The sequence below is a fragment of the Chrysemys picta genome, chromosome 20 (assembly GCF_011386835.1).
Source record: "Chrysemys picta bellii isolate R12L10 chromosome 20, ASM1138683v2, whole genome shotgun sequence".
Lineage (NCBI taxonomy): Eukaryota > Metazoa > Chordata > Testudines > Emydidae > Chrysemys > Chrysemys picta.
In genome coordinates this window covers 10,420,817-10,560,991 of record NC_088810.1, presented here as the reverse complement: position 1 = coordinate 10,560,991, position 140,175 = coordinate 10,420,817, and the positions used below count along the sequence as shown (strand labels likewise).

Below are 140,175 nucleotides of genomic sequence, written 5' to 3'. Positions count from 1 at the left end.
TCTCAACCCAGAATTCAAAGAAAAGGCGCGAACCGCTTCTCGGCTTGAGCTGTGGCGCAAACGTAGTATCTGACGGCCTAGGGGAAGGAGGGAGGGGGGCCGAGTGACGACATGGCGTACAGGCACAGGGAATTAAAATAAAGAACGGTGGCTGTGCATCAGGGAGAGACACAAACAACTGTCACAGACTGGTCCCCCCCAAAGATTAAACTGTAAACCCTGGGCTTAGCAGGCCGTTGATTTGACGGAGGGAGGGGGAAGCAAATGAATACAGAGAAAATCTATTTTTTTACATCTTAAGACGACGGTGCAGCGTGACTGATAGCCCTCGGCATCTTTCTGGGTGCTTGGCAGCAAATACGGGGCGGTGTATGACGATGGTCTTCAGGCCTATTGCACAAGCTGCTGCTCAGGGAAGACTCTGCTAACGTGCGATGACCCGACTTGTAATAGGCCGGCTAACAGTCATAATACACCATTTACTGCCAAAAGGCAAGCCCCACGGCTGCCAGCACCCAGATCGCCGATGAAGGCTACCAGTCTACTGCACCGTCTACCGCCAAAAGGCAGTTAGCAGCTGCTGCTGTGCAGCAATGCAGTCCCACGTCTGCCGACACCCAGAGGACATATGGTGACGGTGAGCTGAGCTGAGCGGGCTCCATGTTGTCTTCACAGGTAACCCAGGTAACCCAGATAAAAAGGCGCGAATCTATTGTCTGCCGTTGCTGTGACGGGGGAGGGAGGGGCCTGACGACATGTACCCAGAACCGCCCGCGACACTGTTTTGCATCATCCGGGCATTGGGATCTCAACCCAGAATTCCAAGGGGCGGCGGAGACTGCGGGAACTGTGGGATAGCTGTGGGATAGCTACCCATAGTGCAATGCTCCGGAAGTCGACGCTAGCCTCGTACTGTGGACGCGGTCTGCCGACTAGAGCACCTAGAGCATTTTATTGTGTGGACATACACAATCGGCTGTATACAACCGATTTCAATAAAACCGGCTTCTATAAATTCGAACTAATTTCGTAGTGTAGACATACCCTAAGTGGAACAGCAGTGACTGTGCATTGCATGTTACTGCTGCTTCATTAAGTAATAAAATCTGAATATAGGTCTGGGCACTGGGAGCCAGGACACCTGGTTTCTAGTGTGAGCTCGATGTCTATAGCTGTTGTGCAATCTTGATCAAGCCTCTTATTTTCTTTGTGTTGCACTTTTCCCCCTGTGAAAGGGGGAATCCTGCTCCTTTGAGGTCTGTGGCACAAATCATGGTTTTACAAAAGCTAGATCGTGCCAAACCAGCACAATCTCCTTCTTTGAGAAGGTAACAGATCTTTTAGACAAAGGAAATGCAGTGGATCTAATTTATCTCGATTTCAGTAAGGTTGATACGGTTCCACATGGGGAATTATTAGCTAAATTGGAAAAGATGGGGATCAATATGAAAATTGAAAGGTGGATAAGGAACTGGTTAAAGGGGAGACTACAGTGGGTCGTACTGAAAGGTGAACTGTCAGGCTGGAGGGAGGTTACTAGTTGAGTTCCTCAGGGATCGGTTTTGGGACCAATCTTATTTAATCTTTTTATTACTGACCTTGGCACAAAAAGTGGGAATGTGCTAATAAAGTTTGCGGATGACACGAAGCTGGGAGGTACTGCTAATACAGAGAAGGACCGGGATATCCTACAATCTGGTCCTGAAGCCTTTCCCCCCAGACCTCAGCTCATCACTAGCTGTCAGGGAGAGCTCATTTAGGGTTTGCTTATAAATCATCATTTGAAATGATTAGGTTGGCCAACATCACCGACATACATGCCCTGACATTGTCATAAAAAACAACAGCTGTATAAGGAAGCTAGTCTATGTTCATACTTTTCAAATCTATGATACTTTTTTCAGATACACGTATTTTATGATACACTTTACATGCTTTTAAAGTGTGTATTAATGTTTCAATTCAAATTTCCAAACAATCACTAAATTGGGAACACTGAATGTAACTAGTTCACAAAACTGGGGCAGGGGGGAGGGAGAGTGTTGGGGAAATTCATGGGGTGGGTATAGGGAAATCCCTGCCATAACATTATTTTCAGATCTAAAGAATCCCATGGCATGTATCTTCTTTGTTCCCTCCTGTGAATTAACACTGGAAGACATGATAGAGTAGGTGCCTTTTCCATTGCCATTGCTAATTGCTTACCTCTGTTCAGCATCAAAGTAACGATCACACTGACTCACAAGTATTTATTTGATCAACATGAAAAGAACAGAACTTCTTGTAAGGCTCTGATTAAATACATCTTGTTGAACAAAACCATCATTCTAACAGGTCTGGTCGTTTAGCATGAATTTGTTTACTCTTGATTTAAGTATTTTTAAATGTACTATGGGAGAGAGGAGAATTGCATCTTTGTCTGACGGGTTCTTTTTCTACTGCTATTTGCCTTGGTAAAGCTAGAAGTTTCCTTAAAAAAGCAAACCAGCCAACCAACAAGGGTGTTCTTCATGCATTCACTGACAAGGATTTGACTGTGTTTCTCTCTTGGAAAGTAAGACCTAATACGATCTCATTATAATGCATCTATACTGTGGGAGTACCCACCGGCCCTGCTCATGACTGCCTCATGGGGTCTACAATCTGTAAGACACAGGAACTAGTTGTTGGAGTCTATCCACTCCTGAAAACTCTGACTCACATAAATCATCCCATCTCAGGCAACTGGTCCCTCTGTCTGAAGTCTCACATGACTGAGGCTTTGCAGGTTCATGTCCTTATTCCCCAGCTCTGTGTGCTGGATAGTGCTAAACCCATGGCCGGGACTCAACAAGTAGTAATCATTTACACACTGTTTGTAGGCCTAGGTTGACAGGATGTTTCTGTCACTTGAGACGCTGTTAGTTGGATTTGAATCTAGAATGATCCTGCCTCATGAGAACAGATTGTCCAAACAGACCATGCCCAGAGTGCAACTACATTTGGGTTAGTCTGCCTGCCCATCTACCTCTTATTTGGGTTCTCCCCATAGTTCCCAGTACTGCCCAATGAAAGTAGTATATTTGGGAATTACATGTAGTAGCAGACAATGATGAGTAATGGTCAAAATTGTGATACATCTCTCCAGGAACATACTGCCTTCCAGAGGTTTCACATCATAATCTCAGCACTCCTGGGGTCGTTCGTAAAGTACAAGATATTTGGAAGAATCTGTGCTTCAGGTATCCCCAGACACTGTAGATCAGTCTTTACTAATAATCTCTTCATAACATTATTCTTTCACGCATAAACTTTTAAAGATACAGGGCAAAATCCTGGGTCCATTGAAGTCAAAACTCCTATTGACTTCATTAAAATCAGGATTTCACCCACAAAGCTTTTTGAATTGTGACACACAATATTCCACTGGCTATTACCGACACGTGACTTAGAACCAGTTTTCTGAACTCAACATAAATAATCTGAAATGTTGAGTTCTCCACTAAAAAATTTTCTGCATAAATTTATGTTTCCTTTTGGGTCCAAAGTGAATGTTCTGTATAGTTGTTGGTAAATAATGGTGAAGTCCAGCCAGATAGCATTTTAGGTAATAGCTTATTCACTAGGTGACTCAATTAATTCGAATGGCAAGAATTAATTAACAAGCTTGCATGCCATTCAATTGTGAGACCCATTGTGCTTGAACTATTTAGCAACTGGCTGTATATTATGATGTTTCCTTCTGAAAACTAAAACTTCCTAAGAGAGGGGAAAGTTTGGAAAACCTTTCCTTGCATCACTGAAAAATTGTTCATCTGTATAGTCCCATTCAAGGGAGGGATTATGCCCTGCAGTGAAACATCACAATCATTCTATTGTCATTTTATCCCCTAATCAGAAACCTACTAAATAACCTAGTGTGTGGCTGGACTTCATCATTTAACAACTCTCTGTGGGCTTCTCTACGCTGTGCATTCGTTTGCCTACAGGGGTGTATATTCAGTGCACACTGGGGTGTCACTTGCTAGCTGGCTCATGTGGACTCTGCTGCCGCACATTAGAAGTTCTTCATTGTCCCATTTCAAACAGTACAACATTAACGCAGAGTAGGGGACTTCCACTGCGCAGCAGTCCATGCGGGCCAGTTAGTGCATAATAATGCAGCGCACGCTAGAATTTACATCCCTCGAGTGAGGACTAATGCCCAGTATAGACAAGCTTTACGGTGGGTTATTGTACATGAATGGAGCTACTTTGATGAGCAGTTATCTGTGTGAATAAAGGATTTACAATCTGTTCCTCTGGAGAGATTACAGTCTTCAGAAAACTGGACCCTAGAAAGAAATGTAATGCATTAGGTTTAGAGCTGCATATATATCTAGATTTTGCTTGTGCGGCTGAGGTTGTTACTTTTAACGCTCATGAAAATAGACTCCTTTGTATTAATTACAGTCACATACCACCTGCACGCTATACGGAGTGGTCCTCCTCATGACACTCTGCCAATGCGTCTCAGTCCTTGCTTGCTACAGATCTGCTGTTCCACAGAATAAGATTCATTTGAGCAGTGAACCTTGACGTTGCCAAAGTGTGTGGAGATTGCATGATGTGAGCAAATGTCCATTATATTATTGGCCTCACATGCAGCTACCTGGTATAAACTTCCCCCTTAAACACACTTTCCCAGTTCCCCAAAACTCAGGGTGACTGTAGGGTCATTTATCTGTGCCAGAGTTCACAGTCCTCAAAGACTTATGCTAACTGCTTCAGTGAATGTCTTACAGGATACAGGCTTGTAGGGTCCTTTGCGCTACTACTTAGTAAAATAAAATGCGAATGCTAGCTCTGTGGGGTGCACTTTGTGCCAGGAGATATTGAAAACAGTTTACCATCATAAGTCTTTCCCATCTTCCTCCCACTGCCCAGGAAAATAAATCTTTTTCAAAGTCCTAATGTTTAAAGTTTTCCCACTCTTAGCTCTCTGTTCTTCCAGAGCAGTATAAAGAGGTGTTACTGCAGGTGTGAATGTAACTTATACCCACTTTATGGTCACTTTACACTGCCAGAGTGGTGGAGAGGAGAATCAGGCCCATTCTATAGTTCAGTAAGCTGCCTTCTTTGTCCAATTGTATTAGGGTGACCATACGTCCCGTTTTGGCCAGGACAGTCCCTTTTTTAAGCCCTGTCCTAGCTGTCCCGACTTTTTTGGCAAAATTGTACATTTGTCCCATTTGCTCTTGCCAACTGATCATCAGATCATGCAGGGGTGTAATCAGGAAGGCCATAGCACAATTGGGGTTGCAGCTAGCAAGGGATGTGAAGGGTAACAAGAAGGGTTTCTAGAGGTATGTTAGCAACAAGATGAAAGTCCGGGAAAGTGTGGGCCCCTTACTGAATGGGGGAGGCAACCTAGTGACAGAGGATGTGGAAAAAGCTGAAGTACTTAATGCTTTTTTTGCTTCGGTCTTCACAGACAAGGTCAGCTCCCAGACTGCTGCACTGGGCAACACAGTATGGGGAGGAGGTGAGCAGCCCTCAGTGGTGAAAGAACAGGTTAAGGACTATTTAGAAAAGCTGGGCACACACAAGTCCCTGGGGATGGATCTAATGCATATGAGGGTGCTGAGCTTTTGATACGATCTTGCCAGCAAGTTAAAAATTTCGGATTTAATGAATGGTCTATAAGGTGGATAGAAAGCTGGCTAGATCGTCAGGCTCAACGGGTAGTGATCAACGGCTCGATGTCTAGTTGGCAGCCGGTATGAAGTGGAGTGCCCCAGGCGTCTGTCCTGGGGCTGGTTTTGTTCAATATCTTTATTAATTGTCTGGATGATGGGATTAATTGCACCCTCAGCAAGTTCACAGACGATACTAAGCTGTGGGAAGAGGTAGATACGCTGGAGGGTAGGGATAAGGTCAAGAGTGACCTAGACAAATTGGAGGATTGGGCCAAAAGAAATTTGATGAGGTTCAACAAAGACAAGTGCAGAGTCCTGCACTTAGGAAGGAAGAATCCCATGCACTGTCTACAGGCTGGGGACCAACTGGCTAAGTGGCAGATCTGCAGAAAAGGACCTGGGGTTACAGTGGACGAGAATCTGGATATGAGTCAACAGTGTGCCCTCGTTGCCAAGAAGGCCAAAGACATATTGGGCTACATTACTAGGAGCATTGCCAGCAGATCGAAGGAAGTGATTATTCCCCTCTATTCAGCACTGGTGAGGCCACATCTGGAGTATTGCATCCAGTTTTGGGCCCCCCACTACAGAAAGGATGTTGAGAAACTGGAGAGTGTCCAGCAGAGAGCAACAAAAATGATGGGGTGGCTGGGGCACATCACTTACGAGGAGAGGCTGTGGGAACTGAGGTTATTTAGTCTGCAGAAGAGAAGAATGAGGGGGGGGGATTTCATAGCAGCCTTCAACTACCTGAAGGGGGGTTCCAAAGAGGATGGAGCTCGGCTGTTCTCAGTGGTGGCAGATGACAGAACAAGGAGCAATGGTCTCAAGTTGCAGTGGGGGAGGTCTAGGTTGGATATTAGGAAACACTTTTTCACTAGGAGGGTGGTGAAGCACTGGAATGGGTTCCCTAGGGAGGTGGTGGAATCTCCATCCTTAGGGGTTTTAAAGGCCCGGCTTGACAAAGCCCTGGCTGGGATGATTTAGTTGGTGTTGGCTCTGCTTTGAGCAGGGGGTTGGACTAGATACCTCCTGAGGTCTCTCCCAACTCTAATTATCGATGATTCTATGATCTGCTCGAACCCACTTTGAAACTCAACCATAGTTTCTGTGATGAAATGGGAATGTTCTTAATGTTTTGTCTGAATACTGTGTGGATGCCTCTGTTTCCCCTATGCATTTCTTAAGTATCTAGTGGGATAAAGGTGTGTGATTGTTGCAGAACCTTAGAGGGCAGGTGTGATGCTGTCTGCACAGAGAATAGCCGACACCCTGTCTCCTGGCAACTGATGGCCTGGGCCCCTCCTCTGCAAAGGTGCTAACTGAAGGTGTTGGAGAACAAAGAGATCAGGTGGCCTCCTGGACTGGGAAAGAGACAAAGGCGAGAGGAGAGGCTGGAGAGTTTCAGTTTGGAGTTGGCTGGGGAAATGGAGGGGGGCCAGATGGGGCTCTGGCCTCCCTGGCCCCAAGATGGACCTGAATAAGGGGTTCTGTTCTCTGTACCTACAAGCTCTGTTTTAGACCGTGTTCCTGTCATCTAATAAACCTTCTGTTTTATTGGCTGGCTGAGAGTCACGTCTGACTGTGGAGTTGGGGTACAGGGCCCACTGGCTTCCCCAGGAGCCCCACCTGTGTGGACTCAGTGCGGGAAGCGCACGGTGTTGAAGGAGATGCTGAATGCTCCGAGGTCAGACCCAGGACGGTCGAAGCTGTGGAAGCTTCTTGCCCTGGAGACAGTCTGCTCCGAGAGAGGAGGCTCCCCCAGAGTCCTGACTGGCTTCGTAAGGAGCATTTCCAGAGCATCGCCCGATGACTCCATGACAGCCTCAATCTCCCCATGTGTTACTCAAGTATCTAGGTGGTTGTGTTACCTCAGTATCTGACATTCCTGCATGTACCCCAGAACCTGACAGTACTGCCGTCATCGATTTTGTATGTTCAGCCACTGCCAGCTGAAAACCAAACCTCCCATAGCTAGGAAAATCTTAGGCCTTTGTGAGGCCAAGTCAGACAGCTGCGTACTTGCAGTTTATTATTCAGAACAGGATGGGACAGCAAGTTCTGGAAGAGAGTGAGTGGATAATGACCTTGGTTTTAGGTGCCCTTGACATATGGCTAGAAATACTAGAAATGTTCCGAGATAATGAGTAGTTTGTTGAAATTAGGGGAACTGGTGACCCAGGAGAGGTTATTATGCTGACCCACTAGGTGTCACTATAGGTTGTGTTGTGTTACAATTAGCTATAAAAGATTAGGTAAAAGTAAACACCTCAGAGTAGTCCGAGGGATCTTTCCTTCAGGCAAGGAGCTGACATCTAAACTCCCCTTGAGCTGGGTGGAAAGGGGGCCCCTGGAAGCCAGGTTGGTGACCACTAGAAACCAGGTCAGACTGTGGGTAAGTATGTCTGAAATGTCCTAAACCCATTGGATATGTGTGTGTGTGTGTGTGTGTGTGTGTGTACGCTTAAAATCTGATAAATAGTAGCTTTAGATGAAAGCCTGCATTTGTATCAATCATTCATCAGATGGAAGTGCTGTGTTCCCATTGATTTATTCCTGGAGAGAAACAGTTAAGTTACCACTGCTCTGGGTTCTGGGGAACCCCGGGTAACAGTGAGAGAAGGGTGTGTGATTGTTGCAAAGACCCTAGAGGGCAGGTGTGACTGCCATCTGGCTGCCTGGGCACAGAAAGTGGCCGACACTCTGTGTCCTAGGAACTGATGGCCAGGTTGGAGAACAAAGAGAGAGGTGTCTGAGGTTGGGCTGCAGGAAGCAAGTCAGTCTCCTGTTTTGGGACTCGGGGGAAGAGCCCAGGGCTCTGGCCTCTGGACTCCCCCAAGATGGACTTTGCTGAATGTTCCTAATTTCTGTGCTAAGAAGATCTGTTCTATGCTGTGTTCCCGAGGACTAATAAACCTCCTGTTTTACCTTCTGGCTGAGTCACTGCTGACTGCGAGTTTGGGGTGCATGGCCCCTTTGGTGCATGTGAGGCTTCCCCAGGTGTCCCATTCCGGCAGATCCACTGCAGGGAGCTCACAGTGAGAACAGGGGCTGAATGCTCCGAGTCAGACCCAGGAGATGCTGAAGCCAAGGAGGCTTGTCCTAGCGAGAGTGTGCCCTGAAGGGTGTCACACGGCAAGAGGGGCCTGTCTGAACTTCATTCGAAGTGGTTCCAGAGCACCCAGCCTGTGCTCTCCGTTACAGTTTCCACCTGCATCTCCAAGCCTCGGACCTTCTCTTCCATCAGGGCTGTCAAGCAGCACTTAGTACAGACAAGCTCTTTTCAGCTACTCGCTCTAGCATCATAAACATCCCACAGCTCCCATATCCGGTCATCTTCACTGTCTCTTCCATGGCTTCAGTCACTGCCGCTGCTGCCTCTGTACCTGTCATAGCCTCCCATCTAAATTCTCACTGCCCCTAAAGACCAGGAGCTTGTTCCTCCTTCTCCGCCGACAGAACTGCCACTCAAACTCCCCTGTTTACAGTTCTCTTTGCCGCACCTGTGCTGCTGGCTGACGGTTTGGCTGCCTTTATAATTCCCCTAACCAGGGCTCTGCTTCTCTCACAGCACACTGTCCTCTACCAGCCTCTACAAACGGAACAAGGAAAAAACAAAAAACACACACACAAAACCCTGCTGGGTTTAACACGGCCCACAGCTCCATCAGCTTTACTCATGGCTCCACCCGTAACCCCCATAACCAGACAAGCTCCCAATGCCAAGTCCTCCTGAGGATCCCATGACGGTGTGCTCAGAGTGAGAGGTGAGAGTTGCCCCCGAAATGTCACCACCACTGGAGCAGGATAGATCACTGCTCTAGAGCCACCAAACCCTGTAGAATAGGTGTCGATGCAGCTAACACATGGCTGTGGGTACGTCCCGCCCCACAGGGTGGGCAGCAGGCCATCTCTCTGCGATGGAGGTACACCTGAAACACGTGCTAGGGAGTCGAGTACCTGGTAGGCACAAGGGAAAGTGGATTAAGAGATTCAAAGCTGGAATATTATTGTGATGTGACCCATGTAGGCCCCAAGACACAGAGACAGAGGGAGCGGAGTGATGACAACCTGGTCAGCTAGTTTCTGGCTTCTTCTCTGCTCACATTTCTTCCTCCGAATCCTCTTGCTCCATTCACCCTTTGCCTGCTTCCGAACCAGCCCTGGGAACTCTTCTCGTCTTCCTCCGTGAAGCCACCAAGCAACCTCCCTGTTCCGCTGGGCTGTGCCCATGAAGTGCATTTCACCTGTGAAATCTGCCTCGGTGACCTTTCCTAGGGATCCCCACTGCTTGGAGCCTGTGCATCATCCTCATCCCATCACCTCTCGTCTCCATGCTCGCTGCTTCCTGAGCCTGCACCCAGCAACTCCCAACTCCCCATCCAGCTTCAGACACTAATACTATCAACTCAATAACACTGATAGACTCTGTGTGTGTGTGTGTGTGTGTGTGTGTGTGGTCCTCTTTCAGATGGAGAAATGCCTAAATCTTTAGCCTCCTTAGCAAATCAACACTGTTACACTCTGGCTGAGAAGATGAAAGCTGAGCTCTTTAGTTTTATGAAACCGTTGAAGTTAAATCCTCATTCACTGGAAATACGTCTGTGTCCACTGTAGCCAAATGAACAGCTGTTGAGTTTTTTAAAATACCCAGTTCAGACTTGGCTAGAATCAAGGTACTTTGGGGCTGAGATTTTCAAAGCTATTGCAGAGATGTGAATATCCCAGTGCCCTCAAAATTAATGTACATACGGCATCCAAATCCCTTTGAAATTAAACTCTTCACTTACAAAGCCTGTGTTCACCAATGCCTGCTACTGGGTAACCCCAATATAATTCTTTTAGGAAAAGAACCCCCGGAGTTTGCTAAGAACTGGAAAAGGTCTTGTGGGATTCAGCCCTAAGTTACAACTAAGAAACAGCACATTTTGATAGTTGTAACGTGAAGGAGTTGAATCAGACTTACCCAGTTCTCCCAGGAGAAGACACGAAGGGAAGTGGTTAGAAAAGCCCTGAGCTGCTCATGCTTTTATATGGTGTCTTACAGCACGTGGAGGGTCGGAAGCACCTTTGTGTATGATGTCCACACTAGTTACCAACCACAGTTCATTAACGGGTAACTCCTCCAGCTGATGTCCTTGTTTACTCATTGTTTATATGGGTCTTTTCTCAGCCTCTCCTAACATGACAGGCAAGTTACACCCTGCAGGGTCCTTTCATTTAAAAACATTATGGGCCAAATTCAGGCCTGGTGTCATTCCACAGACCTCATTGGAGATGAGTGGGGCTGGCCGGAATGCAAGTATTCATTTTCCAAAAAATTCAGGAGTTCAGCATTTTGTTTCATTTCTTATCAGGACAAAACTGAGACTTCATCTTTTTCACACACACAAAAAAACCCCAAAAACCCAGAGAGCAACACACAGAGTCCCCGTAGCAGCCAATAGCCGGATCACTACACCGCTCCACTGGGATCTGGGAGGTCCAGGTTCAATACCCTGCCGTGAGTCAGGAAGAACAGGATCTTGGACCTGTGACTCCCACATGTCAGGTGGGTTCCCTAAGCATGGAGCTACGGTGGGGGGAGGAGGTGTCTCTCTCTGTCCTTCTCTTTCCCTGTGACCAGAAACCCCATTGTGGAGCTGAGACCCCTGGCTGACCAAGTCTAAACCGTGCCAGTTCCCTAAAAAGTTTTGGTTTTGGTGAATTATTATTTTTCATCAAAAAACCAACTGCTGCTACAATATTCTCAGTGCGCTGTAATGGTGGAATTCTCCCTTGTGACTCCCAGGAAGGAGACAGCCTTGATTCTGTGAGCTCAGCACCTCCACCCCAATGGGTCTGAGCCAACCCCATTGAAATCAAAGGGAGTCATCCCAATGAATTGGCTGGGCTTCCTATCAGGCCCTACCGCTTCAAATTCACCCCAGAGAGAGTGGACATTGCAAGGTCTGTGCACCATTTAAGCCTTCAAAGTAGGCTTTAAGTGCAACTTAGCTGGAGCATCGGCCTTTGTGCTGACCCTCAGCCCAGTTACAAATATCGTCCTATGGTGACTAGAAATTCAATCCGTATCCAGACTCCAGTTATGTCTCAAATGCACTGGGACCGGGGATCAGGGAGTCATCAGGGCAGAAGCTCAGATCGCTGCCCATTGCAGGGTTTCTCCTACGTGAGATGAAGGACAGCAGTGGGTAGACGGAAGCAGGGTAGGTTTGTATGAAGGCTTTGAGTTAGTCCCTTGATTCTGTTCTGCCTCAGCTCCATCCACAAGCAGCCAAATAAGCTATGGCGTGGTGAGAAAACACAGCTGACAAGGGGCAGAAGTACTTGAGAGATGGCCAAGGGGGAGACGGCTGTGGGATGAGATTAGATTAGTTCAGCATCTGACCAATTTTAGGTCCTGCTGAGAGAATTTTTCCTTGGAGAAAAGTTTCCTCTCATACTGGAATCATTTTAAAGTGTAGCACACACACCAAACAGGATTTCCTCTCATCAGGGAAGGGAGAAGAGCATTTTTCAGAAAAAAATGTAAGGCCCAGGGCATCAGGACAGTCCATGGAGCCATGCCCGCTTACACCAGTTAAGGATCAAACCCTCACATTTTTAAAAACAATTAATAAAAATATGAAACTAAAAGCTACTTTTAAAGGTAAATCAAATAGCCCTAAATTTGAGGTAATGTTATGAATTGGTATCAGGATGGACATGAGAGACTGACATATTGTTAGAAGAATAACTATTAAAAACAAACTAACAAAACCCTGGGACATCTAATTCCAGTAACAACCGACTGATATTGAAATAATTCAGCACTCTGTAGGTATAGCACATCCAGGAGTGTTTGTGACGTGCTTTGAAATCCTCCTTTCTGAGGAGGCCTCAGGACACTCATCTGTTTCTGTTCATCCTTGTTTTGTATGCAAAGGAGCAGAGGCCCTTTGAGGTGCAGGTCACACAGGGAGCCAGGGCAGAGTCACAGATAGAACCCAGGAGTCCTGATGCCTCATACAACATGGTAACCACCAGTCGTGACCCCTGTTACACTGTGTTACAAGACAGCATTAGTAACGGATCTTGTTAAATAATATTTAATGTGACACCAAATATATGACTAACAGGAGAGTAATTGTTGTAGAGACTTATTCATATTTTATTATTTTGTTAACTTCTGGTTGAATCATCTTCTGATCTAAACCTACCCTTTGACACACTAGTCAATGTGGGGATCTACTTTAACTCTGGGCCTTCTTTGTGCATGAAGATAACGACTCTCCATAGGAATCAGCAGGGTGTAAATTTCAAGCTTGTTTGTAGGTGGCGTAGGATTGTAAATCTCAACAGATCATTAAAGAATCAAAAACTACATTATAAAACCCTTACATCAGGAGTAGTGAAGCCAGTGTGTTCTGTGGCCAGGCATCATTGCCAAGGGGCCAGAGGCAGTGGATGGGGAGAGCTGGGGTGCAAAACATGAGGATGCATAAAAAAATTACCAAAAACAACAACAAGGCCCCAAATCTTTGTTAGCACCAAGTTAAAGTTCCCCAGAGCTACCTTCTGACCTTCTAGAATGCAGAGAGCGGCTAAATGTTGACCTCTGAAATCCAGGAAGTAAAGAGCTAAGAGCCATACCACCCGTGCAACACAACCTTTACTCTGCCCTATTTGAATGATGCCCCAGCTCGCCAATGTCACACAGACTAGCACTTTGCCCTAACAGATGCCTCCGATCACCCTGGGAAAGGAGCACAGGAATGTGTAGGACAAAGCCCTTGGTCTCGACAAGAGGGTGCGCTCATTGGAAGGGGAGGGGCTACGACAATTGAGGAGGAATTTGAGGCCGTCTCTCAGGGTTGGGACGCTCTCAGCAGAGCGCAAAATAGAGCTGAAAAAGCCCAACGGCCCCACAATTCATGTCCCTAGGAACGTTCCCCTCCCTCTAACACACAGGAGCTGGATGGGCCTGGTGCTCTGGGAACCTCAGAGTGGGCAGAAGAACCAGCACCAACACGCCTGGCTCAGCAGCGGGGGCAGGGTACAAAGACGCTTGGCATGGCGCTGAGCTAGCACGGGTCTGGATAAGGCAGGGAGGGGGAGGGGAAGAATGGGGCAGGAGATTTCACCTGCTGGAGGGAGGAGGGACAGCTTGGCTGTTTGCCAGAGGCTGGGGGTGTCTGGGTTGTTCCAGGGGTGGACGTGGTTGGCCTGGCTGGTGTCTGGGAACCCCTGATGTGTCACCGCAGTGGGCTCTGGCCAGGAAGGGACGGGGGCGGGCTCTGTTTTCGGCTGCCCCTATAGCCCATCAGGGTCTCCGCAGCCCAGTCACCACGTCTGCTCGGCCCAGGGGTCAGTCAGCACAGGGTGGCTTTGCACAAACCCCAGCTCAGCCCAGGCTGGCGGCTGGCCCCATGGGCTGTCTGAAGGAGGGAGTCTGTGTAGGGAGACAGGGCAGCAAAGCCACCCGCAGTGCCCCCAGGCCCGGTCTGTAAGTGGGGAGCCCTGTGCAGGGATTTGAATCAAACTCTGCTCCTCTCAGCCTCAGGGTGTGGGATACACCCCCTGCCCCTTTATCACTAGTGAGATAACATTCACTGGCCCCGGGCTGGGATCAGCACCGTATTGTGCTGGCACCTGGTGGCCAGTCAGGGTATTTCACAGAGGGTGTTTCCCTCCCGGTACACGTAAGAAGGTATAAAACAAAACATTGGTTAAGTTAACCGCTCAGCTGATTACTCAAATCATCCGTTTTATGGGTCTCTGGATATCGACTGCTTATCAAAAGAAAAGGACTCAAGAATTAGACTTGATTTTAGTTTTATTGGCTACACTTAAAAACAACCAATAGAATAGGATTCAAGAATGCAATTAGCACTGGTTCATGATTGGACTGAGATAAGCTGGTTGATACAATAATCATCCCGGTTTTAAGAATCACATAATACATCCATAACAGAAAACAGGAAAACCCCTACTCAACAATTATCCTGCGAAAGTGACTGTTGGGAATTTTGACTGAGTCCCTTAAAGCAGAAGAAACACATTCGAGCCCATTAGTTAAACTCTCCACTGTTACTTGACTCAACAGTGGAAAACAATTCTAGGCTAATGCATAAGACAACTTGAGCAATTCCTCACATGCCAACCCACCATAGTCTCCTTCCCAATGGATCTGTTGTGGTTACCCCTTTTCACCAATACTCACACCAGTTATATTAACTCAGGATCAGATAAACACCCCTAACCACCTAACAAGAGCACCTATAGTTTTATGACAGGCTGCTCGCGGTTCAAAAGGCTTTCAAGCATAGTCTTATTTGATGTCTGTATACACCTAGAACTCGACAGGCAGCGCACAGCTATTAACTACATGGGATGTACACTGTTTAGGAATTGTAACTAGTTCTATTTAAAAGCTACAACAAACTTTATCAAAACAAGGGCACAAACTATAACTGTTACAATCTATACACCACGTACACAAGCATGTACATGTCCTCAGTAATTAGGTATCCAGCTGAGGAAGGAGTCAAGTGACTGATTTGGGTCCTTGCCAAAGAGAAAGGCTGTATGTTACTTATCACCAAATCTTTGCTCAGCTGTCAGCTTTCATTCAGCTCCATTACTGATCACAGCAGGGCTGACACTGCAAACACAGGTGGAGTGAAGGACGGAGATTGTGTTTTCCTCATGTGCTAACAGGCAACCCAAGCTGCTGGAAAAGAGAGAGAGAGAGTTAAAGGAGCCTAACTGAGAGGTATTTAATGTGTCCAGGAGTGAGGATTCCCAGGTGGCCGGCTCAGAATTTGAGGCTTCTCGGCTTTCAGGAAGTGATGTGCTGAAGGAGACAAGCTATTTTATCCCCTTTCTGCTGTGAGTTCAACTTGGTTCCTCTGCTTGGAGAAGCTGGCATGGACCAATCAAACGGTGACCCATGCCTGTGATGAAGGCTGGAAATGTCCAACCAAAATGAGACTTGTGTCCTTCTCGCCACCCAGCCACAGGCACGTCTTGTGAGTTCTTACATGGGGGTCTCAAATTCCAGTCTCTTTTGTGCAGAACTCCTGGTGTCACATCAGGTTGTGTAGGACAATTAGGCCATAGCCAGGAGTACGACCATCTCGGGACAGCCAGTGAACACCTGCTGCTCAGCTCCACTCAGCAACCTCTTTTCATAGATTGCTTTCCATGGGCCCCTCTTGCAATGCACTCCAATCACCACTGCACGCTGTGCTGGCCCAGCTGCCGTTTGCCCTCGGCACTTCGCTGGCTGCTGAAATGTCCAGTTTAACTTTCAAATGGAGTTTTATACAAAGTCTCGCCACATTCTTTGATGCTCTTTAAACGTGTTGGAACAGTCCACTCTGCAGGACCATGGAGTCACTTGAACTGTTGTTCTCCGGCAGGCTGGAGCAGCTCGATAAACCTGCCATCCTGGTCTTATTTTACAATTGTGGCAGGATCTCTGTGTGTGGCTGAGCTGGGCCTGTGCCGCATTGATCCAGAAGCTACATTGCTGATTATTTAACTCCGTGACCAACTGTTCTTATCTGACATTTTTCAGTTTCATCCCCTTTTATTTCCTGCCTCTCCCAGCCCAGGTGTATTTCACGTATTTGTGGTAACATGAGCATGCTTGATGGCAAATATTATCCTTACTTCTTACTTTTATCACTAATTAAAAAAATCAATACGAATGCAACCCCTTTATTTTCCTAACAGGATCACCCCTCGGCAAACCCTGGCATAATGTTCACAGTGTCTTGCCCAAAGCATTACCAACTTCCAGCTGACTTTCCTTCTCAATTTAACGTCATTTCATCAAAGTATTTTAATCCGTCAAATACACCGTGAATTCCCCCCATGTGGAGAGAGGATTTCAACTTGGATTTTCCCACCCCAGGAGAGTGCTTGAAGCACTAAACTGGTAGAGAGGCACCACCACTGTCAGTGACTGGGACATGGGTGGCCGTGCCTAGCGGTTAGAGCAGGATCAGGCCCAGTGGTTGGAGCAGGCATCAGTAGCCAGGAATCAGAGCCCAGGCTCAGAGCAGGAGTCAGAGGCCAGATGCCAGAGTCCAGGGTCACAGCTGGAGTCAGGAATTGGAGCCGAGGGTCAGAACCAGGTTACCTGGCGTGAGGCGAGGCTGGGTCCAATGCAGGAGCAAGGCTTGGAATGAGCAGGAGCCATCTCAGCCGCAGGTGAACGCTCTGAGCAGCTGCTGATCTGCTGCTGTTGCTGGACTCGAGAGCTGCTCTGTTGACTCTTCCAGCCAATCAGGCCGTGGAGCCAATTAGGCAGCCTGCTACAGGCTAACTGTGCTCATTAGCTTACCCAGAGACTTGCTCTGCTGCAGGTCCTGAGTCCTGACAACCACTTCCCCCTCCATCCATTTTGTGTGGGGTTAGGTGTGTCCTGAGAACACTCCTGGATCAGGCCCTGCAGGCCAGACACGAGGGAATGGAACCCTCTGGGGTGTCGGCGTGAGGCAGGTTCCCAGGTGCCTAGACTGATGCTGCTGTGTGCCTGCTCACTGGCAGAAATGTAGGAGCCTTGAGGCTTTAATGGTGGAAATGTAGCCATCAAGGGACTTTAGGCACCTACAGGGTCAGGTGGCAGCTGAGCGGTGGTTTTCTGAATGCCCGGGGTGCCCCGTGCTGGACTTGTGGGGTTAAAACGGCAGTTAGGCACCAAACTCCTTTTCATGGATCTAGCCCTGAAGACGCAGTTGTACCAGACTTCACAGGAAAAACAACGAGGAGTCCTTGTGGCATCTTAGTGACTAACACATTTATTTGGGCATAAGGTTTCGTGGGCTAGAACCCACTTCATCAGATGTATGGAGTGAAAAATACAGGAGCAGGTATTAATACATGAAAAGATGGGAGTTGCCGTACCAAGTGTGAGGTCAGTCTAACAAGACAATTCAATTAACAGCAGGATACCAAGGGAGGAAAAATCACTTTTTTAGTGGTAATGAGAGTGGCCCACTTCAAATAGTTGACAAGAAGGTGTGAGTAGGGGGAAATTAATTTTAGGTTTTGTAATGACCATCCACTCCCAGTCTTTATTCAGGCCTAATTTGATGGTGTCCAGTTTGCAAATTAATTCCAGTTCTGCAGTTTCACATTGGAGTCTGTTTTTGAAGGTTTTTTGTTGAACAATTGCCACTTTTAAGTCTGTTATTGAGTGACCAGGGAGATTGAAGTGTTCTCTGACTGGTTTTTGAATGCTGTGATTCCTGATCTCCGATTTGTGTCCATTTATTCTTTTGCGTAGAAACTGTTCAGTTTACAGATTCTGTTTCACATGAGGCCAGGGTGAGTGAGCCAAGCAGAGATACTGGAGCATCGTCTTCTTCTCAGAACATTTCTCCTGGATTCATAGACTGGTTTAGAGACCAGTTCCATCCCAATTAGTTTTGCCTGAAAAGAAACTATCTAACCTGACATATAGTGTTGGTGGAAGGGACAAACTTTTGATTCACCAGAATCTTGTCTGATCTGATTTGTTCGGTCTCTCTGCTGTTTGTCGGTGTAGGGTGTCATTTTGTTGTTGCTGGGCTCACCCACGTCTAGAGATTCTGACAGGGCTGGGCCAGGTGTGTCTGGTTTTCTGTGGGCATGCATAGCCGGTCTTGGTGCTGTTATATGGACTATTCAGCTCTGGGTTCAAGAGCCTTGGTCAGAACTTTCTGAGCATCTTCTGCAGCCTCATCCAGAAAGCTCTGCAGCATGTAGTACGTGGTCACAAAAGAAATTCCTCCCCCGGCTAGGGAGCCAAGGCCTGGTACAAAATTCAGAACAAGTTCCAGCACCATCAGTGCTCCACATAGAGATCTGGAAAGTACAGTCAGTACAAACTCTTTTGTTATGGCTGAGGCCAGTGGAGACTTTTTGATAACAGATTTCAGCTCTGCAACAGGCTTGTCAACCTGCTGAGCCAGTCTACTGAGAGACTCATCATCCAAGCCAAAGGCCTCACAGTAACACTTCATGTGAACCACCAAGATGGCTACATCACAGGCGAGAGAGAGGCCTGGAACAGGAAGAGCACCAATAGCACATGACAATAGGGCCATTGCCCAAATATGCTTCTGCAGTTCAGCCTTTTTCTTCTCCAGCATCTTTGCTGAGATGTTGGGCATGGCCAGGATGAAAACGTGTCTCTTCTGATCATCCAGCTCATTCTCCAGGGTCTCCTGCAGGAGCTGGAAATCATAGTTGGCCAATTCCCAGCTGGAGAGCAGGAAAACCCTTGGGGAGACCTCACCTGCTTCTCTCAGGTTCTTTATGCAGTCCTCCCTGATCTCCTGCAGGGTTCTCGCCTCGTTGAAATTCTTTTTCCTTTTTTCACCATTCATGTCATTATCCACTTTGGAGCGCACATAGTAAAACCTCTTCCCCATCTTGTGAATCTCGTGAGCCAGGGTGATGTGGTGGGAAGTGAAGCGCGTAGCGCTGACGATGATGAAGAAGTCGTAGTTTTTGAAGTTTACCTGATTAGGGTATTTGTCTGCCTGAAAGTTCTTTGTCCCAATTCCTGGAAGGTCCCATATTGTCACATTTGGGAGTCTGGGGTGTGGATAAGCTGTTGGCTCCATCGTTGTTTGTGTCACCCCAGTCTTAGCAGCTCCTTCATCATTATCATGCAGGCCTCGGATGGCGTTGACCAAGGATGATTTCCCTGCACCTGCCTCTCCCGTGATGGCGATGTCCAGTGGGGTGTTTTCTAATGATTTCAGCTTCTCCTGAAGTTCAGCAGCTGCTGCCGTGAGGTTTCCTCTCTCAACAATGGCCTTCAGTGCTTCAATTTCCCTTCTGGAGAGTCTACCAGCCATGGCAGCCTTTGGAGGTGGCTCAGTTGTTCTTATCACAGATCTTAGAAAAAGGAAAAGAAAAATTCCAGTGATTTATTTTTATCAGGATAAATCAGATCAACCCCTTTCCTTCAGAACCTGCGACTGGCTGGGGGAAAGGTTCATTTTGACATCAATTTTAACCATATGAGGTTGTAATAAAGTTTAACACAGGCTGATTTTCCTAGAAGCAAACACCCAACCTTTAGCAATAGCAGATGTTCTGGGATGTTTGATTCAATTAAAGAGGGGGAAATAAACAGCTAAAGTTCAGTTCAAACCCACCTGCTCAGTACACTGTTTTTTCAAAACATTCCCATACACACACTGCAGCTTGTCCCTAGCATGACCAGCTGATGAACTGCAGTGACCCTGCCATCTCTTCCCTCCACCCCAGCTGAGCTGCAGGGAAATGATCTACCAAAGATCTCCAGTGGAATGGTGCTTCACAGCAATTACAATACCACCCTACAGTGATTGCTTTGAAAGAAGCCACAGAGACATGTACTTAAAGTGGATTTGTTGCTTTTATTTGGAAATTATGCACTAAATAGAAGAAACCTTTATATGCTGAATTTCCTAAAAGAGTTGGAAAAGCAGATGCAGTGGAAAAGATCAGCCTCTGAATATTTAAATATGTAGCAGGGACCTCAAAAATATGTTGTAAATGTTATACATTGTTTAGAAAAGGCATGCCCCCCAAAAGTTGAGGCAACCCACTCAACATTTTAAAAAGAGGCATTAGTTTGTGTATATGAAAACGCTCGGCACCAAACCTGCACAAAAAGTTCCAATACTGTGTAAATTTTAATGTCTTTGATTCTTATCAGTTTTACAACATTTCTTAAAAATCGAGAAGACCAGAAAAACCCTCTGCCCAAGCCCTGGCTTCAGGGTAAAGGAGAGAAGAGACAACTCCCCTCCAAGGGACACTTAGTCCTGACTCGCTCTCCTCTTCTGACAGGACTGAGGGGTTTTCCTGACTGCCTCCATTCTAAGCAACTCCCTGCTCCCTCCAGCCCTGGGTGGGGCAAGTTTCAGTCCTTTCCTCCTTGGAACAGACCCTGACCTCACCCTGCCTGGCCTTTAGTTATTTCCTCATTCCTCAGCACCACAGCCAGGGAACAAATCCTTCCCAGATAGGAGTGGATGGGCAGTTTCTCTAGGGCAGAGCTGGCCTCTTCCCCCATCCCTGGACCATCTGTTAATCCCTTCCTGGCCCCATCCATGCTGAGAGGCCAGCACACAGAGCCCCATGCCCTGCAGACCCTCCAAGGGCTCAAGGACTAGCTGAGGAGAGGAGATTCCCACAAGCTCAGGGACAAAGCGGCTGCCCTGCCTGAGGGAGTGGGTGTGATCCCTGCTAGTGACACCAGCTGGCTGCTAGGGGCAATGGGTCCCAGCCCGCTGTGCTGTGGGACCTGTCTGGCTCCCCCTGGGAGCTCTGGCACCTGAACCATCTCAGGAATGGAGCTGAAGGGCAGGTTATTTTTAAGTCTGTCTGACTCAGAAGAAAACTGAAAGTAACAAGGTGAGGTTCCTCTGGCACAGAGAGGAGCAGGCGCCGGGAGCTCATTCTGGTCCAAGCCCCACAGTAAACAAGACAAACCTGCCCTGGTCCCCTGTGTAACCTGTGTAGGCAAGGAGCGGCACTTCCTGCCAGAGTGTCCGTGAAGAGCAGGGAATTATATTTAAATGGGGATGGTCCAATCTGTGGAATTGCATGTGTTGAACACTGAGGGGTTGCACTTCCTGCTGTCTCCCCTAGCCCACTCTTAACAGCCCTCTGCAGTATCCAGAATGCTGAAGGCATCTCACTGAAGTAGCATGGCATGAGCTACCCTGTCACAAAATGACAAAATCTTTTACCTATCCCGGACAAAGAAAAACCTACTCACACTACACTGATCTTGTGTGAAAAGAACCAAATCCCGATCTCGAAGAAGCAGAATGAGAAGATGGCACAATATCCAAATTTAATCATTACCTACAAAATCCCGATGCAAATCCTATCACAGCAGAAGAACTTGCTGAGAATAAGGAACTGGGAGCTCTGTTTAATCAACAACCAAGGTTTAGCCTTTGCAAGAATCTTCTCACCTACCTTCATGAGAGAAATGGGATTCCTAGACGGGTAGTACCCATTTCCTACATTGGAATCATGTTATGACTGGCCCTGAATGAAAGGTGTAGGAGACAGTCAGGTGATCATGCTATATATGAAAACTTATATAAACATCCTATTGGCCTGGCATAAGTAAAAACATGTCCAATTACATGAAGGATGTCTCATTTGTAATAGATTTCAAAATACTTGACTAATTTTGAGCACCCCTCCAAAGCCAAGGAATTACATTTCTTTGGTCAATCATTCAAATAGGCTGGGTAGGGCCTGTAACATAGTCATCTTGAGGAAATCATTATTTACTCATGGTGACTTGTTTATTTATGAAATAGGTTGAATGTATACCTACACCAAATGACATGGCTCAAACTACAACCACTCATGTTTTCAGTAGATCATGTTTTCAGCAGATGGGTTTACCCCCAAAATAGACTCAGACAGAGGTACTCTTTTTACTTCTGGTCTTATGGTTAACCAGTGAAAAGCCCTAGGAATCCAACAGAAGCTCCATGAGCCGTATCATCCTCAATCTTCAGGACAGGTTGAGGGTATGATCCAAACTGTGAAATTTCTCTCTGAAAATGCCAGAGACTGGGACTTAAAGCTACCCGTAGCACTAATGGCTATGCATTCAATACCTAACTGATCTACACAGGTTACATCTTTTGAAATAATGACTGGTCATCTGATGGTCTTACCAGTTCATTTACTATACCAAACACCAACTGAGAGAAAGCTATTGCTGATATATATGTCTCAGAGCTAAGATCTAGGTATCTACAACCGAATAGGATCCCATCTTCATGTGAGTTCATATAAAACCCTCAAAAACTTCCACTATTCCTCCAGATAGAGTCAAGAAGAAGTTATTCCTCCTAAATCATGGGATCTGCCGAAAGGGGGGGGGGGGGGGAGCACCAGATGGCAAATAGTAAATTTTCTTTTTCACCTATAAATAAATAACAGAATAAATACTAACCCATCTTTCTGTTCCTTGTCTGACACTGAATCCTCCCAGAATAAGCAGATCAACTGGAACTTACTTCAGAATGGGATTCAGTACCTGTGACCGACATCTTGAAAATATGTTACGTAATTTTGCACTCTAGGTCCTGGATTCCCTATTTCCTTTCACGTTTCAAGTGCCTCCTGATGCCATCATCCACATTGGAGATGGAGCATTATAATACCTGGATCACTATCTCCATCACACTGAAATCAAAATCATGGATGACTTCAAGGGTCATAAAATTCCCCTTGATGATGAACTGCAAAATCTCCTGAACTAAGAGGATTCCCATACCTTTAAAATGTTGGTGAGTGCAGAGAAAGTGAAGATTGCTAAATCAGACATTGGCACCAAATATTACTACATAGAATCACTGAAGGTTGGAAGAGACCTCAGGAGGTCAGCCACTCCTCATAAGTCACGTGCCCCAGCCCCCTAATCATTTTTGTTGCCCTCCACTGGCATCTCTCCAATTTGTCCACATCCTTTCTGTAGTGGGGGGCCCAAAACTGGACACAATACTCCAGATGTGGCCTCACCGGTGCCGAATAGAGGGGAATAATATCTTCCGTTGATCTGCTGGCAATGCTCCTACTAATACAGCCCAATATGCTATTAGCCTTCTTGGCAACAAGGACACACTGCTGACTCATATCCAGCTTCTCGTCCACTGTAATCCCCAGGTCCTTTTCTGCAGAACTGCCGCTTAGCCAGTCAGTCCCCAGCCTGTAACATAGGGGACATCGCTGTTTACTGTTTTCCATTGTGAAAACTGACCGTTAATTTCTACCCTTTGTTTTTTATCTTTCAATCTGTTACTGATCCATGAGAGGAGCTTCCCTCTGCTCCCATGGTGTGAGAGAGCAAAGGCAGTGAAGCGCATGAGGGAACTGCCTGCAGGAGACTTGAAGCCTGGAGGAGGCTTGCTAAATGAGCTAGCCAGAGACCCCTGGCATGGGGAGGGAACAGCAAGCAGCTGGTTCCTATTTTTTTTCTGAGGTCACCGTCTATGCTCATTAGGGTTTGACTTCCAAATTTGAAAGGGTGTCTTTTTGCTTCTAATGGCCTCCATTACTCTGGTGTTTAGCCATGGAGCATTCTTTTGGTCTTCCTACTGTCTTCTTTGATTTGGGCTATATATTTAGTCTGAGTCTCTATTATGGTGTTTTTAAGTAGTCTCCATGCTACTTGCAGGTATTTTACCTTTGTGACTCCCCTTTCTAATTTCCGTCTTAACCGGCATTCTCATTCTTGAGTAGTTTCCATTTTTAAAATGAAATATTTCCATGCTGGGCTTTTTTGATATTCCTCCCCCACACACACACACTCACCCAAGGATGTTAACTTTAATTACATTATGGTCACTTCTAATGAGTGGTTCAGCTATAGTTATCTTTTGGACCAGATCCTGTGCTTCACTTGGACTAATTCAGGAATTGCCTCTCCCTTTGTGGGTTCCAGGACCAGCTACCCCAAGAAGCAGTCGTTTATGATGTCTAGAAATTTTACGTCTACATCATGCCTTGAAATGTGCCATTTACCAAATCAATATGAGGATAGATGAAATTCCCTGTTATTGTTGCATTTTCGGGTTTTGCAGCTTGTCTAGTCTCCCTGAGCATTTCACAATCACCGTCACCATCGTGGTCAGGTAGTCAGTAGTATATTCCTACTGCTGTTCTCTTATTATTCAAACATGGAATTTTTATCTGTAGAGGTTCTACGGTACTGTTTGATTCCTATAAGAGTTTCACCTTATTTGATTCTATTTTTTCCTATTCAGAGATTGGCAGTAAGGTCCAACTTGTCCTTATGTATGTTCACAACAGTCAGATGAGCCTGGCATTCCTGTTCCCTAGTCCCAGGAAGTGATTTCACCTTCCTAGCCAGGGATATGGGTAACTTTGCTAACTGACCACAAAATGTTCCCACGTTATGAATTACAGCCAGAGACACCATTACCTCCTGAGCGGTGGAGTGGGGGACAGAGAATACAATCTAGTCAAGGATGGATTTGTCTTTCCCACTGAGCTCCATACGTGTTCTGTTGCTTTTATCAGAGAAGTACCTCTTCAGCCTGCCAGGACCCAAGCTTTGGCACTTGATGAAAGTTCCCATTGACATTAGTGTGCTTTGGATCAGGTCCTACATGAGAAACAGACCCCGGAAAAAGTTTTGAGGAAACAAAAGGCCGTTCTGGAAATGCTGGGATAATTTCCTCCTGTCCCCCCCCCCCCCCACCTCCATACCCATCCCTTAGTGGTTGCTCCTATGGTTTAACAAGGCACAAAACACAAAAATCTCTCACTGGCAGCCCACAAATGCTTCAGTTCTTCTGAGCTTTCCTGAAGAAAGAGGCCAGTCTCCAGGTGTTTGATCATGAAACCCTCCTCTCTCTCTGTCTCTCTTGCTTTCTCTCTTCTCTTTATATAGGAAGGCAAAACATAGATCTCTTTATTGCCAGAAGTGAATGTAGCACACCCTAGTTTGTTTTATAGACGCAACCAGGAGACAATTCTGCGCACTCTCTCTCCTCCCTATCACATGAAAGGAATTTTATTTCACTTGGCATTTCCTGGAAGACTACACTTTGTGTGGAAAGGCCACCGCAGATCAGAACAGGGTGGAGATGCCCTTTCACATTAAACAGGCAGAGCAGAACAAATACACAAAAACATGAAAACTCACATAAATGAAGCAACAGAGGGTCCTGTGGCACCTTAGAGACTAACAGAAGTAATACAGTTCACATAAATGAACTGCACCAAGGCACATTTTCTGGGACTCTGGGCTGTGCCCCTGTGCACTGCGAACTCCCTTAACTGCCCCAGTAACACTCCCTATCTGTCACCCCACAAAGTCACGGGACCTCCTGGTCAACCTCCTCCTGGCTCTAGCAAAACTGGCCATCTATAAAACCAGGGAGAAGAGGTTGGCTGATGGAGTCTCCTGTGACTGTGAGGCCTATTTCCGGTCCTCCGTCCGTTCATGTATCCGGAGCACTGGGTGCTGTCCGGGGTTCTCTGCTCGGTGTCCCCCTCTGGTTCACTTTGTTTGACCCTTTGACCGCACTCCTGTCCCTGTTCTTTTATTAGTTAAAAAAAAAAACCCACATGGTGGTAGTGTCATAGAATGAGCACTTTGGGGCTGTGGCTCCTGCCTCCTCACACAGGCTCACCCCCCACAAGTAGTATAAGGGCCCTACCATCAAACTAACGTTGGCCCCGCCCCTTGACCTCTCAGGACCCGCCCACCCAAAGCAGAGGTTGTGGATCAATTTAACATAAGGTGACCAGATCACCCAAGTCAAATATCGGGACGCGGGGGTGGGGGGGAGGGTGGGGCATGGCAAAAAAAAAAAAAAAACACCCTTCCTCCACAAGCGCTGGAGGGAGGCCAAGGAGACGCAGGGGAACGGACGGGGCTGGGCTGCCGATGCCTCCGCCCCGGGGCCGCCGCGGGATAGCACCAGCTGGGCAGCAGCCCAGACGCGACTAGCCAGGGGCTGGGCGCGTGTAGCGTGCGCACTGCTGGGCCCCGCAGCAGGCCCAGGCTCGGGAGGTTTGGGGGCACCAGAGCCGCAGCCGCCGAGCTTGGCCATCGGCCGCTTCCTCCCTCCGCGGCAGGGGGAGTTGCAGCAGCGGCTGCTCCCGAGTCCCGCTGCCCAGGGGGGAGAACAGCCGCCGCCTGGCCCCGCGGGCCGCCCCCCTCCTCGCCCTACCGCCCGACTGAGTCCTGCCTGCTCGGGGCTAGGCCGGACTCTTACTCACCCCGGCCCCGCGCTTCCCCTGCGTCTCCCGAGCCTCCCTCCAGCACTTGCGGAGGGAGGAGGAATGGTGAACCTGGGGAAGAGGTGGGGATTCGGGGAGGGAGCCAATCGGGGGAGGAGGGGGCGGAGTCGGGGCGGGAGGGGGGGCGCGAGCACTTCCGGGCTCTGGAGCATTTCCTTGTTTGTCCAGTGTCCCGACCGCACGTCGGTCGGGACGCGGGACAAACAAGGAAATATCGGGACAGTCCCGATAAAATCGGGACATCTGGTCACCCTAATTTAACAGAACTTTAAAATCTAGGATGTGGAGATATTTTACAGCCCATAACACCTTTTGCTACATCGATGTGTTACCTGACTTTATAAAGAGTTACAACCGGAGCTTTCACAGAACTATACATACCCGACCCGCTGATGTTAACCCCTCAAATTCTCTGAAGGTATGGAAAACGGTTTACGGAGCTGGTTTTAAAATGAAACTGGTTGTTGCCCCTTTTAGAAAAGGTGACCACGTGAGACTATCTAAAACCAAAGGAGCTTTTGAAACAGGTTATGAACAGACGTTTACTGATGAGATATTCATAGTGGATGAAGCTTTAACCAGGGGCCAGAGACCTGTAACCGATTAAAAGATTACGAGAGTGAGACAGTTACTGGATCTTTTTACCCTGAAGAATAACAAAAAGTAAACCCCAAACGAGACAGGATTTACAGGATTGAAAAAGTTCTAGCGGAGAAAGGAAAAGGGAGAAAAAAGCAGCTACTGGTGAAATGGTTGGGGTGGCCCGATAAGTTTAACAGCTGGGTGGAAGCTTCTCAATTCTGACATTTAGACACGAACAAAAAAAGATTCCTCCTGCAAAGACAGAGACAGAGATACACAGAGAGAAATGAGCGACGGCTGGTTTTACATTACTTTGCCCAGCAACACCAGCTCTGCAGTTTTTTCCCAAAACACCAGCTCGAACTTTACAATATGGCTAATTAAGCTCTTGGATCTCCCGGGTGCCTGGCAGGTGGGGTTAGTGGAAATACAATACCCGCACAGCTGGAACACTATCAACGAAGACACCCCTTTCAAAATCACCTTTGGAGATAAGACATGGAGTTTTATCCTACGATGAGGTTATTACTCAACCATACCCAAATTACTGGAGCATATGAACAGCGCCGTGGCTCGTCATCCTGCACCGCCTGAGATAGTCATGAACTACGACCCTGTGGGTAGAAAAGTTAGACTTAAATCCACCAATTTTACTTATGTTTTCTACCAGCAGGGAGCTAGCTAATATTATGGTGTTCTGGCCTGAATGTACCCAAGCAACTATGAGATCTGCAAAACACTGCCAGGCATTAATGAAATGTGTTAGGTTTATTGTTGATTTCAGGCAAAACAAAGGAATTACCCACATTTCCTTGTATTTGTTTCATAGGCAGCCCAGGTTTCAGTGGCTTCTACCTTATTAGTTAGAAAATTGCATTAATACAGATGCTTTCTGGCTTGCTTACGGATCCAAAGCTATCCACAGCTTAAAGATTCTTACTTAAAAAGGGTCACAATTAACTTTCCCAGACTTTTGATTGCCTTTAACTTCTAACTCCTGCTTTCAAACACCCAGTGATCTGAAAAAGACAACACAACCTATATTGGTAGGTTTGCATTTCTTTTACCTCTGCTACAATATACACTGCACATGTTCTGGGGAAAATGCACATCCTCTCCACAATTCAATTTCCACAACACTAGCCACATCAATTTCTACACAAGGTGTAACTGTTTCTTTTGTGCTTACAAAATCTTCATGCACCCACAGCAAAGTGACAGCTCGACCACACAGAGCCAGGGGCACTGTCCTTCTCTCTCTTTACCAGATCTTTTATCTGCTATTTGTTACCCAAAACCAAATTCAAATCTTTTCCCATTCTCCTGGCTTTGACTACACTGCTGCAGCCACAACCTTTGGTCTTTATCTAAAACATTTTAAATCTTGTAAAGCGTTAAATCACCTTAAGGATTAACTGCTAAATACCATATTAAACAACACTAGTTTCCTGTGTCTGGCAAAAGTATTCTCAGTTTTGCAACTTTAAAACAACACCAATTCATCTCAAACTTATAAAACACAGATTGTACACAACAGGAGTGTTCTTCAGCAAATTCGACTACATTATTCATAGTCGAATAATTCCACTTAAATAACCTCTTGCCTGGATTACTTGCAGACATTCCTACCAAGTTTCACTGCTTGATTCCCTCTAGCAACTACAGAGGGAACTTCTCACTCGCTTTCCTTAAATCACTTGCTTGTCTCCCAAAACGACACCCAATGAACTCAGATTTTACCATTCCAATTATTGTCCTGGGGATTTGAAATCCCCATGCTTATAATTACTTACTCCTTTCCTTCCACTATGCCCTCAAAGTTTCCAACCTGTTTTCCAAATACTCTATCTGTTGCCTGCCCATTTGGTTCCGATCCTGCTTTTCTCTATGAACCGTCCCTTCCATGGGTACCGGCTTGTTCCATTATCAATTTAGCTAGGAGGGTGGGCTTCTCAACTAGCCCCCACCCTTCCTGGGCTCTTCCCTTAAACATTCTTACTCACAAGGCTACCCGAGTCCGCTCTCATGAGACTTGCCACCTGGGCAAAACACATGGCCCATTGGCATTTAACTATTCAATTTTCTCTTGTGGCAAACACACTACTCTTACAGCATATGCAAACACAAATGGTTAAATTCTGACAAGTCCCTGAAGGACCGGTACTTGCTTAGCCAGTGCTTCCTTTTCTGCCTGGAAGTCCTGTCTCAAGGCTTGCAGCTTGCCCTGGGCGTAGGTTTGAGTTGCTGCCTGGTTCATGATCTATGCTCTTAATTGCTCAGTTCTAGTTATCAAGTACACAACTCTTCCCTTTTCTCCAACTTCTCTATTGCCCAGTCCTGCTACGACTGGGGGTAGATCCACTGCCACCCTTCCTGGTCAACCGGGGTGGAGAGAGGAATGCTAAACCCCTCTCCAGTTCTCAGACTTACTGTGGCTGAGAGTAGGCACACTTTCATACTCACACACGTACATCCAGACTGGCCACGTCTGTGTATAACGTCCAGAGAAGGTGCTGTGCAATCTCCAACTTGCACTCTTGGGAGGGCTGTTCTTTTACAACCTGGGGTCTCCTGCGGCGTCTCTTTCAGAGATTCCAGTCCAGGCCGTAGGGTGACCAGATGTCCCGATTTTATAGGGACAGTCCTGATTTTTGTGTCTTTTTCTTATATAGGCTCCTATTACCCCCCACCTCCGTCCCGATTTTTCACACTTGCTGTCTGGTCACCCTACCAGGCCAGCTGCCTGTGGCTTCTTCAGCGTCCCCAAACCACGCCGGTTCCAGGATTGCAAAGGCAGACTGTTGGATATCACTGGACAGTTAAGCTTTGCAAATGTAATCTCAGCACTGTAACTTGTATTGCCTTTGGTTTGACTCTGTGTATATTTTTTTCACAGCCAGCTGGGGCCGAAAGCAGTTTTTCTTTGTACTTAGCATGTAGGGTGAACAGATGTCCCTATTTTATAGGGACAGTCCCAATATTTGGGGCTTATTTTTATATGGGCTCCTATTACCCCCCACCCCCATCCCGATTTTTCACACTTGCTATCTGGTCACCCTATTAGCATGGTCTGCGTTGATTCTTGACCTTGAACGCAGAGCAACTTTCTCTATCTCTGGATCAAGCTGAATTTCAAATTAACCCGTTCCTTTCCTCAATAGGCAAATTGCTCCCACTGTGTGTCAGAGGCTTTTTGGTGATTAAAAGCTCCTCTGAGATGTATGATCTTATCTAGATTGAAGGTACCTTCTAGTGGGCATTGTTTAGATGGATTTTCACATGTGTAATGATTCCAATTGTCTAAATACCTGCAGGTTTTCGGACCATAATGCACATACATGAAGTAAGCTTAGGGTGACCAGATGTCCCAATTTTATAGGGACAGTCACGATTTTGGGGTCTTTTTCTTATATAGGCTCCTACTACCCCCCACCCCCATCCCGATTTTTCACACTTGCTGTCTGGTCACCCTAAGTAAGCTGGGGTACCCTTAGGGGGTGAGAGGGAATCCTTAGACTGTCCCCCACCCATTTTCCAATCACACACACAGGGAGAACGCCCTGTCCGTGCTAACAGCTCAGAAACTAAGGATCTCTCCCTACAGGGTGCTCACACAGGAGAGGCTAACGAGGATGGCCACGACCCTCCTACACCTCCCTTCAGCAAAGAGAGTCAGCTAGTCTCAGAGAGACGGCACCGCTTACTCTCATTGCATTCAGCGAGATGATCAGACTGTCAGTGGCTCAGAGAGAGGAAAGGGGGAGGGAAGATGGGTTCACACACACCTAGACCCAGGTAGCTTCCTCGCCGGACAATGCCAGGCCGAGTCAGCCCACCATGGGTTGGATCTTCTACAGATCCTCTAGTTACCGGGCTTGCCTTAGAGTAATTCTGGTCATGAGCCAAATGACTTCGCAGAGTACTCTGGGCATCTTCCGGTAACTCTAAAAACATTTTTGCTGTTAACAAGCATGTTACCTCTGGAGACACTTGGGTACACTTTAGCTTTTGCAATTCCAAAATAATTTACGAGGGGTCCATATTTGTCATATACTATATCAGGGTGTCCGATAGGGTATTCTTTGGTTTTGTTTACAAAAGGGTGTTACAGGCTGGTAAAATCATAACAGTGGATTTCTTCCCCAAGGTTAGGTTTGTAATACAGACAGATAGCGTTCGTCCTCCCCCCGAAAAGGAGAACCCCTAGACACAAGAGGCTGGGGCGGTTGGGCTCAGTTTAAAAAACCTTCAAGCTCCCTGTCTGTTTCTTTCATCACCTCCCCCTCGTGCTCCCAAAGACATACATAACCAAGTCTTTTCAGAGAGTTGGTCTTGAGCTGCGTCTTGTAGTAAAGTTGTCCCCAAAAGTTGTCCCCATCCTGGAGTTCACACAGACAAGTCCCAGGGTCTATTGGCAGCGTCGGGTGGAGGTGGGGGCGGGGGGGGGGGCAGAGCTATGATAAAGCATTTACCTTAACACTGCATTTCATGGTCTTCAGACATTTGAGTTTTGCTGAACTTGACATTCTGGAAGGGCCCAAGGTATCACTGGGCACCTTTTCTCTGTGTTAATGAAGGTTTTTGCTGCTTAATCTATCCCTGCCCACCCCCTGCACCACAGCGCCACCTCCTGACCTTCCCAAACTTATTCTGAGCCCTGCCTCCCTGCAGCACAGCACCTGTACTGAGCCCCCCGCCCCACAGCAGGCCCCCCAGACTGAGCCCCCCGCCCAGCTCCTTGCAGAACAGCGCCCCCTACTGAGCCCTCACCCCACTCCATGCAACATGATGCCCGTAACTGATGCACACCGCCCTGCTCCCTGCAGCACAACTCCCCTAATTAACATGCCAGCGGCTCCCTGCAGCCCAGTGCTCCCACCTGAGCATCCAGCCACCTTCCCTGGGGCATTGCGCCCCCTGTGAGATCTCCAACCTCTCCTTGGAGCACAGCGCCCCCTACTGAGACCCTGCCCCACTCCCAGAAACACAGCACCGCCTAATTAGCCCCTGACCTGCTCCTTGCAGCACAGTGCCCCCGACTAACCTGTGGAAGGAAAGTCACCCCCATTACACCCTCCTCCCTCCTGGTTGCACCTATGGGTTAACAAGCCGCAACCCACTCACCGTTAGTCCCGAAACACTTCAGTTCTTCTGAGCTTTATTGAAGTAGAACAGATGGGCCAGTCTCCAGCTGTGATCTCTTGACACACAGACACACAGAGACACACACCCGTCTCCTCCTTATATACTGAGCAGAGCCATTGATCTGATTAATATCGAAAGTGAAGGTAGCAAGTCACAGATCACCTGCAAAGCTCCCCCCGTCCTCACAGGACAGACTGCCTAAGCAGGCCTGTTTGCTTCCTCTTCAGAGCCGGTAAACAGTGTAGTTGCCGCAGTTACGTTACCACACAGCTCTTTCTAAGCAGGCACATCTATTCTTAAGCTAAATGCGATACAGATAAACCATATTAAAAACAATAAACGCACCTACACACATGCTAATAAGCTCACCAGATATCCCCCAACTCCAACAAGAGCTCTCAGGGCCGTCCTTAGGATTTATGGGGCCCTATGAAGTATGTTTAAACTGGTGCCCCTATGCCCAACAGCAGCCTGGAGGGGAGGGGAGGGAAACAATTTTTTAGAGATGTGATTTTATAATCTTCAGCAACTCACTAATGAAATATTTTTAAAGCAAATTTTAAACGAAGGTCCTGTAGACTGGCCTGTTCTGAGTAAATATTACAGTGTTGCACAACTGTTTTGTCATCAAATTCAGAAACTGAGGGTACTTCTGCGCTGTGACGTGGGCAGTGTAGACATGCTTTATCGCTGGGGGAGAGCTCTCTCGGCAATAAAAAAAAAAAACACCCCGAACGAGCGGTGCAGCGCGCTGAGGCTCCGGGGGAAGGGGGAAGGTGGGGGATGGGGCGAGGGGAGCTTGCCTTTAATGTATCAGTTATGTAAATTGAGATGTCATGAAAGGAATTCCACAGGTCGATCAGTCAGGAGAAAGGAATGTTCATTGCCCCTTTGCCATAAACAAGTATGGTCTATGAAGGGGGGATTTTCTGACAGGTAGTTGGAATGGTTCAGGCTGAGATACCACTTCCCTGGATCCGTGATGTATTTACACCCCTGTATCGAGCTGATTAATTTTCGACCAGTAATCTCTGATTAGTAACCTGATTGATCCTGGGTATCTGACCTCTTATTAGTATAATTCAACCTGTAGCTCTACCTAGATACCAAGGGTATCAGTGCCTGGGAGCAAACGGAGATAAATGTGTGCACCTCCCCTGGCAAGCGCCCCCTGCTGGTGGGGATCCTAGCTATGGAGTAATCCCATTGTTAAGGTTCTGGCTGAATTTCCATTACAAGCCTGATTTTGATCCCTTCTAAAATGCACACAAAAAAGGCCTGATAAATAATGGTGTTAGTCCAATTTTAGGCCAGTGTGAGCCCTTCCAATGTAAAACTGGGGTAACATTGGGGTGAATAAGGGCCAACAGGTCACATCTCCCTAAAAACTACCCCAGACCTGAAGCAGAGCTCTGTGCAGCTGGAAAGCTGGTCTCTTCCACCAACAGAAGCTGGTCCAATAAATATATCACCTCACCCACCTTTCAGAGTAGCAGCCGTGTTAGTCTGTATCCGCAAAAAGAACAGGAGTACTTGTGGCACCTTAGAGACTAACAAATTTATTAGTCTCTAAGGTGCCACAAGTACTCCTGTTCTCCTCACCCACCTTGTCTCTCAAAACTGGTATGTTGCATCTGGGCTTAAGGTAGAAATTTACAATAGAATTTTAAAAGTATCTGACAAAGGGATCCTGAGTAACAACACACTAAAAAAGAGAGGGGTTCAGCAGGGGTAAAAACTTCAATTACACTGGTCTACAGTTTTTGAGAAGTCGTCTGCTTCAGAGATAAAATGTGCTATTTATTATGTATTTTGATGTGCTGAATTCAAATATGACAATTAAAACAACTGATTGGCTACGGTTTCTAAGTTATTTAAGTTTTTACATTTTATGTCTATGTATATTGTGTAGATAGTAGAGTTTTAACCATAAATTGTAAACCTAGGTCCTTTCATGTGTTTATGGTTGCTTTACATGATAATATTTCACCTGTCCTGTTTATGTAACACTTTAAAAATCAGCAAAAGGGTTATATAAATAAAATTTATTATGAAACAAAAGGCAAAAAACTATTATGTACATAGTTTAGTCCTATTCAGTGTCTACTCAGCGCTTCTTGGCTTGTCTCTTGTATTCATTAAATGGAGCATCTCTTGTCACTGTCCAGCAATAGTCTGCAAGCATTGATGGGCTCCATTTGCCCTGATAGCGTTTCTCCATTGTTGCAATGTCCTGGTGAAAATCGCTCGCCATGCTCATCGCTCACTGCTCCGCAGTTCGGTGGAAAAAAATCTAGATGAGAGTGCAAAAAATGTATCTTTAGTGACATGTTGCAACCAAGGCTTTTGTATGCCTTGAGGAGGTTTTCCACCAACAACCTGTAGTTGTCTGCCTTGTTGTTTCCGAGAAAATGTATTGCCACTAACTGGAAGGCTTTCCATGCCGTCTTTTCCTTGCCATGCAGTGCATGGTCAAATGCATCATCTCGAAGAAGTTCACGAATCTGAGGACCAACAAAGACCCCTTCCTTTATCTTAGCTTCACTTAACCTTGGAAATTTTCCACGGAGGTACTTGAAAGCTGCTTGTGTTTTGTCAATGGCCTTGACAACGTTCTTCATCAGACCCAGCTTGATGTGTAAGGGTGGTAACAAAATCTTCCTTGATTCAACAAGTGGTGGATGCTGAACACTTTTCCTCCCAGGCTCCAATGACTGTCGCAGTGGCCAATCTTTCTTGATGTAGTGGGAATCTCTTGCACGACTATCCCATTCGCAGAGAAAACAGCAGTACTTTTTCTATCCAGTCTCCAGACGAAGCAAGAGAGCAACAACCTTCAATCGCCACAAAGCTGCCACTGATGTTGGTCATAGTTTATGCACCTCAAAAGTTATTTCATGTTGTCATAGGTTTCCTTCATATGGACTGCATGACCAACTGGAATTGATGGCAAAACATTGCCATTATGCAGTAAAACGGCTTTAAGACTCGTCTTCGATGAATCAATGAACAGTCTCCATTCATCTGGATTGTGAACGATGTTGAGGTCTGCCATCACACCATCGATGTTGTTGCAGGCTGCAAGATCACCTTCCATGAAGAAGAATGGGACAAGATCCTTTTGACGGTCACGGAACATGGAAACCCTAACATCACCTACCAGGAGATTCCACTGCTGTAGTCTGGAGCCCAACAGCTCTGCCTTAATCTTGGGTAGTTCCAAATCCCTGACAAGGTCATTCAGTTCACCTTGTGTTATGAGGTGTGGTTCAGAGGAGGAGGATGGGAGAAAATGTGGGTCCTGTGACATTGATGGTTCAAGACCAGAAGTTTCATCCTCTTCCTCTTCCTCGTCTGACTCAAGAGAGAATGATTCTGGTGCATCAGGAACAGGCAGTCCTTCTCCGTGGGGTACTGGGCGTATAGCTGATGAAATGTTTGGATAATGCACAGTCCATTTTTTCTTCTTTGACACACCTTTCCCAACTGGAGGCACCATGCAGAAGTAACAATTGCTGGTATGATCTGTTGGCTCTCTCCAAATCATTGGCACTGCAAAAGGCATAGATTTCCTTTTCCTGTTCAACCACTGGCGAAGATTTGTTGCACAAGTGTTGCAGCATATGTGTGGGGCCCACCTCTTGTCCTGATCTCCAATTTTGCAGCCAAAATAAAGGTGATAGGCTTTCTTAACCATAGTGGTTATACTGCGCTTTTGTGATGCAAAAGTCACTTCACCACAAACATAGCAGAAGTTATCTGCACTGTTCACACAAGTACGAGGCATCTCTGCTCTTTGGCTAAACAGAAATGTGTCCCTTTGCAAAATCAAACACTGACAACTAAGAGAGCACGACACTGTATGATTTCTAGAGCTGATATAGGGCAATTTGTTCAGCAGAGTGATGTAAGCTTCGTTATGATTGCATCATCCATGACTTCTAGGAATAACATGATGCAATTCATATCATGTATGACGCAATACCAGCTTCAGATTGCATCATTCATTGTTTTGCCTAAAAAGCAAGTACTGTCCAAACCCAGTCATAGATTTATTCATAGAGCCAGTCAAAGATGTATTTTAGTCATTTCTGGTTTAAATTGAGATCCCTTCCCTTTATAACTCACTTATCCTCCACCATTCCCAAGTCAAGGGTCGTATATACTGACCCAATAGCATATCTTGAAAACTAGAGCCAATCAACAATTTTAAGCATCATTTTTGTTCTCAGTGACCCAGAATTAGTAAAGTTTGACTACATTTATTTCAGAAGCATTTTGGCTGTAGAGCAGTGTTATTGGAGGGGGTGGGGTGTTTTTAGCACTTCATAGCAAAAAAAGAGAGAGCCAGTCAAAACTGGGCAGAAAGCTGTTCCAGTGGTTTGGCTGTGAGCCTTGGGGCCCGGTGACTGAGCTCAGCTTTGTACCCTGCCTGCTCCTGGGCCAGTGACAGATTTCCCCAAGGTATTTAGGCACTGGAGAAGCAGACAGGTGCCTGGTGGGATTTTCCCATTGGGAGTTAGGCACCTAAGCTGCCAGGTGCTTTTGAAAATCCCCCCAGGCACCTATCTGCATTGTTGGGTGTCACATACCCATTGCAAGTACGTCCTCAGCACCAAAGATCAGTTAGTTAAAGTCTAATTCCCAGCATTCCCAGCTTTGGAATTTATGCTGCTACGGTGGATCACTGGCTCTGATGCCCTTAGTGCAGGGTGTCAAATGACTGCTGGGCAACTAGCCTTCGATTTTATTCAAATACTTAGTCAGCAGCCCTTGTTCCAACAGAGAGAGACCTCAAAATACCTCCCGAACACTAGGGAGGCCTGTCAATGGAGAAGGAAGGTTGTATTTCAAAAGCAAGGTACCAAATCTCCTGAACTCTGCCCCTCCTTGGGATGCCAGTCTGTTATCTTCCCTTTGCACAAAGAGCATCAAAAACATGCACAACCAAAAACTGGTTCTAGCGACTTGTTTCACATTTATTCCTCCAGCACTAAGTGTAATGATTGTCACCAGCCCTTGCTCTTTTCCTTTAACTGCTCTAATTTCCTGACCAGGGCCTCAGAGGTTAGTGACTGGGAACATACGAACTCATGAGGACAAGTGGCTGAGGTCTGGAGACTGCACAAGGTGCTGGATCAAACGACTCCAGAGCAATGGGAGTTGCCTCTGCTCATGCTAGGCCTGACTTTGGAACTGTGTGAAGAAACATTTTCTTCTGTTCCTTCCCAATGCCCCAGCTGTTAATTTCACTGACCCCTTGTTCTCGTATAGGGGGCTGGTGAACAGAAGAAACTAATCAGACTTTGCTGGGCAAAGAACATGGCTGTGCTAGTGATGAGTGGGATCCATGGGAGCAGAACAAAGTGGCACGAGGCTCCTGTCATGTCCCGGCTGTGTGTGCGTGTAAGAGAGATCATAGTGCCCTCATGTGACTGCAGCCCACACACAGGATAAGGGGCCTGATACTGCTGCTCGTTAAGGGAGTTTTCCCTTAGCACAGGTGCTACAGGCCTGGGTTTTGGAGCTGAAGAAGCCGAGTTTCTTGTCCTGGCTCCCCACTGGTACGTGTGAGCTATGGAGTAGCTGTGTCTGTTGACTGCAGGACACTGGTTTGTTACACTGCGCGTTGGGAGCTCTATCACTGTGGGTCCTGTTACTGAACGGTTCACCCTGTGTGACTCTGGACTGTGTCAAAACTGTGTCACGAGTCCCCTCCTCTCCTCTGTGAGCTCCAAGTGTATGATACTGAGAAACTATTCGCCCAAACCAGGCCCTGTTTGGACATTCAGTCAGTTTCTAGCTGGATCACATGCTTCTGCCATTGGAGTGAGGATTTTCTTCTCTCCCTCATCTCAGCATCCTGCCCAGGGGTGGGTGGGCAGCAAGGGGGGGTGAGTGGATCTGTCCAGGGCCTTACATGGCCCTCACCACCATAGTGTCTCAGCACCTCACAGAGCTGAATGGGTTTCTCCTCCCAGCACCCCTGTGAGGTAGCCCAGTGCTGCCCCCAAGCTACTGTCTGGGGAACCGAGTCACTCAGAGATTGAGGGCCACACTCACAAAGGGATTTAGGCACCTAACTGTCTCTTTAGTAACCTCAGTCCAGCATTAGGCACCCACAAAATCCTGAAAGCCCACACTCAGCTGCCACCCAGCCCCATTGGTGCCTAAGTCCCTGCTGCTGAGCACACACAAAGCTGCCAAAGTCCTGACACGGCCCCACTGCTAGCGAGTGGCTCAGAGCCCCAGCGCAAGCCACAGCCCCGGTGCCACTCTCCAGCTACGTGTTCCCCGGCACATAGCTCATCAGCCAGGCCAGGCCCCAGTGGCTCCCAGCAGGGGAAGTCCCGCGCTTCTCTTCCCCCGCCCCGACCCAACACAGCCCAGACTAGCAGCTGGGCGCTCACCTGGGAGTTGGCTCTTATTAAAAATGGCCCCAAAGTGGAGCTCTGCCAAGGGTTGCTGCTCTGTTGCCCTCCCTGTTCACAGCCCAGGGGGGAACTGACCAGCAGGGACAGAACTCCTGGTGTCACCCCTCCGCCCCCACCTCCAACTGCAGGGGAGAAATCTAGGTGCCACCCCACACATTGCCTCTGGGTCGTATCCAGTTTGGGGGGCCCTGCTCATCCCTCAACCTGTCTGCATTGCATTTCATCTCCATTCATCTAGGCTTCTTCAATGACATGTCAGAAGACATATTTACTTCCCCCGTAATAATCATAATGGTTAGCAGATATATAGCACTTTTATCTTCAAAGCAGATCATTAACATTAGCTATTTGAGTCTTGCAGCCTTCTGGGAAGTCGACATTTATTATTGACCCCATGTTCACAGATGAGGAAAGTGAGGCAGAAGAATTAATGCCCCGTGTGGAGCTGCCCAAGGCCACAGACAGAGCATCAGAGGCAGCCTCCAACCCCAGGAGGAGGCCCGAGAACCTTGCTCCACTCCAAACCCCTCCCATCAGTTTTCCCTTGTCACAGATGCACAAGTGGAACATTTCCTACAGGGGCCTCTTATATCAAAGTGTTTCACACACAGAAATCAATTTAGCCTCATGGTGCCCATGTGAATCTGGTCTGTATTATCACCAATTTACAGATGGCAAAATTGCCAAATACTGGGCTTGATCCTGTACCCATGGAATCAAGTGGCCCAGCCAGTGGTCTGTGGGAAGCTTACATCTGATTTTGAACTTGGAGAGGCTGGAGGGTTGTTTGAAGGCTGGAAGTGGGGGGTCAGGAAAGATATCTTTCAGGATGGGGTCCCCATGGAGTGTGGGTTGTAGTGGTTTGACAATACCACATATGGGTTCCAGTGTGAGGTGGTAGGTGACAATTGGGGGTGTTTTATTTCTGTTCTCTTGGGATATTTGGGTGGCCTGTTCTGTGACCCGCTGACATATCTCCGTCATCTTTCCCCCAGCTCCTCCCTCGACCTGTCTGCATTGCATTTCATCTCCACTCATCTTGGCGTCCTGAACCCCAAGTCAGAAGGAGCAGATCACACTCAGGGAGTTTTGTCCCAAGAGGAAGGCTGGCCGGCCTTGCTCTTGTTTAAGGAGCTTTGTTTTTACCTGCGGATTCTGAAAATCATCACATCATCATGTCCTCCGGTGCCCAGTCCATATGTGGGGATATCTTATTGCCAGCATTACACAGGCACATATGTTCCTGTATTGTTTTCTCTTCCCTTGTTGTGTTACTTTCTGCCCCCTGTTTCTTTTGTCCTGTCCTATTGTAGAACTGATGAATGAAATTGTTTTTAATTGTTCACTTTATTAATGTAACTTCATAAGTAAAGTTTTATGAATGAAACAATATTCATTCATAAAACCGGTTACCCCAATAACTGGCTAATTAACAGTTAAGATGCTTGTTAAGAGCCATAGCTGTTGGGTCAGCTGCCTTTGTAAGTTTCACTATCAATCCAATTCCTGCTTAAACCACTGAGGGCTGGTCCACACTAACCCCCCACTTCGAACTAAGATACGCAACTTCAGCTACGTGAATAACGTAGCTGAAGTCGAAGTATCTTAGTTCGAACTTACCGCGGGTCCAGACGCGGCAGGCAGGCTCCCCCGTCGACTCCGCATACTCCTCTCGTGGAGCAGGAGTACCGGCGTCGACGGGGAGCACTTCCGGGATCGATCCGGGATCGATTTATCACGTCTAAACAAGACGCGATAAATCGATCCCAGAAGATCGATTGCTTACCGCCGGACCCGGAGGTAAGTATAGACGTACCCTTAGACTTGCACTGTTTCAGTATTGTAACTTCTGTTCACCATTTATTACACTTGCCTACAGTGTACCTTCTGTTCACTGTTTGCCATCCACTACACTTGTCTATATTGTAACTTCTGTTCACTGTTTGCCATATTGAAATTCAAACCCCATTTTAAAACGCTTACTCCATTTTGTAAGGGCTTGCTGCAACCTTCATTTTTGCAAACCCTGCTGTAATCTTATTAGTTTAGTTTAGCTGTGTGAATGAGGTATGTATGAATGATGGAATCAACCTCCAGCCCCAGCCTGTCCTGATGAAATAGAGTTCAAACATCAATGGCTGAAGATGCAGACAAGAGCCCTAACAAAGTAAGAAGAATCCACCCTAAAAAGAAAAGGTACAATCGAAGAAAGATCAAAGCCAGGTCCGAGGCTGAAAGTCACGTCTGCAATTGATGGGTGATCAATCACCAAACCCAGAGGCAGTGTGACACAGCAAGACCTATAGACTCTGGATTCAAACTAAAGCCTACAAAAAGGATGGGTGAGATGGAAAACTTTGGAGGGTAACGTTCGGCTGCCAACATGGAAGGGCATCGGTGCATGCCCAACAGAGACCCAGCTCATCCTTGTGCCCGGCTTTCCTGGCCAGTTACCGCCACGAGCTATGAACCCAAGCTACATTCAGGATTGGTAACTATCAAGCAGCTGCAGAACATTTGGTGTGTGTGTGTGTGTGTGTGTGTGTGTGTGTGTGTGTGTGTGTGTGTGTGTGTAAGTATTAAGGCATTAGCTAACGGTTATAGATCAAATTGTATTAACATAATAAATGTGGCATCTTTGTCTTGCCCCCTGAAAAGATCCTGTGTAGTTTTGTCTGCATAACACTATCTCACTCTCTTGCCTTTTGATTGAACTCTGAAGTTAACTATGCTGTATTCATCCATATAATACTTAGTCCTGCCTTGAGTGCAGGGGACTGGACTAGATGGCCTCTCAAGGTCTCTTCCAGTACTATGATTCTATGATTCTAAGCCAGCCTTGTCCAAGGAGAAAGGATCCAATCAGATGACAATCCTGACCAGACTGTGAACCAGAATAAAAGTCACAGGTGTCAGGGTCAACTTGCCAGCCAAAGCATCCACTCATAATTGGCCAGCTGCCAAAAGTTCCAAAAAACATCAATTAAAGCCATATTAGACCCGTCTTTTCTATCCCACCTCACCTCCCTCTTGTGTCTGTCTGTTTGTTGACGACAGGATAGGTAAATGACCTCTACGCACGGATTGAGTGTAAAATTAATGCTTTCCTTTTCATCAAAAATGTGGTTCTGAAAATAAATAATAATATATGTCAAGTATCAGGGGGTAGCCGTGTTAGTCTGTATCTACGAAAACAACAAGGAGTCTGGTGGCACCTTAAAGACTAACAGATTTGTTTGGGCATAAGCTTTCGTGGGTAAAAACCTCACTTCTTCGGATGCATAGAGTGAAAGTTACAGATGCAGGCATTATATACTGACACTGACATGATGTGTCAGTATATAATGCCTGCATCTGTAACTTTCACTCTATGCATCTGAAGAAGTGAGGTTTTTACCCACGAAAGCTTAAGCCCAAATAAATCTGTTAGTCTTTAAGGTGCCACCAGACTCCTTGTTGTTTTAATAATATATGGAGATATACATTATTTCATAGAGCTGGAAGGGACCTTGAAAGGTCATTGAGTCCAGTCCCCTGCCTTCAGAGCAGGACTAAGTACCGTCCCTGGCAGATTTTTGCCCCAGATCCCTAACTGGCCCCATGAAGGATTGAACTCACCACCCTGGGTTTAGCAGGCCAATGTGCAAACCACTGAGCTATCCCACCCCCCCAATAAAGGAAAAATAAATAAATAAATAAAAGACTGATAATTTGCCTCCAAAAGGGGAAAGATTTTAATTAAGTTTGTTTTGTTGTTATCACTCAATCACAGGTTCAGTATAAATACCTAATACGTGTGAGATCCTGCTGCGTCTTCCCCTGCCTTTGGTGTTCCTTTCCACCCTCCACTATCTCCCTCCTCTCATCTCTCACTCTCTCTTTTGGCTTTTCACCTGATCCTGAAACCAACTGCACTGCACAGAACCAGCACAGCGAGATGAGACGGCCCATCCAGCTCGGCCTGGACTGAGAATGACCAGTGAAGGAGAGGGACAGGACCAAACAAACCAGATGATGACCCTGTTCAAGGAGGTGAGCCAGGGACCAAAGCAACCACTGTCATGGCTGATCTGCCAGCCCAAAGAGTCCGTCCAGGACTGATGAGCCGCCCTGTATCCTGAGAACCCAACAAAAGCCGTATTTCCCCTTCTTCACTATCCCATCTCGTCTCTCCCTTCTGTGTCTCCCTTCTGTGTCTGTCTCTTTTGTGTAACGCAGGAAACTGACTGTCCCTCCCAACTCAGAATGGAACAACAGAACTAACCCTTTCTTCCCACCGAGACAGACTGTTTGAAAGAATAAGAGACTTTCACCAGTATTCACCCCGTTCTAAATGAGACTCCTGTAGGTTTTGATTGTTTTTTTTTTTTGACAATTGCTCAATTCCAGTTTCGACATTTTTGCTTTGTTTTCTTTTCCTTCTGTGTGTTTCAGTTAATACGTTTCTCACCTTTTGCATGACTTTGACACAGTGTTTGCCATGACACTAAGCGGGCTGAGATCTCTAGACACCAAACCCCGAACCTGGTATAACAATGTTTAATGTTGGACAGTGACAGGGTCAGGTAACACCTTTGACTCTTTGGGCCCATTTATTCAATCTAAAATAATGCAATCCCTCCCCCTCCCCCAGACGGCAGTTGGGGTGAGGGCAGATGTGAGCAATGGAGGGACTGGGTGGCCCGCAGAACAGGGGCTGGGTTTGAATTCTATACAGAAGTAGGGAGCAGGTCCCAATGCTTCTTTATGGCTGGGCAGGGTGAGTTGAGCCTGGTTGGGGAGGAGATGCTGGTCCCTGGCTCCATCATCCTGCTTGGGAGAATCCCCCAGTTACCGATCCAGAGCTCTGAAGTGCTCACTCTGTGATGTCCCTCCCATGTGTCACTGGGGCAGGTAAGGGAGGGGCCAGCGCCGAGGGGCCCCATGGCGGAGCTTACTGGACGCAGCCCAGAGCTCCAGGAAATGTGCCACGGTGCCATTTATTGGTGAGTTTCCCAATTTTTCCCTCCCTCCCCCAAACCCTCACAAACTAAATGCAGGAGCCGAGGTTGTGAGTTAAAAGAGAAAAGCCAGGAAACACAGAGCTCAGTGCTGCGGGAGCGAGCTCATCACAGGGCTATGGGGCAGTGCAGACGGTGCCCTCCTTCCCCCTGTGATCTCCCCTGCCCGGCCTCCCCCTCCTGTGTCTGCAGCAGCATCCCAGGGCGAGGTGGCTGGCAGAGTTCCAGGGCCTGGCTTCACTTTTGCATGCTTCAGACCTGCAGTAGAAGTACCCAATGCCGGTCCCCTCTGCTCCATTGCTACTTGCTCTGCTGTGTTAGGCATTAAAGGGCATCTCCACCTTTCTCTGATCTGTGGGGTTTATTTAACACCTGCTACTCCCGGGCCCTTTTTCACAAACACTGCTCATTTCCTGAAAACGGAAACTGAAAATTAAATTCTTTGAGTGTGATAAGGACCCTGCGCAGGGGCCAGAGGGAGAACGGTTGGAGCGGGGAACTGGCAGAATAAAGCCAAGGCCAGGGAGGACTGGTTAACAAAGCGGGACTGGACTAGGCCTTGGCAGTTCTGGGGTCAGTTCCTGGCTCTGCCGCAGTCTCCCTGTGTCACCTCAGCCACGTTACTTGAGACAGATTTTCAAAGCTCCTTAGACAGGGCAGGGCTTGCCCCCTAGCTGCCCTGCTGCCTTGCAGAGTCCTCAGCCCTGAGTTCGGTGCCCAGTCTCCCGTACAAGGCAGGGGAGATTTAGGTGCCTAGAAAGGGATTCTCAGAAACCAGCAAGCTGAGCAGGGAGCTGCCCAAGCCAGCCAGGAGTGAAATGCAGAGCAGAGAGACAGGGCTTAGGGCCCAGATCCACAAAGGCACCTAATTCCCACTAATCTCGGCCTTGGGTGCTGGGCTGGGGGAGGCGCCTGTCTCTGCTTGGGATGCTCAGATGTGAACGCTCTCTTGGGGGAGTTAGGTGCCTAAGCCAGGTCAGCTTCTTCTGAGAGCGCAAACCCTCTGTAAGAGCCCATAGTCTGAGGGGTTGGACACTCAGCAGGGTGAGGGGAGACCCCGTTGGAAGCCCCCTGTTGCCTGATTTGGAGCAGGACCTAGGCTCTGGGCTCTGGGCCGTACTGGAGACACCCACCCCCATGCTGCCTCTTGCACAGAGCACCACCCTGCTGAGCACACCTGAGGCCCAGGCCTGGCTGATGAGCATGTGCTGGGGAACACGTAGCTGGAGAATGGCGCCAGGGCTGTGACTTGCGCTGGGGCTCTGAGCCGCTCGCTAGCAGTGGGGCGGTGTCAGGACTTCGGCACCTTTGTGCGTGCCCAGCAGCAGGGACTTAGGCACCAATGGGGCTGGGTGGCAGCTGAGTGTGGGCTTTGAGGATTTCAGGGGTGCCTTAATGGTAGACTGAGGTGCCTAAAGAGACAGTTAGGTGCCTAAATCCCTTCATAAGTGTGGCTCTCAATGTCTGGGTGACTCAGTTCCCCAGCCTGTAGATTGGGAGTAGTTTATTAATACATTTAGCACAGTCACAAACACCCCACTCAGCAAGGTAGATAGAGTACAGACAGTACATCCATCTACTCACCCCATCTCCTGCAGAACAACCTGAAGTGTTAGCCATCATCTTCCTCATCATTATCACCTTCCCCATCATCTTCCTCATCACCAACACCTTCCCCACCAACCCAGTGGCCATCCTTCTGGCATCTCCCAAGGACGACATCCCCTTCTCCTACCATCCCTAGGCTGGGATGTCACTATTACAATACCTTATGCTGACGTTACCATGTCTAATGCATATGCAGTAAGGGTTTCTTCCCTCTCCCTTCTTTGTATTTCCTCCCCTTACCAAGGTTGGAGTGTCTTTTTCCATAGGTTAATGTATTAATGATCTTAACTTACTATCATATATGTCAGTTTGTTACCATGGCCCTTTAGTGGTTAGGTATCTGCGGATGTAGCTCACGTACCCGTTAGGTACGTCAGTTCGTTGCCATGACACTTCTGCGGTTGAATTATGTACCTGTGGTCAGAACTTCCCCGTAAACACTCTATTTTCAGCTCCCCAATACTCGTGATTTTCCGTTGGGCTGTTTATCTGTGCGAAGTTCACAGGCTCCAAGCCTTATGCTAACTTGCTGAAGCGAATGTCTGACAGGATACAGGCCTGTAGGTTCTTTGAATAACTGCTGAATATAATATAAAGCAGTGAATATAATAAAGACAAGCTAGCACATTGGGCTACACCATTGTGACGGGTTCCCCTCCTCCCCCCGGGGTGCAACTTGGAACTGGGGCACCACGGAGCCCTCTGACTAACCAGCCTGGGCCCCTCTCACACTGTGCTGCTGTGACAAACTGCAGAGCGCTCCTGGTCCTGCATCCACACCGACCTTACACAGGCAGGGACACACCCACCTGCAGTTCTGTGAATGCTTCTCCTCAGCCACTCAGGAACTAACAATAGAGAGACTCCAGTTAGCTCCTCCCCAGCTCCACAGCGTAGGGCCCCAGAGGTCTATCATCCTGCCCTGGGCAACAGCCTGACCCGTGTACATGTATTTCCCAGTGTGCCCCTCGCTCGATGTGGAGAGGACAATGCCACAGCCCCTGTTCCTGAGCAGATTTCCCTTTGCACGTCAAGCAAACCACAGTGTTTTTGTTAAAAAAATATGAAACAGATTTATTCACTACAGACAGATAGATTTTAAGTGATTATATGTAATAGCATAGAGATCAAAGTAGATGATCATAAGAACTAAAACAAAACCGCAATCTAAGTTCTCTAAACTGGATAGGATTTGAATCAAGCCGTGTCTCATCCTGTTAGATAGAACAAACAGTCCACCGAGCTTCCCTACACAGGGAGGCTTCCTCCTTTCCTGCCTGGGCTTCGGGCTAGTTCTCGGCTGCTTTGCTACATGAGAGCCCCATCGCTGTAGGGCCTCTTGTCTCGAGCTACAGAGACCGACACGCCCCTGTCCCTCGGCCTCTCCACCCCTCCCCCGGGAACACCAGCACTTCGTCTGCCTCAGGATGAGGTTTTAAAGGGGCCGTGCTCTCTAAAGCCCAAGGGGTTGCACCCTTCTGGCTCTTGTGTTCAGTTGACACTCTCTACTGTAGAGGTAAAAATAAGCCGTTTTTGAGACCTGCGAAGTCTGATACTGAGAAACCCACTGACCCCATTCCACGCAGGTTGTTCCTTAGAGAGATGCAGGATAAGGCTGCGGGTGAAATGTTGTGACTGGAACTCAGGTGTCCCGTGTATTGTTACGGGGGAAGTGGCAGGACAGTTATCGGTGAGGCTCTGCCACAGCTGGGACCTTGCAAACATGGGACATTTCATACCTAATGTTCTGAAATATTGAGCAGGCAAAGCCCCGCCCAAAGGAACAGACCCTGCAGGTGCTCAGCGCGCCTGGGAAGAAATCCAAGGTGGAGCATCGTGGGCACCCAAAGCTGGAGACACCCTGAATTAGAGGCTACTTTGTCTTACTGTGGAGAAGGCCTTGGTGATATCGGTGTGTAAAGAACAGGATTAAACAGAAAACCACAAGCTCAGACTTAGGGCTTGTCAACACTGGCACTTTGCAGCGCTGCAAGTTTCTCATTCAGGGTTATGAACAGCCCCCTGAGTGCAGCAAGTCTCAGCGCTGTAAAGCCAGTGTAGATTACTCCTATGATGCAACAGAAAAGCTGTGTGGAGTTACAGAGAGAAACGTTGCAGGGTGGAGAGAATATCTACCCAGCTGTGCACAAGGGCTGCACGCATCATCCTCTCCAAGGTGCTGCACTTCACACAGGATGTTTCTTTCTTTCTTTCTTTCTGCTGAGAATTTTCACAATCAAGACCTGTCTGCAACCACTTTGAGACACTTATTTCTCCCCGGTCAGTGTCAAATACCACAAATGAAAATATAGGCCGAGGAGCGAGCAGCTTTGCCATTATACATCCACTGTGAGAAAGTTCAAAGCCAGAAACACCCGGTAAATAGCCGCGGAAAGGCCACAACTCACAGGGCTGGATTCTCATTGACACTAAAGCCCCTTGACCCCACTGGAGCAGTGGGAGGGGCCTTACAGTGAGTGCAAATGTCATTTAGGGGCAGCTCACAGTAATTGGCCGTGTGGGGTAACGGAGCCTGGCTTGACATGAGACTCAGCCCAACTCGTTAACACTAGAAGAAGCCCCTAGCTGGGAAGCCATTAGAGGAAAGACTCATAAATGTGAGGGAAAGTGTAACGTGGGAAAGACACGTAGGGGGCAGAGTTAAAGACGTGTGTGGGGCAGAGCTACAGAGGGGCTGAGCACTCACAGTACCCATTGAGTTCAATTGGAGCTGTGGGTACTCCGCACTTCTGAAAGCCACGCCCCTAAGCGGATCCCGTTATTCATTGCCTGGTTATTCCTTGTCTTGGGAATGGTCTTGCTGGGTTTCACATGGAGGTGAGAGTTGCTCCCCCGAAGGTCACCATGGCAGGAGCAGGGTAGCTCACCGCTCTGGAGCCGCCACACGCTGTAGAACAGGTGTTGATGGAGCTGTTAACACACGACTGTGGGTACACCCCCCCCCCCCCAGGTGAGCAGCAGGACGTCTCTCTGCGATGGAGGTACACCTGAAACACACAGCAGGGAGCCCTCCTGGGGTTGAAGGTTCCAGTGTGCAGTGGTAGGTGACCACTAGGGGTTTGGGTGACCTGTTCCATGACCCACTGACATATCTCTATCCCCATCATCTTTCCCCCAGCTCATCCCTCAACCTGTCTGCATTGCATTTCATCTCCATTCATCTCGGCTTGTTCAATAACTAGTCAGAAGACATATTCACCTCTCCCATAATGACAATCATGGTTAGCAGATACACCTCTACCCCGATATAACGCGACCCAATGTAACACGAATTCGGATATAACGCAGTAAAGCAGCGCTCCGGGGGGGCGGGGCTGCGCGCTCTGGCGGATCAAAGCAAGTTCGCTATAATGCGGTTTCACCTATAACGTGGTAAGATATTTTGGCTCCTGAGGACAGCGTTATATGGGGGTAGAGGTGTGTGTAGCACTTTTATCTTCAAAGCAGATCATTAACATTAGCTATTTGAGTCTTGCAGCCTTCTGGGACGTAGGCATTTATTATTGACCCCATGTTCACAGATGAGGAAAGTGAGGCAGAAGAATTAATGCCCAGTGTGGAGCTGCCCAAAGCCACAGAGAGAGCATCAGAGGCAGCCTCCAACCCCAGGAGGAGGGCCTAAAACCTTGCTCCAATGCAAACCCTTCTCATGAGTTTTCCATTGTCACAGATGCACAAGTGGAACGTTTCTTACAGGGGCCTCTTATATCAAAGTGTTTCACACACAGAAATCAATTTAGCCTCACAGTGCCCATGTCAAACTGGTCTGTATTATCACCAATTTACAGATGGCAAAATTGCCAAATACTGGGCATGATCCTGCACCCATGGAACCAAGTGGCCCAGCCAGTGGTCTGTGGGAAGCTTCCATCTGATTTGGAACTTGGAGAGGCTGGGGGGTTGTTTGAAGGCTGGAAGTGGGGGGTCAGGAAAGATGTCTTTCAGGATGGGGTCCCCATGGAGTGTGGGTTGTAGTGGTTTGATGATACCACATATGGATTCCAGTGCGAGGTGGTAGGTGACAATTAGGGGTGTTTTATTTCTGTTCTCTTGGGGTATTTGGGTGGCCTGTTCTGTGACCTGCTGACATATCTCCATCATCTTTCCCCCAGCTCCTCCATCGATCTGTCTGCAAGGAACTTCGTTTTTACCTGTGTATCCTGAAAATCATCACAACATCAGGTCCTCCGGTGCCCAGTCCATACGTGGGGATATCTTATTGCCAGCATTACACAGGCACAGACGTTCCTGTATTGTTTTCTCTTCCCTTGTTGTGTTACTTTCTGCCCCCTGTTTCTTTTCTCCCATGCTATCTCACTCTCTTGCCTTTTGACTGAATTCTGAAGTTATTGATGCTGTATTCATCCAAGCCGGCCTTGTCCAAGGAGAAAGGATCCAATCAGATGACAATCCTGACCAGACTGTGAACCAGAATAAAAGTCACAGGTGTCAGGGTCAACTTGCCAGCCAAAGCATCCACTCATAATTGGCCAGCTGCCAAAAGTTCCAAAAAACATCAATTAAAGCCATATTAGACCTGTCTTTTCTATCCCACCTCACCTCCCTCTTGTGTCTGTCTGTTTGTTGACAACAGGATAAGTAAATGTCCTCTACACACCAAGATCGAGTGTAAAATTAATGCTTTCCTTTTCATCAAAAATGTGGTTCTGAAAATAAATAATAATATATGGAGATATACCATATCTCATAGAGCTGGAAGGGACCTTGAAAGGTCAGTGAGACGGCCCATCCAGCTCGGCCTGGCCTGAGAATGACCAGTGAAGGAGAGGGACAGGACCAAACAAACCACATGATGACCCCGTTCAAGGAGGTGAGCCAGGGACCAAAGCAACCGCTGTCATGGCTGACCTGCCAGCCCAAAGTGTCTGGCCAGGACTGATGAGCCGCCCTGTATCCTGAGAACCCCAACAAAAGCCGCGTTTCCCAATCTTCACGATCCCATCTTGTCTCCCCCTTCTGTGTCTCCCTTTCTGTGTCTGACTGTCCTTCCCAACTCAGAATGGCACAACAGAACTAACCCTTTCTTCCCACCAAGACAGACTGTTTGAAAGAATATGAGACGTTCACCAATATTCACCCCATTCTAAACGAGACTCCTGTAGGTTTTGATTGTATGCTTTAGACAATCACTCAATTCCAGTTTCAATGTTTTGTGCCTTGTTTTGATTCTTTTGCTTTTGTGTGTTTCAGTTAATACATTTCTCACCTTTGGCATGACTTTGACACTGTTTGCCATGGCACTAAGCGGGCTGAGGGCTCTGGACACCAAACCCTGAACCTGGTATAACAATGTTTAATGTTGTACAGTGACTGGGTCAGGTAACACCTTTGACTCTTTGGGTCCATTTATTCAATCTAAAATAATACAGCCCCTCCCCCTTCTTTTCCCCCTCCACTTCTCCCTCCCCAGACAGGGGTGGGGGGCAAATGTGAGCAATGGAGGGACTGGGTGGCCCACAGAACAGGGGCTGGGTTTGTATTCTATACAGAAGCAGGGAGCAGGTCCCAGTGCTTCTTTATGGCTGGGCAGGGTGGGTTGAGCCTGGCTGGGGAGGAGATGCTGGTCCCTGGCTCCATCGTCCTGCTTGGGAGAATCCCCCAGTTTACTCCAATGCAGGCACCGATCCAGAGCCCCGAAGTGCTCACTCTGTGATGCCCCCCATGTGTCACTGGGGCAGGTAAGGGAGGGGCCAGTGTGGAGGGGCCCCACGGCGGAGCTGACTGGACGCAGCCCAGATACCTAGGAAATGTGCCACGGTGCCATTTATTGGGGAGTTTCCCAGTTTTTCCCTCCCTCCCCCAAACCCTCACAAACTAAAAGCAAGAGCTGATGTTGTGAATTACAAGGGAGAAGCCAGGAAACACAGAGCTCAGTGCTGCGGGAGCGAGCTCATCACAGTGCTGTGGGGCAGTGCAGATGGTGCTCCCCTTTGCCCTGTGATCTCCCCTGCCCGGCCTCCCCCTCCTGTGTCTGCAACAGCATCCCAGGGCGAGGTGGCTGGCAGGATCCCAGGGCCTGGCTTCACTTTTGGATGCTGTGGTAGAAGCGCCCAATGCCGGTCCCCTCTGTGCCATTGATACTTGCTCTGCTGCGTTTGGCATGAAAGGGTATCTCTGCCTTTATCTGATCTGTGGTGTTTACTTAGCACCTGCCACTCCCAGGCCTTGCCACAAACACTGCTCATTTCCTGAAAACGGAAACTGAAAATTAAATTCTTTGAGTGTGATGAGGACCCTGCGCAGGGGGCAGAGGGAGAACGGTTGGAGCGGGGAACTGGCAGAATAAAGCCAAGGCCAGGGAGGACTGGTTAATGGAGGGTGACTGGACTAGGCCTTGGCAGTTCTGGGGTCAGTTCCTGGCTCTGCCGGAGTCTCCCTGTGTCACCTCAGCCACGTCACTTGGGCCAGATTTTCAAAGCTCCTTAGGCAGGGCAGAGCTTAACCCCTAGCTGCCCTGTTGCCTGGCGGAGTCCTCAGCCCTGAGTTCGGTGCCCAGGCTCCCCTACAAGGCAGGGGAGATTTAGTAGGGTTACCATATTTAGTGCCTCCAAAAGGAGGACACTTTAAAGGGGCCCCAGCCCCGCCCCCAGCCCCGCCCCAACCCCGCCCCCTCCCCTGCTTCCCGCGAACATTTGAGTCGCGGGAAGCCTGAAGCAGGTAAGGGGGGGTGTGTGTGTGAGGGGGTGTGTGTGTGTGGGGGGGGGGGGAGGAGGCGCGGCCCACCCCCGGCACCGCAGGTCCCCAGCCCGTCCCCCGAGCCCCCGGCCCGGCCCGGCACCGCCGGCCGAGCTCCCGGCCCGGCACCCGGCCCCCCCGAGCACCGCCGGCACCCGGCCCAGCACCCGAGCCGCTGGCCGAGCCCCCCGGCCCGGCCCGGCACCGGGCCCCCCCGAGCACCGCCGGCACCCGGCCCGGCACCCGAGCCGCCGGCCGAGCCCCCCAGCCCGGTCCGGCACCGGGCCCCCCCAGCACCGCCGGCCGAGCCCCCGGCCTGGCACCCGGCACCCGAGCCGCCGGCCGAGCCGCCCGGCCCCGGGCCCCCCCCCCGAGCACCGCCGGCCGAGCCGCCCGGCCCCGGGCCCCCCCCGAGCACCGCCGGCCGAGCCCCCGGCCCGGCACCCGGCACCCGAGCCGCCGGCCGAGCCGCCCGGCCCCGGGCCCCCCCCCCGAGCACCGCCGGCCGAGCCGCCCGGCCCCGGGCCCCCCCCCGAGCACCGCCGGCCGAGCCCCCGGCCCGGCACCCGGCACCCGAGCTGCCGGCCGAGCCGCCCGGCCCCGGGCCCCCCCCCGAGCACCGCCGGCCGAGCCGCCCGGCCCCGGACCCCCCCCGAGCACCGCCGGCCGAGCCGCCCGGCCCCGGGCCCCCCCCCCCGGCACCGCCGGCCGAGCCGCCCGGCCCCGGGCCCCCCCCCCCCGGCACCGCCGGCCGAGCCGCCCGGCCCCGGCCCCCCCCCCAAGCACCGCCGGCCGAGCCGCCCGGCCCCGGGCCCCCCCCCGAGCACCGCCGGCCGAGCTGCCCGGCCCCGGCCCCCCCCCGAGCACCGCCGGCCGAGCCGCCCGGCCCCGGGCCCCCCCCGAGCACCGCCGGCCGAGCCCCTGGCCCGGCACCTGGCACCCGAGCCACCGACCGCATGTCCGATTTTCCCGGACATGTCCGGCTTTTTGGGATTTCCCCCCGGATGGGGATTTGGAGTCCAAAAAGCCGGACATGTCCGGGAAAATCCGGACGTATGGTAACCCTAGATTTAGGTGCCTAGAAAGGGATTCTCAGAAACCAGCAAGCTGAGCAGGGAGCTGCCCAAGCCAGCCAGGAGTGAAATGCAGAGCAGAGAGACAGGGCTTAGGGCCCAGATCCACAAAAGCACTGAGGCACCTAATTCCCATTGATCTCGGCCTTAGGTGCTGGGCTGGAGGAGGCACATGTCTCTGTTTGAGATGCTCAGATGTGAACGCTCTCTTGGGGGGGTTCGGGGCCTAAGCCAGGTCAGCTTGTTCTGAGAGCGTAAAGCCTCTGTGAGAGCCCATAGCCTGGGGGGTTGGACACTAACCAGGGTGAGGGGAGACCCCTGTTGGAAACTCCACATGGCCTGATTTGGAACAGGACCTAGGCTCTGGGCTGCACTGGAGACCCCCTCCCCCCACGCTGCCTCTTGTGTGGGGCACCACCCTGCTGAGAACACCGGAGGCCCAGGCCTGGCTGATGAGCTATGTGCTGGGGAACACGTAGCTGGAGAATGGCACCAGGGCTGTGACTTGTGCTGGGGCTCTGAGCCGCTCGCTAGCAGTGAGGCGGTGTCAGGACTTCGGCAGCTTTGTGCGTGCCCAGCAGCAGGGACTTAGGCACCAGTGGGGCTAGTTGGCAGCTGAGGCTTTGAGGATTTTGGGGGTGCCTAATGCTAGACTGAGGTGCCTAAAGAGATAGTTAGGTGCCTAAATCTCTTTGTGAGTGTGGCCCTCAATCTCTGGGTGACTCAGTTCCCCAGACAGTAGATTGGGGGCAGCACTGGGCTACCTCGCAGGGGTTCTGGGAGGATAAAATCCATTGAGGTCTGTGAGGTGCTCAGACACTATGGTGGGTGAGGGCCGTGTAAGGCCCCGGACAGATCCACTCACCTGTCCTTTGCTGCCCACCCACCCCTGGGCAGGATGCTCAGATGAGGGAGACAAGAAAATCTTCACTCCAATGGCAGTAGCATGTGATCCAGCTAGAAACTGGCTGAACAGCCGATCAGGGCCTGGTTTGGGTGAATAGTTTCTCAGTAACATAAGTTTGGAGCTCACAAGAGGAGAGGAGGGGACTCGTGACACAGTTTTGACAAAGTCCTGAGTCACACAGAGTGAACCAATCAGCAACAGGACCAACAGCCATAGAGCTCCCAAAGCACAGTGTAACAAACCTGTGTCCTGCAGCTACTCCATGGCTCACATGTACTTGTGGGGAGCCAGGACAAGAAACTCAGCTCCTTCAGCTCCAAACCACAGGCCTGTCGCACCTGTGCTAAGGGAAAACTCCCTTAACAAGCAGCAGTATCAGGCCCGTTATCCTGGCACTATGAGCTCTCTTACACGCACGCATGGCTGGTACATTACAGGAGCCTGGCGCCAGTTTGTTCTGCTCCCATGGATTCCACTCATCACTAGCACAGCCTGGTTCTTTGCCCAGCAAAGTCTGATCAGTCTCTTCTGTTCACCAGCCCCCGATACGAGAACAAGGGGTCAGTGAAATTAAGCTGGGACATTGAGAAGGAATAGAAGAAAATGCTTCACACAGGTCCAAAGTCAGGCCGAGGATGAGCAGAGGCAACTCCCGTTGCTCTGGAGCCGTTTGATCCAGCACCTTGTGCAGAGTCTCCAGTCCTCAACCACTTATCCCAGTGAGCTCGTGTGTCTCCAGTCACTAACCTCTGTGGCCCTGGTCAGGAAATTAGAGCAGTTAGAGGAAAAGAGCAACGGCTGGTGACAATCATCGCACTTAGTGCTGGACATGTAAATGGGAAAGAAGTCATTAGAACCACTGTTCGGTGGTGCACATTTTCGATGCTCTTCATTGAAAGGGAAGAGAACAGACTGGCATCTGGACGAGGGGCAGAGTTAAAGAGATTCAGTACCTTGCTTCTGAAATACAACCTTCCTTCTCCATTGACAGGCCTCCCTAGTGTTCAGGAGGTATTTTGATGTCTCTCTCTGTTGGAACAAGGGCTGCTAAGTATTTGAATAAAATCAAAGGCTGGGTGCCCCGCAGTCATTTGACACCCTGCACTAAGGGCATCAGAGCCAGTGATCCACCGTAGCAGCATAAATTCCAAAGCTAGGAATGCTGGGAATTAGACTTTAACTAACTGATCTTGGGTGCTGAGGACATACTTGCAATGGATATGTGACACCCAAAAATGCAGATAGGTGCCTGGGGGGATTTTCAAAAGCACCTGGCAGGTTAGGTGCCTAACTCCCAATGGGAAAATCCCACCAGGCACCTGTCTGCTTCTCCAGTGCCTAAATACCTTGGGGAAATCTGTCACTGGCCCAAGAGCAGGCAGGGTACAAAGCTGAACTCAGTCACCGGGCCCCAAGGCTCACAGCCAAACCCCTGGAACAGCTTTCTGCCCAGTTTTGACTGGCTCTCTCTTTTTTCGCTAAAAAGTGCTAAAAACACCCCACCCCCTCCAATAACAGAAGTTTTTACCTCTGCTGAACCCCTCTCTTTTCTAGTGTGTTGTCACTCAGGATCCCTTTGTCAGATTCATTTAAAATTCTATTGTAATTTTCTACCTTAAGCCCAGATGCAACATACCAGTTGTGGGAGACAAGGTGGGTGAGGTGATATATTTTATTGGACCAACTTCTGGTGGTGGAAGAGACCAGCTTTCCAGCTGCACAGAGCTCTTCTGCAGGTCAGGGGTAGTTTTTAGGGCGATGTGACTTGTTGTCCCTTATTCACCCCAATGTTACCCCAGTTTTACATTGGAAGGGCTCACACTGGCCTAAAACTGGACTAACACAATTGTTATCAGGCCTTTTGTGTGCGTTTTAGAAGGGGTCAAAGTCAGGCTTGTAATGGAAATTCAGCCAGAACCTTAACAATGGGATTGTTCCATAGCTAGGAGCCCCACCAGCAGGGGGCGCTTGCCAGGGGAGGTGCACACATTTATCTCCGTTTGCTCCCAGGCACTGATACCCTTGGTATCTAGGTAGAGCTACAGGTTCAACTCTATTAATAAGAGGTCAGATAACCAGGATCAATCAGGTTACTAATCAGAGATTATTGGTCGAAGATGAATCAGCTCGATACAGGGGTGTAAATACATCACGGATGCGGGGAAGTGGTACTGCAGCCTGAACCATTCCAGCTACCTGCCAGAAAATCTCCCCTTGACCAAGGGGTGCTGAAAAGGCTGAGAGGCACCGAATCACATGTGACAGACATCAGTCACCTCATTTAACACCCGGCAGGAAAGTGCTCGGATCCCCCAGGGCCGAGGTCAGGATCAGAACTTGGAGAGAATCCAGGCTGGTCTGGGAATCACAGAAACCTGCCTGGGTCTCAGGGGAAGAGTCTCCCAGTCACGTACTCAGGTTTGTTCTTAAATCATAAGACAAAATTAATGTCCCTTCCCCCCTTAAACCCGATTTCTCACTGTCTTGTGAACTGTTCGTCTTGCTCCCTGTAGCGGGGTGGTCGCCCCGCTCCTGCCTGAAGGGGAGAAAGCTGGGCTGATTGGGGAAGCAGCCACAGCTGTGGTCAGCTCAATCAGGGCCCTGCTGGCCCTTACAAGAGGGCTGGGGCCAGAAGCTGAGGAGACTCTCTCTCTCTTGCTCTGGGAGAGAAGGAGCTGGCTGCCTGGGAGCTGAGGAGGGGACCTGAGGTGGAGCAGTGCTGGGGAAGGGCAGAAGGAGTGCGGGAGCTCCAGCCTAGCTAAGCTCCAGGCTGGAGGCCGAGTTAAGGGCCCACAAAAAGGGAACTGGGGCTGCAGAGGGGCAGCCCAGAGATAGGCAGAGGCAGCAGGTCCAACCCCCCTTGCCGATGTTGAGTGGTTAACAGACGGCGTCTGCCCCAGGGAGCAGGGGCTAGATGGAGACTGGCAGTAGCCACTGAGGCAAGGTGGGGATAGGGGGTTGGGGGCTCCCCTGGGAGGGAAGAGACGGAGGGGTTACTGCTGGGGGCAGAACCCTGGTATACAAGGGCACCAGGGTCCGGGAGGGATACGGGGGCCAATGGCAGGCGAGGCATCAGCTGGCAGAGGACGCTCCGGGGCTAAAAAAGAGCGAATTCCCTGGACAGCCAGCAGGAGGCGCTGCGCCGGTGAGTCATTGCCCCACCACACTCCCACAGCCCTATAATTACTGCCTAATAATGAACTATTCTCTCTTGAGCCTTTCACCACAGAGCTTTCTACATATGAATTAACCCTGTGATCCCTCTCGGGGCACAGCGCTGCTCCCAGTGGAGCTAGTGGGGTTTGTGCCACAGACCTCAAAGGAGCAGGATTCCCCCTTTCACAGGAGGAAAAGTGCAGCACAGAGAAAATAAGTGACTTGCTCAAGATTGCACAACAGCTATAGACATCGAGCTCACAATAGCAACCAGGAGTCCTGGCTCCCAGTGCAACTGCTCTAAATTCAGATTTTATTACTTAATGAAGCAGCAGTAACATGCAATGCACAGTCACTGCTGTTCCACTTACAAAATACACTCTGTGCATTACCCTAATTGGCCACTGGATGTCACTGCTGTGCTAATGAGGGAAACGTTACCCAGACTGGCCACCAGGTGTCACTGTTGCTCCATCAAAAATACCCACTGCCCCACCTCCTGGGGAAGGGCAGCCAATCAGAGCTGCTGCAGGAGACAGGCAGCACCCTCCCCCTCCCCTCAGGAGGCAGAGGAGTGTTTGGGTAGGGGAGGGGGAGAGGGGTGAAGAGCCCCCCCAGAGCCACAGGAGGAGAAGCAATGCGACTAGGGGGTAGAGCGGATGTGGGGCTGGTGGTATGCAATTAATGGGGGAGGGGCAGATGTGGGGCTGGGCAGGGGGCACAAAATGAATGAATTATAATGTGGAGGTCTGGGGAGAAGCTAGAAGCTCCTTTCTACCCAGCAACCAGGAGAGCCAGAGTCACCTGCTCTGTGCGTCTGGGAGAGCCGGGCACAGCCATTGTCTCTGACACACACGCCGGGGCAGGGGGAGTTCAGAAACCAGAGCACCAAACCCCTCAGTATCATCCTCTCCAAAATATCTTATGATTTTGGGGCCAAACCTTTGTTTTTTTGGAAAAAATCTCATGATTTCTTGTGTCTGACTTGCAATTTCTGAACGTTGTGGGGCTGGTGTCCTGCTCCCAGCACCTGGCATCCCCACACTGCAGGTGTCACAGGCTGGTCACAGGATTGGTAGCGACACATGGGATGGGGTCTCCAGCGTAGGCCCAGCACCCCCAAGGCCGGGCCCTGTAAGCTGGTTCCCAGGATAGGTGAGGAGCCACCGGCTTTGGGGCAGTCATGGTTCAGCCTGTCCTACCGACTGACTCCTTCCCACAAGGCAGTGCTCTGCACAAGACCCTGCTCCCAGTGATGGTGCTGGGCTCTCAGGGATTGGAGCGAGTCCCGCGGAGGGCAATGGACATAATTAGGGAGCTGGGGCACATGGAGAGGCTGAGGGAACTGGGGTTATTTAGTCTGCAGAAGAAAAGAGTGAGAGGCGATTTGATAGCAGCCTTCAACTACCTGAAGGGGGGTTCCAAAGAGGATGGAGCTCGGCTGTTCTCAGTGCTGGCAGATGACAGAACAAGGAGCAATGGTCTCAAGTTGCAGTGGGGGAGGTCTAGGCTGGATATTAGGAAAAACTTTTTCACTAGGAGGGTGGTGAAGCACTGGAATGGGTTCCCTAGGGAGGTGGTGAAATCTCCTTCCTTAGAGGTTTTTAAGGCCCGGCTTGACAAAGCCCTGGCTGGGATGATTTAGTTGGTGTTGGTCCTGCTTTGAGTAGGGGGTTGGACTAGATGACCTCCTGAGATCCCTTCCAACCCTGAGATTCTATGATACATTCGTCCAGAGTCCCAGAACGCACTGGTTGTCGGGGACGCTGTACATCTGTGCCCGTGCTGCTGAGTGCGACTGTCCCAGGCACAAGGCAGGGAACGAGCTGGTCCATCCAGCTACCAGCTGAGACGAGCCCCTCGCTGGGGCAGATGCTCTGAGAGGGGAGGACTCATCCCAGCGTCACTGGGCACCGCAGGGAACACGTTCAGCCGCTGGGCTGGCCACACCATGCTCACGAAACACATAATTCTCACTGGATTTTCCAAACCAGCCGGCATCCAGCAGCTCCCCTTGTTCCCCAGGGGGGACGGAGAAATCCTCATTGTTCCTGTTGTGCGCTGTACACCTCTGGAAATCTGACCCTTAGAACTGACCCTGCTCCGTTTCACACCATCCTGCAGTGTGTCAGCCTTGGAGCAGCAGCGACACCTGGTGGCCAGTCCAGGTAATGCACAGAATGTGTCCTCCCCCCCTCTACCCATCCCTAGGATGGGAGCAGCAGTGACAGCTCCTAGCTAGTTGGGGGATGCACAGAGCGTATTTCCCATGGAGCAGCAGTGACTGGTGGGAACACGTCCCTGCTCTTCCTCCAGGCTTCCTGCTGTCCTGACGCCCCCAACCACCTCTCTCCTAAAGCCAGCAGGAACAGAGCTCTCGTCCTACCACCCTCACGTATAACGCGGTGAGATTTTTTGGCTCCAGGTCCAGACCACCCGTACTCAATCCGCCGGGTGAGCATGGGACAGGCCCCGGGGGACAATTGCCACATCATCCCCATTGAGGGGTTCTGGGACATGGGCGCAGAGGTAACACTGGCACGGCCCGAGGTGGTGGACCCAGACCAGCTAGTGCCCGATGCCTACATTTCCCTGAGGGGAGTGTTCGGGTCCCCCGTCAAGGTGCCTGTAGCGAGGCTACACCTGAAATGGGGGGCTAAGGCACCTGCCAACGTTGCGGCTACGTGGCCAGCCAGCCCCTGGGCAAGGCCTGTGTCCAGCTGGAGGGGCTCGACCGCGGCCTGCCCAAGCTGGGCATCGGCAAGCACCGGCGCCTGCGGGACCAGCTGCAGGATGGGGAGCCCCTCACCCAGGAGGAGCGCAGGTGTCTGGGGGCCCCAGCCGGGGGGGAGCTGCCGGAGCAGCAGGCGCCCCGGGGAGAGCCGGGGGCGCGGGGTGCAGAGCTGGGGGCAGATGAGGAGCCATGGGGCAGATGGGAGCTGACGGGGCCCTGGGACCTGGACTTCTGAAGTGATGTGGGGCCTGTCCATGGCCACGTGCTCCTCCCCCACCCCACCATGGCAACGTGCTTTCCCCACCCTGATCCCCCCCCATTCTCTTCCCCCAGCCTGCTCTCCTCCCATTCTCCCACCACGGCCTGGGCTTCCCCCTGTTCTCCCCGGCCTGCACTCCCGCCTCCCTCCCCCAAAGGTCCCTGCCCCATCCTCACCGGCCTGTGCTCCCCAGCTGCTGGGATCCCCCCACCCCCTCACCTATTCTCTCCACCCTGCTGGCCCCCCCTGCTGCCAGATCCCCTGCCTGTTTCCCCCACTGCCAGCATTGCGCTCCCCACCCTGTCGTGTCTGGCTTACAACACTCCTGCTAACACATCCCAGAATGAGGTTTGCTTGTTTTGCAACACTGCTAACTCATCTGTTCCTTCCTAAGTGGAGGACTTTCATAGAATCATAGAATCTCAGGGTTGGAAGGGACCTCAGGAGGTCATCTAGTCCAACCCCCTGCTCAAAGCAGGACCAATTCCCAACTAAATCATCCCAGCCAGGGCTTTGTCAAGCCGGGCCTTAAAAACCTCTAAAGAAGGAGATTCCACCACCTCCCTAGGGAACCCATTCCAGTGCTTCACCACCCTCCTAGTGAAAAAGTTTTTCCTAATATCCAACCTAAATCTCCCCCACTGCAACTTGAGACCATTGCTCCTTGTTCTTTCATCTGCTACCACTGAGAACAGTCTAGATCCATCCTCTTTGGAACCCCCCTTCAGGTAGTTGAAAGCAGCTATCAAATCCCCCTTCATTCTTCTCTTCTGCAGACTAAACAATCCCAGTTCCCTCAGCCTCTCCTCATAAGTCATGTGCTCCAGCCCCCTAATCATTTTTGTTGCCCTCCGCTGGACTCTTTCCAAGTTTTCCACATCCTTCTTGTAGTGTGGGGCCCAAAACTGGACACAGTATTCCAGATGAGGCCTCACCAATGTCGAATAGAAGGGAACGATCCCATCCATCGATCTGCTGGCAATGCTCCTACTTATACAGCCCAAAATGCCGTTAGCCTTCTTGGCAACAAGAGCACACTGCTGACTCATATCCAGCTTCTTGTCCACTGTAACCCCTAGGTCCTTTTCTGCAGAACTGCTGCCTAGCCATTCGGTCCCTAGTCTGTAACGAGAATGGGATTCTTCCGTCCTAAGTGATCTCCAAAGCTTCATTTTTTTTCTCCAGTTAAAACAACTTTTAGGTTAGAAATTTGAGCCAATTCACACGTCGAAGGGGCAAAGGTCCAAACTTGAGATGAGACATTTCTAAGTGATTGAAAGGAAACGGTTTGAGGGATTGGAACTGAAGAAAAAGTTCGGCTCATGGAAACATTGGAGAGTTTCGACTTTTCAGTCCAACTTGAGACTGGGACAATTTTTTCCAAAAATGTTGGGGCCAGGGGAACCTACAGCAATTCTGGACTGATTGGGCTGCCCCAGGTTTTGCTGGGTCACAGATTGCCTGGTTCAAACCCCCGGGGTCGGAGGTGATGAGAAGAGTTTTACAGAAATGATTCCTAGTAAATCCACCTGTAGAATGGAATGGCCAATAGGAACCTTTCGTGGCAATTCCCTCCCCGTTCCCTAGCGGGGATGCAATTTCTGTTTATTCTCTAGAACAGCGTTTCTCAACCTGGGGCTCCCGAGCTAAGTTCCCTCAAAGCTGCCCAGCCGCGCAGCAGGTGATCAGGGGCCGCGCAGGCAGGGAGAGGCGCCTTTCCCCCAGGTGCGGAGCTGCCGCAGCCAGGGAAAGGCACCTCTCCTCTGGCCCCAGAGCTGCCCTGATGGGAGAGGCGCTTCTCCCCCGGCCCTGGGCGGCTGTGGCGAGAGAGGGCTGGGGGAGTCCTCTCTTCCCATTGCAGCGCTGTGGGAGCCTGCACCCCAAACCTCTCATTCCCAGCCCCACCCCAGAGCCTGCACCCCTAGCCAGAGCCCTCACCCCCTGCACTCCAACCCTCTGCCCCAGCCCTGAGCCCCGTCTCACACTCCAAACCCCTCGGCCCCATTCCTGCCACAGATCACCTCCATATTGGGGCACATAATAAAATTCATTCTGCACATGGACATAAAAAATTAGAGGGAACATTGGTCATGTCCCAAACGGGGGTGGCGAGGCTATCGTAGGGGGGTTGTGAGATCTAGGGGTACCATATTTCAAGGACACTGCCGGGGGGGTATAGCTCATTTTATTACAACTCAGCAGCAACAAGCGCGATGAAGGGAGGACAGTTTACAGCCAGGCCAGAGAGAGACGAGGACAGAGCTGAAGCCAATGCTGGCTCCTACCAGCCCAGGTCGTGACCAGCTGGGCACCGGGTTGGAGTGCGCCAGCGATGCCCAGAAAGATGCGGCTGAGGGAGCTGATCTCCGGCCTGGGCAGCGTAGGGAAGCCACTGGGGGCTTCAGTGCCATTGACTGCAGGGATAACGCCGACACGCTTTACTTAGCCTTCTCTGAGCAGAGCCGGCCTTAGGATTTATGGGGCCTAACGCCGTATGATTCAACTGGTGCCCCTGGGCCCGACTTGCTCTTAGCAACACAAACAGAAGCTCACAGTACTGGAAAACTTGCCAAGTGCACTTCATTCAAAACAGTTTCATTGTGCCACCTTCACCCCAACCCCTGCACTTCCCTCCCACCTGCACCAACGCCAGCCCTGCACTGCCAGCGTGCCCGCCACACCGCCCCCTGCCCAGTGCCCTCCACCCCCTTATGCCCAGCAACCCCTGTGACGTTGCACTCGACATGATTTTATGAAAAGATGCTAATGAGTGTGAATATAACGTAACTGGAATATGCTTCATGCGAATGCTCTCGATTGCTGCTTTTCTGCTCCAGGGCCATCCCCCTCCTCCCATTGGTTTAGTGCCAGTTTCCTCCTGTTGACACTGGAATATTGCGGTTGGGCAGGAAAAGCAAACGCCACCTGCTCTTATTTTCCTTTAACTTTCCCTCCTCCCCAGCCCGGTTGTGTGTGCGCCTCTCCCTCCTCCCAGCCCGCTGCTGCTGATCCCTGCTGGGGAAGGGAGGAGAGGAAAAGGTGATGCTCCAAAGGGGATCCTGGCGGCTGGGCTCAAACTTCAGAGAGGAGGGAGGTGGAGTGAAAAGGAGACTGGAGAGAGATTGCAGGGAGCTGCCGGTGGGGCAGGGCACGTGGGCAGAAGAGGGGAGGGGCAGGTACACTGGGGGGCTGCTCAGAACAGCTGCTCTCCCCTGCGGCCACCAGCCTGCTCCCCAGGAGGCCCTAGCGCGTTTGCTGCTCGCTCACTGAGCCAGACAAAGACACCCCCCACCCTGCTCTTTTCCCTTCCCAGCCAGGCTCCCCACAGCCATCCCCAGCCCGGTTCCTCCTTCACCCGCCGCTCCCTGAAGTCCCGTGCCCAGCTCTACCCCCAAGCTTGGCTCCCCCATTCTCTTCCCAGCCTCTGGTTATCCCCCCCGCTCTGTTCCCAGCCTTCCTGGCCCCCCAGCCCAGCTCCCCCCAGCCTGGTTTCTCCTCTGCTCCCCAGTTCCTGAAGTCCTGTGCCCGGCTCTACCCCCCGAGCTCAGCTCCCCCACTCTCCTCCCAGCCGCCGGGTACCCCCCACTCTGTTCTCAGACTTGCCCGGCTCCCCCTGCTCACTCACATGCAAACTTTTGCTCCTAGCCCTGTGATGCCCTGCCCGAGCCAGAGCCCGCAGGCCGGCTGAGGAGCGAGTGGGCAGAGGGGAGGGGCCAGGGCGTCCGGTCGGGTCGGGGAGAAGCCTGCCGGCCCAATGCGGGGGAGTGGCCGGAGAGGAGCCTGAGTCGCAGCCAGCGAGGGGGGTGCCCCAAATTTTCAGGTCCCTCACGCAGCCGCGTATGCTGTGTATGCCTAAGGACGGCCCTGCCTCTGAGTATGTCCAGTGATTTGCTGTCACTTTGTGGGGGTGGGAGTGGGGTTGTCACAGCCTGAAATATTTTCAAAGTGGGGCCCACCCAAAACCAGTTGGAGACCCCTGCTCTAGAATGGGTTTACTGCCCATTAGGACAGTAACATTTTCCATCTGGTTCCCTAGGCCGGAGTGTCTCAGCTCACCGCTGTCCCAGAGTCCCCCCCGCTATCTAGTCTCGGATTCAGAGAAGAGGCCCTGCAGTTAAACACCTGACAGACTCTAGCAAAGGCTGGGGAAGTGACTGTCTTTGGGCTCCTCTCTAGCTCAACTCCCAGATCTGGGCTGGAGCAGAAAACCCTGAGGTAGGTTCTCCAGCCTGGGCCGGGCACAGAGTTGGCCAGAAAGCTTTCGATAGAACAGTTTTCCATTGGAAAAGGCCGTTTTGTCAAAAGTAAAATGTTTCAGGGGGGACGTGTCGGTTTTGGTGGGGAAACGTCTCAATGAATTATTTTGACATTCTCATTCTGGGCGCTATTCCTGGCCTTCTGGCCGAGTCCCTTTCGGTGACTCAGTTTCCCCCTGTGTACCGTCGGGGTATTGATACTGACCTTTCTGAGGCACTTTGAGATCTACAGATGAAAAACACCAGCTAGAGGGGAAGGATGGCCCAGTGGTTGTTGGGCACTAGTCTGTGACTTGGGAAACTCAGACAATTCTCTGCTACACTACAGAATTCCTGTATGAGCTGGGGCAAGTCACTTTAGGCACCTAGCTTCCCTTGAAATCAGTGATGTTGCCTGAGTCTGCAGAGAGCCTGAGCCAATTGCTCTGAAATCAATGGAAGTTACGTGCTTAAATACCTGTGAATTTCTAGGCTTCAGTTTCCCCATCTGTAGAATGGGGATAATAGCACGGCCCCATCCCGAGATGTGGTGGGAGGATAAAGACATTAATGAAGCCTGAAGCGCTTTGAGCTCTACTAATGAAAAGCACTGTGTAAGAGCTAGAGATCATTTATTGTGCTGGCTTTAATGGCGCTGGGCTAAGTCACGGTAGATGGGAGCTGATCCCCACGGCCTTATTTTTACAAGTAATGGTAACTTGCAGCTTGGTCTGGAGTCGTCTGAACGGCTGATTCTCCTCCGGCTATGGCAGCATGCAGGTGACCTTTATGATGGTTTTGTTATACTCATGGGAGGCTGGCTTGAACTCGCTCACCAGCTTCTCGAGCTCCTGAATCTTCGCCTCCAGTTGGTCTCTCTCTACAGCGCCCAGGATCGCGCTGAGAATCAAGTCGACACCCACGCCCAGTAACGCGCCAGCCATGGCGCCGATCACAGAGGCACCGATCCTGGCCAAGACCATGGTCGTTTGGGTGAGGACTCTGGTCGCCACCTGCGATAACGCCAGCTTGATGAAGATCCCCATGGCCACCGTCCCAGCGAGGCCGCTCACCGCCGTGGCCACAGAGCGCAGAATCTGCATCTTCTTGGCATCAGGCTCCTGGAAATCATGAAGCTTTCGGTAGAGATCTGGCTCCAGTTCTCTCTTCAGCCTTTCGTCGATGGCCTGCAGCGTGTCTTGGATGGACTGTATGGCTGCGAGGAATACGTCGCAGTTCTCCCGGACGGTGCCGTTCCTGTTCATCTTAATGGGGTGCAACTTGAACTGACAGTGTGATTTTAAGACTCCAATCAGCTCGTTGGTGGTATCAAAATTGAGCTCTATGCAGTCGATCAGCTCCTGATGTAACCGCACCACCTTTTCCCGCCTCGCTGGGTTGTCTGGGTACAGGATATCGCTCCAGGACATTCTCGAGAGAGCTGCCAGGAGAGGAAGAGGAAGGAGGCGTTAGTAACGCTCCCCACTGCACCCCTCCGCCCCCTGCGCAAATCACAGACTTAGCCAGTGCAGAGACTCAGCGGCCATTAAAACAAAAAAGTCTCCAGGCTCCGATCCCCAAAGGTCTTTAGGTGCCTAATTCCCGTCAGTCCGTGGGAGTTCTGCGCCTAAACACCTTGGAGGTTCTAGGGCGGAAGGACTCGGCCAGTGGGTCACACCTCATCAAACCACGTGGTCTCGGGAGGAAAGTGCCACGAGGAGCCAGCCAGAGCCTCCAGCTGGGAGACGGAGAATCCACCCAGCAACCTCGGGGCTCTCAGCCCCGCTCCCCAACAGACCCTCAATGGCCAGAGATCCCCCTCGCCCCCGCAGTGCCCCAGCTACTGCCCCAGACACCCCCACTTCTCCCCCCACGTTACCGCCCCACATTCCCCCGATCTCTGTCCCAGCACCCACCCCCTGCACCCCAACACCTTCCAGCACCCCGAACCATCCACCCAGGAGCGCGGCAGCATCCCCCACCTACCCGGCCACCTCCAGCCCCAGCCGCGGAGCTGCCCAGTTCCCGGCAGTTGCATGACTTGCTCCCTCCCCCCTGCTGCCCGGGGGACCCAGCTGTGGGGCAGAAGCTGCCGTTTTTGGCTGTCTGCAGAATAGCCCATGAAGTAATTTGCACAAAAGGCCAGGCCTGGAGCTGGTCGCAGCTGGGCAGCTTTGTTCTGGCTTCAAGGGGCACCTGGGGATAGTTTCATTTTTCACCTCCTCCCCAGAGCTGGGCGCAGTCTCCAGTCAGGGTCTCCCGCTATCCGGAGGGGATCCCACCTCCCGGCTCCCACTCGCTATTCACCCGTTTCCCCAGCCCAGGGTCGAGCTCACCCGCTTGGCCACAGCATCCCCTGGGGGGCTCACGGGCAGCTGGTTCCACAGGACACCTGGGTCCTTCCCAGAGCTGCAGCTCGCCAGGGTCCCCCTTTGGAAAGCAGAACTCCCTCCCCCGCATCGGTTACAGACAGGGCAGCTCCCCCCTCTCACAGCGACCCCCCCCCCAGTCTGTGGGTGACTGATGTTCTTTGTCCCTAGACATGGCACCTTGCCAGGGGCTGCATGAAACCCCCGTTGTTGGAGGAGCCCAGTTCGCCAAGCGATCCGGGGGCTCTCACTGCACGACCCCTGCTCCGATTCGTGCCTCCGCCGATGGGGTGCGTTACCTGCTCGCTGGGCGGGGGGGAAGCCGAGGGGCCGTTCACCTGGGCAGAGATCAGCTTGGGTCCGCGGGCAGCAGCCTGGTCTCTCCGGAGAGGATCCCTTTGCTGTGACGCTCCCCGCACGCCGGAGCAGGGACTCTCGCCTTTATAGGAGGCTGGTCCTTGCTGTCACTTTCCTAGTCAGCCGCCGAGATCCCATTGGCAGACCCGGAGCACAGCTGTGGTCAGGAGCGCGGTGCCAGTGGATGTCACATGGGCCTTAAGGTGGCTGCTTCTGGGAGTCGGCTGCTGCGTCCTGCCTGCGGCTCCCAGTTCCCCGCCTGGGTTCCAGGAACTCGAGTCTGGCTGGTTTCCAAGCCCCAGTTTGCGCCTCAGTCACGAGGGGCAGAAAGATCCAGATCGAATCAATCCATGAGCCAGCAAGCCCGGCCGGGCCCCCGCTGTGAGCACCTGCTGCTGGCCCTGCCCGGGGGAATTACCACCCCGCGTTTTGGCTTGTGCCAACTTTCCCTTTCTCTCCTAACGGGAGCTTTATAAGGAGAGGCGGAGAGCCGGTGTCGTCCGCTCCTGCGCCTGCCGGGACAGCAACCGCGCCGAGGAGCTACAGGTGAGAGCCCCCGTCCCCTACCCCTCCCCCCGCCCACCAGTCTGAGCTGGCTGCGGAGAGCCGGGCCGGTTGGGAACTACAGACAGAACCAAAGTGTTTTGCGGGAATGTGTCGATTCCGACCCGATCGGTTTCGACGTGGGACACGGCTCGGGGCTGAGTCCTTTCGCTTCGGCCTTTATACGCCACCAAACAGCCCTTTAAATCCCACCCCCGGGATACGGACCAGCTGAGCGCAGTCAGCGCATTGCACCCTTAGCCACAAGAACCTGCTTCCAGCGGCGGGGGGGGGACGGGACACGCAAACTTTTATGGCTGGGCCGGGCCCCCTTTGAAAATAGTTCAGGCTGTGACGACCCCACCACATGCCCCACAAGTGTTAGCAAATCACTGGGCAGAGAGGGGAACTGAGTGAAGCCTCTAATCGCCATCCCTGCATCAACGGCGCTGAAGCCCCAGTGGGCATCGCTGGCGCCCTCCACCCCGGTGTCTGCCTGGTCTCTTGGGCTGGGCTGGTAGGAGCCTGCATTGGCTTCAGCTCTGTCCTCGTCTCTCTGGCCCGGGTGCAAACTCTCCTCCTACGGCCCTGCTTTGCACTTCCGCTGCTGAGCTGCAATACAATGAAACCTCGTCCTGCCCGAGCTGTGGGGCGCTGCTGCCCGTGCCCCTGTGCTGCTGCCGGCGGCGGCACTGCCCCCAGAGCTGGGCGGCTGGAGAGCTGAAACCCCCTCCCTGGCAGAGTCCTCGAAATATGGTACCTCTAGAGCTCGTGATCCCCCTACAACAGCCTCGCACCCGCTTCTGGGCCCGGCCCCCCAGTTTCAGAAACACTGACTTGGGAGTTTCCGAAATGATCTTCTTCAGTGGGCACAGATCACTTCCACCCGGCGTCATCACTGATCCACACCCACGCATCCAGCTGCTGCCCCAGTCTTGGGGATCCTGGGGACCCTCTCCGGGTGCAGTCCTGCCGAGAGCTGGAACCCCCAGCCAGCCGCCGGCCCCCTGGGTGCAATGCAGCCCTTCAGGGTATGTCTGCACTGCAACTAAACCCCTGTGGCTGGCCTGCCGGGCTGCAGACTAGCAGTGTAGACGTGCAGGCTTGGACTGGAGCCCAGGTGGTGGGACTGTGCCTGGGGGGACGGTCCCAGAGCCCGGGCTCCAGCCTGAACCCAGATGTCTACATGGCAATTTTTAACCCCCCAGCCTGAGTCAGACCAGATGCCGCTGTTCCACGGGGCTTTTAGTCCAGTGTCGACGGACCTGAGACTCCCCCATCACTTCGACACTCCCTGTCCCCGGGCTCCACCCCAATGGCGCGCTGCCTCCGGTTCGCAGTGTCGCTCTCTTGGGGCCCGCAGCAGCTGCGAAGTGGGTAACGGACTGACATGCTTTGCACGCCCCATCTAGCACAGCAGTGCCCCTGTACCTCACCACCGCCGCAGGGACAGTTCCTGCCTGACAGCCGTTAGTTAGAGAGGGGGTCATGCCCTGGAGCATGAGAGTGTTTAATCTTATCAAACTTAACAAAAAAGAAATTATTTTCTAATGTCATTCTGGCTCTCCTCATTAGCCATATAAACTTCAGATCCCTTTCTGGGTCTTTCAGGGCTCTCTGCATCAGCAAGATCATGAGGCAGTGAGTTCCACAGGTAACTCCCAGGGTTGTTGTGAAACAGCATTCCCTCTACTCCATTTCATAGGGGCTCCCTGTCGGTTCCATTGCACATCCCCTTGGCCTTGCGCTGGGGATCCTGGAGGGGAAACTCTTTAAGCTCCTCACCTGAGCTCTCTGCTTTGTTTCCCAGCCTCGTGATGCTGTCCCTGTTCTCCGGCACAGAGAGCGAAAGAGAGAGGCTCGTGCGTGCCAGCCAGTCCCTGCTCAACTCCCTGGAAGGATGCATCTCAGCCACCCACGCTCTGCTCCGCATCCTCAACCAGCACCTTGACACCAGCGTGTCCCTGGAACCGGTGGGGGGCAGCGTCGGCGTGGGGGAGAACTTGAAGCGCCTGCTGCAGGAGATGTGGGAGATGCACGCCGCAGCAGAGCAGACGGACAGACACGTGCGGAAGAACACCAGCCGGGACCTGTACGCCCGCATGGCCTCCCCCCACACCTCACTGCAGGAGAAGGGGACCATCGTCCGGGACTTCCACCAGGCCACCATGGGGATCTTCGGCAGCGTGGGTGGTCCCATGGTGGCCGTGCTACTGCAAAACGCCGGCCTCCCGGAGCGGCTGGAGGCGGCTCTGCGGGAGTTGGAGGCCTCCCCGGTCCTGCACCTGCCGATGGACGCCCTGCGCCAGAGCAGCGAAGAGATCGCCAGGGCTGTGTCCGCTTGTGCCACCCTTGGGGGCCCAACTGTGGAAACGGCTGCAGAGCCCCCCGAGAATGGCCCCTTCTCTGGGACCGGCGTGGTGCAGAGTCTGGGCGAATACCTGCCCGATGTCCTCACGGGGCGTCGTGCTAGGAACGCCCTGGCAGCGGCCGCTGGGCACCTGGAGGAGGCGCTTCGGGCACTGGCACCGGCCTGCAAGTCTTTCCAGTTGGCAGCTGCCGCGGCTGAGGTCTACATGGCCCTGATCACGGACCAGCAGCCGGGAACGGGAGAGGGGCCGGGCGAGAATCCTGCCGGCATCGCCCATTGACCTGAGCAGGCAGTGCCGTGACAGCGCCCCCTCACCACAGCTCACGCACAGGCAGGCTTTGCCCCGGGCTCTGCGCTGGTTAACGAGCCCGGCAGAGCCCAGCATGTGGGGCTGGCAGCCGGGAACTGCAGCTAATAAAGGGAACTGAGCAAAACCCCAGGCCTGAGTCTTACTGGTTTGTCCCGGCTGGCGTGCTGGCCCAAGGGCCTTAGAACCAGACTCCCCTCCCGGCCCCTGGGGTAAATCAGGAGTAACTTGGGGAGAGGGGGGAGCAATGGGGCCAATTCCCCTCTCTGATGTAAATCAGGAGTAACTCCATTGATGTCAAAGGGCCAATTCCCTTTCACTCTGGTGTAAATCAGGAGTAACCCGGGGAAGGGAGGTGGTCAATAACCTGAACCACAAATGATCTGGTTACGGTTATTTTTCCTGCATTTTTTTTTGTGTGGGGGCGTTTGCTGAAAAAACAAAATAATAAAAAAATTCATTTTCAAAACCCCTTTCTGGTAAAAATAAAAACCCAGGTGGTGGTTTGGGTTGAAAGTTTGTGGTTTCGGTTTTTTAAAAACTTCCTTTAAAAAAAAAAAAAAAAAGAATTGAAAACCTGATTTTTCTTTGTTACTTCAAAACTGACACGTTGGTCCCAGCTTTGGTTCCAGGGTTTTCCCGGGTTTTGCAAACTGCCTCGTTTCATGTGCAAACAGGGAGCCCAGATCCCCCGAGATCAGGGGCTTTGTCTGGGACCCCCCAGACCGGGCAGGACGTGGGGTGGCCATGGCTGGGTGTGAGTCAGAGCTCATTCCCCAGTGGGGGCTCTCAGCCCCTGGGAGGGCGGGGGTCAGGTCTGGGCGTTGACCCGGCCCGTGGTACTTTGGGTTGGGCTGGGCCAGAACCCACCCGCCCGCAGGGCCCCAGGGTGCAGCAGGGGGCTCCGGAGTCGCACTGCAGTGGAACCAGCAGCAGGGAACAGATGCTGGGGTCAGGGAGCCACAGGTCCGGTGCTCTGGGACAGTCGCTGGGGGGCTGTACAGGGGCCAGCCCCCCCTTAGGGTCTCACTCTGTCGCCAGGGGAAGCCACTTGGCTTCACCACCTCCTGGGACCCTACCTCGGTGCTTGCAGCCCCCTCCCTCCAGCGACTCTGCCTGAGATGGACTTCTAAGGGAGACGTGTACCCCCAAAGGGGGCACTGCCCCCAGCATCTGCTGGGGCTCCCAGCCGGTGGGGGAAGGGCAGGCGGGTTTGTTAGGTGGCTGCACCCAGCATGGCCAGTCCTCAGTCAACCAGAGAGCCGGAAGCTACAGCCTGGGCCATGGGCAGCTCCGGGCCCCAGCCAAGTGTGTCCGACCTTGGCTCCCGCTCTTCTAGCTGACTTCCTGCAAGGGGTGGGGGGGTCACCCTGGGTGTTAGTTGCTAGGTCGGCAATGTCCCGGCAGGTTGGCTTTGCCATTGTCTTCATGGACTCACCAGCGACACGGGCCCCAAATCAAGACAGCCAGGATCAGCCGCCCCTGGGTGGTAGCTTGCCTGAGAGAAAACAGCCCTTTCCAGCCCCTAGTGGCCAGCGTGGCACATAGGGGAAACTGAGGCACAGACAGTCTTCATACAAAATAATGCGGACACTTCCCACTGCGCTACTCTGTGCAGGTGCAACCTGAGACTCACAGGAAACGCATGTGAGCAGAGCTCCCACGACTGCCAGCTGGCATGGACACAGCCACGGGACTGAGTAACTCCCCTGCCCCCATGTATCTTGGGTGTGGAGCAACATGCACACACACACACACACACACAGAGCAGGGCTCGTCCCCTCCAGCAGACACACATGCACACACACACACACAGCACCTCTATGTCCAAGGGGTTGCTATGTGCATCAGATAAGCCGCCAACCCCCCCTCCCTCCCAAAGATTCCCTCATGTGATTGGGGTATATGCCCCAGCCTGCTGGGTGAAGTGGTGTCTAATGGTTAGAGCAGTGGGGCTGGGAACCAGGACACCTGGGTTCTGTCCCGGCTCTGGGAGGGGAATGGGGTCTAGTGGTTAGAGCAGGGGACCGTGTTCCAGGACTCACTGCAGCCGGAGGGTTTTGGGCAGTTCTGCCAGGGTCATTACACGTTTGCGGGCCCATCTTCCAGTCCCTGCCCGGCCCACTCGCCCTATCGGGTGGCAATGAGGAGGCACCGGGCACCTGATGGTTGGGGGAGAGGAGAGGGGAGGAGATCTGAGGCCCAGGATCAGGACCCAAGCCCATGTGTCCACCTCTGGCTTGTTGGCTCTGGGCCATGGCCCAGCCCCTCACCCACGTTCCCTGCCATTCCCCTGCGCTGGGCCCACAGCTTGAAGTCTTGGGATTCCCCAGCCTGGCCCCAGGTGCTCCGTACACTGGCTGGAGTCACCCTGGGGTAAATCACGAGTAATGCCATGGGGACCAATTCCCCTCTCCCTCACCTGGGGGTAAATCATTTCTGTAGCTCTTCTCAGAACCCTCCCCAATTGTCCAATGTCCTGTTTGACGTGTGGCTCCCCACCAGAGCTGTGCGCAGTCTCCAGTCAGGGTCTCCCCCATGCTGTATCCCGAGGGGACCCTACCTCCCAGCTCCTACTCTCTAATCCCCTGCTTCTCCAGCCCAGGGCCGTGCTCCTCCTCTCACCCAGGGAGCTCTGTCCCAGTCGGTTCCACCAGGATCTCTGGGTCCTTCCCGCATTGCTGCTTTCCAAGGTACAGCCCCCCCACCATGTAACTCCTACCAATATCAGTTGTGTCCCTCTCTTAGCCAGTGCACTGGGCGCTCGTGGTGGGTTGATTCTCCTTCAAAATCTTGTGATTTGTCCCAGGTCACAAGAGGAGTTGGTGGTAGATTCGAACCCAGATATCCTGGATCTCTGAACACAAGGCTGGCCGTTATCCAAGAATCTGTAGCAAATTAGGGATGTTAGCGACTTACGTTCATGGGCAGTGCTATGGCCAGTGGGAGATGCCACCCCTTAGACTGCACAATCATTGGGAGACGCCAACTCTCAGAGTGCTCTGCCGTTGGGTAGAGCGCTTGGCCGTTGGGGGAGACGTCACAGCTCTCTGATGCTCCTTTCATCAACCGTGAGTGTCAAGAAGAGTTGATTTGGCACCAACCATTGGGGATCTGCCAAGCGACACGTCTAAGCCTCGCTCCTGTACCCGATGTGACCCCCATGTGACGGGAACAGCGCTGGGCGAAATGAGGACAACCCACCAATAGCAGGTAGTTAGGCCGGGGAAGGAAGGACACTTTCTACAGCCCAGAAACCCTGATCCCCGGCTGGGAGGGAGTTAAATGCCAGAGGACGTTGGGAGAAGGACGAGGAGGGGAAGGATCGGTCTGGATGTGCCATTAACGTGGGCGGAGATTGGGGGAGAGCCTGGGGGCCATGGTCCCCCAAACTGGATATGACCCACAGGCGACGTGTGGAAGGCACCTAGATTTCTCCCTGGCAGTTGGTCCTGCTCCCTCCCCCCAGAGGAACATTGGGATGGGTGGTGGGGAGGTGATGCCAGGACCTTTGTCCCTGCTGGTCAGTTCCCCCCTGGGCTGGGTACAGGGAGGGCAGCAGAGCAGTGACCCGCGGCAGAGCTCCACTTTGTATGGACCCATCTTCTGTTGTGGAGGGAGAGAAGCTTTCGCACGGCTGTTGGATGGACACCAGGCTAAACAACTCCAAATGCCGGTCCCTCACCTGTGCTGCCATGCACAAATTAAGGTCTGCCAGGGTTTGGTTTGCTGACTGACAGCCAGGCCCGCTTCCTGACTATCTCCCATTTCTGGGAAAGGGGCAGCTCAGACCGTTACTTTCGGTTTCCATCAGAGTCAGATGGAAATGCAGGCTCCAAACTGGCTCTTGGGACTGTCCCAAGCTCCCTGTCAATCAGACGGGGCTGTCTGAGCGATTTAAGATTCTCCATTGCTTGCACTTGCAAACGCAGGCCTTGTCTACACTAGAGTTTTGTCGACAAAAATATTATCCACGACCAAAAAGCATTATAACAACATCAGTAGTGTATGTTCACACTACGCTCCGTGTACTGACAGAGCTAGGGCCAGATTAACTTTTCATGGGCCCGGTGCCAAACGTATTGTGGTTGTGATGGGCCCCTTCCAAGTGTGGGCCCGGCATGACAGCACCACTGATGCCACAGTACATGTGATATTGCTGGGATGGGGATGAAAACATTTATTCAAAAACAAAATAAGATATTTGAAGCCAAACTGAGACCTCCACACACCCCAGAGAGACCAAACTGAGATAACATCAATGTACCCAGAATACCATCCCAGCTGAACTGGTTGGAGTGGACCAAAAAGAAACCCCAAGCAAGAAAATGGTCTAGTGCCGAAACCCCGAACTCTCTGCCCCCACCCCCTGCCTGGTGCACAAAGAGAAACATGGGAAATTGGTCCCTTCCAATCTGTCTCCCGCTTTGGAAGACCTGAAGAGATCAGGCACTGGGGTGATTCTCAGCCATAGAATCATAGAATCGTAAGACTGGAGGGACCTTGAGAGGTCACCTAGTCCAGTGCCCTGCACTCATGGCAGGACTAAGTATTATCTAGACCATTCCTGGCAGGGGTTTGTTTAACCTTGAAAACCTCCAATAATGGAAATTCCACAGCATTCCTGGGCAATTTATTCCAGTGATTAACCACCCTGACAGGAAGGTTTTCCTAAGGTTCACTCTAAACCGTCTTTGCTGCAATTTAAGCCCATTGCTTCTTGTCCTATCCTCAGAGGTTAAGAAGAACAATTTTTCTCCCTCCTCCTTGTAACAACCTTTTATGTACTTGAAAACTATTATCATATCCCCTCTCAATCTTCTCATCCCAGTGTTTTCAATCTTCCCTCATACGTCATGTTTTCTAGACCTTTAATCATTTTTCTTGCTCTTCTCTGGACATGCTCCAGTTTCTCCACATCTTTCCTGAAATGTGGGGCCCAGAATTGGACAAAATATCCAGTTGAGGCCTAATCAGCGCGGAGTAGGGCAGAAGAATTACTTCTTGTGTCTTGCTTACAACACTCCTGCTAACACAACCCAGAATGAGGTTTGCTTGTTTTGCAACACTGTTGACTCATCTTTAACTTGTGATCCACTAGGACCCCCAGATCCCTTTCCGCAGGACTCCTTCCTAGGCCGTCATTTCCCATTTTGTGTGTGTGCAACTGATTGTTCCTTCCTAAGTGGACTATTTTGCATTGTTCTATATTGAATTTCATCCTATTGACTTCAGACCATTTCTCCACTTTGTCCAGATCATTTTGAATTTTAATCCTATCCTCCAAAGCACTTTCAACCCTCCCAGCTGGGTATCCCGTAGAGAGCACACAAGCATTATACGTGTACTCACTATGCCGTTATCGAAACCATTGTTGCAGATATTGAGCGCAGGGAACAGAACCACGTTGTGTCGTCATTTGCACCAGTGCAGATACGGTCTAGAATGCTGCTCTTCTGGGTCATTAGAGTTGTCCACCCGCGTTGGACTGGTGTGAATGACTTTGCGATGTGCAGGCAATGGAGAATCTGTCATCCCTCAGACAGTCCCGTCTGATTGGCTGGGAGCTTGTGACTGTCTCAGGAGCCAGTCTGGAGCCTGCATTTCCATCTGTCTCTGATGGAAACCGAAAGCAACAGGCTGAGCTGCCCCTTTCCCCGAAATGGGAGAAAGCCAGGAAGCCACCCTGGCTCTCAGTCAGGAAACAAAACCCTGGCAGAATTTAATACTGGCACAGAAACACAGCTGAGGGACTGGCATTTGGAGCTGTTTAGTCTGGCATCCAGCCAAGAGCCACGCGAAAGCTTCTCTCCCTCCACAACAGAAGATGGGTCCATACAAAATATTCCCTCACTGTGATGAGGTCCCCGGGGTGCAACATGAAGTGTGGGGCTGCTGAGCCCCTATTTCCCACCAGCCTCGGCTGCCTCTCACACTGTGCTGCTGATGTCAAGCCACACACCTCTGATAGGCCCTGCACTTACACAGCCATCCACAGGCAGGGAAATACCCAACTGGGTTACATGAATGCTTCTCCCAGCCACTCATGAACCAACAATAGAGAGGTTCCAGCAACTCCCCCTTCCCACCCACCCCCCTGCAGCTTCCCAGCCTTGCACCTCACAACGGTAGCGTCTTGCCCTGGTCAGAAGCCTGGCGAGTGTGAGTTCATTGCCCAGTTCACCACGTCTACAAAGGAAAGTGGATGTGTACCACCCTTTGTGACCTGAGCAGATTTTCCAAGCACTTCAACCAAAACACACTGGTTTAGGTAAAATATAGAAGAGATTTATTACCACACAAAGATAGATTTTAAATTATTATAATTGGCAGGTGCAGAGATCAGAGCTGGTTACTTAAGAAACAGTTTACACTGAACAAACTAAACAGGATTTGAATCGAGCAGTGTCTCACCCTGACAGATGGTACAAACAGGTCACAGATCCTCAGTACGTAGGCTGGGACTCTCCTCCAGCTTGGGACCACCTCCCCCAGTTCAAAACCTTTGTCCACCAGACGGGTTTCCAGGTGTTGAGTAGTGGGGGGAGTGAGGCCAAGTGATGATGTCACTTCCCCTCTTTATAGTTTCTTCCAGCTTGCTGAAAAGATCTGTGCTGCACATGGGGGTCAGTCAGTCCCCATTGGTCAAGCAGTCTCCATGGCTTACGTAATCTCTCTGAGAAGTCTCCACTGCACACACTCTCTGGGACAGTGGATTCTTTCCTTGGTGGGTGTTGATGAGCCATGAACTGCTATCTGGCTACTCCATTGTTGTACCCGAAAGGTTGGTTGTGGGGGTTCCCAACCTCACAGTATATTTCAGTAACACATCCAGCAAAACTTCATAACTTCCCATGCAATGCTAGCACATACCAGCCAACAGGATATTAATGTTCAACAGAGCAAGAGTTTTAAAAATGATACCTCACAAGGCAGACTGAGTACAAAACCGATCCTAATGACATGTCAGTGGTGAATAAGGGGGTTCCAGGGTACTGCTTTGAGGTACACTTGTCATTAACATAAATCCCCTTTGGACCTCACTGTGTGTCTGTGCAACACCCAGCAAGGACCTTGATCTCAGTCAAGGTCTGTGCAAAGACTGCTTAGCCAACCCTCTGTCCCTCCAGCTCCAGCGAAGGGAGGGGAATGGAGCTGGGTAGACCACCTGGCCCGGACTGGGGAAGCTTGAACAGCTGCTGCCTCATCACGCTGGGGCTGGCTAAGAGCCCCAGGGGAAGGGAGCCGGGGGGAGCTGGAAAGAGGGAAGCTGCACTAGAGGAACGGCAGTGAGAGGAAGCAGAGAGACAGAGCTTGGCCCCTCTCTCCTGCCGGGGGACTGCACGAAGGGGACTTGTCTGGTGGAAAGGGGTGGGAGCACAGCCTATAAATAAAAGCACCAGGTGGCACTGCACCTAAAGGTCTCTGTGTGACATTCTCAGCCCAGCGGGACAGGAGCCAAGGGGGGTCCTGCAGGGACGCTGTTACAACTAGCACAATGGGGTTGGGTCCCTGATCTCAGCCGGCGCTGCCCTGGTGCACATACTAGTAAAGTTGTTCTTGGGGAGGGTTTGGAAGCGTCTGGCTGTTAAACCCCAAACAGAGACTGAATTCTAACATTGCTCCTGTCGGATTTTTGTTTTATTCCCGAGCTGCAGCTTGAGCTCCTGCTGCTGAGTTTAGACACTGACTCGCGTGCTGAGGCTGGGCTGAGGGTTGGCCAGGTGTCTGGGAATCACGGGCACGGCTTAGACTGACCTGGGGCGTGCAGACTGGAGTGGGATTGTTTAGGGCTCTGATGGTGCTTGGTTCAAATGATGCTATGAACCAATTTGTTGCCACAGATTTGCTCTGTATTCTGCAATCAGGACCCAGCGTGCGTTCTGTCTCACTGCTCTGTACTCATTGCCCGTGGTTTATTATTCTGACTCTTGCAGACACACTCTTACACTTTAAGAAACTGATGGGACCTGGCACTTTGTGCATCTGATCTTCGAAAAACACAGATTAAGGGGCATCGGCTGCACCCCAGCAGGTTGAGTATTTCTACATTGGGAAGGGAGCAGATATTCAACTGGACACCAGGAATATCCAGAGTTGTCATAATTAATCATTGCAAAAATGTGGGAAGGGACGTTGAACCTCAGCTGCAGGGCTTCAACTGCTCTTAATGATAGTGGGGGGGGGGGGGCAAGGAATACTATGGGGAGAGGTTCTCCCACATCTGCTACTGTGAGGTTATTACATCTTCCTCTGGATCTCCAGTGCTGGCCTCTGCCAGAGACAGGAGACTGATGTAGACGGACCTCAGCTCTGACCCCATCTGGCAATGGCTACATTCCAGTGATGAATTTGAGGACCAGATGACTTTATTTGTTACACTTTCAGGGCCATGGCTTGGGATCTAACCTTCCTCCAGACTGCCAGTCCTGCCCAGTGCCTGGCTAACACATTGGCACTCATGGCACTTGGGCACCGATCTGTGTTACTGGAAGGTGTTAACGGCTCCCCCGTTTACTAAATAAAATCCTTGTGTGATTTTAGGGGTAGGCTTTTCTGGAGACCCCTTTTGATGAATTGTCTGAGGGATCCAACCCATGGGGGTGGCAGGCAGAGGTAGAATATAGTGAGAAAGGGGGTTTCCCTAATTTTGCTTTTGTTTTTTCACCTGGGAAAATGTGACAAAAGTAAATGATGCTAGAGTTTCTGAGTGAGCCAAGGTGGGTGAGGGAATGTCTTTCATTGGACCAACTTCTGTTGGGGAGAGAGACAAGCTTTGGAGCTGCTGTTTGAAGAACGGTAAGCAGCTCCACGGGGTGTTCCCTCGCCTGTGTTTCCTGGCAAGAGAAGGGCTGCCAGAGTTTTGTTTGCTGACTGAGAGCCAGCCCCGCTTCCCGGCTTCCCGGCTTTCTCCCATTTCCGGGAAAGGGGCAGCTCAGCCTGTTGCTTTCGGTTTCCATCAGAGTCAGATGAAAACGTCGGCTCCAAACTGGCTCTTGGGACTGTCACAAGCTCCCTGTCAATCTGAGCGATTTAAGATTCTCTGTTACTTGCACCTTGCAAATGCAGGCCTTGTCTACAGTGGATTTTGTCGACAAAAATATTATCGACAATCAAAAAGCATTATAACAACATTGGTAGTGCATGTTCGCACTACGCTTTATGTGCTGACAGAGTGCATCCACACTTGGTGCTTTAGCATCAACACTGAGAGCAGTGCACTGTGGGTAGCCATCCCCAGGTCTAGGTTGGATATTAGGAAACACTATTTCACTAGGAGGGTGGTGAAGCACTGGAATGGGTTCCCTAGGGAGGTGGTGGAATCTCCTTCCTTAGAGGTTTTTAAGGTCAGGCTTGACAAAGCCCTGGCTGGGATGATTTAGTTGGGGATTGGTCCTGCTTTGAGCAGGGGGTGGGACTAGATGACCTCCTGAGGTCTCTTCCAATGCTAATATTCTATATTTCTGTGATTAAAATGCCAATAGGCCGGCCCCAGCCTCTCCGAGCTGAGAGAGGCCGTCATGGTCACCAAATGATGATCCGAGAATGGGCCCGGCCGAATGCTGGAGGCGTTGGCCCGCGACAGATGGAAGCATGGTAAATAAATTGGGTCCAACCGGGAGAGGTGCGACCGATTGTCCTCCCCCCGGACATAGGTAAAGGTGCTATCATCGTCTGGGTGGGGGTCACACCAGGGAAGGATGGTCCACGATCTCCCCGAGGATGCCCGCGGCAGCGTAGCAGCTCTTGACTCCTGAGCGGTCCCGGTCCTCAGGGGTGGTGTTGAAGTCCCCACCCAGGACCAGGCACTTGTGAGGATCCAGAGGGCTGAGGAAGGCCAATGCCGACTGATAAAAATGCACCCGTTCCGGGCCTGTGTTCGGGGCACAGACTCAACGCCAGCCCCTCCGCACAGGCCCGGACGTGCAGCAGATGACCCAGCATGACCTCGGCGACCCCCAGCACCTCAGGCCGTAGCTCGGGGGAGAACAGGGTGGCCACTCCAGCTGAATGGGCGCTGAGGTGGCTGAAACAAACTCTGTCCCCCCACTCCAGCCGCCAGTTAGCCTCGACGGCTGGGGCCGTGTGGGTCTCCTGCAGGAAGCTCACAGAATACCCCCCTCCCGAAGGAAGGAGAGCACCTGGCACCTGCAGAGACCCACCCTACAGCCCCGGGTATTTAATCTAGCAAAGATGGTAACTGTCATACAGAGGGCTGGGATGGATCCTCATGGGCAGGGGAGTCAACGGCCCCCAGGGGGCCCCACAACAACCTGGTTTCGACCCCGAAGGTCAGCAGGGAGTTGCGGAACTTGTGGGTCCACTGGTAGCCGTGATGTCCTGCCTCCTGGTCCCTCTGCCCTCCCCCAAAAGGGCCTTCATGGCCCAGAGACTGTGATGGAACTCCCCAGCCAGGGCGGGTGCAAGGATATTTCACCACCTAGGCGAAACTTCCACCTTGTGCCCCCCCTCCCCCCCCCCCCCGCCCAGACAGACAGAATGGATTTTGAAGATTTCCCGCAGTATTAGCACTGAAAGACATATAGACCACTCACCTTAGTCTTTGCCCCATAATGTTAAAACTTGTTGCAAGAGAGAGATCTCTCTTTCTTGAACTCAAGTGGATTATGTAAAGGGTAATTGGAAGCAGAGATTATTTGTTCTGCCAACACAAGGGGACAGAATTCCTCAGAGCTCTGAATCTCAGGTCAAGCACAGGCGTGTGTGTCATTAAAATACCAGTTGCATCTCCCGGCAGCAGGAGGTAGTTAGACACCAATATATGGTCTTCAAATATTGTTCAAGTTCTTAGACATGTTGATGCTTCTCTTTGTCTTTCCCTCTATTTTATGCAGTTCATATATCTGAGAATCCCCCCTAGCAAGAAGCACGTCCAATCACAAATACACTTAGAGGAGCACGGCAAGATTTTAATCCCTATGTGCCAGGATTAGAGCTGTGAATACTGTTTCTTTCCGAGCAGCAGGACTAGATGTCTGTATGTCGCACAGCCAAAGGCCAATGAGCATTCTGCTGCTCAGTGCGGAGAGAGAAGGAAACATTTGAAGCAGCGGCATGAGAGGGTCCAGGACTCCAGTAAAAAGTCAGGAAATGCACCGGCATGTGCCCGTCCGATTCAGAGCTCGATTGGGCGCTGTCAAGGGCCCTCAGCAAAGAGCCTGTCATGACACATGCCATTTAGCTGAGCCCTGGCGGGATCCTTATCAGGCAGGATAACTAGGGTGATTCTGCAGCTGGGAACAGTGAAGATCCTGCCAATGTCCCTAAAGGCCAGGATGTGACCTCAGATTATCTCAGGACCACCAGTTTGGATAAGGTATCAGTGAAAACCCTGGAGAGGGGGATGTGCCTGGCCAGAGACTGGAAGTCCAGGTGGTTACTGCAACACTCTAACCTCTCCCTCCCATTGTTTTCTAGATACATTGTACTTTCAACACTGAGGATATTGTAGGTTATGGCCAAATCATTTATTGTCCTGGATATTATGCCATGCATTGCTGTGTGTGTGTCTGTGGGGTAGTGCAGACTCCACAACATTTGCACAGCCTCCTCTACCTTCCCCTCCCCTCCACCAGCCTCTGTTGGGCACAATCCAAAGTGGATGCAGAGCATTGGGGGGAAACGGTTTCTGCAAAGCCAACTTTGCTGTTTATCCAAGAGTTCAGAGCAGGGCCGGCTCCAGGCACCAGGCAACCAAGCACATGCTTGGGGTGGCACCTGGTAAGGGGCGGCCAATCTTGGGGTGGCGGGGGAGGGGAGGGGCAGTGCGGCGCGGCGCGGCATTTCGCGGGGGGGCGGGGGCGCTCCGGCGGCGTGGCGCTCGGCGGGGGGGGCGGCGCGGGCCGCGGCGCACGGGGGGGGGTCCGGCGGTGCGGCGCGGCGCTCGGCGGGGGGGGGGGGCGGCGCGGGGCGTGGCGCTCGGGGGCGGTTCCGGCGTCGCGTCGCTTGGCGGGGGGTGGGCTCCGAGGGGTTCAAACATCGCTTGGATCAATGCTCTTCATCCTAGCTTAGGGTTACCATACGTCCGGATTTCCCCGGACATGTCCTCCTTTTGTGTGCTAAAAATAGCGTCCGGGGGAATTTGTAAAGCACTCACAATGTCCGGGATTAGCAGAGAGTGGCTGGGAGGGCTGCAGGGAAGTCCCGGGCTGGACTCAGGAGCAGCTGTAGAGGAGCCGGATCCGCCCTGCATTCTGAGCCAGCAGCTCCCTTGCAGCCCAGTCCAGCAACACTGTGCAGGGCCAGACCGGGTTTTGTTGTGCAGGGGAGCTCAGCCACGTGTCCGGCTCGGCTGCACAGAGCCCAACACTCTGTTCTGAGCAGCAGGGTAAGGAGGTCAGGGGGCAGGAAGGTTCTGGAGGTGGAGGTCAAGAAACGGGGGGGGCTTTTTGGGGGGAGTGGAGAAAGTTTTGGGCAGTCAGGGTACAGGTAGGGGGTAGGGTCCTGGGGGGCAGTTGGGGGGGGTCTTAGGAGGGGGCAGTTAGGGGACAAGGAGCGGGGGGGGTAGGGGGCTGGGAGTTCTGGGGGGGAGCTGTCAGGGGGCAGGAGTGGAGAGAGGGATCGGAGCAGTCAGGGGACAGGGAGCAGAGGGGTTTAGATGGGTTGGGAGTTCTGGGGGGGGCTGTCAGGGGGCAGGAGTGCGGAGAGGGATCGGAGCAGTCAGGGGACAGGGAGCAGAGGGGTTTAGATGGGTTGGGAGTTCTGGGGGGGGGGCTGTCAGTGGGTGGGGAGTGGTTGGATGGGGCGTGGGAGTCCCAGGGGTCTGTCTGGGGGTGGGGGTGTGGATAAAGGTTGGGGCAGTCAGGGGACAAGAGGCAGGGAGGCTTAGATAGTCCTGGGGGGCAGTTAGGGGCAGGGGTCCCAGGAGGGGGTAGTCAGGGGACAAGGAACGGGGGGAGGGTTGGGAGGTCAGGGGGGGGCGGGAAGTGGGAGGGGCAGGGGCGGGGCTAGGGCGGGGCTCCTCCCGTCCTCTTTTTTGCTCGCTGAAATATGGTAACCCTATCCTAGCTCAGGCTTTGGCTGGTTTCCTTCATTTCCCCCCAGTCCTGGTAGCTTATTCTGGGAAGTTTCTCAGGCAGCATGAATTCTCAATGGCCTTTCAGGAGAACCGGGAGTGCAAACCTGCTAGGGCCTCCATAATAGCCAGGTCCCTACTAAATTCAGGGCTCACTTTGACTAATTTAAGAACCCATGTTTCCATCTGAAATGTCATGGTATTGTAACCATGGGGGTCCTGACCAAAATGGGAGAATAGGGGAGTTCAGAGGGGTTTGTAGGGGGGCCACAGCATTGCCACCCTCACTTGTGTGCTGCCTTCAGACCTGGGCTCCAAGGGCAGGAGCCAGCAACCTTTCTGAAGCTAGAGGAGGTTCCCAGATGTGCAGGTGGGTCCCTGCTGTTGGGAGCACCTCGGCTCCTACCATTTTCGGGGCATCCAGAAAAATGGACCCCTGAGCCCCAGAAGGAACTGCAAGGGAAGCCCCGAGCCCCAGCTGCAGATGCCGGGCAGAAGCCCGAGCCCAGGCACCCAGAGCGCCGGCAGGAGTGGGGAGGGGCATGAAAGCTCTGAGCCCAGTGCCCCAGCACTGGCTGCAGCCACAGGAGGCCAGAAGCTCTGAGTCCGGGCACCCAGAGACGGGGCGGCTCTAGCTTTTTTGCTGCCCCAAGCACGGCAGTCAGGTGCCCTTCGGCAGCACTCCTGCGGGAGGTCCCCGGGCCCGCGGATTCGGCGGCATGTCGAATTACCGCCAAAGCCGTGGGACTGGCGGACCTCCCGCAGGCATGCTGCCGAAGGCTGCCTGACTGCCGCCCTCTCAGGGACCGGCAGGGCGCCCCCCGTGGCTTCCTGCCCCAGGCACGCGCTTGGAGTGCTGATGCCTAGAGCCGCCGATGCCCAGAGACGTGACTGGAGCAGAAGCTGACAAGGCCAAAGCCCTGAGCCCAACGCCGGGCCGATGCAGCGCTCTCACTTCTGCATTGCCTCTGCAGGTGCATCTGATATCCCCACGGAGAGGAAGTCCTGTCCCCAGCCCGGCAGACAAACAGCTAGGAGGCCCCTACTGGGTTCTCTGGCTGGGGGGATCCCAGCAGGACAGGGAGATGGGATTTCACGGGGCAGGGCTAATTCGATCTCGCCAAGAAAGGCACAACAAGAACCAACAGCTGTCAGCTGCAGTCAGAGCAATTCAAATAAGAGGCAAGGCACCCATTTTTGACAGTGAGGGAGACTAGCCACTGGAACAAATTCCCCAGGGGAGAGCTGGAGTCTCTGTTTCCTGGTGTCCTACCATCACAACTGGGTGTCGTTCTGGAAGGGACCTTTTAGTGAGTTACAAGCAATTGGGCTTAATAGGGTGCTGAGAGTGTGACATTTCATAGCCCGTGAAATAGAGGCCAGATTAAGAGACTGAATTGTTTCACAACCGATGCCGCTATGAAAACTCAGTGTGGGGTGAGGAACAGACTCTGCTGTATTACTGGGTGGCCTGGTTGCTCTCCAGAATCAGTATGAACAAGTGGGGAGATCCAGGGTGCAGCTCAAACATCCAACCAGGCTGGCCGGGGGCAGGCCTCAGGCCTGCCAGGGAATGGTGAGCGTGGCAATGACTTCACAAAGGCCTCTGGCAGGAACTCAGCCTATTGGGCAAAGATGATGAGGTGGCTGTAACCTCACAGAGCTCCCTTGACAACAGCCAAGCAGGACAGGGATGCGGGGCAGGGGGATCCTTGGAGACCCCTGTAGCCTTGCTGCAGCAAGCCTCCATCTCGCGGTCTCTCTGTGAGGACCAAGAGACGGTTGGTGTTGAGATTCTGTGGGATTTTTTTCCATTTGTGTGTGGATTTTTTGGAAAGAAATCGTCATCTGTGTAGAAGGTAAGAAAAAATATAGGCTCTATGTATGAGATAGGGGACTCTGTCCTAGCAGATTCTCAGGTAGCGGTAGAGAGGTTTGATATCTCTGTACTGGGCACTGGCGCAACCACTCCTGGAATATTGTGTCCATTTCTGGTGTCCACAATTTGAGACAGATGCTGATAAATCAGAGAGGGTTCACAGAAGAGCCACAAGAATGATGAAAGGATTAGAAAACCTGCCCTGTGGTGACAGACTACAGGAGCTCAATCTAAGAGAAAGTTAAGCGGTGAGCCCATGGGAACAAATATTTACTAATAGGCTCTTCACTTTACCAGATAAAGGTTATGAGCAGACAATGGCTGGAAGTTGAAGCTAGACCAATACACATTGGAAATAAGGCGAGCATTTTAAACATCAGAGTTTGGAGCAATTCACTGAGGGTTGTGCTGGATTTTCCACAACTGGCCTATTTTAAAATCCAGATTGGGTGTTTTACTAAAAAATCTGCTCTAATTCCTATGGGAATTATTTTGAGGGACGTTCTATGGCCGATGTGAAACAGAAATTCAGACCAGTGTGGTTCCTTCTGGGCTTGGAATTTATGAATCTGAGACTTGCTGGGGGCATTTGGAATTTGTCCCTTTTTGCTTCCCTCTTCCTCCTTCCCTCTTGACTCTTCTTCTCTTTTCTCTTCTTTCATTTCTTTCCTCTGCTCTTCTTCCTGGGGAGGGTGGGGCTGTGCTCCAGCTGTCATTGTAGGAGGCCTCACAAAGAGGTGGGGCTGGAATTGTGCACTGATGGTGATCTCCACCATAGTGATCTCCTGTGGTGACTAGTGCTTTTGCCCGTGTGTTAAGAATGCTCTGCCTCCAGGCCTGAGAGTCTCCTCACTGATCGGCCAAGTGTGGGGCTATTGCTGAGTTAATTGGGAGGAGACTCAGGCACTCTTGGCTGAGTGCAGTGAGACCTAAGGCTCAATTCAGTGGCATTTCTTTGTCCGTCGCTAAGGCGATAATTTTTGAAGGCTACATCCAATTGATTCCAAAATTTCAGGGAATTTCTAGGTGGGAAGAAGTTTGTTGATTTTGGTGACAATTGGAAAATAACATCATCAGAAATGCCTGATTTCCACCTGTGCCCCTTACCTTGGTGTTGTGAGCTGAAGGGCATTGTGACTTGAGAGTGAATTCCGCCAGTCAGTGCGAACTCTCCAGAGGTGATTTGCATGAGTCAGTAAATGAACCTGCGGGTTTCTGTGGGAGCGATGCCCAAGGCAGGCCTCAGGCTTAGGGCTGATGCTCAGGGTTAGTGGAGTGAGTGAGCGACAGGTGGCTGAGTTACCTCTGGGGCCACAGTGGCACTGCTCAGGTTCCTCTGCCTGCTGCACCATCTGGAGCAGGGGAAGGTTTTGTAGATTTGAAACGTAGAAACCAGGACGCGCAGAAGAGGAATGGCTTAGACAATTTGGCAATAAAATGTAGGTTTTGTGGCAATCTCCTGTGCAGTTGCTACTGGTTCAGGGATGGAGACAACATTCCTGCTCCTCTTACCACTTCTCAGCAGGGGGTTGGACTAGATGACCTCCTGAGGTCCCTTCCAACCCTGATCTTCTAAGATTCTATGATTCTTAGTTTGGCCTCCATAAAAGAGACTAACTAGAGTTCCGGACACCTGGATTTTTAAAATGTAAATTTTAAAACAGTTTGTTTCTTTAACAAACCTATCGGGGATCAGATTTGAAACTATGACAAGCAATGTTAAGGCCTGGAGTTGCTCTAGCCTAGTAAACTCATTTAAATAAATACGTATATGAAGGAGTCCATGTTTGCTGCCAAGTTTCAGAGGAAGTCAAATCACTGAACTGTTGGAAGTCATTGGCTAAGCACCTGGGGGTCCAGAAGTTGTTGAAATAGGCAGATTTTGGCAGCAATAGCTTCTTCTGCAGGTGCAGAAAGAATAGAAAGTTAATGCAGCTACTTCATTCCAATTTAAAAAACTGATTGGGAGTTGAAAAAGGATGAAGGCTTCTATTCTTCTTGTAATATATGAATAAACACTAGAGAGAAGGAGATGTAAGCTACTATTTCGAAAATCTGGATGGACGATTATGACCAGGAACAATCAGTTCAATGCATTAACTAGAGATACGTCTTTACCTCCGTTTGTTTGAAATGAAAAAGGAAATGTTTCAGTCAACCTTTTTGTTTTTATGTATCCTGCAAAACCAGCAAGTCAACATGTTTTAATGGTTACCTATTCATAGAATCATAGAAGACTAGGGCTGGAACAGAGCTCAGGACGTCATCTAGCCCACCCCCCTGCTCAAAGCAGGACCAACCGCAAGTTCATCATCCCAGCCAGGGCTTTGTCAAGCTGAACTTTAAAAACTTGTACAGCTGGAGATTCCAGCACCTCCCTAGGTAATGCCCCAAACAACAACAATCACTCATTGTCCTTTAGCGCACAAGGGCTCTAACACGCCTGACGGGCTCAAATCTCTCTCCTGCTAGGACTTAGAGAATTTTCTCCATCCCCATGATACAGAGGGAAAGAGAAAAGAAGTGACTTCTCTTTGGTCACACACCAAGGTCATGCTCGAGCTAGAAAGAGAAGCATAAGAAAAAAGTTGTATCCAAATGTTTTGCATTTCAAAGTAACTGATTTCTTGAACAAAGGAAATTTGATGTGTGGTTAGTGAACTGAAATGATACATTCTGGTCTCCACGTGTTTCTAGATGTTGTGTATTTGGTTGCCCTGGTAATAGCATCTTGTGTTGCTATGGCAACTGAGTTAGATTATTAGGGGATAGCCCAGCCAGTTTTGCCTGGTTTGGTTAGTTCAGTGTGTAAATAAATGGTTGCTTTTTAAGGCTTACAGTTCTCTGGTCTCCAGTAATTTCTTCCTAAAAACTGTTGCCCCCAAGGATACAACACTAGATTGATGAACTAGTAGATCCATCCCCTCACACCTCGTTTTTATGCAGAGATTGATGGAGGAAAACCAGTTTGCCTGTTTTGTGAACTCCCAATGGCTTTCTTGAATTTCAACGAACTAGTCGATTGAACTGAACTATTTGAATAAACTTCAATGAAGAACTGAAGGAAATATTTTCTACCCCTTTCAAGGAAGCTATTGCTGTCCAAAGCTGGGTTAGCTTTTCAGCTAACTTTGCTTCCAGGGCCTTAGCTATCACGTCAGTGGTGTGACGGCCTTAAAAACTTGGCAGTGAACATGTTCCACTTAATGTTATTTTTTCCTCTTCTATTTAAATTATTTAGAGACTGTCATAAATTTTGCCCTTAATTTAAAATAGATGATTTTTTTCTTGTCAAGCTGGGCCTTACAAATCTCTAAGGATGAAGATTCCACCACCTCCATAGGTCACACTCAGAGCCAGGGAGACTGGGAATAGAGCAAAACCGCCAATGAAAGCCAGGAGTCCAGACTCCCAACCCCCTGCCTCAGTCACTCAGAGCCGGGGAGATGGGGAATAGAGTCCCGCTGGCACTTCCCAGCTCTGGAAGGGAGTGTTCCTCTAGTGGCTAGTGCGGGAGCCTGGACAAAGGCTCTGTCCCCGACTCTATCCCTGACTCCCTTGGCGACCCTGAGGCAGTGGCTTCTCCTGCCAAGGCCTCTGTTTCCATCAGTGGGGCTGGGGACACTGCCCTAGATCCGGGGCTGGCTCTGGCTTTCTTGCCGTCCTAGGCAGAAAAGCCACCCGCTGCCCCCACCCGCCCCCAGCGCGTCAGGGGAGGGGGCCGAGCCCGGCCGGGGCTCTCCGCTCTCCCCGACCGGCCGGAGCACCAGGGGGAGGGCGGCGAGCCAGGCCGGGGCTCTCCGCTCTCCCCGGCGGCCGGAGTGCCGGGACGAGGGCGGAGAGCCCCCGGTGGCCAGAGCTCTCTGCTCTCCCCGACCGGCCAGAGCGCCGTGGGGAGGGCAGTGAGCCCGGCCGGGGCTCTCCGCTCTCCCCGACCAGCCGGAGCGCTGCGGGGAGGGCGGCGAGCCCGGCCAGGGCTCTCCGCTCTGCCCGACCGGCCGGAGCACCGGGAGGAGGGCAGTGAGCCCGGCCGGGGCTCTCCGCTCTCCCCAGTGGCCGGAGTGCTGGGAGGAGGGTGGAGAGCCCCCGGCAGCCGGAGCGCCGGAAGGAGGGTGGCGAGCCCGGCCGGGGCTCTCTGCTCTCCCCAGCGGCCGGAGTGCTGGGAGGAGGGCAGCCAGCCCGGCCGGGGCTCTCCACTCTCCCCGACCAGCCAGAGCGCCGGGAGGAGGGTGGTGAGCCCGGCCGGGACTCTCCGTTCTCCCCAACCGGGGCTCTCCGCTCTCCCCGGCGGCCGGAGCGCCAGAAGGAGGGCGGAGAGCCCCCGACGGCCAGAGCTCTCCGCTCTCCCCAACCGGCCGGAGCGCCGGGGGGAGGGCGGCGAGCCCTGCTGGGGCTCTCCGCTCTCCCCGACCGGGGCTCTCCGCTCTCCCCGGCAGCCGGAGCGCTGGGAGGAGGGCGGAGAGCCCCCGGCGGCCGGAGCGCCGGGAGGAAGGTGGCGAGCCCGGCCAGGGCTCTACGCTCTCCCCGGTAGCCGGAGCGCTGGGAGGAGGGCAGCCAGCCCGGCCGGGGCTCTCCGCTCTCCCCGACCGGCCAGAGCACCGGGAGGAGGGCGGTGAGCCCGGCCGGGGCTCTCCGCTCTCCCCGACCGGGGCTCTCCACTCTCCCCGGCGGCCGGAGCGCCGGGAGGAGGGCGGAGAGCCCCCGACGGCCAGAGTTCTCCACTCTCCCCGACCGGCCGGAGCGCCGCGGGGAGGGTGGCAAGCTCGGCCGGGGCTCTCCGCTCTCCCCGACCAGCCGGAGCGCTGCGGGGAGGGCGGCGAGCCCGGCCAGGGCTCTCCGCTCTGCCCGACCGGCCGGAGCACCGGGAGGAGGGCAGTGAGCCCGGCCGGGGCTCTCCGCTCTCCCCAGTGGCCGGAGCGCTGGGAGGAGGGTGGAGAGCCCCCGGCGGCCGGAGCGCCGGGAGGAGGGTGGCGAGCCCGGCCAGGGCTCTCTGCTCTCCCCAGCGGCCGGAGTGCTGGGAGGAGGGCAGCCAGCCCGGCCGGGGCTCTCCACTCTCCCCGACCAGCCAGAACGCCGGGAGGAGGGTGGTGAGCCCAGCTGGGACTCTCCGTTCTCCCCGACCGGGACTCTCCGTTCTCCCCGACCGGGGCTCTCCGCTCTCCCCGGCGGCCGGAGCGCCAGGAGGAGGGTGGCGAGCCCGGCCAGGGCTCTCCGCTCTCCCCAGCGGCCGGAGCGCTGGGAGGAGGGCAGCCAGCCCGGCCGGGGCTCTCCGCTCTCCCCGACCGGCCAGAGCGCCAGGAGGAGGGCGGTGAGCCCGGCCGGGGCTCTCCGCTCTCCCCGACCGGGGCTCTCCACTCTCCCCGGCGGCCGGAGCGCCGGGAGGAGGGCGGAGAGCCCCCGACGGCCAGAGCTCTCCACTCTCCCCGACCGGCCGGAGCGCCGTTGGGAGGGCGGCAAGCTCGGCCGGGGCTCTCCGCTCTCCCCGACCAGCCGGAGCGCTGCGGGGAGGGCGGCGAGCCCGGCCAGGGCTCTCCGCTCTGCCCGACCGGCCGGAGCACCGGGAGGAGGGCAGTGAGCCCGGCCGGGGCTCTCCGCTCTCCCCAGTGGCCGGAGCGCTGGGAGGAGGGTGGAGAGCCCCCGGCGGCCGGCGCGCCGGGAGGAGGGTGGCGAGCCCGGCCAGGGCTCTCTGCTCTCCCCAGCGGCCGGAGTGCTGGGAGGAGGGCAGCCAGCCCGGCCGGGGCTCTCCACTCTCCCCGACCAGCCAGAACGCCGGGAGGAGGGTGGTGAGCCCAGCTGGGACTCTCCGTTCTCCCCGACCGGGGCTCTCCGCTCTCCCCGGCGGCCGGAGCGCCAGGAGGAGGGTGGCGAGCCCGGCCAGGGCTCTCCGCTCTCCCCAGCGGCCGGAGCGCTGGGAGGAGGGCAGCCAGCCCGGCCGGGGCTCTCCGCTCTCCCCGACCGGCCAGAGCGCCAGGAGGAGGGCGGTGAGCCCGGCCGGGGCTCTCCGCTCTCCCCGACCGGGGCTCTCCACTCTCCCCGGCGGCCGGAGCGCCGGGAGGAGGGCGGAGAGCCCCCGACGGCCAGAGCTCTCCACTCTCCCCGACCGGCCGGAGCGCCGTTGGGAGGGCGGCAAGCTCGGCCAGGGCTCTCCGCTCTCCCCGACCAGCCGGAGCGCTGCGGGGAGGGCGGCGAGCCCGGCCAGGGCTCTCCGCTCTGCCCGACCGGCCGGAGCACCGGGAGGAGGGCAGTGAGCCCGGCCGGGGCTCTCCGCTCTCCCCAGTGGCCGGAGCGCTGGGAGGAGGGTGGAGAGCCCCCGGCGGCCGGAGCGCCGGGAGGAGGGTGGCGAGCCCGGCCAGGGCTCTCTGCTCTCCCCAGCGGCCGGAGTGCTGGGAGGAGGGCAGCCAGCCCGGCCGGGGCTCTCCACTCTCCCCGACCAGCCAGAACGCCGGGAGGAGGGTGGTGAGCCCAGCTGGGACTCTCCGTTCTCCCCGACCAGGGCTCTCCGCTCTCCCCGGCGGCCGGAGCGCCAGGAGGAGGGCGGCGAGCCCGGCCAGGGCTCTCCGCTCTGCCCGACCGGCCGGAGCACCGGGAGGAGGGCAGTGAGCCCGGCCGGGGCTCTCCGCTCTCCCCAGTGGCCGGAGCGCTGGGAGGAGGGTGGAGAGCCCCCGGCGGCCGGAGCGCCGGGAGGAGGGTGGCGAGCCCGGCCAGGGCTCACCGCTCTCCCCGACCGGCCGGAGCGCCGCGGGGAGGGCGGCGAGCCCGGCCGGGGCTCTCCACTCTCCCCGACCAGCCAGAGCGCCGGGAGGAGGGTGGTGAGCCCGGCCGGGACTCTCCGTTCTCCCCGACCGGGGCTCTCCGCTCTCCCCGGCGGCCGGAGCGCCAGAAGGAGGGCGGAGAGCCCCCGACGGCCAGAGCTCTCCGCTCTCCCCAACCGGCCGGAGCGCCGCGGGGAGGGCGGCGAGCCCGGCCGGGGCTCTCCGCTCTCCCTGACCGGCCGGAGCGCCGGGGGGAGGGCGGCGAGCCCGGCCGGGTCTCTCCGCTCTCCCTGACCGGCCGGAGCGCCGGGACGAGGGCGGAGAGCCCCCGGCGGCCAGAGCTCTCCGCTCTCCCCGACCGGCCAGAGCGCCGCGGGGAGGGCGGCGAGCCCGGCCGGGGCTCTCCGCTCTCCCCGACCGGCCGGAGCGCCGCGGGGAGGGCGGCGAGCCCGGCCGGGGCTCTCCGCTCTCCCTGACCGGCCGGAGCGCCGGGGGGAGGGCGGCGAGCCTGGCCGGGGCTCTCCGCTCTCCCCGGCTGCCGGAGTGCCGGGAGGAGGGTGGAGTGCCCCCGGCGGCCAGAGCTCTCCACTCTGCCTGATCGGCCGGAGCGCTGGGAGGAGGGCAGCGAGCCCGGCCGTGGCTCTCCGCTCTCCCCGGCGGCTGGAGTGCTGGGAGGAGGGAGGAGAGCCCCCGGCGGCCGGATCGCCGGGAGGAGGGTTGCGAGCCCGGCCAGGACTCTCCTCTCTCCCTGGCAGCCAGAGCGCTGGGAGGAGGGCGGTGAGCCCGGCCGGGGCTCTCCGCTGTCCCCGGCGGCCGGAGCGCTGGGAGGAGGGCAGAGAGCCTGGAGGGGGCTCTCCGCTCTCCCCGGCGGCCAGAGCTCTCCCAGTATCACAGGGCCCCACTGGTGATGGGGAACGTTGGGAGCTGCCTGTGCTGTGAGTTGCTGCCACTGTGTGTGGACGGCTGCCCCATGCCCTGGGGTGGGGTGTGTGGTGTGGGGGAGTTGCCTCAGCGGAGGGGAGGTGGGCAGGGGAGCAGGCAGGCCCGTTAATGAGAGGCTGCCTTGAGCCCAGACTCACGGCTGCTCCCCACTCGGTTCCAGAATGAAGCGGCTGAAGCAGATGCTGAGGCGGAAGGCTGGGGAGGTGGCTCCGGAGCCAGCAGGGAGCAGCGTCCGGCTTGCCCGGGAGGAGAGCGGCCCCTCTGTCCCCACGGGCGGGGAAGAGGCTTGTGGCCTGGCAAACCGGAGGAGCTCTCTGAACTGTTGGAGGAAAACATCAGCTCCCTTAGCAGACCCTGAGGCACCTTCTGGTCCCAAACGGAGGTGGCCCAGGGTGATGCTATGTCGGAGGGACCCCGGAGAGGGCGGGAGCCGGGCAAGGTGGCTCTGCGGCTTCCTTTACAGGAAGCAGAGGAGCCAGAAGCCCAGCCCCAGTGACCGGCAGGAGCCATCCACCACCTTGGCCATGGAGGAGCCCCCAGCCGGCCCAGAGCAGGAGCTGGGAGACTCTGGCATGGGGGCCAGGAACTCCACCTACTCCCGAGGGGCCAGCAGCCCCTCCGTGGGGTCTGACAGCCCTGAGGGCAAAGGGTCCCTCTTTGCAGGTGAGGGGAGACCCAGGGGACAGGGGGAAGGACGGGGCGGTGGGGGACTAGTAACACCCTGTGCCCATTGGCTCACCAAGGCACCAGGACTGAGCCACGGGAGCCCCGCTGACACCACTGGGAGTGGCACAGCCACCCACCCTGCGGCAGGGGATGCTGGGCACAGTCGGGGGAGCTCCAGCCTCCCCTGGTGATGTTGGGGGGTGGGGGCTGACGGCCACGGGGCCCTGAGGCTGATGGGGCTGAGGGCGTCTCTGGGAGGGGCAGGGTGGGGCCCTCTATGCCATGGGGTTCCCTGTTGAGGATGGGGGACATTGAGCCATTTCTCTGCACTGCATTCCCACAGCAGCAGCATAAATGATCCTTTCTCCTCCTCTCCCTGGTGCAGAGACCCCCAGTGCCCAGCTGGAGGAGGAGGAGGAGGAAGAGGACTTGTCCCCTGAACAAGAGATCATGAGGGTCATCCAGGGGCACCTCCAGGGCAGAGCTGAGGTACAAAAATCCCCCCGAGTCTGTCCTGCCCCTTGTTCCATCCCCACCCACGCAGGGGGGTCTTGTCCCAGAGAATCCCTCACCCCCAATGGGGGGCACTTCTCCCCTGTTACCTGGCACCCCAAAGTGGGGGCATTTGTCTCATGCAGGCCAAGGTGTCCGCTCCCCGCAGACACTGTCCCAGTTACAACCCCAGTCTGCGCAGGGCGACACTGGGTTCGGGAAGCGGAGCGGCTTTCCCTGTCCAACCCCATGGGGTTCCTGAGCCCTGGAGCTGCTCTAGGTGGTGTGGGAAGGTCCCTACCTAACCGTCTCTCTCTCTCCCCCACCCCACTCCTAGTTGCTGGAGGACAGGGCCAAACAGCTCTGCTTCCTCGATGCTATCCCACGTCTGTGCTTCTTCGCACAGCAGCAAGGACGGGACACCCTGGAGCCGCACATCTCAAAAACGGCCCTCGTGGAGAGCATTGCGGTGAGTGGGACCCCGTGCCTGGCCCCTGGGGCGAGGGACCCAGATATGGGAGGAAGAGTTAGTGGGGCTGGAGTGGGGAGCAGACGACAGTGGTTCCTGGGGCTGAGGGCTGGGGAGCAGGGAAGGGGAAAATCTGACACCGATCGGGAACTGGCAGTGGGGGAATTGTAAGGCCGGAGGGGAGGGGAGGGAGGAATTGGGTGGGAGAGGGGGAAGGAAGTTTGACGGATGGGCGGAATGAGGGGCCCAGCTGGTTGGGGGTGGGGGGGTGACACTGGCTGTTTCTGCAGAGCACTTTGGTCTCCTCCCTGGGAAGCGCCTGTGGGTCTGCGGGGCCTGAGTCTCACATGCGATTTTATCTTCTTGGGGTCTCTCAGGAACTGATTGAAAATCTGCCCCTGGTGCCAGAGCCGACCTCCGTCATCTCCAGCTCCATGGACGCGGTTTGCGGCCTCAGGTACCAGGACCCCCCATCCAGCTGCCCTAACCCTGGTGCTGATCGGGTCCGGAGTCGGGAGTCCCAGATCCTCTCTGGCCTAGATTACCCCCAGCTGTGGCTGTTCACGTCCCCCAGCAGAGGAGGTGGGAACTTCCCCTCTTTCCTGGCTGGGGGGTGATTTCACTCCCATAACGTTAGAGTGGCCGTAGGGAGGGGATCACTGCGGGGGAGGGGGGTCATGTCCCTGTCAGTGCTAGCGCCACTCCGGTGCTGCCAAGTATAACACGGGCTCCTCTCTCCTGCCAGCAAACTGAAGCCGCCGCTTGCCCTGGAGCTGGAGTCACGCCTCCTGCGGGCTCTTCTTTATAGCGTATTTGCCATGGGCACTGGGCAGGATGGCATCCACGTCCAGGTAGGTCATGATCCTACTTCTCCGTCCCAAGAGCAGGAGCCGCCTCTGGTCCCTGCTCCCTCGGTTTGATGGAGCTGCTGAGAATAGGGGAGGGGTGAGCAGAGCTGGGAACAGGCCCAGGCAGGGCGGAGGGGGGACAACACAAACTCTCAGGGAGGGCCCTTCCCTCCAGGGGGGATTGTGTTACCCCTCTGTGGCTGAACCCAGCCTTCCCTCTCCTCATTCTCTGCTCTGCTGCCTGGACTCTCCCGGGGATCCTACCTCCCACCATAGTCTGCTGGGTGCCAGGCCCTGCGCAGAGAACTGCTAAGAGCAAGGATTGAAGAGGCAGCAGGCATCCGGCCCTGAACTCTTGCTAAGTGTCCCTGGAGTGATGGGAATGGCAGAGGCCAGGATGTGCCTTTTGGGTCTGGCCAGGCCTCCCCTGAGACCCCCCCTGGTCCCGTGACTGGTGTAGCCCCATGTCCCATGACTGACGGGTGCTCTGTCTTCTTGCAGGCTCTGTACAACACCTATTTACAGGGCCTGGACACCATGCTCGGGTGCCTGCTCACCGAGACCCCCACCACAGACAAGCTGCAGCACCTCTTGGAGGTGAGTAGAATGGGAGGATCTGGGGCGGAATTTCCCCTGAACCCCGTGGGAGGGCTGCAAAGGAGAGACTAGAAGAGTCACGTTTCCATTGTGTCCGCCCAGCTTGGACCCAAGCGGCCACACGTTCCCAGAGCTGTCAGTGCAGTGCCATGTTGGGACCCTTACGCCTCACGGGGCGGGGGCGCAGGGGAGCAGGGGAAGGAGCTGGGAGTGTCAGCCAGAGCTCTGCATGGCAGCATTACGCACTAACAGTGAGCACCAGGCCTGGCTGGGGACTAAGAGACTGAAACCCCTGTGAGATGCAGGACATGGGCCTCTGAGAAAAGTCTCTGGCTCCTTTCTAGGGAGACCCTGAGATACAGGAGGAGCCTCAGGGAATCAGCTCTTCTGTCCTAGGGACACTGCAGTTCCCGGAGGCATTGTCCTCATGGCCGCTCCATCCATCCTACCAAGGCCTTTGCAGCCGGGGTCTGGGGTCCAGGGCATGTGCCTTGATCCTGACGTGCTGTTCATGGATCAGGAGTTCAGAGCAAATAGACCAGCCCCAAGACCGAACATTGTCCCAGCCTGGAGAGACAATGAGCTTGTGCCCAGCAAGACGTGGGCAGTGTCATGAACCCCCACATGAGGAGTCAGCTATTCCCCCCTGAGCACAAGGTCTCAGCCCCATGGGAGGGAGAGAGGCTCGTTTGTAGAGCATGTACGCCTGCCCGCTGACCCTCCCCTGCCTCCTTCTCCCGCAGCACGTCCATTTCTGGCTCCAGTCCGAAAACACCCAGGAGAGAGTTAGAGCCATACGGTGCAGTGCTGCCCTGCTCCAATTCGCCATCTCCCTGCCCGGATTTGACGTAAGTGACCTTTGACCCCAGCATCCTGCAGAGTCAGGGCTTGAGTCAAGTTCCTCATCCCCTGGCTAATTGGTCGGCCCTGGGTCCATGAGGGACTGCGTTCCACAGGCCACGGGCTGGCAGGGTCATGCCTGGCCTCAGGGCCCTTATTATTCTGGAGCAGCCTGGCAGCGAGTGCTCATAGAGGGCCCTTGCCCTGGTCCCTTTGCTTCAAGCTCCTTTGGGGTCAGAGAGAAAGAGGGCTCTAGTTCCTCTCCCTCAGCGCCTCCTACAGATGGATGGGAGCAGAGCTCTGGCCCAGAGGAGCTGGGGAGCTGAAGGGAGAATGTTGATGGATTCCGCTCTTCTCCTCCCACCAGACCTCCTCCGATTTCCCTAAGGCGGGCAACTTTGTGCTGCAGCTGGGTCTGTACATCTCGGACCCAGCCAACGACATCAGCCAGCAAGCCAGGAGCGGGCTACATTGGCTGCAGAGGCTCCTGCTGCAGAGGAGGGGTAAGAAACCCAGCTGGGCAATGGGACCCCATAGAAGTGAGTCCCTTGGTGACTAGCTCCAGCTGCCCATTGGGACGCCAATAGAACTAAGGCCTCTTCTGTTAGACCAACTGCAGCAGGGCAGAGGGACCTCAATGGAAACAAGGCCCCTGTTTCGGGCCCCCCACTTGCTGGCCAAAGGACCCTACAGAAAGAAGCCCCCTCCTCTGAGACCGACCCCAGCTTAGATGATGTCTCACACTCATCTCCCTAATTCAGGGAGAGAGGAAGGGGACGAACATGCCAGGGAAATTGGCTGCTTTACCTCAGAGCCTGGCTCCGTCCCCCAGCCCAGGGAAATCAGCCCACCCAGGGGGCAGCCAGCCGGTGAGGGGACAGGAACGGAGCTATTGAGACACGTGGAGGGAAAGAGCCCACCATGAGGGCAGGGGCAGGGACCACAGGAGAAGGACACAAAGCTTGTAGGATGTCACCAGTTGGGTAGCTAGGGCCAGATCCTGACTTCAGTGGGTGGGTTCTCAGTATTAGACACCACTGTTAACAGGCGCCCACTCCCAGAGCACCATGGCCATAAGGGTCCATGATTGCTGTGATGAATGAGACAAATCCCCCTTCGGCTACTTAGCCGCCTGGTCCATTGGGTGCCCCAAGGACCCCGGCCAGTGTTCACCCAGCAAAGGGAACAGAAGGAAACAGGCACTAAAACCGGATGCCAACCCTCCCCAATGGGTGTGTATTTCTTCCCCAGGGTTGAACATCCAAGAGGCGAGCGATCTGTGGTCCCGGGACAGGCTCAAGGACACCGAGCACCTGGCCTACAGAAATATGGCCAGGGTGGGGGAGGTAAGGACTCTCCGCTGGTGCATTGCAGCAGCTCAGGTGTGGAGCTGTCTCCCCCTGCAGTTAGTGTGTTATGGAGAGGGAGGGATAGCTCAGTGGTTTGAGCATTGGTCTGCTAAACCCAGGATTATGAGTTCAATCCTTGAGGGGGCCATTTAGGGATCTGGGGCAAAAATCTGTTGGATGATTTAGTTGGTATTGGCCCTGCTTTGAGCAGGGGGTTGGACTAGATGACCTCCTGAGGTCCTTTCCAACCCTGATATTCTATGATACTTATTTCCAGCTGACAGTGTTTGGCTGCAAGAGGCCGAGGACTCTGGGTTGGAGCCTTGCTAACGGTCCAGGCTTGTGTGTGTTCCAGGGATGTATGTCTACGTGGCATACAAAGGATCCCCTGGGGGGTTGAGTTAATGGAGGATTGTATCTCCAGGGATCCGGCTCCGCTCACTCTCCCTGGCTGACACCCTGGTGTCTGAGAGGGGAGCCCCTGGGCCAGAGAGTTGGGAAGCTCACACCAGCTATGGCCGAACCAGATCCCCGTTGGAGTCCCTGCCCCCTGTGGAAGCACAGGCTGGGTGTGGGGTTTGCCCAGCACCATGGCGAGTCAGGGAGCAGAACCTGCCCCTGCGCTGGGCGTTGGGGTGAGGGACACCGAGCCCCTTTCCTGGGCTGAGTCACTGAACCATGACACTCATGGGAATGTCAGTGGGGTGAGGAGCGGGAATGGAAGCAGATCTAAAAGGCCCTTTCCTCTAGCGGGTGAGCTGCAGGAGATATCGCTGCTGGGAGTAGTAGGGATCCTTTGTTGTCTGTGTGAGCTGGTTCCAGAGCGCGCAGACACATTCCCAGCATGTCATGGCACCTGCGGTGAATCCTGCTCCAGAAAGAGCTATTCCTCAGTGCCTGCAACCTCTTACTGATGGGGGTTCCTTGGTCCATGGGACCCCAAAGGTTGGCTGCCCCAGGACTCTTATTCACCTTGTGAGATACTAGAGGGATTTGGAGCCTGGTTATGGACAACTGACAAGGGCTGTGGTGCTGTTGGTTTTAGGTCTTTGGACAGATCTTTTCAGAAGGCCAGAGAAGATCTTTCCTCCAGGCGGCGCTTCTGGCCATACATGACCCCCAGATCCGTGTCAGCCAGGCTGGGCTGGTGCTAACGTACTCCATCCTGGGGGAAGCTGGCCAGCTGATAGGGGATGAGGTAACCAAAGAAGGATCAATTGGGGAGGGAGCCCCAGGGCCTTTCACCTCCAGGCCATTGAAAGTCATTCCCAGCCCATCCCCATGCGCTGACCTGGGAGCAAGGAGAGGATGAACCCAGGCAGGTGCCATTGGTCGGTGCCAGCTTGTCCCCTGAGCAGCTCAAAGCAGGGCAGACCCAGCTCTCCAGCAAGGCTATTTCCTAACATTCATCACATCAACACGACATGCTGCCATTGCTCATACTGGGGGCTGCCAATTCCCCATGTGACCTCTGTGAGCCTTTCCCACCCCTCAGGGCCTCAAGCCGGTTCCTAGGGCTCTGGGATCGTGTTATCCCAGCCACCCCCTGCTCTGGGAGAACTGGAGGAGTCAGTCAGCAGAGGCTGATCAAGTGCCCCATTCCCCAGAGCCTCTCTCCATGTCATCATCTTAACAACAGGGGCATCCCTTGGGAAAAGGTGTCCACATCCTCTCACCCCCCAGCACTACTGTCCAGAGCCTCCCAGCCCCTCAGGTGGAGGGGGAGAGGGCGGTTAAGGGGATTCTGGGGAGCGGAGCTGAACCCACCGCTGGGTTGGGAGGTAGAACAGCTCTCCCGGGGGGCCTGAGAGGAATGGGGGCAGGAGTTCATTCCACAATGGTGGAAGTGGGGTTGGAGGTCACTAGAGAGGAGACAAGATTTCGTCTCAGGGGTTGGGTGCGGGAATCCGTCCCTCAGACGTGGGGAGGGGTGGGGTGGAAATTCTGCCGGTTCCTGTTGCCGTTAATGCCCTTCATTGCCATGGGTGTTGGAGTCTCTGACTGATTCTTGTTCCCTTTCAGCAGGAGGATGTTAGCGCAACGATCATGGCGCACCTGTTCTACATCCGGTGCTTGCGCCAGGTGCCCAAAGCACTGCAGGGGCTGTGCGCAGTGGGACACCTTTGAAGTCCCCTCTCCCCCCTCGCATGACCAGAAGCTCCCACTCCCTGCCGCAGGTACTGCTCTGTCTCACTGGGCCTGGGGGAGAAGGGCTGGGGGGAGTGGACATAAACCCCACAGCACTGAGAGAAACCCAGGCTGAGCACCTCGCTCTCACCGCCATGCCCCTCCACGAGCCCTGGAGCTGGGGCCAGGCCAGTTACGGTCCCTGCCCCCATGCCCAGAGGCCAGTTTCGGAAGCATCAGGCTGTCAGGGCCGTGGGGCTGGCCCAGAAATGAGAGCATCCGCAGAGCCAGGGGTTATCCTCAGGAACCATTGCAGTCTGGGAGGGGTGGACCGACGTGGAGCTCCTCCCCTGCCCTCATTGCTCAGAGCTTCCCATGGCCCGTGTCACCCCATCGCGGAGAATGTCTGACCATCCCTCACCTGGGGCCCAAGCCACCCAGCCGGTATCTGAACCCTTCCCAGCCAGGAATGAAACTCCCCCCTAGCACCTTGGGGCAAGGAAATCTCCTCCCCATCTGGCAGGAGGGGTCTGAGACACAGAGGAAGGGCTGTGCTCCTGGTCACACACTCCTGGGGGTAGATCTGGGAACTGGACTGGGTCCCAGGCTGGTCCCTTTCCCCCAGGGGCACCTTCGCTTTCTGCCCTTTATTCTCCCCTCCTGCTAAGGGGTCTCTGAATGTGAAAGGAACCAGGAGGGCGCTGGGGTCCTGGCACTATGCCGGAGTGGGAGCTCCCCTTGGCTTGGACCCCAGGGTCAGAGACATCTTTGTCATCTTGCTCTCTTTCTTTTATTCCTAGGAAGGGAGTCTCCCAATGAGGGGTCTCTAGAGCTCCAGCTGGACAGTGCCTAGGAGAACCTGTAAATCATCCTGGTTCCCGCCTGCATGCACCACCCTGCCCTGCCCTGCCCTGCCCTCCGGTTCCTCGCTCTTGACTCTGGCTTGACCCTTGGCTCCGGTCTCTGGTTATGACTTCAGCGTGACCCTTCTTGGCTCCAGATGTTGGCTACCCACCCTGGTTCCGTATTCTCCTTGCCCTTCTCTAGTCCTGCTCCAGGCACCACACCGAGCCGCTCCAGCATTGCCTTCTCCTCCTGATCTTCCCCAAGCACTCGGAGTTTGACTACCCGGCTTTGACCCTCGGCCTGTATCTGGACTCTGGCTTGACATTGACTTGGCTGATCTTTGGTCTCTGACTACCCGGCTACGACCTCTGGCATGGACTTAGGCACTGTCTCTGCTTCTGCTTCGTCGATGGACTCTGATCTCGGTTTTGACCCTGGTGTGTTCCTGGACCTTGATTCTAGCACCACTCTTAGCCTAGGCACAATCCTGCACCTCCCTGCGACCTACGCTCCAACCACTGGGCCTAATTATCAGACGCAGGACGTGACATTAGGTGGTGCAACTTTTTGCAGAAAAGCAGACTCTCCACAAGTAAGTGGCCCGTATGCAACAGGGACACACCGCACCAGGTGTGAACAATGACCTCACTACATGAGCCTGGCCCGATGCTGCCCCTACTGGAATTGTGCAATGGAAATGACTGAAAATGTTGGAGTTCCTTTAACCAGCTTCCGCCCCTGGACCTACTCCACCATTCTTGACTCAGACACCCGGCATTCCTGATACATGCCTGGATTACATGGGTACCTTTGAAAGAAATGGGGACTCATTACCTCTGCACCGGGACTATGACTGCTCTATTGACCTACAGCCTTGGTTGAAAGTTGCCTTCCCCAGTATTTACACATCGTTGGAACCAGAATTAGTGGCTCTCCCTGCGTACAGTCCTGAAAACCGGTCCTAAGAGTTTATGAGCAAATATGCGTTTCCCACGGGTGCCCAGGCCCTTTCTGGGAAGAAGAAATGTGGGACTCTACTACGCCTCTCTTTAGACAATCAGCCCCTGAGAAAAGTGATGGTTTGGAACCATTACCCCCTGCTGTGAATCCCACGACTGTTGGCTCACAGGAAATCTGCAAAGTTGTTCATCAAACTTCATCTGCGAGGATTTCCAATCTAACGCTCATTTGGGCAGGGGACAAATGGAAACCAGATTTCAAAGCACACTACGGATATTTTAACTGTCTGATTGGCCATTGGAGTGAACTAACGGTCCCCTGGCCTTGCAACACGTCATCAGTGATGTATTTGGGGACATTGTGGAGCCACACAGTGCCATCTATTCAGGTGACAGACTTCTCTTTCTGGAGAACCCAGAGCAGCACGCACACCACACCCGAACCTGGAGAGGTTTCGGCAGCATGGTCTCAACACGGAATTGGAAAAGCGTACCTCCAGCCAACTCCCCACAGAGGTTTTGGGGTACATCCTCTCCCCAGAAGGTGTTACGATTGATCCAAATAAAGTGGAAGCCATTGATCGATGGGACGAAGTTTGAAGTCCTCAAGAAGAGCAGCGCTGCCTAGACTTCACCCGCTTTACTGCTGCTTCCGCCCAGGGTTCTCAGAGCCAGTAACCCCCACGAGAGCTCTCCTCCACATAACGGCCACATTCGTTTGGTCACCCAAGTTCCAACAAGCCCGCAAACAGCTCAGAATTGCCTTCCCCACTGCACCTATTCGGAGGCTCAGCATTCATCATGGAAGTAGACGCATCTACTATGACCACCAGGGCCTGCTTCATTTGGTGGTGCCAGATGTGCGCTGAAATTCAGACTTAGCTTGACTCACGTGACTTCTGCGCTTTCACCAAGGCACCACGCACCAAACTTCTTGGCATCTCAGGCCTCTGGAGACCCTGCCCTGGCCATGGGCAACCATTGCCAGGAATTTCACTGATTCAAATGGCCACAGGATGGAACTGACTCTCATAGATCACCTGACCACGATGGCGCGCTTCATCCCCTTGTGAACGTGTAGCGTCGATTGAGAGGACAGATCAGTTCCGAGTTTGCAAAGGCCAATGACACCTTTCTTTTGCTCAATGTAGCTTTCCCACTGATTTCATGCCATGCTACGAACCGCCTCTCCGAACTTCCCAGCTATCGACCTGGGTCACCGTCAAGAAGAACGAAGGGAGCCCCTCGAGGACACTAGGAAGGAGTTCAGATAGTGTCCGGACTGCTGATGACAAGAGGGAAGCCATTTGCTGACGGGAGGTACAAAGTCCCTGGCAATCACTGAATCCCTAAGTCCCATCTGTTGCAGCAGTTCCTGACTCATCCCCCTTGGCTGACCTTCTGATCCCATCCTCCTCCCCTGGGTCTAGGGAGCAAACTCTGGGTCTCTTCCCTCACTCTGCACAATCCAGGCCCATAGTGTCCGAGCCCCTCACAGACAATGGGACTCTCCTCCCTTCTCCTCCTTGTGGGGGGACTAGTACCGCCATTTTACAGACAGAGAATGAAGGTGATGAAGTGACCTCTCCAAGGTCACACCTAGCAATGTGGGGAGAGCTGGGAACTGGAGTGGGTTCTACAGGAGTGCCCTCTCCACAAGGGCAGCTTCACTTTCTGCCCTTCATCCTCTCCTCCCCTCTTGGCCCATCTTTGAAGGGGGCTCTGACAGGGAAATGAGCAGGGGTTTCCTCCCTCCTCTGTCTTCCAGGTTCTGGGATCTGTCCATGTCGCCTACAGCAATGCAGCCTGCAGCTGGCCCGGCTTGGGGAGCCATAACCTCATCCTGTGAAATCGAGAAGTACTGGCTCTCACTGATGCGTAGATGGAAAACCACACACCCCACCCGGAGGTAGAAGCCACCCATTGCCAGGTTGTCCCGAGGAGCCATGGTTCCTCCAGGAGCTGGGGAAGGGCACAGTGATCAGTCTGTCAGAGGTAGGGGAAGATCGTGTAAGGAGAAGGGCTAGGAGAGGAGGAGCATGAGCTAGGCTCTGTATTTGGGCTTGGCAGGGATCAAGAGAAGGGACAGGGGCTGTTAGAGGGCAATGGTGAGGTACAAGGGGTGTCGGAGGTGGGGGCAAGGCCCGAAAAGTTCAGCTACATTAGATCAGTTGTGCCAGAGAATCACCGGTTGAGGTGACTGAAAGCTCTGAACTAGGGCTGGCCAAAATCCTCCTCCTCAGATGAGACCATCCCAAAAGTCTGCAGAAGCTCAGCCTCTGAGGGGAACGTTGTGGCCCAAACGTCTCTCTGCTCTGTACCTCACAGGATTCCCACCGGCTGTTCCAATCCAGGAGGGAAAGTATGCCACCGACGTCTCACAGCACCGGTGCAGTGAAGTGCCACTGAAACCCGCTGTGATGCGCAGACTTTGTCCTGGCTGTCTGCACAGGGCTGAACTTCACCCCTTCAGAGCGTAAGGAAATAATTGGCTGAAGGGCTTTTTCTGGTCGGATGTGTTCTAGTGGGAAAGAACCAGGGGCATTGTTAACCTGTATTGCGCCCAGGACTCGTGCTTCAATGATGCCGAGAAGTGCTGATGCATTGGATTTTTTGGATTTTTTCCCCGCTTTTAATCTACTCTCTTCCTCTCTTTTAATGGGTATTCTCAGGGCACCCTGTGCTTCATGTGGGCATTCTTGGGTGGGCAGATTGCGTCAGACCTGCACCGGAATAAAGAACAGTGAATGAAATATGCAGACACTAAAGTTCTGCAGCCAAATTCTCAGAAACTTTCCTCTTCAATGTAGAATCAGGATTTTGTTATTAATTGATTTTTTTCAGATGCTAAGCAGATGCTACCCTGTCATAAGAGGAAACAGAAGCAAAAACGGAAAGAATGTTACTTAAACCGATGATCAGATGCAGAGAGTGGAAACACGGCAAAGCGAACAAATGAATACTGTGAGTAAATAACCTGAAAGCAAATGGGGAAGAAAACATCATCTGGATAACTGTGGCTCTTGGGACAAAAATCAGGTTCCTGGTACGTAGCCTGGCTGAGACCATCCCTTTTCCCTGGATCCCAGACCTGGGATTCAGATGTCATTCTCTGTGTGGTGTCCTGATTTTATTCCTAGGAAAAGGATCCCCAAAAGAGGTGTAAGGATCCTGGACTCTAGTGTCTGCAAGAAGCTTCAGCCACCTTCACAGGTAGAAGTCACTGTCTTTCCTACAATGCCACTAGTGTCCTTTCTGCTCTCCAGGTCTGCTCCCTGCAGCAGGATAGAGACACCCCTTAACTCCCCGCGTCCTGGTTTCCTGCCATTCAAGGGGCTGGGGGCTTCCATTGCCCCCATCCCCGCCATCAGAGACTTTTCCTAGGGGAATCTCCCTAGAGCAGGGAAGAAATCTGTTCTTCCCTTAGAACCAGTCTGCTCAGTAAATCCACCCACACTGACCTCATCTTGGCTGCTTTGTTTATCCGAGATTAGTGGTATCTTTGGAAAACCCTTAGCGTGCGGGGGAGTGAGGTGGAATAGGGGATAGAGGAGCTCCAGCAGATTCCCCTGAAGAACACCACCCTGTCTTTCTCTGGTCAGGCTCAGACTCGCCAGCCATTAGGAGGTGAAGACTGGATGGGAGCTGCTGGATCGACCTTGATATGCCCTGTCCTTGTGTGGATGAAGGACCTACATCTCAGGGATGGCCAGCAGCAGATGTAAGAATGTGTCCAAGAATAGTCTGAACAACCTACACTGATAGGTAAGTAAAGTCATGGCCACATGTAGACACCACAGGAATTGGGGGGGATGGAAACAGGGTCCTTCAGCACAAGCTCCGCTCACTCATTGTCAACCAATCCAGTTCCACCCACTAGACCACGCCCCCTTCCAGAGTCACAGAACCCAGGAGCCCGGATTCTCAGACCCGGGCCTCACATCACAAGGCCAAACCTCCTTCCATTATGGGCGCTGTAGAAGGGATCGTTGGCAAAAACCCCTCCTCATTCCCCCGTCAGAGACTGCAGCCACAGGTGACCAGTGAAAGAGCAGAGATCTCCGCTGTGGGAACCCGAGGGGCTGCACATTTGGGGTTTCACAGGGAAGGCCTCTGGCAGCCACTGACAGAGTGTTCCTGGGAGGAGATTTTCCGTCTCTAACAAAGGGTTTCTGTTCCCCCAGATCTCAGGCGCTCAGCAGAATGCGGGAGAGCCGAGTGCTGATGGGCTAAAGGGGTCACAGGAGTCACCGTGCGGCTGTGCAGCACGTGCAGTGTCTGCAGTCACCAGGGGCCAAACCCTGCGCTCCAGACAACCCAGGCTAAGGCTCCCTGGATTGCCAAGGGGACTTTGGCTTGGGGAATCGGTTGCTGGTGCCTGTGTCCACAACTGGGATGTTGTCATGAGGCTACTCAATGGTCCATGAAGCGCCATGCGAGCACGGGGAGAATGGGCATTGAAGAGCGAGGCTGGGACCTGTGCGGAGCTGCTGCAGTCGAGCATCCACGGCCAGAAGAGAGACGATGGGAAACTCGCATCGATGGCTGGCTACAGCCGCAGCAGCTGTCTCATAAAGCTCTGCTCACGCTCCAGCCAACAGAGGCAGGACAAAGAGCCACCCAGTGAGAGCCTGCGTTGCAATTCGCAATACTCGTTTTTTTCAGTGGATTCTGCCTCCCTGACTGTCTATTTCCTGTAATGTGCACATCCAGCCACCCTGGCTGACCTCAATGGGAGTTAGGTTCTCCGTGCCCACAGGACAGGGCTGGCCTTATCATGAGGCAAACTGAGGCAGCCGCCTCAGGTGCCAGGCTGTGGGGGGGCCACTAGAACCCAGAGTGTAGAAAATTGTGTCTGCTGCGGGTGCCTATGTATTCTCTCTGCTCTATGCACAGAGATGGTGGAGTGCTGTGCTGGAGGAAGGAGGGCACAAGAGACATAACAGGCAGACAGGAGAAAAGGTGAGAGGGAATAACAGAAAGCAGCAGGAGCTGCAGGGAGAGAGAGGAGGAGGAGGAGCCTCTTATGTACCTCTCCAGCACCCCCAGGAGCCTGGACTGATTAACATCAGCTTCTCAGGGAGCTTCCTGTTTCCTGCTGCTTCCCTGAACCCACTTGAGGAGAACAGGCAGTCAACTGAAATAGTAGGAGCCAGTTAGGCCCTTAAGACGCTGATATCTTCCCTCACTCAGACTCTGCTACCAGCCTGCTTATTTGTCCCCTTCAATTGAGTGTTGAGAGCCACTGTAGCTGGCACAGAACAGCAGTCATGAGTGAAAGAAGAAAACGCCCTTTGGGGCAGCATTCAGAAAAAGAAAGGAAGCTTTTCTATCTAAGCAGGAAGGAGCTCTCCTGAGATACATAGACACAAATGTTCACGGTGAGCCTTCCGGCCCCAGTGAGGACGTGAGTGGTGAGGAGATGCCTGATCGTCCAGTTAGTCAGAGTGCAAGTGACCTGGCAGCTACTGCAGCATCCATATCTCCATCTCAAATGGGTGTAACCAGGCACATTCCTGAAGAAAAGTGTAGATCAGAGAAGAGTGTGGTGGAGGTGCAAGAAACAGCTGCTGCTGAGTTTAGTTCCTTAAATCTAGATGATCCAGGACTGTGGACCCACTTGAGCAGTAGCCTGAGGGACTTCCTTGTACTGCATGGGCCACAGCAAGTGAAAAACTTCATGTTCCTCAAAGACAATGAAAATAGTAACTTCCATCCAACACATTACTGGTGTGAAATCCCCAATGGTGACAAAGTGGAGAGGCCATGGCTTATGTATTCAAAAACCTAGAATGCTGCATACTGTTTTTGTTGCAAACCCTTCCAGCCACATTGGGTTCTACAGGAACAAAGGACTGGAAAAATCTGGCTAGAAATCTGGCATGCCATGAGAAGGCAGCAAATCACCAGAGAGCATTCCATAGGTGGAAAGAGCTTGAGATGAGACTAAGGTTAAAGACCACCACAGATGATCAGCATCAAGAGAAGATTGCATCAGAGTCTCTTCACTGGCAAAATGTTCTGAAAAGGCTCGTTGCCATTGTGAGAATGCTTGCTACCCAAAACCTAGCACTGCGTGGCACTTCAGATCAGCTGCATGTGCCAAACAATGGAAACGTCCTTAAAATTGTGGAGCTGATGGCGGAGTTTGACGCTGTACTCCAGGAGCATCTAAGAAGAGTCACCATCCAAGAAATGGACACACCCCACGACCTCGGAAAAACAATTCAAAATGACATCATACTGTTACTGGCAACAAAAGTCAAACAGAAGATTGTGGTAGATCTGAAGTCAGCAAGACATTACTCTGTTATTCTGGACTGCACACCTGACATCAGCCATATGGATCAAACGACTTTAATGGTGCATGTTGTAACAACAACAGAACCTAGTGAAAATGTCCCTGCAATGGTGACCGTCGGAGAGCATTTTCTAGAATTTATTGACAGGTTTCAGAGTAGCAGCCGTGTTAGTCTGTATCCGCAAAAAGAACAGGAGTACTTGTGGCACCTTAGAGACTAACACATTTATTTGAGCATAAGCTTTCATGGGCTACAGCCCACTTCTTCGGATGCATAGAATGGAACATACAGAAAGAAGATATTTATACATACAGACAGGGCCGGCTCTAGGTTTTTTTGCTGCCACAAGCAAAACATTTTTTGGCTGCCCCCCACCCCAGCCCTGAGCTCTCCTCTTCACCCCCCCCCCCACCTGCACCCTCCTGCCGCCCCAGCCCTGGGTCACTGGTAACTCGCTCCCAGGGCGGGTCATTCAGCAGGAATTTTGGGTGTGCACAGAACACAGACAGGATTGGTTCCCATATGGTTACAGAACTGCAGTAAAGTGGAACAATTTTCAGCTTGTGTGATTGGAGGATGTCTGGATGCATATTATAAGACTGTCCTACATAAATGAGGAAAAGTTGAGGTGCCTTTATTATTCTTTTGTTCCACTCTTTGTTTCTATGGGCAATTTGCCAATGCAATATCACTGTCTTCCTTTTAAACAAATACAACTAAAACTTAAAAAAAAAAAAAGCAATGGCTGTTGAAAATAGCAATTCCAGTCCTAATAACCACTGGGAAGCATTTCTTGCTCAATTTATTCTACTTTTTCTACAGCAAGTTACAGTGGATCAGTATATTTGATTTGGGAGAAATGAAGTAACAGCTGCCCAAACTGAGCTTGAGCACTCCTGAATGTTGAGGGTGTTCAAATCTGGAAGGCAGGTGCTAGATTCCCTTTCTGAATATTAGCTATATCTGGAAAGGAAAAGTCAATTTCTGTTTCCATGGCTCAGAAGTGGAAATCCTCCTAAGTGCCTGGTACTGTATTTAAAGCTGCCCAGGTCCAGAGCCTCCCCTCCCTTACTTTTCATTTTAAATTCTAGTGGGATCCACATACCTCCCTTGCTAGGCTTCAGATAGAGAGGTGCACCATCCATTTAGTCCCCCCAATTCCTTCTTTGGGGGAGAGCCTAGGACTGGGGCAGCAGGAGGTGTGGGTGGGGGGAGAGCCCTGGGCTGGAGAAGCAGGGGAGTGCAGGTGGGGGCCAGAGCTGGGGTGGCAGGGGGTGTGGGCGGGGGAGAGCCCAGGGCTGGGGTGGCAGGAGGTGCGGATGGGGGCCGGAGCTGGGACAGCTGGGGATGCGGGGGGGAGGGAGGGTAAGAGCCCAGGGCTGGGGTGGCAGAGGGTGCAGGTGGGGGGAGAGCCCAGGGCTGGGGCAGCAGGGGAGTGCAGGTGGGGGCTAGAGCTGGGGCAGCAGGGGGTGCGGGTGTGTGGGGGGGGAGAAGAGCCCAGGGCTGGGGCGGCAGGAGATGCGGGTGGGGGAGAGCCCAGGGCTGGGGCAGCAGGGGAGTGCAGGTAGGGGCCAGAGCTGGGGCAGCAGGGAGTGCGGGTGTGGGGGGGGGGAGAAGAGCCCAGGGCTGGGGCGGCAGGAGATGTGGGTGTGGGGAGTGCCCAGGGCTGGGGCAGCGGGGGGGGGGGGGGCAGGTGGGGGCCAGAGCTGGGGCAGCAGGGGGTGTGGGCAGGGGAGAGCCCAGGGCTGGGGTGGGGGGCAGAAAAAACCTAGATCTGGCTCTGTCCCTACCATTCACAGCAAGCTGCAGGTTTCAGTTCCATATTCCTTCCCCCTCCCTTTCCTGTTGCTAGTGGCCAAGGGAATGCTGGGAAATGTGGTTCTTTCCCTGCTCCTGGGCTGGCTCTATGGGCAGGGAGCTAACCAAGGAACTACAGCTCCCAGGGCCCCCTGTTGGTTCTCAGCTCCCAGGCTGGATTCTTGCACCCCTTGGAAATCTGCTGCCCCAAGCAACTGCTTGCTTTGCTGGTGCCTAGAGCCGGCCCTGGGAACAAGGCACTTGCTCCGCAGGGACAGCCCCGCGCCCACCCTGTAAACCAAAAACCCTGAGTCTGGAGCATCCAGCCCCCCAGAGGAGCTGGCCTGGAGCTCTCCTCCCTCCTTAGCAGGTGGTACTCTGCCAGCCCCCCTTCCCTGGGAATGCTGCCTCTCGCCCGGCTGGGTCTCTACCCAGTCAACCCTCTGTGGGTTGGGTTTGCTCAGTCTGTCCCTGAGCCTGAGGCACTGGGCCCGTATGTGGCCTCTCTGGCCACAGTGATAGCAGCCCATGTCCCGTGGGTCCCCTCGAGCGGGTCAGGCGGACCTGACGCTGGATGTTCCCCTTTGGTGGAGGTTTTCTGTATTTCCCCGCTGGGAGGTCCCATGGTGACACTCTCTCTGAGTTGTGGCGGGCCTGTTCCTTTGGGACTCCTCCCTGTTATCCCCTGCCCGACTGTTCACAAACTCGTCGGCCAGCTGGCATGCGTGCTCCCAGCCTCAGAGCAGGGGCAGCAGAGGTCACGGCAGTGCAACCTTCCTCCAAAGGCCCCATTAATATTCTTCAACTCTGGCCTGCAGAGAGAAGATTTGAGGATAAAAGAGGACTCGAGTCTCCAGGGCCAATTCTCTCCTTGGCCTCCATGCACTAATACTGGTACGTTCCCAGATGTAAGCAGAGTCAGGATGAGCTCTACCCTGACATCTGGTGGTGAATTATGGCGAGTGTGGAAAAGAACTCCAGGGGCTGATCTTGTTTGCATAGGCACACCCACTCGCCTGGCAGGAAACAACAGCAACTCAAAGTGGTTACTTTGGCTGGTGTGGGATCCCCAGTTTCTCTGTTATTGGGGCAGGAAGAATAAAGTTTTGTTACCCTGATTCTGTGAATCAAGGCCAGTGGAACTGGTGTATGACAGAAGGACTGGGTGAGTCATTCACCATTACCTAAGTAGCATTTGCTTGTCAAGGGGCATGGGTTACAAAACCCAGTGAATTGAGAGAGGTTGGGGGCAGGTATTGGTACCTGGTGGTGTGGGTCCCTTTTGTGGGCCTGAAACACCAATTGCACCTCCTCCTCTCTCCACTGTTGAATGTCAGAGCTAACTTTGATTCCCTTAGGAGTCTAGTTACAGACTGCTGAGCTGAATTTACTCTGGGCCAATAGTGCACCAGCACTGGGGCTCCCCTACTAAGAGCTGAAATCACAAAAGAGCTAAAGCTATTTAAGAGCTGAGATCACTGAGGCTGTGTTAACTAGTGGGGGAGCCTGATTGCTAAGTTAGCTTAGCAGGGGTGAGCGGAGCGGCTCACAGGTCGGTGAGCGGAGCGGCTGGAGGAGCAGCTAGCAGAGCAGAGCCTTGTGGGAGCAGCCCAAGGGATGGCTGGAGCGGAGCGGAGCAGTGCGGCTCACAGGTCGGTGAGCGGAGCGGAGCGGCACGGCTCACAGGTCGGTGAGCGGAGCGGAGCGGCACGGCTCACAGGTCGGAGAGCGGAGCGGCACGGCTCACAGGTCAGTGAGCGGAGCGGCGCGGCTCACAGGTCGGTGAGCGGAGCGGAGCAGCTGCCAGAGCAGATCGTGGGACGGCAGGAGTGTGACTGCGGGTGGAGTGGAGCAGTTCGTGGTAAGGCTGCGGTGGAACCCCACGGAGAAGCAGCCAGGTTGGCCTCGGATCACGTAAGGTGCCCCTTAACACCCTGCTCACCCCCCCCCTTTTTGAACTCTGGGGCTGCACTGATCAGGGACAGAGACCTTGGGGGGTTGTCGGACTTTTGGGACTTTTGTGATTCTTGGGTTGCTGGACCCAAGAGACTTTGGGATCGGTGGACTTTTGGGACTTCGGTCGCTGGTTTCAAGAACCAACGGGAGAGGACACGGCCCAATTTGCTGGGGTGGGTCTTCTCTCATGGTTTGGTCTATGAACTCTAGTTGTGGTGTTTTCCCAATTTAATGCTATGTCGTTTACCTCATGTTATTAAACATTTTCTGCTACACCGAGGCTCTGTGCTTGCAAGAGGGGAAATATTGCCTCTTCGAGGCGCCTAGGGGTTTGTGTAAGATTTTCCCAGGTCACTGGGTGGGGGCTCGAGCTGGTTCTGTGTCACGCTGTTGGGAAGGGACCCCTATGTACTGAACCCGGCCCTTGCTGCTATCAACTTGGCCTGGCAGAAGGGTTACACATATTTCTTGCACTGAGTGTTATGGGATCTTTCTTTCACGCTGTAGACTGAGACCTCAGCTCCACGGAAATCAGCTCATTCCACACAGAACTCCAAACGGTCCTCGGGTGCGAAAGAATCTTGATTCCTGCAGACCGGGGCATGATTGTACCCTGTGCCCTAGAATCCACCCCCAGAATCCTGAGGCAGCCAGTCCCCAGTGTCGGAGAAAAACTGAGTTCTCACTATTTGTTTTGGTACAGCAAGTCAGATGTTTATTAACTCTCACATGTGCAGAGGGAGAGAGCTAAACAGGTCTCTCAACAGGTAAACAATTACAGCAAGCATTTATACCTTTTGTTACAGACAATAATGAGCAACAGTTGCATTTTGTTTATACATAGGCCATCTTGATATCTCATTTCCTCAGTTGTTTTGACTCTTGCCAACATACAATTATTTTCTATACCTTATCTACCCAAGGTCTTCTACACTTTATCTATGCTGAGGTCATCATAACTTCTTACACAGCTCTTTCTCACCCGCCTCACACAATCCTCGCTTCTACAAATCTCGCGTTATCAGGGTTACAGTTAGCCTGACTCTTGCTAACAAACGTCATGCATTACAGTTCCCTTCTGTCAGTTCTTTTCTCTGCTTCCACAACCCCCCCTTTTGTACTTCTAGTACAACAAACATTCTCAAATCTCTATTTGCATCAAGTCCTGGACTTCTGATTCTAAATCAGATGCTTCAACCTTAGGGGTTTTGATTGGATGCAATGACAATGCATGATTAGCATGAACATGAAAGGTATTACTATTATTACGTCTTTTACAACAACAACATAATCCTAAGCTAACTAATAACAATACAAGCAATAACATTCCCATAGCAATACTATAATGGGGTTGTTGTACAGCCTTTGTCATAAAGCACAATACATCATATTTAGTACATAAGGTAGATACTCTATAAGTGTGAAAGGCATACTTTTTAACTTGATACATATTTTGAAGCATGTGAATTTGCCCTTGTACTTCAGAGATTTTCTGAACCTCTGGTAACAGTGAAAGCAAATTTTGAAATCGATCAGGTACTAAACTAGTCCAATTAAAGGGTATCTGGAACCTAAGGACTTCTTGCAAAATTCTATCTGCAGGCCAGTAAATAATATGATTGCCTGCAGTGGTAATGAGATTAAAATGTATGTCTTGCAATGTGGTGGCTTTAACATACACACAGCTATCATTAGCTTAAAAAAATAAGTGTCCTGTCAGGGTAGTTCCTTGTCCCCTACCCTCCCAGCAAACGTAGTCATGAAGAGTAACAACTTCTCCTGGCTTCAGTTTACGGATACACTGAAGCTGTGAGGGTTGTAACAGCCAAAATGTCCATTAACCCCTAACCCCATCCAAATGTCAGATGTAATCCCAGGAGCACTGACTAAAAATCGATTGGGCATACCAGGAGGTCTAATTTCCCAGATGTCTCGGTGAATTACCCAATCCCACATGCATCCTCCCCATGGACCCGGCAGGATTCGGTATGTGGGAGCCCACACCCCCCAACCGGTCCATATGCTTGGAAGGAGCACTGAGAACGTCTGCACTTCCACCCAGAAAGTTTCCAAGTATGTCTCCATGGCCACAGATCAGATGGTACTCCTGATGTGTCTGTAAGGGCAGTGGGCCAAGCCTGATGCTCTAGATCATTCCGAATGGCCATTAGCTGGTCATTCAGGAAATCCTGAATTTCTGAACATGCTAGATCCCACTGCAATGCCTTCCCAGCCTCAGTGATATTCAATACCATCTCTGTCAGCCACTTCTAGGTCATTCAACTAAGGGCAGAAATAACAGGTAACTCACCAACTCCAGCCTGTACCTGGGTTAGTTGTGCTCCAGAAACAAGGCCAATGGCCTTCTCTAGTTGCCCCAATTTCTCATCATGTTCTTGGTTCTTAAAAATATTCCACACTGCTGCTGCACTATTGGCCCCATCCCACAGGGATCCGGTCAAGTGTCTCTTCTTTCTAGAGGAAATAACCCAAGCCCTCTGTTGTGCTAATCTAATGGCAGCCCCCTGTGAGCAATTATAAATTCTTGGGGTTCACTGGTAGTGATATCATATACTTTTATCTCCACTGATCCATTCAATTGTTCGCTTATATGGGATATCCTGAACCTTAAAAATATATTTTTTCAAACAATATTTAAATAAATCACTAAAGTGTGAAGGCCTTAGTCATTGGTTTTATCAAATATATGGCATTGTCTGTATTTGGATGTGTTACAGGGGTAATAGTGTAATGGAGGAGATGGCAGGGGCAATGGCAACAAGGTGCCTTTGGTACTTATCATTTACAATCCAATTAGGGAGGGCAATACATGCTGAAGGACTTATCCAAAACACAGGGCGCAGCCTGTAGAATAAACCCCAAAATCCAATCAATACCACGTTCCCAAGCATGGGTCCCTCAAGTTTCTTCCTGCCAGTGTATAATTCTTTGTTTCTTCACCAGGGTCAGTTCTTAATGTCTCTTGTAGTCAGGAATCCCTGGACTTTGTGGTTTCAATGAAGCAAGTGTTCTTTCTTCTCTTTTCCTGAAACAGTGTGGTTTAGCATCATACAGGGGAGAGGTTACTAGCACATCACCCTGTAATGGTTTTGCTTCTTCTAGAAAAATCCAGAGGCACAGTAGGTCTGTCAGTGGACAAGGGAGAGGTTACTAGCACTTCACCTTGTCTTTTTTTTTTTTTTTTCCTGCTGTCCAGAAGACACAGCAGAGCTAGAAGGAGAAATAGGCTTATCATCAGTCGGAGAGTCCTCCCGAGGTGGAGGGGTCTTTTTACAGTGAGAAGCATGGGTCCAGGCAGGTAGTCCTTGGCACTTCACAGTGGTGGTGGTGGTTAACAGGACTTGGAAAGGGCCTTTCCAGTGTGGAGCCAAAGCAGTCTTTCGTTGATGGACTTTACGTAGACTCAGTCTCCTTGTTTCAATGAATGGCAGGGCTGCTAGGGTCTTTGGGTAGCATTTCTTTTATCTGTGAGAAAAGAAACCTAACACATTTCATTAATGCCTGGCAGTGTTTTGCAGATCTCATAGTTGCTTGGGAACATTCAGGCCCCCCTTTTCTTGGCTATCAGCCAAGTCTTAGCTGTGGGCAGTGTCCTTGGATGGTGCCAGCATCTTATCTTTGGACTGAGCTTGCTAGCTATTTTTCCTCAGTTAACTCGTTCTGTTCTTTTTCCTTCTCCCCTTCTTGACTTCTTTTAACCTACAAAGGAAACTTCCACTTTTCACTCATACACCTTTTCCCAACAATGAACACATACACATTGCCATTATACAGTACATTAGTCTTATTATTCAATGTATGCCATGTACACCCTTCCAGTAAAATAACTTTATTACAGAGCTTTGGAGCAACAAACCAGGACAAGCACACCCACTTTTGAGGAGTCCACTCGGTACAACCTCAGGTGTCCAATAGCTTTCCTCCCTCCCCAGCCCTCTGGCTAGAAATCTGAGGTAGCCAGAAAGATCCAATGGGCAATATGGGGAGTGGGTTAACCTTCCATGTCCTTGCTTCCAAAGACTGTTGGTATGCAAATTTTAACAACAATATTTTTCAATTAAAAAAATCTGGCCAATGAAGTTTTTTTTTTCTTACTTAAGCAAATGTATTAGACTTTAGTATATCACATTTTCCTGATTTATCCAAACACTTTTTGTATTCCAAGTTGAATAAAAACAAGTATCTGCTTTTTGATTTAACCCTTCTATTTAATTTTGAACTTGACTGTCTTATGAAAATATTAAACCCAACAATTCTGGCCACAAGACAAACACCACAAGACAGGACAAAGAACACAAAAATAATTCCTATTGTACCAGTAAATGCATGGTACATTGAATGCTGTTCAGCTGGTATCCGTTTTCTCTGATGATCTGAAAGACAAAAGAACAGAGGTCTACCCCTTCTGGGCAGTCAGTCATTGCTTAAAATATTTCCTTTATATACACATACTCTTGTTGATTTTAGACAAAACAGAGGAATTATCCCATATTTCCTTGTATTTGTTTCATAGGCAGCCCAGGTTTCAGTGGCTTCTACCTTATTAGTTAGAAAATTGCATTAATACAGATGCTTTCTGGCTTGCTTCCAGATCCAAAGCTATCCACAGCTTAAAGATTCTTACTTAAGAAGTCACAATTAACTTTCACAGACTTTTGATTGCCTTTTACTTCTAACTCCTGCTTTCAAACACCCAGTGATCTGAAAGAGACAACACAACCTATATTGGTAGGTTTGCATTTCTTTTACCTCTGCTACAATATACACTGCACATGTTCTGGGGAAAATGCACATCCTATCCACAATTCAATTTCCACAACACTAGCCACATCAATTTCTACACAAGGTGTAACTGTTTCTTTTGTGCTTACAAAATCTCCATGCACCCCTAGTAAAGTGACAGCTCCACCACACAGAGCCAGGGGCACTGTCCTTCTCTCTCTTTTTACCAGATCTTTTATCTGCTATTTTGTTACCCAAAAACAAATTCAAATCTTTATTCTTTCCTGAACACCGGGTAAAGGCCATTTACTTAACATATAATTCAAAGGGCTATCCTTAGAGGGTTTTACCAGAGACCCACCCATCTGCCTGCTGATACTCTAACAGAGAATTACACAGAGAACAGAGGGAATTATGGCCTAATAGGATCCTATTACAGGAATTTCTACTAATACTGACCGCTACAGGGGACGGGACAGAAGGATCCCAATTCAACCTCAGAGCTTCATTGCACGCGATGACTTCCACTCTGAGGAATTACAAATGAGAGGCTCAGTTCCGTCCACACACCTAACGCCTAAATGTATAAGACAGAAATTCATTAACCGGAATCGCCAGTAACTGTCACCAAAATATCGGGTCCACCTAGCTGAGAGCCAATAACAGCCAGACAGGGATAAGGAAGAGTTGCTTTATTCAGCAGAAGAAAGGAGAGCCTTGCACCTTGGTACAAAGACTCTGTCTTACACACATTTTACCATTTCAATTATTATCCTGGGGATTTGAAATCCCCATGCTTATAATTACTTACTCCTTTCCTTCCACTATGCCCTCAAAGTTTCCAACCTGTTCTCCAATCTCTATCTATTGCCTGCCCGCTTGGGCCCGATCCTGCTTTTCTCGCTGAACCGTCTCTTCCATGGGCACCAGCTTTTTCACTACCAATTTAGATAGGAGGGTGGGCTTCTCAACTAGCCCCCACCCTTCCTAGTCTCTTCTCTTAAACATTCTTACTCACAAGGCTACCCGAGTCCTCCCTCGTGAGGCTTGCCACTTGGGCAAAACGCATTGCCCATTGGCATTTAACTATTCAATTTTCTCTTGTGGCAAACACACTGCTCTTACAGCATATGCAACCACAAATGGTTACATTCTGACAAGTCCCTGAAGGACCGGTACTTGCTTAGCCAGTGCTTCCTTTTCTGCCTGGAAGTCCTGTCTCAAGGCTTGCAACTTGCCCTGGGCGTAGGTTTGAGTTGCTGCCTGGTTCATGATCTATGCTCTTAATTGCTCAATTCTAGTTATCAAGTACACAACTCTTCCCTTTTCTCCAACTTCTCTATTGCCCAGTCCTGCTACGACTGGGGTAGATCCACCTGACACCCTTCCCGGTCAGCCGGGGTGGAAAGAGGAATGCTAAATCCCTCTCCGGTTCTCAGACTTACTGCGGCTGAGAGTAGGCACACTTTCATACTCACACACGTACGTCCAGACTGGCCACGTCTGTGTATAACGTTCAGAGAAGGTGCTGTGCAATCTCCAACTTGCTTCCTCTCTTGGGAGGGCAGTTCTTTTACACCCTGAGGTCTCCTGGGGCGTCTTTTCAGTGATTCCAGTCCAGGCCGGCTGCCTGTGGCTTCTTCAGCTTCCCCAAACCACGCCAGCTCCAGGGTCGCAAAGGCAGACTGTTGGATCTCACTGGACAGTTAAGCTTTGCAAATGTAATCTCAGCACTGTAACTTGTATTGCCTTTGGTTTGACTATGTCTATATTTTTTCACAGCCAGCTGGGGCCAAAAGCAGTTTTTCTTTGTACTTAGCCTGGTCTTGACCTTGAATGCAGATTAACTTTCTCTTTATCTCTGGACCAAGCTGAATTTCAAATTAACCCGTTCCTTTCCTCAATAGACAAATTGCTCCCATTGTGTGTCAGAGGCTTTTTTGTGATTAAAAGCTCCTCTGAGATGTATGATCTTATCTAGAATGAAGGTACCTTCTAGTGGGCATTGTTTAGATGAATTTTCACGCGTGTAATGATTTCAATTCTCTAAATACCTGCAGGTTTTAGTACCATAATGTACGTACATGAAATAAGCTGGGGTACCCTTAGTGGGTGAGAGGGAATCCTTAGACTGTCCCCCACCCATTTTCCAATCACACACACAGGGAGGAGGATGCCCTGTCCGCGCTAGCGGCACATAAACTAAGGATCTCTCCCTACAGGGTATTCACACAGGCGAGACTAACGAGGATGGCCACGACCCTCCTACACCTCCCTTCAGCAAAGAGCGTCGGCTAGTCTCATTGAGATGGCGCCGCTTACTCTGTTGCATCCAGTGAGATGATCAGACTTTCAGTGGCTCACACGGAGAGGAAAAGGGGAGGGAAGATGGGTTCACACACTCCTAGACCCAGGTAGCCTCCTCGCCGGACGATGCCAGGCCGAGTTAGCCCACCGTGGGTCGGATCTCCTAAAAGATCCTCTAGTTACCGGGCTTGCGTTAGAGTAGTTCTGGTCACGAGCCAAAAGACTTCACAGAGTACTCTGGGCGTCTTCCGGTAACACTCAATTCACACTGGTGTACACACACACACACACACACACACACACACACCAAGGCCTTATACCAGGTACTACTCCTAAGTACCTCCAGGTACTATTCCCAAGTACCTCGATGCATCACTTGAGGCGGTAAAAACCCCTCTTGAGGCGGTAACAACCCCTCAACACAGGTGCAAACCCTATGCACCTAGCATATGCATACAGGGGGCGGCAAACAATTCCCCTATTACGCCGCTCAGCATTTGACCTTGCTGCACAGTCAATAAGTTCGGATGGCGTGAGCCCAACAGGGACAGACGGCCCACGGACAGTCCTCCTCCGACACCCCAATAGAGATTTCAAAAGGTCTCCTACCTCTATTGTGGCACCATGGGGTTCAAAGGGAACGATCCGTAGCAGCTGCCGGTGCCTCTGCGGGCATTGCCATCCCGGACGAGCCCCCAAATTGTCGGAGAAAAACAGAGTTCTCACTATTTGTTTAGGTATAGCAAGTCAGATGCTTTATTAACTCTCAAAATTGCGCAGAGGGAGAGAGCTAAGCAGGTCTCTCAACAGGTAAACAATTACAGCAAGCATTTATACCTTTTGTTACAGACAATAATGAGCAACAGCTGCATTTTGTTTATACATAGGTCATTCTGATATCTTGTTTTGCTCACTAATGTAGACTCTTAGTCTACATTCCATATTATCTACACAAGGTCGCAACAACTTCTCACACAGTTCTTTCCCACTCGCCTCACACATTCCTCGCTTCTACAAATCTCGCGTTATTAGGGTTACAGTTAGCCTAACTCTTGCTAACGAACTGTCATGCATTGCATCCCCTTCCTGTCAGTTCTTTCTCTGCTTCCACACCGGGAAAAAGAGGACGTATGGTAACCCTAGTTTAGTCTCAGTTTCCTCCTGTTGACACTGGAATATTGCGGATGGGCAGGAAAAGCAAACGCCACCTGCTTTTATTTTCCTTTAACTTTCCCTCCTCCCCAGCCCGGTTGTGTGTGCGCCTCTCCCTCCTCCCAGCCCGCTGCTGCTGATCCCTGCTGGGGAAGGGAGGAGAGGAAAAGGTGATGCTCCAAAGGGGATCCTGGCGACTGGGCTCAAACTTCAGAGAGGAGGGAGGTGGAGTGAAAAGGAGACTAGGAGAGAGATTGCAGGGAGTTGCTGGCGGGGCAGGGCACGTGGGCAGAAGAGGGGAGGGGCAGGTACACTGTGGGGCTGCTCAGAACAGCTGCTCTCCCCTGGGGCCACCAGCCTGCTCCCCAGGAGGCCCTAGCGCGTTTGCTGCTCGCTCACTGAGCCAGACAAAGACACCCCCCACCCCGCTCTATTCCCTTCCCAGCCAGGCTCCCCACAGCCATCCCCAGCCCGGTTCCTCCTTCACCCGCCGCTCCCTGAAGTCCTGTGCCCAGTTCTAACCCCAAGCTTGGCTCCCCCCCCCTCTCTTCCCAGCCTCTGGTTATCCCCCCCGCTCTGTTCCCAGCCTTCCTGGCCCCCCAGCCCAGCTCCCCCCAGCCTGGTTTCTCCCCTGCTCCCCATTTCCTGAAGTCCTGTGCCCGGCTCTACCCCCCAAGCTTGGCTCCCCCACTCTCTTCCCAGCCGCCGGGTACCCCCCACTCTGTTCTCAGACTTGCCCGGCTCCCCCTGCTCACTCACATGCAAACTTTTGCTCCTAGCCCCATGATGCCCTGCCCGAGCCAGAGCCCGCAGGCCGGCTGAGGAGTGAGTGGGCAGAGGGGAGGGGCCAGGGCGTCCGGTCGGGCCGGGGAGAAGCCTGCCGGCCCAATGCGGGGGAGCGGCCGGAGAGGAGCCTGAGTCGCAGCCGGCGAGGGTGGTGCCCCACATTTTCAGGTGCCCCACGCAGCCGCGTATGCCGTGTATGCCTAAAGACGGCCCTGCCTCTGAGTATGTCCAGTGATTTGCTGTCACTTTGTGGGGGTGGGAGTGGGGTTGTCACAGCCTGAAATATTTTCAAAGTGGGGCCCACCCAAAACCAGTTGGAGACCCCCTGCTCTAGAATGGGTTTACTGCCCGTTAGGACAGTAACATTTTCCATCTGGTTCCCTAGATCGGAGTGGCTCAGCTCACCACTGTCCCAGAGTCCCCCCTGCTATCTAGTCTCGGATTCAGAGAAGAGGCCCTGCATTTAAACACCTGACAGACTCTAGCAAAGGCTGGGGAAGTTACTGTCTTTGAGCTCCTCTCTAGCTCAACTCCCAGATCTGGGCTGGAGCAGAAAACCCTGAGGTAGGTTCTCCAGCCGGGGCCGGGCACAGAGTTGGCCGGAAAGCTTTCGATAGAACAGTTTTCCATTGGAAAAGGCCGTTTTGTCAAAAGTAAAATGTTTCGGGGGGGACGTGTCGGTTTTGGTGGGAAAAAGTCTAAATGAATTATTTTGACATTCTCATTCTGGGCGCTATTCCTGGCCTTCTGGCTGAGTCCCATTCTGTGACTCAGTTTCCCCCTGTGTACCGTCGGGGTATTGATACTGACCTTTCTGAGGCACTTTGAGATCTACAGATTGAAAACACCAGCTAGAGGGGAAGGATGGCCCAGTGGTTGTTGGGCACTAGTCTGTGACTTGGGAAACTCAGACCATTCTCTGCTACACTACAGAATTCCTGTATGAGCTGGGGCAAGTCACTTTAGGCACCTAGCTTCCCTTGAAACCAGTGATGTTGCCTGAGTCTGCCGAGAGCCTGAGCCAATTGCTCTGAAATCAATGGAAGTTAAGTGCTTAAATACCTGTGAATTTCCGGGCTTCAGTTTCCCCATCTGTAGAATGGGGATAATAGCACGGCCCTATCCCCAGATGTGGTGGGAGGATAAAGACATTAATGAAGCCTGAAGCGCTTTGAGTTCTACTAATGAAAAGCACTGTGTAAGAACTAGAGATCATTTTGTGCTGGCTTTAATGACGCTGGGCTAAGTCACGGTAGATGGGAGCTGATCCCCACGGCCTTATTTTTACAAGTAATGGTAACTTGCAGCTTGGTCTGGAGTCATCTGAGCGGCTGATTCTCCTCCGTCTCTGGCAGCATGCAGGTGACCTTTATGATGGCTTTGTAATAGTCCTTGGAGGCTGGCTTGAACTCACTCACCAGTTTCTCGAGCTCCTGAATCTTCGCCTCCAGTCGGTCTCTCTCCACAGCACCCAGGATCGCGCTGAGAATCAAGTCGACCCCCACGCCCAGTAAGATGCCAGCCACGACGCCTATCACAGAGGCACTGATCCTGGCCAAGACCATGGTCGTTTGGGTCAGGACTCCGCTCACCACCTGCGATAACGCCAGCTTGATGAAGATCCCCATGGCCACGGTCCCAGCGAGGCCGCTCACCGCCGTGGCCACAGAGCGCAGAATCTGCATCTTCTTGGCATCAGGCTCCTGGAAATCATGAAGCTTTTGGTAGAGATCTGGCTCCAGTTTGCTCTTCAACCTCGCATTGATGGCCTGCAGCGTGTCTTGGATGGACTGTATGGCTGCGAGGAGTACGTCGCAGTTCTCCCGGACGGTGCCGTTCTTGTTCATCTTAATGGGGTGCAACTTGAACTGACAGTGTGTTTTTAAGACTCCAATCAGGTCGTTGGTGGCATCAAAATTGAGCTCTATGCAGTTGATCAGCTCCTGGTGTAACCGCACCACCCTCTCCCGCCTCGCTGGGTTGCCAGGGTACAGGATATCGCTCCAGGACATTCTCGAGAGAGCTGCCAGGAGAGGAAGAGGAAGGAGGCGTTAGGCAGCGCTCCCCACTGCACCCCCCCCCCCCCGCGCAAATCACAGACTTAGCCAGTGCAGAGACTCAGCTGCCATTAAAACAAAAAAGTCTCCAGGCTCCGATCCCCAAAGGTCTTTAGGTGCCTAATTCCCGTCAATCCGTGGGAGTTCTGCGCCTAAACACCTTGGAGGTTCTAGGATGGAAGGACTCGGGGCCTGTCTCTCCCCCCCGCCCCCGACAAGCTCCTCTCCTCCCCCCGACACCACGTGGTCTCGGGAGGAAAGTGCAGCAAGGAGCCAGCCAGAGCCTCCAGCTGGGAGAGGGAGAATCCGCCCAGCAACCTCGGGGCTCTCAGCCCTGCTCCCCAACAGACCCTCAATGGCCAGAGATCCCCCTCGCCCCCGCAGTGCCCCAGCTACTGCCCCAGACACCCCCACTTCTCCTCCCACGTTACCTCCCCACATTCCCCCGATCTCTGTCCCAGCATCCACCCCTGCAACCCAACACCTTCCAGCACCCCGAACCATCCACCCAGGAGCGCAGCAGCATCCCCCATCTACCCGGCCACCTCCTGCCCCAGCCGCGGAGCTGCCCCGTTCCCGGCAGTTGCATGACTTGCTCCCTCCCCCCTGCTGCCCGGGGGACCCAGCTGTGGGGCAGAAGCTGCCGTTTCTGGCTGTCTGCAAATTAGCCCATGAAGTAATTTGCACAAAAGGCCAGGCCTGGAGCTGGTCGCAGCTGGGCAGCTTTGTTCTGGTTTCAAGGGGCACCTGAGAATAGTTTCATTTTTCACCCCTCCCCAGAGCTGGGCGCAGTCTCCAGTCAGGGTCTCCCGCTATCCGGAGGGGATCCCACCCCCCGGCTCCTACTCGCTATTCACCCGTTTCCCCAGCCCAGGGTCGCGCTCACCCGCTTGGCCATAGCATCCCCTGGGGGGCTCACGGGCAGCTGGTTCCACAGGACACCTGGGTCCTTCCCAGAGCTGCAGCTCGCCAGGGTCCCCCTTTGGAAAGCAGAACTCCCTCCTCCCCCCATCGGTTACAGACGGGGCAGCTCCCCCCTCTCACAGCGACCCCCCCCCCAGCCTGTGGGTGACCAATGTTCTTTGTCCCTAGACATGGCACCTTGCCAGGGGCTGCATGAAACCCCCATTGTTGGAGGAGCGCAGTTCACCAAGCGATCCGGGGGCTCTCACTGCACGACCCCTGCTCCGATTCGTACTTCCGCCGATGGGGCGAGTTACCTGCTCGCTGGGCGGGGGGGGAAGCCGAGGGGCCGTTCGCCTGGGCAGAGGTCAGCTCGGGTCCGCGGGCAGCAGCCTGGGCTCTCCGGACAGGATCCCTTTGCTGTGACGCTCCCCGCACGCCGGAGCAGGGACTCTCGCCTTTATAGGAGAGCTGATCCGTGCTGGCTAGGACGGGGCAATTGGCAGACAGCGGTGGGCAGCAGGAGCACGGTGCCAATGGACGTCGCCTTGGCCTTAAAGAGGCTGCTACTGGGACCCAGCTGTTGCTCAAGGAACCCGCGAAAGACGCCCCCGCTGCTCTCTGGGGAAGGGGGTGAGTGGGATCGCTCGGCTCGCAGGAGGCTGCTGGAAGATGCAAATGCTGCGGACTGCTAAGGGAGCCCACACCCAGGGTGAAGCCACTGGGGTGCGGCTTCCAGTTCCCCACATGGTTTCCAGGAACTCGAGTCTGGCTGGTTTCCAAGACCTTGTTTCCTCTTCAGTCACGCGGGGCAGAAAGATCCAGCGAGCCCCGGCTGGGTCCCGCCTGCAGGCGCCTGCAGCTGGCCTTGCCCAGGACAATTGCTTCCGGCAGCACCCCTCCGAGTCCATCCAGCCTCCATGGAGGGCGGCTCCAGGCTTCTCCCATCGCGGAACCGGACAGTGCAGGGAGAGAGGTGAAAGGCGGCGAGTCAGAGTCAGCGCCCTGGGGTTCCCTCCCCAGCTGCGGGAGGGGAAGGGAGTGGGGTCTGCTGGGGGCGGGGCTGGGAACCAGGACTCCTGGGTTCTCTCCCCATCTCTGGGTGGGGAGTGGGTGTGTTGGTGTCACTAGGCATCACCCTAGGTAACTTGGGGGGTTGGAAGACCCGAGAGTCGATGAAGCCCCCGCCCCGCTCTAGGCCAAAGTGAATCAAAGCCCCTGCATGTTAAACTTTACTAACGTCACAGGCCAGCAGCTGGGAAGCAGTAGTGATAAGGGAAACCTACATGCTTCTAGCTAAAGGACAAGATTACTTGCAGAAAGAAACAGTGAGAACAAGCTGCACTGCCAAGGTCCTGTAATGTAACCAGAGGGAGAAAGGGGAAGAGGTAGGAAGGGGGGGGGACGGAAAGGGCGGGGGAAGAAGGGAAAGGCTTAGCTGCAAACTGTATAAAAGATAAAGGCTGCGTATGTTGGTGTGCTTGATCTGAGACGTGCCTGTCTCCTTGCACCACTTTGAGATCTCAAATAAACTTTGATTGCTTCTTGTGAAAGCAGAGAAAGAACTGTCATGCATTGCATCCCCTTCCTGTCAGTTCTTTCTCTGCTTCCACATTCTCCACCCTGGTGTGTTTATTGGTGTGACGCACACCAGGCAATGGACCCCGCTGTTGCTGTCCTCGGGCCCCTGTGCCGGCAACAGGGGGCTGGTGCTTAGAGCAGGGAATCAACCAGTTCCTCTAGAGCAGCAGCGATAGCTGGCTTCAGGTCTCCGTATGGAGCGTCCCCTTGGAGCATTAGCAGAAGAAGCCGTTTCTTGGCCCACCGAAGCTCGCAGTGGACCCTCCAGAGCTGAAGGCAGCTGAGTTGGGGTAACATGGTCAGGGCCAGAACAACTTCCCCTTTTAGCCCTGCGATGCCAGCCGCGGGCAGCTTGATCTGCGGCTTGGCTTGTGCCATGTAACCCACCCACCTCCTGGGTGTGGTGGTCTGGCCCATCTAGTGGCACCAAGACCACTTAATGAGAGAAATAAAATGATCCTGCTCTACTGCCTTAGCTAAGAGCCACGTAGCTTTTAGCTCATGCAGTAGAGGATCGTGCACTAAATATCAGAGGTCCTAAGTTCAACTCTGCCCGCTGACAACTGTGGTCTGTCCGGTTACACCAACTCTCACTTTCTCTCCTAACAGAAGCTTTGGAACCAGAGAGCCGGGCGCTGTCCGCTCCTTCGCCCTGCCAGGACAGCAGACGCGCCGCTGCAGGTGAGAGATCCTTTCCCCATCCCCTCCCTGATTCGTAGCCAGCGTGTGAGCAGCCGCCGGGGCCGCCCCCAGTCTGGGCTGGCTGCAGAGGGCTGGGCTGGGACCCCCCTCCCCCAGTCTGGGCTGGCTGCGGAGGGCTGGGCCGAGATCCCCCCCAGTCTGGTCTGGCTGCCGAGGACCGGGCTGGGATCCCCCAGTCTGACCTGGCTGTAGAGAGCCGGGACCGCCCCCATGGTGCACTGCTTTGGTTTGAATCATGGCTCTCTCAGGGCCCACGGCAGCTGCAAAGCGGGTAACACACTGATGTACTTTGCACACACCCCTCTAGCACAGCAGTGCCCCTGTACCTCACCACTGCTGGCCTCTGCCGGGCAGGGGAGTCACCCTGGTAAGCAGGGACCCCGCACCTGGGAATGAGGGACTGTGGGACAGCCGGGTTTCTTTAATTGAACGCGCTTTTTTATTTAAAAAAAAAAATCTATGTACAAGCAGAGCTGAGATTCCCAATTCTTCATCGACAGCGAGAGACAGGCCCTGCCCCAGCTGAGATCAGGGCCCCGTTGTGCCAGGTGCTGCCCAGACACAGCGAGAGACAGACCCTGTCCTGAATGGCTCACAGTACAAAGAGAGAAGACAAAGGCCGGGTGGGTCAGCAGAGAAAGGACAGAACTGGCAAGAGAACCCGGCCGCTCTGACTCCTGGCCCAGTGCCGTAACCACTGGACTCCTGGTTATAGTGGGGCCTGCTCCAGCTCCCTCTCTGGCTCTGAGCAGCCCCTCGCTGCCTGAGGTTAAGGAAAAATCATAAGAGCCACTGAAAACCAGGAGATTTTAAGAAAGAATCCAGGCAGGGCCGGGCCTAGTAGCTTCCTGGCGTCTGGACCTCCAGGGGCTGCCGTGCCTGGCATTTCTCCACGCTGGCGGGGCCACAAGCCCAGGTAGCCAGGAGTTCCCTGTCCTCCTGAGACTCCGGGTGCTGGGGACGGAAGCCAGAACTGTCACATTGAAAATACAAGAGACTAGGGTTACCATATTTCAGCAAGCAAAAAAGAGGACGGGAGGAGCCCCGCCCCCGTCCTGCCCTAGCCCCGCCCCTGCCCCACCCACTTCCCGCCCCCCTCAGAACCCCCAACCCTCCCCCCCGCTCCTTGTCCCCTGACTGCCCCCTCCTGAGACCCTCCCCCCATCCTAACTGGCCCCCTAGGACCCTACCCCCTACCTGTACCCTGACTGCTCCAATCCTTATCCACACCCCCACCCCCAGACAGACCCCTGGGACTCCCACGCCCCATCCAACCACTCCCCACCCCCTGACAGCCCCCCCCCAGAACTCCCAACTCATCTAAACCCCTCTGCTCCCTGTCCCCTGACTGCTCCGATCCCTCTCCCCACTCCTGCCCCCTAACAGCCCCCCTCCCAGAACTCCCAACCCCACCCCTCGCTCCTTGTCCCCTGACTGCCCCCTCCTGGGACCCCTGCTCCTAACTACCCTCCAGAACCCCACCCCCTACGTAAGCCTCCCTGTTCCTTGTCCCCTGACTGCCCCCTACCTGTACCCTGACTGCCCAAAACCTTATCCACACTGTGACGAACTGGGACTGTTCTTACTGTGGTCTGTGAATGCTGACAGGGGAGTGTGACTAGGATAGTCTGCATTGGGGGATGGGAGACTGACCGACGGAGAATACCTGAGCATGTAACATGAGAACCCAGGAAGGGGTTAGAGGCCAGGTGACACCTTTGCCCCAGGAAACTAAACAAAGGCTGTGGGAGGGGTCGCTGAAGGCAGAGTTTCAGGAGCTGGCTGGTGATGTGGCTGGGAGGGAGACAGGGCTCTGACCTCCCAAGGGGCTGGGGTGCCCTGGGACCCCAAGATGGACCTAACTGAGGGGGGTCCTGTTGTCTGTGCCTGCAAGACCTGTCTTGGACTGTATTCCTGTCGTCTAAATAAACCTTCTGCTTTACCGGCTGGCTGAGAGTCATGGTGAATCGCAGGACGCTGGGGGTGCAGGGCCCTGAGTCCCCACATACTCCGTGACAACTGGTGGCAGAGGTGGGATGTACTGCACCCCGTGGACGGCGCGTCCTGCAGTAAGTGACTGGGGAGCAGTAAAACGAAGGGGGATCGACGGGGACCAGGTGGGCTGAGGAGTCAGAGAGAGACGGTTCAGGGGGTGATTGACCCCTGGGAGTGTGTGACCAGTGAGAAGAACTGTTGCAGTAACAGGGTCCCCTGGGGGATTGCAGCGAGCGGTTCCAGGGTGGAGGAGTCTGCAGCTCGACCCTGGCAGAGAGATGGGGACCTGAAGAAGGGCTGGCACACTAGGGGTCCCCCTGGAACGGTGGAAAGCGGAGAGCACAGGCCGGCGAGTGGCCAGCAGGAGGATGTATGCTAAATGCCTCAAGAGTGACCTGATGGAGCTGTGCAGGCAGAGGGGGCTGTGCATTGGGAGGTCCACCAAAGAACAGCTCATTGCCCAGCTGGAGGAGAGGGATCGCTTGGATGAACCGAGCCCTGTCCCTGAGAGAAGCCGCCCGGCGGATGCAGCGTGGGCCCCGGGGCCTGACATGGCTGGGAGGGGTCAGACTGCTGTCGAGGACATCCTGAGACCCTGCCTACCTATACCTAGGGGAGGGGTTGGGGGAAGCCCAGCGAATACCGAGGGCACCCTGACCCCCGCAGCCAGCAGGGTATTGTCCCGGCGGAGCTCCCCGTCCCGGGAGCGGATGCGACTGGAATGTGACAGGGAGCTGAGACTGAAAGAGCTCGAGCTCGAGGTAAGGCGGCAAGAACTGAAGCAGGAGCGGGAAGAGAAGGGGAGACAACGTCAGCATGAGCGGGACCAACGTCAACCTGAGCGGGAAGAACGGGAAAAACAGCGTCAGCATGAGCTGGAACTGGCGAGGCTGAGGAGCAGTGGGGCCCCGGCTGCAGTGAGCGAGGGGGGACCCAAGACTGCAAAGAGCTTTGATAAGTGTTTCCTGGCCCAGCGAAAGGAGGGGGAGGACATGGATACCTTCCTGACGGCCTTTGAGAATACCTGTGAGCTGCTCCAGGTTGACCCTGCAGACAGGCTCCAGTTTCTCATTCCCTCACTGGACCCCACAGCCAGGGAGGTGTACAGCCGACTGAAAGGGGCGGAGACAGGGCACTATGAACTGTTCAAAAAGGCCCTGCTCCACGAGTTTGGGCTGACCCCTGAGATGTACCGGCAAAGGTTCCGGAATCAGCGTAAAACCCATGAGGTCACATACCTGCAACTAGCCAACCGGGCGCAGGGGTATGCCCGCAAGTGGACGGCTGGGGCCCAAACTATAGAGGACCTACTTGACCTAGTCGTACTGGAGCATGTGTATGAGCAGTGCCCATCCGACCTGAGGCGATGGTTGATGGACCAAAAGCCAGAGAACCCGCAGCACGCAGGCCAGTTGGCTGACGAGTTTGTGAACAGCCGGGCAGGGGATAACCGGGAGGAGTCCCAAAGGAACAGTCCCACCACAACATAGAGCGAGAGTCACCATGGGACCTCCCAGCGGGGAAATATGGAGAACCCCCCCACCAAAGGGGAAGATCCAGCGTCAGGTCCGTCCGACCCGCTTGAGGGGACCCACGAGACATGGGCTGCTATCACTGTGACCAGAGAGGTCACATACGGGCCCCCAGGCTCAGGGACAGACTGAGCAGACCGAACCCACAGAGGGTTGACTGGGTAGAGACCCAGCCGGGCGAGAGGCAGCATTCCCAGGGAAGGGGGGCTGGCAGCGTACCACCTGCTAAGGAGGGAGGAGAGCTCCAGGCCAGCTCCTCGGGGGGGCTGGATGCTCCAGACTCAGGGTTTTTGGTTTATATGGTGGGCGTGGGGCGGTCCCTCCGGAGAGAGTACTTTGTTCCCCTGGAGGTGGATGGGAGGAAGGTCAATGGATACTGGGATACGGGCTCAGAGGTGACACTGGTCCGGCCCGAGGTGGTGGCCTCAGATCGGGTGGTGCCCAACACCTACCTGACCCTGACGGGGGTGGGTGGGACCCCATTCAAGGTACCTGTGGCAAAGGTACGCCTGAAGTGGGGGGCCAAGGAAGGCCCCAAGGATGTGGGGGTACACCCCTATTTGCCCACTGAGGTGTTGATGGGGGGAACCTGGAGGACTGGCCAAGCAACCCCCAGGGTGCCCTGGTTGTGACCCGCTGTAAGAGCCGGCGAGGGGCACTGCACCCTGGCCTTGGGGAGGGTGCCTTGCCCGAGGCGCAGGACCCTAACCTGGTGGGGAGGGAACACCCAGGGACACGGCTCAGGGAGGCGGCAGCTTCAGGCCCAGCCAGTGAGAGAGAGCAGGTGGCCATCCCTGTCCCAGCTGCTGAGTTCCAGGCCGAGGTGCAGAAAGATCCCTCCTTGCGGAAGATAAGGGACCTGGCCGACCTCAATACGGTACAGACCATGGGACGAGGTGGCCGGAAAAGGTTCCTGTGGGAGAAGGGGTTCCTGTACCGAGAATGGGCTCCCCCAGGGAAAATGGAGTCAGGGGGGTTCAGGAGGCAGCTGGTGGTACCCCAGAAGTATCGCCGCCAGCTGCTGTGCCGGGCCCATGACATTCCCCTCTCAGGGCACCAGGGAACCTGGCGTACCCAGCAGAGGTTGCTACGGAGCTTTTACTGGCCTGGGGTCTTTGTTACTGTCCGACAGTACTGCGGATCCTGTGACCCCTGCCAGAAGGGAAGGAAGGCCCGGAACAAGGGGAAAACGGCTTTAGGATCCTTGCCCAGCATAGAGGAGCCTTTCCAGAGGGCGGCCAGGGTAAAAAGGGGGGCTCTGAACCAAGAGAGCCCGAATCACCGACCTCCAGACTGGAACGCTGGGAGAAGACCCCAGCCCAGCTGGACCCCAGGGGTATTGGAGTGGGAAAAGGGCACAGGCCGCATAAACCTTCCCACATGCGAACTACGAGTCTCATCGAGCAGCCCCGACCTAAGGGCGGGGGCGTGAAACTGGAGGGGCCTGGTGTAATTCTCACCAAGGAATGGGAGGGATGCGGGGGCATCCATGGGAACGGGGGTAGGTTCGAACTTCCCCGGGTCACTGGTTAAAGTGACCCTGCTCAGTTCGGTCTCGAAGGGGGGAGAGATGTGAGGAACTGGGACTGTTCTTACTGTGGTCTTTGAATGCTGACAGGGGAGTGTGGCTAGGATAGTCTGCATTGGGGGATGGGAGACTGACCGACAGAGAATACCTGAGCTTGTAACATGAGAACCCAGGAAGGGGTTAGAGGCCAGGTGACACCTTCGCCCGGGAAACTAAACAAAGGCTGTGGGAGGGGTCGCTGAAGGCAGAGTTTCAGGAGCTGGCTGGTGATGTGGCTGGGAGGGAGACAGGGCTCTGACCTCCCAAGGGGGCTGGGGTGCCCTGGGACCCCAAGATGGACCTAACTGAGGGGGGTCCTGTTGTCTGTGCCTGCAAGACCTGTCTTGGACTGTATTCCTGTCGTCTAAATAAAGCTTCTGCTTTACCGGCTGGCTGAGAGTCATGGTGAATCGCAGGACGCCGGGGGTGCAGGGCCCTGAGTCCCCCCATACTCCGTGACACCCCCCCCAGAAAGCCCCCCCCGAACTTCCGGACCCCCCACATCTCTTGACTACCCCCTTCAGAACCTCCCTGCCCCTTCTCCGACTCCCTGGCCCCCTTGTTGTTGGCCTTCGGTTCGCCTAAGGTCTCTCTGTGAGCTTGCTCAGGAACTGCCTGAGCCGTTCGCCCCGGCACGCATGCTGGGGAGCAGGGGAGGAGGAGCAGGGGAGGAGCTCCAGACTGCCGGAGGCGATCTGCGAATGCAGGGAGGGAGGGAGGGAGTGATCTCAGCTGCAGGGGAGAGGAGGAGGGGCTCTCTCTGGCTGTCGGAGCCCCATGTAAGTGGCACCATCCGGCCGGCTGCCCTGTTAGCCGCGCGCGCTCTGCATGGGGGAGCGGGAAGTACGGAAATTTACAAATTCCCCCCAGACGCTATTTTTAGCTCAAAAATCCGGACATGTCCGGGGGAATCCGGACGAATGGTAACCCTACAAGAGACGCCCTCGGCTCCGCCGCACTGAATTCGCCCTGCACAGCTGTCAGCTTCAAGGGATTTCAGCTCCTGATCTCTGCCAATTCCAAAGGGAGTTAGGAGCTGAAATACCTCTGAAGGTCGGGGCCCTTCTTTCAATACCAAAGACAATGCTGGTGGGTGCTTTGGGAATCGCCCCCCAGCGCTTTCGAGCAGCAGGAAAAAACATGCTGTTGGCAAGTTTGTGGTGCTTTATTCTTTCCTTTCTCTGCCTCTCTGCTCTGCAACTTGCTCAAAACATGCCTGAGCTGGAGATACAAGAGCTTCCGACTTTCTTATGAGGGCTGGGGCCTTCCTGGCTTTGTCTGGGAGCTTTCAGTGCATTGAAATCAGGAAGAGCAGCGGGAAAACATTATTTTATATATACCTAGGGCCATCGGACTGGCCAGACAGGCTCAGCCCAGAGGTCCTTTGCGCTGTGTCCCGTCTCTGATAGTGACGGTACCAGATAGTTCAGTAGCAGGTTAGGGAGATTCTGACTCAGGGACCGTTCCTTCTGACAGCTGTTAGTTAGAGGTTGGTTCATGCCCTGGAGCATAAGAGTGTTTAATTTTTTCAAACTTAAAAAACAATTCTTCTCTAATGTCATTCTGGCTCTCCTCGTTAGCCATATAAATGTCACATCCCTTTTCTGGGTCTTGCTGGGCTCTTGCCTCAGCAAGATCATGTGGCAGTGAGTTCCACAGACAAATTCTGGGATTATATGAAACAACATTCCCTCTACTCCATTTCAGAGGGGCTGCCTATCAGTTCCATTGCACGCCCCCTTGTCCTTGCACTGCGGATCCATGTGGGGAACCATTTTCACCCCCTTACTTCCTCTCTCTGCTTTGTTTCCCAGCCTCGTGATGCTGTCCCTGTTCTCCGGCACAGAGAGCGAAAGAGAGAGGCTCGTGCGCGCCAGCCAGTCCCTGCTCGACTCCCTGGAAGGATGCATCTCGGGCACCCACGCTCTGCTCCGCATCCTCAACCAGCACCTTGACACCAGCGTGTCCCTGGAACCGGTGGGGGGCAGCGTCGGCGTGGGGGAGAACTTGGAGCGCCTGCTGCGGGCGGCGTGGGAGATACACGCCGCAGCAGAGCAGACGGACAGACACGTGCGGAAGAACATCAGCCGAGACCTGTACGCCCGCATGGCCTCCCCCCACACCTCACTGCAGGAGAAGGGGGCCATCGTCCGGGACTTCCACCAAGCCACCATGGGCATCTTCGGTAGCGTGGGTGGCCCCATGGTGGCCGTGCTACTGCAAAACGCCGGCCTCCCGGAGTGGCTGGAGGCGGCTTTGCGGGAGTTGGAGGCCTCCCCGGTCCTGCACCTGCCGATGGACGCCCTGCGCCAGAGCAGCAAGGAGATTGCCAGGGCTGTGTCCGCTTGTGCCACCCCTGGGGGCCCAACTGTGGAAACGGCTGCAGAGCCCCCCGAGAATGGCCCCTTCTCTGGGACCGGCGTGGTGCAGAGTCTGGGCGAATACCTGCCCGATGTCCTCACGGGGCGTCGTGCTAGGAACGCCCTGGCAGCGGCCGCTGGGCACCTGGAGGAGGCGCTTCGGGCACTGGCACCGGCCTGCAAGTCTTTCCAGTTGGCGGCTGCCGCGGCTGAGGTCTACATGGCCCTGATCACGGAGCAGCAGCCGGGAACGGGAGAGGGGCCGGGCCAGAATCCTGCCGGCATCGCCCATTGACCCGCACAGGCAGAGCCGTGACAGCGCCCCCTCACCACAGCTCACGCACGGGCAGGCTTTGCCCCGGGCTCTGCGCTGGTTAACGAGCCCGGCAGAGCCCAGCGTGTGGGGCTGGCAGCCGGGAACCGCAGCTAATAAAGGGAACTGAGCAAAACCCCAGGCCTGAGTCTTACTGGTTTGTCCCGGCTGGCGTGCTGGCCCAACGGCCTTAGAACCGGACTCCCCGCCCGGCCCCTGGGGTAAATCAGGAGTAACTCGGGGGTGGGGCGATTTCCCTCTCTGGTGTAAATCAGGAGTAACCCCATGGGTGTCAAGGGGCTGATTCCCACTCACCTTGGTGTAAATCAGGTGTAATGCAAAAAATGCCATTTTCGAAAACGATTTTTGGGTTCAAATAAAACAAAAACATTTGAGTTTTTGGTACAAATGGGGAAGAAAAGCAGCAAATATGGTCCTCCCACATTTGAAACACTGAAACCTGCTGGTTTTTAACTGAAAAACAAAAACCTGAGCCACAAATGTTGTGGTTATGGTTATTTTTCCTACAAATTTTTTTGGGGGGTTGGGGGGCATTTGATAAAAAAACAAAAGAACAAAACCCCTTTTTGGTAAAAATAATAAACAAGGTGGTGGTTTGGGTTGAAAGTTTGTGGTTTAAGTTTTTTGAAAACTTCCTTTATTTATTTATTTTTTTAACTAAAAAGAATTGAAAACCTGATTTTTCTTTTTTACTTCAAAACTGACACGTTGGTCCCAGCTTTGGTTCCAGGGTTTTCCCAAGTTTTGCAAACTGCCTCGTTTCATGTGCCAACAGGGAGCCCAGATCCCCCGATATCAGGGGCTTTGGCTTAGACAGGCAACTAACTCCCCACCTCCCCAAAACAAGTGTCACACTCGCTCCCTGAACCCCTACCTGCAAAGCTAAAACACAACTTGCCAACGGCCCCCGTTGAACCAACCCCCAAAATGTGCTCTCCAAAGACCCCAGCTCCCCATGTCAGCTGGGGGCTCCTGGCACTGGGGTGTGTCTCAGGTTTCGGCCCCTCACCTCTGCACATACCCAGCCATCCCTCCTCTGGGGGCAGCGTGAAGCCCTGACTCCAGCACCCTGTAACAATAGCACTACACGGACCTAACCCAGGCCAAGCCCAGAGGAGGCCCAGTTCAGGCACTGCAGTGGGGGTGCACAGACTCCCTCACCCCACTACAGCATGCAGCCCCCCCATGCTTGGCTGGACCCACACCGACTCTCTGCCCCCTACCAACGCAGCCACAGACGTTGACTTTCTAATGTGCTGGCCGGCGCTCGACCCCCGGCTCTGCTCCGTGTCCAAACCCCCACTCCACCCCTTCCTCCAAGGCTCCACCCCCACCCCACCTCTTCCCACCCTCGCTCCTCCCCCTCCCTTTACAGCAGTAATAGTGTAATGGAGGGGATGGCAGGGGCAGTGGCAACAAGGTGCCTTTGGTACTTGTCATTTAAAATCCAATTAGGGAGGGCAATACATGCTGAAGGACTTATCCAAAACACGGGGCACAGCCTGTAGAATAAACCCCCAAATCCAATCAGTACCACATTTCCAAGCATGGGTCCCACAAGTTTCTTCCTGCCAGTGTATAATTCTTTGTTTCTTTACCAGGGTCAGTTCTTAATGTCTCTTGTAGTCAGGAATCCCTGGACTTTGGTGGTTTTAATGGAGCGAGTGTTCCTTCTTCTCTTTTCCTGAAACAGTGTGGTTCAGCATCATACAGGGGAGAGGTTACTAGCACATTACTCTGTAATGGTTTTGCTTCTTCCAGAAAAATCCAAAGGCACAGTAGGTCTGTCAGTGGACAAGGGAGAGGTTACTAGCACTTCACCTTGTCCTTTTTCCCTGCTGTCCAGAAGGCACAGCAGAGGCAGAGCTAGAAGGAGAAATAGGCTGATCATCAGTCGGAGAGTCCTCCTGAGGTGGAGGGGTCTTTTTACAGTGAGAAGCATGGGTCCAGGCAGGTAGTCCTTGGCACTTCACAGCGGTGTTGGTGGTTAACATGACTTGGAAAGGGCCTTTCCAGCATGGAGCCAAAGCAGTCTTTCATTGGTGGATCTTTACATAGACTCAGTCTCCTTGTTTCAATGAATGGCAGGGCTGCTAGGGTCTTTGGGTAGCACTTCTTTTATCTGTGAGAAAAGAAACCTAACACATTTCATTAATGCCTGGCAGTGTTTTGCAGATCTCATAGCTGCTTGGGCACATTCAGGCCCCCCTTTTCTTGGCTGTCAGCCAAGTCTTAGCTGTGGGCAGTGTCCTTGGATGGGGCCAGCGTCTTATCTTTGGACTGAGCTTGCTAGCTATATTTTCCAGTTAACTCATTCTGTTCTTTTTCCTTCTCCCCTTCTTGGCTTCTTTTAACCTACAAAGGAAACTTCCACTCTTCACTCATACACCTTTTCCAACAATGAACACATACACATTGCCATTGTACAGTACATTAGTCTTATTATTCAATGTATGCCATGTACACCCTTCCAGTAAAATAACTTTATTACAGAGCTTTGGAGCAACAAACCAGGACAAGCACACCCACTTTTGAGGAGTCCACTCGGTACAACCTCAGGTGTCCAATAGTTTTCCTCCCTCCCCAGCCCTCTGGCTAGAAATCTGAGGTAGCCAGAAGGATCCCATGGGCAATATGGGGAGTGGGTTAACCTTCCATGTCCTTGCTTCCAAAGACTGTTGGTATGCAAATTTTAACAACAATTTTTTTTCAATTAAAAGATCTGGCCAGTGAAGTTTCTTTTTCTTACTTAAGCAAATGTATTAGACTTTAGTATATCACATTTCCTGATTTATCCAAACACTTTGTATTCCAAGTTGAATAAAACAAGTATCTGCTTTTTTGATTTAACCGTTCTATTTAATTTTGAACTAGACTGTCCTATGAAAATATTAAACCCAACAATTCTGGCCACAAGACAAACACCACAAGACAGGACATTGAACACAAAAATAATTCCTATTGTAGCAGTAAATGCATGGTACGTTGAATGCTGTTCAGCTGGCATCCGTTTTCTCTGATGATCTGAAAGACAAAAGAACAGAGGTCTGCCCCTTCTGGGCAGTCAGTCATTGCTTAAAACATTTTCTTTATATACAAATACTTTTGTTGATTTCAGGCAAAACAGAGGAATTATCCCATATTTCCTTGTAATTGTTTCATAGGCAGCCCAGGTTTCAGTGGCTTCTACATTATCAGTTAAGATAATTTGCATTAGTACAGATGCTTTCTGGCTTGCTTCTGGATCGAAAGCTATTCACAGCTTAAAGACTCTTACTTAAAAAAGGACACAATTAACTTTTAATTCCTGTTTTCAAAAACACAGTGATTTGAAAAAGACAACACAACCTATTTTGGTAGGTTTGCATTTCTTTTACCTCTGCTCCAATATACACTGCACATGTTTTGGGAAAATGCACATCCTATCCATCAATTTCTACGCAAGATGTAACTGTTTCTTTTGTGCTTACAAAATTTCCATGCACCCACAGCAAAGTGACAGCTCGACCACACAGAACCAGGGGCACTGTCCTTCTCTCTCTTTACCAGATATTTTATCTGCTATTTTGTAACCCAAAAACAAATTCAAATCTTTCATTCTCCTGGCTTTGACTACCCTGCTGCAGCCACAACCTTTGGTCTTTAGTTAAAACATTTTAAATCTTGTAAAGCATTAAGTCACCTTAAGGATTAAATGCTAAATACCTTAAACAACACTAGTTTCCTGTGCCTGGCAAAAGTATTTTCAGTTTTGCAACTTTAAACAATACCAATTCATCTCAAACTTATAAAACACAGATTGTACACAACAGGAGTGTTCTTCAGCAAATTCGACTAAATTATTCATAGTTGAATAATTCCACTTAAATAACCGCTTGCCTGGATTACTTACAGACATTCCTACCAAGTTTCACTGCTTGATTTCCTCCAATAACTACAGAGTTAACGTCTCGCTTTCTTTCTTTAAACTTCCTCAAACTGCGGTTGCCTGCTTGTTTGGGCCTGATCCTTTTTTCTTTGCTGCATTCTTTCTTTCCATGGGCACAGGCATTGTTTCACTACCAATTTAGCAAGGAGGGTGGGCCTTATGACTAACCCCCCCCTTTATTTATTTATATACACCTATTTACATACACACATTACATCTAGATGCGTCTTATTTAATAATAACTTTAATTCTTTATGTCTGGACTTAATACAATCTTTTCTTGAGGCGATAATAACCTCTCAGCACTGGTGCATTATAAAAAAAGAATAATAACAGGGCTAGGGATAACGGGAGAGGAAGAAAGAACAACAGCATGATAAAATGGGGGAGTCACACTTACTGACCATAGGAATAATGACTTTTTGTTAAATTAAGGAGGTAACAACAGATTGGCTTCTTCCTTGGCCTGTTTTGATAGAGGGTACTGCTGCACCTTGGGAAGGGTTCTTGTTGGGTTTAGGCCAATCTTAACGGCTTGGGCAGACCCAATGCACCCAACCTGGTTGGCATGATCGGCTCACAAAGCCCACAGGGAGGGAGAGACCTTAACCAGCAGTTCCTGTTGCAACGAGGAAGGGCTGGGGTCAGTTTTTTCTTATAAACTGCCAGGACTTCATTGTGAGCGGGACCAGGCACGTCCAGATACACACCATCTGGGGTACAGCAGATTACACAATTTAATTTACACAGCAAGTCTTTTCCCAAAAGGTTAACCAATAAACAAGGACTAAAGAGAAAAATTGACAATAACAGGTCTATAAGATCGTCAGGAGGTGTGGAGGGGATACGCCAAAGGGGCTTTGCCTCCTGAAGGGGTCTAGATGAATAGAGCGATATCTGCTGGCCAGCGGGGTTATGGAAAAGAGTCAATTTCCTTTTTATCTTTTTTTAGTTGCGTTTTAAGCTTTTCTTGGGAGTCCTTGGGACTCCGTACTTGAGATTTATGGCGCCGTCTTACTGTTTCCTTACACCAATAAAAATATGCATTATAATGACCCTGCCTTACTTTGTTAACCAGCTAGTGCACAATTTTTTAAGATCAAAACTTCCCTGTATGGGAAACTGTAAATTTGGATCATCCCTGGTATACCAATTCCATTTGTCTAAAAACTTACAAGTAAAAGGACTATAATTCTTATACATATAAAACACTGGTGTGCCTTTTGGCTGGACGGCAGGCTTTTTGGACTCACCGCCCCCCATTTTCCCGGAGTCTACCTGATCGTAGGGCTTTGGTCAGCTATCCCGAGGTTACCGACTGTGAGATCCAATCTCACAATCCCTAAGTTTCCGATCGCATGACCTGGACCCACAATCCCTTTTTCCCACGATCCTTAGCTCCCCTGAACACTATCAGGCCACTCACACGGGTCATAGGGCTTGCTTTAGAGACATTCCTGGTCGTAAGCCTCAAGGCCTCGCAGAAAGCTCTGGGCGTCTTCCTATGACCCTCACTCGTTTCAGTCATTCATACTTGCACACAACCGCTGAGGTAAGGCCTACAACTGAGGCCTATCCTTGTGGGAACCCCGACTCCCTGCCACTTACCCGTGGCTCCTCCCGGGGAAACCAAAAAGGTTGTCAAGCGAGTCTGGCAGCAAAGATCCGTATCCAGCTTGCTACTCACCCGACCCAGGGCCTACAGGCAGTCCTCCACTGATAACCCAAATAGAGATTTAAAAGGTCTCTCACCTATCAAATGCCGGCTGGGTTCGGAGGGGAACAGTCCGCAGTCTCCTGGTCCGGTGGACAGTCTGTGGATCCGCTGCACTCTTCAGGGGAGTGGGGTCGGGGCTGGGGCAGAGCAGGGGCGGGAAGAGGCGGGGAAGGGGCGGGGTGGGGCAGGAAGAGCCTGAGCAGGGACTGGAGCAGCACACAGCTGCGCAGGGCATCAGGAAATTTGGGGCACCAAATTTCCTGGTACCCTGCGCAGCTGTGTACTTTTCCGTATCGGTAAGGACGGCCCTGCTTAGAATGCACAGCCATTGGTTGATGCCAACTCTCAGAGTGCTTGGCCATTGGGTAGAGTGCTCGGCCGTTGAGGGAGATGCCACTGTGACGGAGTGGGGGCTT

General features: G+C 52.8%; 6 protein-coding genes and 1 long non-coding RNA gene across 8 annotated transcripts; 4 read left to right on the top strand and 3 right to left on the bottom strand.

Annotated features, from left to right (window-relative positions):
* Window positions 1-15,519: 15,519 nt before the first annotated feature.
* On the bottom strand, window positions 15,520-20,000 carry LOC135976724 (interferon-inducible GTPase 5-like). Its single transcript, XM_065573886.1, has one exon. It carries the CDS (start codon window positions 19,496-19,498, stop codon window positions 18,314-18,316), a length of 1,185 nt encoding a protein of 394 aa, XP_065429958.1. The 5' UTR covers window positions 19,499-20,000; the 3' UTR covers window positions 15,520-18,313.
* Window positions 20,001-64,906: 44,906 nt separating this feature from the next.
* Window positions 64,907-67,205, bottom strand: LOC101936891 (single-pass membrane and coiled-coil domain-containing protein 3-like). Its single transcript, XM_065573635.1, has 2 exons — window positions 66,960-67,205; window positions 64,907-65,732 (listed from the first exon to the last, which is right to left on the bottom strand). Exon 2 carries the CDS (start codon window positions 65,719-65,721, stop codon window positions 65,056-65,058), a length of 666 nt encoding a protein of 221 aa, XP_065429707.1. The 5' UTR covers window positions 65,722-65,732; window positions 66,960-67,205; the 3' UTR covers window positions 64,907-65,055.
* Window positions 67,206-67,432: 227 nt separating this feature from the next.
* On the top strand, window positions 67,433-70,645 carry LOC135976784 (uncharacterized). Its single transcript, XM_065574212.1, has 2 exons — window positions 67,433-67,563; window positions 69,371-70,645. Exon 2 carries the CDS (start codon window positions 69,378-69,380, stop codon window positions 70,209-70,211), a length of 834 nt encoding a protein of 277 aa, XP_065430284.1. The 5' UTR covers window positions 67,433-67,563; window positions 69,371-69,377; the 3' UTR covers window positions 70,212-70,645.
* A 25,146-nt stretch (window positions 70,646-95,791) lies between these two features.
* On the top strand, window positions 95,792-104,216 carry LOC112061473 (maestro heat-like repeat family member 5). The gene is made up of 8 exons (XM_065574463.1): window positions 95,792-95,919; window positions 96,663-96,767; window positions 97,127-97,262; window positions 98,011-98,105; window positions 99,154-99,306; window positions 100,131-100,285; window positions 101,036-103,360; window positions 103,809-104,216. Exons 1-6 carry the CDS (start codon window positions 95,794-95,796, stop codon window positions 100,233-100,235), a joined length of 720 nt encoding a protein of 239 aa, XP_065430535.1. The 5' UTR covers window positions 95,792-95,793; the 3' UTR covers window positions 100,236-100,285; window positions 101,036-103,360; window positions 103,809-104,216.
* Window positions 104,217-104,410: 194 nt separating this feature from the next.
* Window positions 104,411-109,005, top strand: LOC135976835 (uncharacterized). 2 transcript variants are annotated; one of them, XR_010594127.1, is made up of 4 exons: window positions 104,411-105,004; window positions 105,181-105,253; window positions 105,643-105,805; window positions 106,225-109,005. It is a non-coding gene; the product is annotated as an uncharacterized LOC135976835 (long non-coding RNA). The 2 variants fall into 2 exon arrangements; XR_010594126.1 differs by having other exon boundaries at window positions 104,419-105,253.
* Window positions 109,006-120,929: 11,924 nt separating this feature from the next.
* LOC135976674 (single-pass membrane and coiled-coil domain-containing protein 3-like) lies at window positions 120,930-124,721 on the bottom strand. The gene is made up of 2 exons (XM_065573632.1): window positions 124,361-124,721; window positions 120,930-123,106 (listed from the first exon to the last, which is right to left on the bottom strand). Exon 2 carries the CDS (start codon window positions 123,093-123,095, stop codon window positions 122,403-122,405), a length of 693 nt encoding a protein of 230 aa, XP_065429704.1. The 5' UTR covers window positions 123,096-123,106; window positions 124,361-124,721; the 3' UTR covers window positions 120,930-122,402.
* A 100-nt stretch (window positions 124,722-124,821) lies between these two features.
* Window positions 124,822-134,234, top strand: LOC135976672 (uncharacterized). The gene is made up of 3 exons (XM_065573630.1): window positions 124,822-125,019; window positions 126,234-126,305; window positions 133,235-134,234. Exons 1-3 carry the CDS (start codon window positions 124,964-124,966, stop codon window positions 134,073-134,075), a joined length of 969 nt encoding a protein of 322 aa, XP_065429702.1. The 5' UTR covers window positions 124,822-124,963; the 3' UTR covers window positions 134,076-134,234.
* The last annotated feature ends 5,941 nt before the right edge of the window (window positions 134,235-140,175 follow it).

What these genes read in the sequence shown, in the direction of transcription:
- LOC135976724 (XM_065573886.1), bottom strand. Translation starts at nt 19,498, where the DNA reads ATGGCTGGTAGACTCTCCAGAAGGGAAATTGAAGCACTGAAGGCCATT.
- LOC101936891 (XM_065573635.1), bottom strand. Translation starts at nt 65,721, where the DNA reads ATGTCCTGGAGCGATATCCTGTACCCAGACAACCCAGCGAGGCGGGAA.
- LOC135976784 (XM_065574212.1), top strand. Translation starts at nt 69,378, where the DNA reads ATGCTGTCCCTGTTCTCCGGCACAGAGAGCGAAAGAGAGAGGCTCGTG.
- LOC112061473 (XM_065574463.1), top strand. Translation starts at nt 95,794, where the DNA reads ATGACTGACGGGTGCTCTGTCTTCTTGCAGGCTCTGTACAACACCTAT. An exon ending in TCTCCCTGCCCGGATTTGAC is followed by an intron (nt 96,768 to 97,126) that starts GTAAGTGACCTT and finishes TCCTCCCACCAG; the next exon opens with ACCTCCTCCGATTTCCCTAA. An exon ending in GCTCCTGCTGCAGAGGAGGG is followed by an intron (nt 97,263 to 98,010) that starts GTAAGAAACCCA and finishes TTTCTTCCCCAG; the next exon opens with GGTTGAACATCCAAGAGGCG.
- LOC135976674 (XM_065573632.1), bottom strand. Translation starts at nt 123,095, where the DNA reads ATGTCCTGGAGCGATATCCTGTACCCTGGCAACCCAGCGAGGCGGGAG.
- LOC135976672 (XM_065573630.1), top strand. Translation starts at nt 124,964, where the DNA reads ATGGAGGGCGGCTCCAGGCTTCTCCCATCGCGGAACCGGACAGTGCAG. An exon ending in CGGACAGTGCAGGGAGAGAG is followed by an intron (nt 125,020 to 126,233) that starts GTGAAAGGCGGC and finishes CTCTCCTAACAG; the next exon opens with AAGCTTTGGAACCAGAGAGC. An exon ending in CAGCAGACGCGCCGCTGCAG is followed by an intron (nt 126,306 to 133,234) that starts GTGAGAGATCCT and finishes TTTGTTTCCCAG; the next exon opens with CCTCGTGATGCTGTCCCTGT.